Raw genomic sequence first — 122,011 nt, 5'->3', positions numbered from 1 at the left:
TGCCGCGAGGGTGAGAGTCATTCACCAATACACATCCCGCGCAGGGTGAACGGCCCCTAACACAAACCACAAGTTACACATGGGCTGCCCTTCACACACTCCAATACAGTAGCATCAAACATATACACATAGCATCCCCTAAACCACAAATAACACTCCAAACAATCCTGAAATGTCCAGGGGGTGGAGTGAATGCAGATCCAGGGCAGGGCCCCAAAAAGTCCATGGCTAAGGCCCAGTATGATTAAAATAAGGTTTTGGGTAGATGACCCTTTACTGTGGCCTGTTTTGACATTCAGAATTATTAAAATATATTTAAGAACCCATATCGTCACTGTCCAATGAAATACACATATATCTTCCAAAATAGTAACTTTTCTGTTTATTCATCAACCTCTGTCCTTTTAACAGGAAACTCTAGGGTGATTGGTCAAAAAAATGGACGGGAGAAGGTAAAAAAAAAATAGAAAGCTGTCTATCACTATGATTGGTCCGCTTTTCTTACTGTTTTTTTGTCGACCAATTGTAGAGAACTATTTAATAATCAACGTGCGTCTATTGGTCAGTTGTTTTCGTAGTCCCACCCCTCCTCGCCCACAATGAATCAGGGAGAGTCTTTAGCTAAGAACGAGCTAACGGGAGCGGCTTTGAGTAGATTTCTATGAATATAAAACGCATATAAATAGTACATATTTTCATTGGAATTAAACGGGAATATTTTAAAACTGACTACACATGAAATACACCCCGCTTATAGGAGTTAATACGAAGAGTTTATAGCGAACGTAATGAGGCTCAGTGGCTAATCCTTCCTCTTCATTCAAACTGAATTGGCTTTTCTCCACGGATCGCTCGGGAATTAATTTCACGGCTCATTTCGAGGTAAATAGTCCTCTAAGTTTTTATTATTCACATTTTCTTGATAATGTTGGGTTATTGGTGATTTGTTATTGGTAAAAAAACTACTAGGATACAGTTTGTCTTAACTAGCTGCACACTTAGCCAGATTAGCGAACGGTAGCTGAATTTCTTCTGGTTTCGGGAGCGGCCACAGAGGAGTTCATACCATATGTGCTTTAAGAGGCGGCTAATGTTAATCAACTGTTCGTTGTTGTGTTTTTAAGCCTCTGTAATTTTCAAAGACTGACACATCTCTAGGTTTTAGAGGGAACTGGAAGTGATTTCGTACTCGCCAGCTTATTAGATTTCCGTTCCACCTTAAATACAGGGAGTCAACAGTTGTTAAGGTGGAATTGAAAACTGGAATAAGTAGATGGCCAGGTTCGGCTTCATACAGTAAAATTGAACATTTAATTCTGGCCGAAATATACTTTTATATTGGGTTTAAAGGGATAATAGTAATCTAGGGGGCTTAAGGTATTTTGTCCTTTTAATTTTATTATTTTTAATGCAATATTTAGTACACAATTTCTATTTGCCTCTTTAACGAAAATTAAATATGAACTATGAAAAGGAATACACCGTAGCTCTCCAGGCTGATTATACAAACACTATCAATATCCTGAAATGAACATTTACCTGCTGTTGTTTTCACAACATTTGTTGTATCTGGCTTGCTATGATGACGAAATTCATGCAGTCCACTCTCTTTTAGGATGACTGAATACAAGCTGGTTGTAGTAGGAGCAGGAGGCGTTGGGAAAAGTGCACTGACCATCCAGCTGATCCAGAATCATTTTGTGGACGAGTATGACCCCACTATTGAGGTGTGTTAACGTTCAATTTAGTAGTAGAAGACACATTTCTTGTCAAAATGTCCAGCCACATTTATTTTCAGACATTATCCATGGCAGTCACACCACCATAATTTCAGTGTCTTTGAAAGTTTTGTTGCGATTATTAATTAATTCCTACCTTCATGAATGTTCTGTAACAGCTTCATCATTCATCTTTCAGAAATCAGTTTGGTTTAAAACATTCCTGATAAGTGTGATTGATTATGACAAAAAATGCTGTAGGCCGTGAGAGTGAATATATGTTAATGCACTTGAATTCATGAATATGGGACTGGAAGGAATGAGGCATGACCAGTATTTACATATATTAAACACTTCACATTTAAAAAAAATAAGAGGACATTTCCCAGAGTAATTCCTAACTACTCATTTGAAGACAGCATGCAGTATGAGTGCTATAGGATGTAGCTTTCTGTGGGTTCTAAGAGAAATCATTTCAATAGAATGCATGATGTATCTTTTTTAAGTTAAGGCTTTACACACATCTTTCACGTGTCTGTTAATGCATGTTTGCCAGTAAATGTCATCTTGATATATCTTGATATCTTAATTGATATGTTGGAGTGAAAGCAACATGCACGTTAAATGTAGTTTCCTTGTTATAATGGCGAATATCTCTGTAAACAATCAAAATATGACCTAGCATTGCAAATGTATCTGTCTTGTTTTCAGCTCACTTTACTGCGTAAATTCAGACCACTCTGACTTGTACGGGCACTCTCTCTCTCTTTCTCGTCCTTGTTTACTCTGCCATAAAATGTCTGTACCAGAAATACTGAGCTAGATCCCTCGTGTAGCTAGATTTGTGCTGTGAAGCGTTGCACATTTCGCACAAGAGTCCTTTCCCCCGTGATTCTGAAGTTGTTTAGTGCAGTAAACCATCAGAGGACCCAGCGTAGCAGCCAGAGGGGTTCTATTCTCCCTCTTACAGCTCAGTGGAACCTCACAATCATTTTGAAACTGTAATTTTAAGGTAGAAATACTACGGTGTGTTCCTTTAATGTAGCTTCATATTAGTAATGTGCTGTTCAAAATATAATCAGCACAGCTGTAGAACTAACTACTACAAGTTAATTCACTTATTAACCCAACTAAACATTTATTAAACAAATCATCATTATTCCAAAGTTGCCCAACCCTGCTGCCTGAGTTTAGTTCCAACAATAACTAACACACCCGCTTGCAACATTTGGGCCGTATCACGTAACAGTGGTAATTTAACCTACAGAGGGTAATCACTGCTAAAATACGTGGGCATTATAATGAATATGTAATATTGTGAATCTAGAAAAGATTTTTGGCAATATATTCCGATATCTGTTTTTTTAAAGCTTGATAAGCTAGACAGGGTGGGGCACATGGCACTAAATCCAATTAAGCAGGAGCATTTAAGCACATTATATAATGAGACTGTTGGTTGATGAATGCTTTACCAACTGACCATATACATGATATCTTCAGAAATAAATTTTTTAATGTATTATTACATACAAAATTACATTTCACACCCATATAAGTGTGCATTCCTAGTATATCAGAATTTTGATTAGTACTTTTAGCAGACTAAAAAAATCTATGTATTATTAAAACCATTTAAAAAGACACTGGAAACAATGTATAAAAACAGTGTTGTACACCCTTTTAATGTCTGTTTACACTCTGTTCAAATTAGGACTCCTACAGAAAGCAGGTGGTAATCGATGGGGAGACTTGTCTGTTGGACATCCTGGACACTGCAGGTCAGGAGGAGTACAGCGCTATGAGGGACCAATACATGAGGACTGGCGAGGGATTCCTCTGTGTGTTTGCCATTAATAATGTAAAGTCTTTTGAGGACGTGCATCTGTACAGGTACTTTATCTTTTATTTGCCATCTATTAACGTTCTTGTGATGTTGTTCCACTAAAGTAAAGAATAGTCCATAAGATGTACTGAACTTATAATGCTGATTCTGGACCATTTAAATATTAAGCATTTTAAATGAAGAAGTCAGTTTTGATAAACAAGTAATATTGGTAGGGATTATGATGCTAGAGAACCAGCCCTTATTTCATAAACATTACTGGAAACCAACTTTGAAATTCTATAATATCAAAATGTAGCAACTTCCTTTTTTCTTCGTAGAAAAGGCTTAGAAAGTAAGTTGATGACACAGGGATTTATTTCTGCATTCCAGATTTATATGCTGCCTTTGCAAATTTCCATTTCACAAATTATTTCTTTAATCTTTTACAAAATTGTCACCCTTTCATTTATGTGCAGGGAGCAGATAAACCGGGTGAAGGACAGTGATAGTGTCCCAATGGTATTGGTGGGAAATAAGAGTGATTTGAGTTCTCGCACAGTAGAGACTCGTCAAGCACAAGAGCTTGCTCGTGGATATGGAATCCCATTTATTGAGACATCTGCCAAAACAAGACAGGTGGGTGTATATGTTGTGCTGACATACAGGTATCATTATGCATTGTTGGGACTATAATAAAAGAAAGTTGTACCCTTGTTCCCACTGGAGAAAAAAAATGTAGAATGCACTTACAAATAACTGCCTCTACACAGCAAACAAGATATCATGCACTGGTTGTACTGAAAGAAGTCACCCATTACAGTACATGAGATTTAGGATGAAAAGTTGGAAAGCAGTTTGTGCATTAAAAAAATACTGAATTTCTATATTCAAGGAATGATCACTGGATTAGAAACACCTACCATTTATCTAGACTCATTGTCTGTTTTATCAGCTTCACTGACCATACATGAGCACATTGTAGTTCTACAATTACCAATCCCCTCACTACAACAGAGCAGGTATGATTTGGGTGGTGGATCATTCTCAGCACTGCACTGACACTACCGTGCTGGTGCAAGAGGATTAGATCATTCAGTGATCATTCAGTGTATAGAGTGCTATATTTGAATTACAACCAAGTTGTTTTTTTTTTTTGTTTTTTTTTTAAATAGCCTAAGCCTACATTAGCAACAATACTGCTTTCACAACTTTTAATTAAGTGGCCTGTAATTATAGAACAATTTTGTCTTTAATGACAACAGATCATCTAACTGGCATTTTGGATTGGATGTGCTGGTCTTTACCTCAAAAACTGGACATTTTATTAATTAAACTCACAATTTAATCAGCCAAATGATTTATGGAAAATGAATATTATTGTCTGTGTTTTGCCCAAAAGTAGCTAGCATGGCTCAGCAGTGTTAAGTTTAAAATGTTAGAATGGAAATTTCCAAGGGCGTAACACACAACAGGTTTATCATGAGGCAGGATAGTCATGGTGGTATTGAAGAACTTTGCATCACTGTAAATATGTCTGTTATGATTAGCTGAGTAATGATAATTCACTTTCGAAAATGAATAATTGATTAATAAAATGTAATCTCATCACAGGGGGTGGAAGAGGCATTTTACTCTCTGGTTCGAGAGATCAGGAAATATAAGGAAACAAACCGCAGCAACAAGAAGAGCAAGAAACACACACAGAGACGTTGCATTCTTTTATAGCAATGCTTACACCCACTCTTGCACTACATTCCTGGAATAGCACTGTGCGCGCACACATTCTGCTGTAGCATCTCAACCCCTCCCCCTTCACTTTCTCTGTAAAGGAAAAGCTCGTTTGTCTTGTCAGTGCAAGACGATGAGATCATAGCAGAAGTGATCCGTTAGTCCCAAATCAGGAACTTCAGCAACAGTGCCATGGCTACCACAGGTCTAGCTTTACTAGCAAAGCAGACAATTTACAGCTACTTTTTTTATTATGGGACTTGTTTTGCTATAAGGGAACACGTGGCTTGCCAACCGAGAGGTTGCTGATTGGGACTTAAAACATAACACATTTGGAATGTTTGGATCATGTCTTTATCCTTTAACTTTATCCTGCCTCAACCTCTTACTGGTCATTGATTTTGAAGCTTTGACTAGTTCTTGCACCAAATTCTACCTTTATTCTTGGAGCCTGAAACAGCTGAAATATCAGGTTACCGGTAAACCTGCGTTCACATGAGTAGACAAGTTTCTAATGTAAGTTCAGAATATGTAATGTGCATACAATCTATCTTCCAATAAGGAACAAAAAGCACCATATTTTTAGTTTACAATTTTATGTAACCAATTAAAATTTTGTCCACACACTTGTTTTCTCACTTCAGATTTTAATATTGAAGAACAAATTAATGTAATCATGTGGCATAATCATTTGGAAAAAAATCTAAAGATTTCTTTGTTAAAATACTTCAACCCAGCTCAGTGCATGTTTTTAATGGCCAAGAGTTTACTGTACTCGCCATGTGATGGAAATGTTCATTAACATTTAAATGAGACTCATTATTGTCCTTTGCTCAGGGACAGTAGAGTTCCCTTTTTAACCAAATTCATATCACTGCATATTTGGTAGACAATATCACTGTTCCTTGAAGCTAAAGTGATTTCACAGGAGATTATTAGTCACTTGTCATTTTGTCAGCTGGTGTGAACGCAGTGTAAGAAAGCTTAGCCAAGCAGGATCCCCCAAACCCTTTCCACTGTCCCATAGGCACTTCACAGAAATGAGTTTAAAGTGTTCTTGTTCACAAGCTTGAATTACCTCAAACAAGCTCTGTACCTGTAACCAGCATGAAACTGCTTTAGAGGTGGTCTTGTATTTTGTCCTGTGGAGTTAGACGTGAAGGGTTCAAATGTAGAACCAAGCCAATCCAGCTGCTCATTTTTGATCTTTTCTTTGTGAGCATAGGTGGTTAATGGATTCTGAATTCTTGTCCTAATATGCTCAGACACTTAGGAAGTGTCCACTTAATTCTATTCATGTGTTTATATGCCACTGTTTTGCTTTGGTGTAATCTTCTGGGGAAGTATTTCACAAGACTGGGACCAGATAACATGCCCATATTTGAGGACTGTCTCCTTCCCCTCCTCCTATTGGACAGGATGGCATAAGGTTTAAGTTATCTTTCTAAATTGAGGAATATCCCGTTCTGAAATTACCCCTTGCTCCCCATGTAGCGTGGTTAAGGTGGATGCTTTGGTAAGACCCAGAGAGGGACTGTTGTATTCAACAAATTCACGGTTATTAATTAGGGACAAATGCAACAGAAACATAAACCTTGCAAATAATGTGACCTGATCATCTCTGATTGTCACAGCGATGAGACAGTTTTAGGCATATTCCTTTTTTTTGTTGAATAAAGAGAATTTTGGCTAAAGTATGTGTCTTGTATTTCTGGTGCTATTAAGTAATGCATAGTATTTGGAAGCTCCATTAACTGATCATAACCATTTACATAACCATGCTATTAAACACACTGCTCTTATTACAACTGTACATTTTAGGGCTTATTTTACATTCATAATTACAGCAAATGCTGTAAATTTAATTTCAAATAAAGTCCATAAAATTTATTTTATATATTTATTTTTAAAGTATGACAAAATATTCTAATAGGGCTCACAAAAACAAGAATTTTACAAAAAAAACAAAAATATTTTATTTTCATAGTATATAAAAAGGCACCTAATATTACCAAATTGCAAATATTATAATAATACAAATTGGCTGAGCCAAAACCCTGCTCAGAATTTAACAGTGAAGGTGAGAATAAAGGGCTGCCTGGGGTTTACTCTCACCAGCCGAAACGTGACACAAGCTTCTCTTGATCATCGAGGTCTTTCTGGACCTTCTTCCTCATGTAAAAGATGGGACAGTCTCGGCTATATAGACAGAAATGAAGATTATTATGAGATGACTTGAGTTTGTTTTGTGTAAAATGTTAGAGCACATAGTGATTACACACACCTTGTACACAGCACATCTTCATGTAGAGAACCTTGGCAGCGCTGACACTGAGTCCACAGCCGAGAAAACTTCTCTTCCAGGGCTGAGAGATGAGCAATCTGAGTAAACAAAACCACATGTAACATGATTACAGTCAATTATTTAACATTTAAATAATCAGAACATGTAACATTAACAGGACACTGTGTTTACTTGTTGTCTAGAAGTGCAGTGTTTCCATGGTAATCACTAACTCATTCAAACAATTACCAAGATATTCAGAAACAAAACCCAAACATTCTAAACATTTCAAAGCCCTTGTATACAAGGCTGATAAACACTAACATACCTCCTTTTGATAGAGCTCTGACTCTTTCTTCTTGCAGAAATCACAAACAGCAGCTACAGAGAGAGTGTGAATTTGGAATAAAAACACTTATAAATTTCTACCTTTAAGAACATTCACATATTTTAATGAGATTTTCTTTATGAAACACATGTCCTTACAGATTTTAAACATACCATCAGTTTTGAGAACAGCTCTGCAACCAATGCATGTGCTGCGTTTCTGAGCAAAGGCCATGAGGCCACCCACCCTGGACGTCAGAACAGTCTTACAGCGTGTGTGATCTCCCTCTGAAACAGTTTTTCACAACGACAGTTAATTCAGATTTCATCACTAATTATGGCAACTATAAAAAAGGATTCTTATTGTGGGACTGAATAAATGTCGACCCTTAAACCACAGATCACATGTTCTGAAACAATAGTTATAGAAATGTCCATTTATACAGACAAATGCATTCATGTTTACTCACTTAGTAACACACTCTCAGCCTTAGTCTCTCCCAGTATAGGCTCGAAGATACGCAGTAGGGGTTTAGACAACTGTTGCTCTAGGTAGTACTGGGTGTCAATAGGGATGTTATTCTCCAGCACATAAATAGGATCCTGAACACACAAACAGAAATATTTATCACATGTGGGGTGGGGGGGATCAGACTAACTTGGGTTTATTTTGTGCAAGTTAGTTTTTATATTTAGTCCCTTACACTACCCCTGAGGTAATTACATTATGTAATGTACTAATTAAGGAAGTAAAACAAACATCTTAATCCACCACAAATCCATGACTTGAAATAAGTCAGTACTTAATGCATCACCTACACAATGTTTCTTTGTTTACATTTTTTATATTTCAATATGTATATATGGTTATTTTAACTTCCATAATCACAATGTCATATCACAACTGCACTTTAATCACAATCCATAATCATAATGTAATTTCACAACTGCACTTTATGTAAATAATCACAACTGCACTTTATGTAAATTATGTAAATAATGTTATATATTGCACTTCTGGTTAGATGCTAACTACATTTCATTGGCCCTATACTTGTACTCTGCACAATGACAATAAAGTTGAATCTAATCTAATCTAATAAGAGGTAAAATGTTAAAAGCCAGAATACTGGATAAAACCAGTGAGAGTGAAAAAAAATAATAAAATAAAAAGGCTTAAAGCTTAAGGCACTGTCAGTAAGATCCATTTATTTTTGAAAATATCCCTATCCAGAGGAATACAAAAACAGTTGCATAATCATGCCAGGAATGCCAGGTCTTAAGAGAGGCATCAAAACACCAGGAAGCATGAGAGAAACTGGTTTATTACCAAATCACTCCATACTCCCTATGTAGTGCATTAATGTCTAGACCTAATGTCTAGGTCTTAATAGTCCATTCTATATTTCTAATACAACTTATTTATTTATATATGAGGGAATCTGAAATCTAGTGATATCTGAATGTAGTTATGACTTATATATTTCACTATATAGGGAACGAGGAACTGTTTGAATTTCAGCCAGTGTGACGTCAGCATTTTCGAAAATGCTGTTTTCGCATGGATAGGAGGCCAAAATGAAGACAAAAAACCTCATGTGGACAGGATCTTAGTTATCCGGGTTGCACACATGCTTGTGAAATTACTATATTTACCCATATAGTCACACAGAATACTGTACTCAAACATAACCCCCTTATCATGATGGTTCAGTATGAATACAGTGTTATACCCATACTCAGGACAAAAGAAAACATGCAATTACTGTAGCACAGTGTGACCTAAATGATTTCGGCTTTCCAACACATTAAAACACATCAACACTTTTCAATTTGTAATATATCAGTCAAATATAAACATTTATATGATACGTGTTTCTGGCATATTCATGACTAATTAATGATTTAACAGAAATAAAAATGCAAGAAAACACTCAACTGACCTCTGATTTCATGTACGCTGCTACTCCTTTTGCTGCCTTAATGATGACATATGGAACTCGGTCACCAAGATTAGGAGCGCTACCTGCATCTCGCTTTCGCATCCTGCACACACACCCACACCCACCCATAAGTCTACATAGGTACCACTTGGTACAAGACAAAGAAGTTGGTTTCCCCACCCCAAAAAAAAAAAAAAAAAACATCTACATACACTCATCAAAATGTATCAATACAATGGTGAATATATACATCAATAAGCAATTACATCAAAACAACATTCTTTGTTCAGCACTAGTCCATTTTTATCAGCTCCACTTTCTAAATGGGTGCTCTTATTTCTACAAACTGAAGTCCATTTGTTGCTGCATATTTTTTGAAGCCCCTTTCACTCCTTTTTTCAAGGGCTCCCAAAGGACCACCACAGAGCAAGTATTGTTTGAATGGTGGCTAGTTCTTAGCATTGCAGTGATGCTGATGCTGTGGTGCTGTGTCTATGCTGTTATGAGTGGATCATACAAAGCAGTGCTGTGGGAGATTTAAAATATTGTGTCCACTCACTTGCCATTCTATTAGACACACCTGCCTATGTTGATTCACCTTGTAGATGCAAAGTCAGAACCAATAGCTCATCTTTTGCAGCAGTTTGAGTTGGATATCCTCTACTTGTTTCACTGCCCACAGGACACAGTTGGGTGGATAGTTTAGGTTGGTAGACTACTCTCAGTCCAAGTGACTCTGAGGTGTTTAAAGCTCAGCAAAACTGCAGTGTCTGAACCACCCAATAGTACAGCACATGCTAATAAACCACCATGTCTGTGTCACAGCAGCGCTGAGAGTGACCCACTACCCCTAGTCTGTGGTGTTCCAGCAGGGGTCCTGACTACAGAATAGGATGAAAAGGTAAGGAATAATGCAGAACAACAGACTGACAACAGTCTTTAACTGTAGACCTACAAAGTGAACCTATATGGAAAAGAGAGCTGATAAACTGGTAAATAAGGGTAGTACACATTTATTTTAAAAGGTTTTAGCTGACTGGTGTATGAATAAACACTACACACACACACACACCTCTCAGCCAACTCGACGTGGGCCTGTTTTCCTGCATACTCCTGGGCTGTGCGTGTCAGTTCCTTGGTGATCACTAACTGACTGATGTCAATGCGATTACATAATAGGTCTGAGATCACCTCTTTAGCATGGCCCACGGCTCCATTGGGGTCTCTACAACAAAAATACAAACAGATACACCTTTATGCAATCCTGAACTGAATGGTTCACGTGCGTCATTGGAAAACTCCTGAATAACAAGCTCTGTGGTGTATATGGGTGTGTACCTGTCTATGAGGATCTTTTGGAGGCATGTATTAATGAGGTTGGCCACTAGGGGGCAATTGTCTCGTCTGACAGTTTCAATCCCCTTACAGTCCATTTTATCGTGATGCTCTGAACTGGAGGAGAAATACAGCCCTGCGTATCTCTTCTTATTAATCAGCAGGTATGGGTAGTACACCTGAGAGGCAGACATATGTTTACACATCATTGTTTTTTGCCAGTCTGTATTCAAGATTCATATGCACAGAGGAAATGAATATTAGGATTATTATTTTTAAACTGCAAAATATTTTTTTACCCTGGACTACAAGCTACTATATAAAAGTATACATGCCACTAAATACACAGAATTAATGTATATTACACTGTCTGTGTGTCTGAAAACGGATTCTAATGGGTATTTAAAAACAGCATTATTTAATATGTTACATGAGTGTATTGTTCAATACTGTTATATGCTTCTGTTCAGTAGAATAATGCTGCATAATGACTCAAGTCCCTAAAACAAATGTTCAGTATCACGTACCTTCTCAAACTCTAGTTTGATAGGTGGAACAAAATGGGAAGACACCCATTCAGCAGCCTCCTTTCCCACAGTCATTGCTTCCTGTACAGTGTCCACACCCATTTTCACCATTACAGAGTCTGTGTCTCCATAGATGACCTAAACACACAGCAAATATATACAATAACTAGCATTCCTTTCTATGATGTCAAAAACAGCAAATCTGACAAATGCTGCAATACTTTCTTACTGACATGTTTCTACATGCCCCGTTTCCTGTGGGTCTCACCTTGGCATCAGCCTGAAAGCCATTAGCGATGGTATACTTGGATTCCACCAGTTGCTTTGTTTGTTCAATCATCTGCCTGCCAAAGCCTGTCACACTCTACACACACAAAGTCCATTAAAATAAATTAATATCTTTTTAAACCGCACAAGTGACACAGAACCACACAATATAATGGAACACAAGCAACTGATACAGCAAGAGAGCAACATCCAGGAGGAGCTTTATTTGGTTATATTTAAATAAAAAATAGAAAGACTGACAAGTTTACAGGTGTCAGTCAGAATGTAACTGACCTGTGATATCTCCAGGCAGGGCAGTTTTCCCACTTGTGCTCCAGTAAAACCATATACAGAGTTTGCACTGATCTTCAGAGCTAGCTGTCTACCATCCAGCACCTGCTTCTTAAAGGGGTCAGTTTCCTTCTTAAGCTCAGCCTTTGCCCTAAAAACACAATCCAAATCGGGGTCAAAAGGTAAGCTTTCTTTAAACACAGATGTTACAGTGACATGAGCAAGGTGCTTCAGCTCACTGTAAATGATGGTGCTTTTGCTTTTTTATTCTCTTTTGTTTTGTGGAGATGTAAATTTGCATTTCTACCGTGGGTGGAACTTTTCTCAATTCCCTCACCTCTTCCTGGCACTCAGCAGGTTTTCCAGGATTTCAGGCAGAAGGCCCTTCCTCACTGAGCTTTTAACAAACAGATCTCCAGTGGGAGTCTTAATGAAGTCCTCTGATGACAGACTACACACAAACACATAAATATCAATGCAAACATTTATTAAGTATGCCTTGAATAAACAAGCCCGCCCTCCCAAAAAAAACAAGATCAAACTCAAAAACAAAATCATACTCACCCCAGCTTTTCTGCCTGGCCTTTCTGCAGCAGGGTGGTGTAACAGAGATTATGAGCCATCATAATAGATGGGTACAGAGAAGAGAAATCCAGAGTGGCTATAGGAACGCTGTAATACCTGCTCAGACACACAAGACAAAATTCATATAAAAATGCATGACTACTCATAGTAGTATGTAAATGATCTTTTGAAGTATTATATTTTACTCAAAAAATGCTTTAAAAAAACTGAATGCACTGACCCTTTCTCTGGCTCAATGACGGTGGCTCCTGTGTAGTCTTCACCTCCCTCCGTCTTTACTACTGGCATAACCAGATTCTGTTTCATAGCCTTTAAACATACACAAATATCATTTATCTGCCAAACATTTACTAAAGCGTGGATGTACCCAAGTCAGATATATGCAGCTATACTTCATTGTGTTAGATAACTTCACAGACCTGTCGGAGTAGCTGTGACACTACTTTAATCTGCTGGCCACGAGACAGCAAATATGTCAGAGGCACGCCAGTCACTCTGGCCATCTCCATGTAGTTAATCACACACATTAATTTCTGCAGCAAGCGCAGAGGCAGATATGCATCCTTCAGACAGTAAACAGCCAAACGTCGCCTTGTCTGCTCATTCCCATTCTGCAAACAGAAGTTACTGACATTAATTGAATTGTGACGATTAATTGAAGTCTGATAATTATGCAATCTGTGCATATTTTATGATGCTATGCTGTAAAAATCACTCTACCCAATTTCTCCTGAAAAGAAAGAATATTTACTATGTTTTATTTTGAACAGCACTGTATCATAATAAAATATACTGCATGTCAAAAAACAGGTAAAGCAGATGTAATTGTTTCTGGACAGTGTATGTAATTCTGAGCTAAGGCTGGAATGTGGGGTTCATACAACTATTGCTTTAAGGGTCCTGTCTTGCCAAACAGCTCTGATCAGATGAACCACCTTCACCTAGAAGATTCCAGTACCAACATAACTCTCAGGAACCCTACAATTCCATCATGTTCTTACTCATTGTGTAAACCTCACTGCTGAACTCTCACCTCTGAGAGACTCTAAAGAGTAGACAGAAGGATTGCATACTTGTAGGTCAGTGATTATGGAGTGTTGAACATCCTCTTTTTGCTCCTGCAGGAAGTGGAAACTGACAGCATTGAGGGTGTAGGAGCGCAGTTTGTAGTCCCTCAACAGTACCTGTGAAAAGCAAATCTCACTGTAGCTTACAGAGGGTATGCATCCTGTGTAGACTATTAGATGTTTTTGGAAATGTTAGTGTAAAAGAAACAGAAATGTATAAGTAGTTGTACCTGCAAAAGATCAAACTGCACTCTTCCCTCCATGTTAACAGTTTTGTTTTCTCTGCGACCCATCTGTTTGCTCTGGAAACTGGATTCCTTCAGAACAGACTTAATTCCCTTCACTCGCCCCAAGAAGGGGAAATAATTCACCTAGAGACAGAAAACCCACAGCCATCACAACTTTTCAGAATTAAGGGACATTTAAATAAACATGAGATCCTGAATGTCTCCATGTCCTTATAGGAAATAAATGAACAGGGCCATATTAACAATATAATATATTACTGCCTTTGTGTAGTACAACACAAGCACATTGAGTATATTTATACGGTGGATACACACCTTCAGAGTAGCAGCTCTGTTCAGTAAGTATGGCAAGTCAAAGTTCTGTATATTGTAGCCTGTGATGATATCAGGATCCACTGTTCTCACAAACTCTGCCCAGCTCTGAGAAAGTTTTTCATAAATCATTAAATCATAGAGAAATGATTCAACAGATCAAAAATTAACAGGGTGTGGGGAAGGGGGAAAAACACTATAAATTATTCTGCATACCTGGAGAAGTTGTTTCTCTTGAGTGAAGCAGAGGATCTGAGAACCCACTATACTAGCACAGCTCTGTAAGGTGAAAACTGTGCGGATGAAGGGCTCCTTTTCTCCCTGACGCTGCACCATAGAGGCGATCTGAATCACTGGGTCAACCTCAGCCTCTGGAAACACACCTACCACACACAAACATACCTGTGAGACTTGACTTTTGCTCAAATTACAGAAACTAACACTGAAACCCTTCAATAAATGGAGGACAGAGAAATTTAAGTGAAAAATGTAATAAAATAAATAATTATCCATTTTTTATATTGTTGCTGCAGAATAGGAAGAGGCAAAAACATCAAAACCAAGGACTGACAAGCTGGATCCAAGAAAATAATACATTTGATACATTAAAAGAAATAATTAAGAAGTGTGAATAAAATGATCAGATCAATTAAATCAATTAAAAAGTGTTAATAATCATGATTTTGTAACAAAATATGCTATCTCAGTAACACACTCACCTTTTCTGCCAGCACACTCAATGTCAAAACTTAGGACCCTGAGTGGTGCAATTCTCTGCCACTCTCCTTCTGCTGGGTGACTGATCAAATCTGTCCATCCCACATCCACCTCATACTGACACAGAGAAACCTGTCAGTGAGAGAGAGAGAGAGAGAGAGAGAGAGATTAAGATAAAGTCTCTGATAAAGGCACAGCCTAATGCTTATAATATTAATAAACTTCCTAAACCCTTAACAACTGACACAGCCATTACCTTGCCTGGGTAACGCGAGTCTGTCTCTCCAGTAGTCTGTTTCTCCTCCCTCAGTCTGTACTTCCCTTTAGGCAACTCAATCCAGCAGCACCCAACCACATCACTGTCTACCATGAACCTGGAACCCACAAACACAATGTAGGAGTGAATATATAAATGTAGGAGTGAATATATAAATGTAGGAGTGAATATATAAATAACTTAGTTAAAGGTCTTAGAAATATTCAGGAGAACAGCCTGATGTTAAAAGTGTCACAAATATTCTGTCACGAATTTGAGAGTTGTAAATAGTGTGGAACAATACATAACACGAGAAACAATATATTAAACTCTAATTAAAATTATATTTAATATAAGCACATTTATACCATACACATACATACCTGATCTCAAAATCAATGTTGGCCTCATAGGCAGAGTAGCTTTGTATGGAATAGTTTGCAAATTTAAAGCCCTGTTCTAGGATACGCTTTGCTGGGGCAACCAAACGTGGCATCGCCATAGTGATCTGCAGAAAGTCCATTGGTCGTTTGCCATGGTAACCATACATACCTTAGTAAAACCAAGAGAGCAAGGAGATTAAACCATATATATGTAAACAAAACATAGTCGCAGAAATATAAAAGCCACAGAAACACATCAGACTTACTTTCCTTACGAGTGATGTCCACTGCCAGAACAGTAACTGATATATTGTCTTTGTTTGAGCGCATATCCTTCAAGACAGCAGAATTCAGCTCTTTCTGAAACTCAACCAAGTGTGAACTTGTAAAGCCTAAAACAGAAAGAAATCCAACAAGTTTTAAATACTTTTCAAAATATATGGTGATTAAAATAGAGAGGAAACCTACACTTGACACTCAAATTCAACAAACGAGCAAACTAACTTGGAAACGTCCTAAAGATGATGGAGGTTTTGCCTTACCAGCTGGTGCAGGGACGTAGAAGTAGGGTGCAAAGCCATGCACATGACAACACACACTGTTCCCATTATCAGTCACTCCAAACATACGGACCACTGGAACCTTCCCCTGGACCTGTCCTGGCATCCCTTGCACAGCAGTGCCTACAAAGTGTATCAAAGCATTAGAAACATCAGCATATTAGGGCAAACAGTACTCTGGAAGTTTTCTATTAATGCATGTGGCAAGTACTCTACCCAGGTAATAATCCAAGTCTATCTGTTGGAAGATGAGTGTGTCTTTGTCAGGCTCGACAGGAGGAGCAGCAGGACGACGCCAGCGAGGGTTCAGATCGGCTGAGAATAAATCGCCTGCTCAGAAGAAGACAAGAGTAAATAAGGTGGCCAAATATTTCACATTATACTTTCTCTGATATCCTCAAACCAGCTAATGAGAAGTTTCCACTCACAGGCTATTAGGCCTTTGAACAAGCTGTTAAACGTGGAGTCTTCACCCATTACCATTACCCAATTGCTGTTGTTATTATTATTTCATCATGTCAGTACTACAATATCACTTACCAACTGGTATCACATCATGACCAGCCTGACCCTCTCCTGACTCTGCCTCCATATCCATTTCATCAAAAAGGGCAAGTTCTTCCTCAAACTGGGAAGGACTGTCCTCCCACTCAGTGCCCATCCTTCCCTTCTTTGCCTGGGACGCTGCCAACGCAGGTCCGCCATTCCGCTTCTTAACATCCATCCTCAGCACCTACGTGGAAACACAAACATATTAGGACAAATATAAACAAATGATCAGCTTAAAAACAATTCCACATGAACCCTACACCCTGCATACCCTATCATACACACGACACACCTGCTCCCATCATATGGTTGGGAATGCAGAGTGTAAATGTCAAGGCTAAACCTTAAGGGGCGCCCAAAGCCCAGAGCTGTACATGAACTTATAATTATTTATAATACTTTTAATTTATATTAGCAGATAATTGGATACAAATTTTATTCAACACACATTTTAGCTACTTATACTTGAGTTACTAATTGTTTTTTTGTAAATCATTTCAGTGATGATGTGTGCTGTGGAGTTTAACACTTTTAACAAAACACAAAATTATATATAGAGAATATATATCCCTATGCTGAGAAACCAGAACAATGAAAAACGTGAAAACAAATAAGGGTGTCAAAAACAGGGGGGGAGCAGGAAGTTGTGAATTGATGGTGATGGGGAAAAATAGATGAATCCCCTACAAACTAATTTCTGTCCATCCTAATGACTCATTGAGAAGTTATTTCCATTCCAAATGTCATATATGTGGCTTAGATCCAATTCTAATATTAAATCTTTGGTGTAACTAGGATGCCTTCAATATGCAATTAGTCCCAGCCTCTATCATAATGGTTCCCCCCACTATTCACCAGCTGTTAAAAAGCCCCACTCTGTAAGTTAATAGGATTAGATCCTTATATTTATGACGTATGAAACCATGGCTGTCTGAATCTGCCCCCACTGTGTTTTGATTATTTGCTGTTCCAAAGAAGTCATAGCACTGATCATTTTTTCGCTCATGATAAGACTCCCAGAGCATAAAACACACTACACGGACATGTAAAATAGGTTAAAAAGGTTATTTTCACTGGAGAAGGTATTAAGCTGTCAAAGTAAAGTTAAACACATTATAACCGAGCAAGCGACTGTAACGTTAACTTTGTGCGTAGTAAGCTAATACATTTATTAGCGAAATTATGATATCCAGAAGCGTTTAAAAACGGGTATCTGTACGTTTCACTGTTAATTTCACATTCACCAATAATCGCGACAAGAACCATATAAATACAGCACCGGATAAACCAAATCGTTCTGCATTAGCTTTAGCCAAGCACAGGGTAAACCACAGGTAAACAAACCGACACTGCGCATGCATCCAGCTCCCGCGGACACTCACAGTATAAACCAGTTTAACACGACAACGCACTTTTTAGATCAATAAAGGCATGCGCGTGCTCTCCGTCTCGGGCCCGAATCTCTCGCCACTCTGTTCTCTCCGCGCGCCCCACACTCCAACCTGGACCACCGCGCGGGCTCTGTTTTCCCGGCAAAACTGCATGACAACGAGCGCAAGCTGTGATTGGTGCATACAGAGGAAGTGACTCTGGACAATATAGATAACAAATTAAAAGCCTTTTCGGCTCTGTTCAGACCTGCAGTATGTACTTGTAAATACTTTTTGACTGCGGACAGTGAGATACAACGTTGTTGTTGTCAGACTAAGCCAATTGCCAACAGGTGTTACTTGTCATTTTCAAAGAGAAGGAAAAGTCAGCGACAACGGCTCAACCATTTAAAATAGTTATTGATTAAAATACCATATGAATTTAATGTCATATCGGACTAAGTGGTCTTGCCCTGATTACATTACCATTTCTGATTTATACCACGTAAACATGTCATATGCATCATTATGTTAAAACACATTTGCTGCCTTTCTTTTACTAGTTTGTCCTGTTAATATACAGATAAGTCGGGACTCCAATATTTACTTTCTAAGAATAGTTTGTTAATGTTATTGTTAATCTTATATGAAATTATATAATTCTCCAAGACACAGTGCTAACATAATCTATATGCTAAACAACTACAAAGAAATACAAAAAAAATCAATAAACACATACAAAACAAAAAAAAAGTAATATTGTAGTACTGACATGATGAAATATAATAATAACAACAGTAATTGGGTAATGGTAATGGGTGAAGACTCCACATTTAACAGCTTGTTCAAAGGCCTAATAGCCTGTGAGTGGAAACTTCTCATTAGCTGGTTTGTTTTAGCCTGGATGAGACTGTATCTCCTGCCAGATGGTAGTATGGTGAACAGGCTGTGTGCTGGACAACTATTCATCATCCAATTCTTTTAGATTTTTCTCATGCAGTATGACTGCTAGATGTCTTGTAAGGCAGGAATTTTGTTGCTTTTGAGTGATTCTGCTGTCTTCAGCACTGTCTTAAGTGCCTTCCCTTTGCAAGCAGTACAGCTGCCATACCAGAAACTGATGCAGTCTGAGAGAATAAGTCAATTAACCAATATTTATATATAGCACTTTTTACGACTGACGTTGTCACCAAGCAGCTTTAACAGAATTAGTATCAGAACAGGTAGCAAAGCAAATCAAAATACTCTCAATGGTGCAACTAGTTCATGAGGATGTGAGGGCACAGGCCAAATATTTCAACCCTGAACTGGATAAGCAGTTACAGACAATGGATGAATTTATGTATTTTGAATTGAAATAGATGAAATAAAAAAGATAATAGTTAGAATTAGATAATAGAACACATTTGATATGAATGTCTGTTAAATGCCACAAAGGTACATTAAGCTATGTTTGGGTTTGGTGAGCAATGTTTTGAAAATAGAGTACATTTTATTTTTTAATTGCCAATAGTCACATGTGCTTACAAAGTAACAGCTTTTATTTAAAGCCAAAGCTAGAGGTAATGGAAAAACAGAAGTAGTCCTTATGGTGTATTCCACAAAGCAGGATTTTTGCTATATTATTTTATCCCAGAGTAAAGCCTGGGTCGTTCCCATTAGACAGTTCTCAACCTTGGGTTTGAAGGGTCATTGGCATGTCCGTCTATGTTCACATACTCTACCACCAGAGGGACCACACATCCGGAATCATGAGCAGAGCACTAGTGCATTGGTCCAAGTGACCTCCAGTTGACAAGCAGGCTAATAGTAACCGCAGAGTCATCCTTTTGCAGTGGGTTAAACAGGTTTTCTTATACATATAATGCACCTGTGTTGATGCAGTTGGTAAAAAAAATAACTTTATGTCAGATTCTTCATATTTTACAGCTAAATTGCACTTGTTAAATATTGATATAAAATCCATAATTTATCTTGGACGTCTTTTGTGAAACACCAAGTGTTAAAGATTGCCACCTATTATACACTGTTTAATAGTACGGCAACAACAATATTGCAGTGATCAATGATATTAGGCTAAAGCTCGAGGAGAGAAAACGCTGACCTTCACCTTCTACATTCACAAACCTGTGTGTGTCATGGACTATATGGTATGTCTGTAATGTTGTAACATCTCACGTTGTAGTCAGCACTAGACTCTCCTCTGGCCACTAGTACGCAGTATAAATAACCGCGCTGCCCTTTTCTCCGCTGCGGGTAAAAATCATTCAACATTAAAAACAGTCTCACGTTCCTCACGGGTTGCGAGCGCCCAACCGACGTGAGGCTCAGCCAATAAGGTGAAGCCAAAGCCTCCGCGTCAGCCAATCACATCTCTTCGGGTCCCATCAGAAGGTGTGTTATCTCGGAGTGGTCGGGCTCCTCCCCCGCGGTCCGTCAAGTTGTTTGGTGATTGACTCGCGCAGATGTGAGAGAGCGTGAGGACGCCGCCGCAGGGTGAGCTCTGGTTCCTTAACGCTTTATCGATTTCTGAGCGTGTGAACGTGTGTGTGTGTTGCATGGCGAAAAGTCCCTTTCATTCTGAAGGACAGACAATGACCTTTTTGTGTCCTTCCTGAAGACGCCGCTACTCGAACGGTCTTCATACTCCTCCTTCGAAATTTCCGTTTCACCTCAAAGCGTGCGGCAGGTACATGACACCGCCGGTCAGTTTAAGGTGGAACGAAACATTCGAGCGAGAAGCTAACGGATAACTGGAGCACATCTGATAGCGTGTCCAGGGAAATTGGTGTAGAGAAATGGGGACTGTCATGGCGTTTTTTTTTTGCACAAGAGACAGGAGTGAAGGATATTGTTCGGAGGCTGAGGCTAGTGCAGGCGCGTCTCTGTTGTAGTGCTTAGAGTGGGGCGAGAAAGAAAGCACGTACGCCACGCTGGAGAGCGCGCGCGCGCATGTGTGTTCATTATGTGAATGTGTGTGAGTGTAAAAGGAAATGAGGTCTCAGACCTAAATGAAAATAATTTCATCTTCAAATAGCGGTTAAAGTACAGTCGTCTCCTTTCATACAGCAATCAGTGGCAAAAGGGATGCGTTGTAGGGGCGGGTAGTCGTTTTGTTGTAAATCAGACATCTCTCTTTTTCGGCAGTAGGAAGTCATCTTTTACTCTGTCTGTCTATCTCTCTCTGACTCAGACACACACCCCATTTTCACCTTGTGTTGCTCACTTTGAGATAATAAGGTACAATCTATCACATAACCTGTTTTATTAGACCACATACTTTCATCATTGAAGCATGTTGACTAAAGAAATGTTGGCATCATATGTAAAGCGGATAGACGCTACAAGCTGATATTCAGTGATGTGTATATATATTCAGTGACTATATATTTATATATAAATGTGAATCCTGTATATAAGGCCCAGGGCTATCAGGAGACTGATGGGTTACTATGCTGAAATACCTACATTTTACTACATTTTTTACTCTCCAAATAAGTTACATTTCTTCACGGAAAGAACTGGTTCTTATCAACAGTTCTGTAAAGAGTTGAGTTGGTCCATTTCCCTGTTATGAACCACACCATCAAAATTCTGAATAAGTTTCCTTATATCTCAAACATTGCATCATCTAGAAAATGTGAAAATATTTAATGAACATGGAGAAGTTAGTGTGTGTAGCCCAGATAGGACTGATATAAGGGCTTGGTGTAGGCTCAAAACTCCACTTCCTTCCTTTGTTTCTCAATCCCCTACCAACTCTTACTGTAATCCTTTTTTTTTTACTTTTCATCAGTGAGGCGTTAATGCTTTAAAATTTATTGGTCTTGAATACTCAGTATTATATTATTATAATGATGTTAGAGAATAGTATTTCATTAGACGACAGTGGTGCTAGTTGCCTTTTTCATTTAGGACACTCATCAAATTATCCATTAACCTATAAATGCTCTGGTGCATGGTTTATGTGTGAAAATAGCAGAAACATGAAGTGTATTTCAAACAGTGAGATGCTGATATAGGAGCTATTCTTAAACACAGACATGCAGACAGTGAAGTATGCTGAAGTCATCTAAAGCAGTGATTTTCACCTACATTCTAACAAATGCAATTGCAACACACACAAGCCCTCATTGACTTGAAATGATTTGTGCATTATACTACAGCTCCACAACATTATAATGGTATCACAGATAGGACTACCCCAATGTAAAATTTTAAGGTTGATAATATATAAGGTTGCTAGTATAATTTTGGCCCTCAATTCTCAACTTAAAATGCCTAAAGGGACATTCTGATGGTTTTGCTTCCATATCTGCTGAGTGGTTTGTTTTACAAGTTTGTTGTGAATAATCAGGTTTCCGTTATTTTACTAAGGACGCAGAAACCTTCAAAACACTTGTCAGTTGTGGTTACAGATTTGGATTGTAGAGATTAGGTTGAAAACTTTTAGGGGCTTTAAAAAGTTAAGTAATAATACCTTGAGTTATTTGGCTGGTTAAGATGGCTTATGTCATAAAACAAACATTTATAGTGTGTTTAACACCCCTGTCCTAAGCAAACATGGTTTACCAGTGTTACTTCCTATGCTTTTGACTGACAGTAACAAGTTTTTGCTTTTTTTGCAGGTCATTCGTATGTATATTTATGATGTATTGTAGCTAGCAGAATAGCTTGTTTAATTGATGGATTGTTGGATAAAAACTGCACTGCTTTATTTTTCACCAAACCCTCAAAACATAACACACTGACACAAGGTGTGGATGATAAAACGATAGCAGGATGTATTGTGATAGACAGTGACAAATATAAGGAAAATGTTTTATTTTGTATATGATAGTTTCACTATTTTACATTTTTTAACATTTTGTTTAATGAGCAAGCATATAAACTGCTATATGATCACTTTACAATTATACAATGCCTCGCATTTTGTCGTTACAATGAAATAATGTATTACATATATGGGAAACACACTAAACTTCTCAGACAGTCACCCACTTGAACCCACAACCTGCGTGACTATGACACTACCTGCTGCGCCACACTTGAGTTAATAATACAGACTGATATTTTGTAGTGGCCACCATACACGAAAGCTAATCTGATTAAAGTGTTTGTAACTGGCAAAACTGAGCATGGCACAGTGCAGTGACAGTGAGTTCACTTTGAATAGCCAAAGAGCTAACCAGCGGATTATAAACAGCTAACTACAACATTAAGGTGGATATAAATATGATCAGAGTCTCCTGAGAGATATCTTTGACATGATATTTGTTTATTTACAGCTAGACATGAAGAAGTGTTCATGAAATGTCTCTGCTTGTGTTTAGACATGGCTAAATGTAGTGTTTTTATTTATCTCCTAATGTGCAGGCTCTGCTCATTAAACGTCTCCACAGTTAATGTTTGGAAATGTGTTCATGACACACAACATAAATTATTTTTTCATAACAGAATTATGATAAATTTTTTTTATTTATCGTTTTTTCATTATCTGGGCAGTATAATCACACAGCTCTAGTGAAATCCTTCATTGTGGATTTGAGTCCGTTACATGGTCTGCATGTATGTTTACTGTACAATATTTAGGAGGACAATCTCTTGAAAATGTGACAATGACACAACTTTTCTATCATATCACTATTATTACACCATATATGGGCATGTCTTCATACTTGCATACCTCAATATTGCCCATTGTGATTAACATGTTTGTTTACATTAGAATGAACATCACAAGTATTTTAGCCTCTTGCTGTGTTCTGTTCTCTGGCTGAAAGAGTGATTTTATTCATGATTTATTTATTTAGGATATTTAAACATTTGTTATATTCCCCCCAGCATGCCGTTGGCACGAAGCATCTCGGTCACATCCTTGTCGGGTCTGGATGATTGGGACGAGGAGTTTGAGTTGGACGATGCAGTTCTCTTTGAGATCGCATGGGAGGTGGCTAATAAAGGTACACTACCTCACACACACAACACAACACGGAAGGGGAATGTGGTTCAAAATTTTACAAGTCAAAATCATTGTTATAGTATTTTTAACATGGTTCTAACTTCTGTTTTAATACTGAGTTTGTTGTTTTCCCTTTACTCTTTTTGAGGTCCATGGCATTTTTTTAAAAATATTGCCCTAAATGCCTAATAATGTCCTGATTGATATATGTATTTGTTTGTATTGGACAATAAACACAAGGTTAATGTTCAAGTATAAATAGATTAGGTTGTTTTAGTTATGGTATGACCTTGATCTATATATGTTTGTCTGACCCCATGGTTATTTGCCCTTGGTTCTTCCCATGTCGCGGAAGCTAAATCCCTGTGTAGTTGGTCTTTCCACTGTCACACGACTGTCACCAGTTTGGAAAGCCAAAGGCCAGCACATGGGCCTTGTAACAACATGCTTTGAGACTAGAGCTATAGCATTGAACTGGTTCCAGCCTGCATGCACAACATTACACTACTCTGATTCAGAGTTGCATCAGCCAGCTTTAAACTATTAACAGTTAAATATAATATGATAAAGAATACCACTGAAAGTTCATCATTCTTTACCTCACAAGCATAAGTCAGATTGCTTAAAAGTTTCTTAATATCTAATGTTCTCTTTTTTAATTAATTGAAGGAATTCAGAAAGCATACTAATAACGCACTAAATTTAGAGAGAAATTAGAAAGGAAACAGTCGCATTTAATTATTTATTACTGTGAGGCATTGCTCCATAATGCAGTATGATGACATTTTTTGTACTGTCAAACCCTATTTAGCCATGGCCCTACAAACTGAAATTGTGCCAAGGATTTGTCAGAATAATTCTCTTGTTTTGGAATCAAACAAACAAAATCTACAACAGATGATCACGAGTTTTGCTGTCAGTATTTAGTTATGTCAGTCTGTTATGTATACAAGGATGTCCTAATGTTTAATACAGAAAAAAATACATATATTTTTAGAATAACACCCAAAAGTTTAAATAAAATTCATACATAAAATGCTTTTTTTGACTGCAAATATATGTGTAAACTGATATTGTACCAGCCTTTCTTATGATAATTAATACAAATCAGTTAAAAATAGGAGCGCTACTTAGATGTTTCAAGAATGATGACTTGAGCTATAGATGTTCTAGAATGACTTAGGAAGAATGAAGTCCCAGGATGCCTTGCATTTCAAGAATGGTGATACAGTCTCAAGGCAAATAAATTGTAAATTAACTGTAAATAAACTAATTAGAATGTGTAATTTATTAGTGTTTTACCCTGAAATATTAAAACATTTTACAGTACGTTTATTCATATTATGATATTTGTTGTGTATACAAAAGTGTCAACTTGAAAAGTGATTCCAAATTTTGAGGAGCTGTATCTTGTATATCATATGATTAGATACTGATTTGTTGATTAATGTCATTGCTACAGAAGTGTGTAAATGGTAAGAGCTTTAATATTGTAAGAGCTAAATGACAGGGGGGTCAGATGGATATTGTGAACTGCAACATGAGTGCAGCTCAGTGTCTCAGCTTGGCTAAACTGAGACTCACTGACCTTCCCTTCTTTCATTAAGTCTTTGAGCATTTTCATTGAAGACAGAGTGCCAGTGGGTTTTTTTGCAAACATTTAGCAAAAATTGCATGCTTCAATTGTATTTTGTATGTATTTTAGAGACTTGTGTTCTCATGATTTTATGCTTCATGTCAAGTTCTTAAAATATAAAGTGAAAGCATAGTTTACAACAATATATTTCAGTACATACAATATGTAAATATATTTCTTATATATAATGGAGCACTTTATTATGGCACTGGAAATTATTGGCTGTTTGCCCAAGTTTGAAATTCATAGCTAATGAACAAATCACCATTATTTCTTAATATCTGTATTTCTGGCTTCATAAAATATAGCTCAAACTAATTATATGAAGTAATTATAATTCTAATCATTTATTATTAATATGCCATTTTTTTCTAGATCAAGTAGAAGGATCATAGAATGAGCTTGCAATTTTAATTTCTAAGACAAAGACTGGTACAAGTCTAAAAATACAAATTAGTCTGCAGTTATTCCTATTCTTTGTGCTGTGACAGTTGGAGGGATCTATACAGTGATCCAGACCAAGGCCCGTTTGACCTGTGAGGAATGGGGGGAGAACTACTTTCTGGTCGGTCCATATATGGAGTCTAATGTCAGGACACAGGTGGAGCTGATTGAGCCCACCAATGCTGTACTCAGGAGGACAATTGACAAGATGAACAGCAGTGGTTGCAAGGTACATAAACACACACAGACATAATGTAAACTCAACCAGCAACGTTAGCTAACTACTTTCAGGCCGTCTCTGTGTATAGAATTTCTATCCCTCTCTGATAGACTTACAGTTTGTATTCTGCCCCAGCCTCAGAGAAACCCTAAACCTCATATTTTGTGTGCGCACTGCCTCTCTGGTATGCATGTGGAAAGGTTAAAAGCTATATCCATGTCTTACACTTGGTTATGGTCTATTTCAGTGCTTTGAATGAATTCCTGAGTGAGAAAGAGTGTGTCTTTGATTCAGTGAAACATTGGTTCAGGTAGAGGCGTGGAAGGAGTACAAGTGAAGTTTTCCTTAAATGGATCAACCATTTAATCATTGTTTTCGACTGCAATCTTTTTGCAAATATGCAGAACTTATAATGGTCAAATTTAAACTGCATAAAGTATCAAGTTGGGTTTCAGTAGTTTTCCATAATGTTAATGTTATTATTCCATACATAGGGTTTTTTTCTGCTGTTTGTTCTTAACTGGCCATGAGTAAAGCCAGCTGCCATCCTCTGTCTCTGTGTTTTTGTACTGAGGGAGGATCTGTTTTAGCAGGGCCTTGCCAGGATGGTGAAAACTGTACCTTTGCCTCTGAGGGACACTACCCGTAATGAGTGGGGGGGGGGGGTGGTGTTGTGGAAAACACGTCTGCTGTGTTTCAGAGCTAAAGTAATTAAAACATTAAATAAATATGAAGTGTGTGTGTAGGTGTATTTTGGGCGCTGGCTGATTGAGGGTTCCCCATACGTAATCCTGTTGGACGTGGGTTTTACGGCCTGGTCTCTGGATCGCTGGAAGAGTGAGCTGTGGGAAAACTGCTCAATCGGAGTGCCCTGGTTTGACCGAGAGGCTAACGATGCTGTCCTCTTTGGCTTCCTCACTGCTTGGCTGCTTGGAGAGGTGTGTGAATGTTTCTGTTACTGGCTGTTTATTTAATTCATTTTGGATTATTGTGAAGTAATTTTCTGGATGTTGTGCTATGTGTTTTTCAGTATGCAGCTCAGTGTGAAGATCCTCCACACATTTTGGCTCATTTTCATGAGTGGTTGGCTGGTCTAGGCCTGGTTTTATGTCGGCAGCGCCAGTTACCTGTAGCGACCATTTTCACCACACACGCCACCCTCCTCGGACGATACTTGTGTGCCGGGAATGTTGACTTTTATAACAACCTCGCAGAGGTATGTGCATAATACGACAAGTCCACAAAAAGTAAAAAAAAATTGAGAAGGTTATGTTAAAAAAATTCTGTTAATTTTCTCTCTTGCCTTTTCCCTCTTTCTAGTTCAATGTAGATAAGGAGGCAGGTGATAGGCAGATCTATCATCGTTACTGTTTGGAGCGGGCAGCAGCAAGATGTGCTCATGTTTTCTCTACTGTGTCTCAAATTACTGCCATTGAGGCTGAGCATCTGCTTAAAAGGAAACCAGGTAAGTTTTTCAAATGCCTTCCAGAGATTGGCCTAGAGTGTATAGTGAGTAATAATGATGATAAATCAATCATTCTTTATATACACCACTTAACAGTAACATTATGACCACCTTATTGCTTGTTTCCTTGGTCAACTTGATCAATTTATAAGTAATTAATTAATTAATTTTCTTTTATTTATAAGAGTTAAGATTTGAACAGCTGTTACTGTAGTACACTAGATGGCGATATACACTTTCCTCTGCTTGATTGTTAAGGGAGAAGCCTGGCCATTCTATCGTTACACATTTGACCGACCATTGCAAATATTTTGGGTAAAATTATAACCAAAGAATAATTTTGGTTACATGTAAAAAATAAATAAATAAAAAATCAAGTTGAGTGCATTCCTCTGATTATTATTTAAAGGCATTTTTTGTAATACAATAAGTGCAGTAGTATCTAACTTTGTATGTTCTGTTGCTGTTTCTCTTACAGATATTGTGACACCTAATGGTCTGAATGTGAAAAAATTCTCTGCTATGCACGAGTTCCAGAACCTCCACGCTCAGAGCAAAGCCCGGATTCAGGAATTCATCAGAGGCCACTTCTACGGGTCAGAATACTACTTCATCACACGTATCATCACTTACATGTATACTGGCATGCGGCTCATTTTAACCTCATGTTATTCTCTTATAGACATTTAGATTTTAATCTGGACAAGACTGTGTTCCTCTTCATTGCTGGACGCTACGAGTTTTCAAATAAAGGAGCTGATTTATTCCTTGAAGCACTGGCTAGACTCAACTACTTACTAAGGGTATGTTTTTGGTGGGGTTTTTTGTATGTGATGGGCCAGCTAGATCTGTTTTATACAGTGCTAAATTGTGCTTACAGAAATGAATAAAAAATTAATCATGGAGCATTTTCAGAAATCTAAGTGTGTGTGTATCCTCAGGTAAACCACAGCCAGACTACGGTGATAGCGTTCTTCATCATGCCTGCTCGCACCAACAACTTCAATGTGGAGACGCTGAAGGGCCAAGCCGTACGAAAACAGCTCTGGTAACCATGGCGAGGCACTGTGAGGACTGCTAATCGCCACTTAGTACACAATCTCCAGAAAAAAAAAAATTATAACGAAGTAGGGACCTTATCACGAATACTCCATCATCCTCCTGGGTTTCACGTTTTCATTTTTAGTAGGCAGTCTTATCCATAGCAAATTGTCCTGTCATACTGCCTAACACGACTAGCTTTAGACCACACTTTGTGTCAAGTAACTTTACAGATGGAGATCCCAACAAAATATTTCTGTTACGTTTACATTCGAGGTTTTCTCCGTAGTTATGTACAGAGAATTGAAAGTGACAAAGAACTAAGGAGATTGTTTTTAAAAGTTCTATACATGAGTCGATTGAGAGCCAGTTTAGATCTCTCGTGTTTTGGCATGAGCTGGCAGATTATTAAAGTGACAAATTTGAAGGAGATTTTTAGACTTTGTTTGTTTGGGTTTTCTTTTTTTTTTTTTATCACAAAATTAATTCACATTTATTCTTCATTTACTGTAAGTCTGGATAGTCTGAATGTGTATCTTGTTTAATGAAAAGCTCACAAAGCAGCCAGGGGTGGGTTTTTTTTGTTTTGTTTTGTTTTTATTTAAACTGGGAAGTAAATTTCTTTGCTGGCTGGGAATCCTCACTTAGGGGCTAAGGGTAACTACTAACAGAGGCATTTCTGGTCTCTATAGAAGCTGACAGCGTGTTGGTAAAGTCTTTACTTCTGTCCTTTTTTCTTGTTACCAGGGATACAGCTCATACTGTGAAAGAGCGCTTTGGGAAGAAACTCTATGAATCACTATTAGTGTGAGTGGTTTTCTTTGAACTACTATTTTATCATTATTTTTGAATCACTGCTGGCAAGAGGTAATTTCTGTTTTTTTTCCCTCAGAGGCCAGCTGCCAGAAGTGTCTAAGATGCTAGATAAGGAAGATTTCACCATGATGAAAAGGGCCATCTTTGCCACACAGCGCCAGTGCCAGCCACCTGTGTGCACCCACAACATGCTGGAGGACAGCAGCGACCCCATCCTTACCTGCATCCGTCGCATCGGCCTCTTCAACAACGCTCAGGACCGGGTTAAGGTAAGTTAAGTTGACCAAATAGCGTCAAAATCCTTATCACAATATAATTTCCGTATTATTAAAAACTGATCACATTTGATTAATGCATTCTCATTCCTGTTCCATATTTGTTATAAAATGTACTGATGAGGTACTGAATTTGAATGTATATTTCACCCTTGCCTGTGTGTCAGGTTGTATTCCATCCTGAGTTTTTGTCCTCCACATCTCCTCTCTTGCCTATGGATTATGAGGAATTTGTTAGAGGATGTCACCTTGGGGTCTTCCCATCTTACTATGAGCCCTGGGGGTACACACCTGGTCAGTGGGAAACATACACCCACAGACCGATAACATTTTTTTTTTTTTTTTTTTTTGTGTAGAGAAAGCTTAATATGTTGATTGTTGACTTGGAAAATAAAGTATATTATACCCATAACATGTGAAAAAACAATGTTTATAAGACAAATATTGTTAAGCTTTAAATCAGGCTTGGACAAGTTCAGTTAAAAATTTCAGACAGATTTCTGTAAATATTCAGAGAACATGTGAAAAAACATCAGAAAGAACGAAAAAGCTTAGATTAGTTTTTCCTTCTGTTTCTCTCTGTTAGCCGAGTGTACTGTGATGGGGATTCCATCGGTCTCCACTAACCTCTCTGGGTTTGGCTGTTTCATGGAGGAACACATAGCTGACCCATCAGCCTATGGTAATAAGCAAACCTGTGAACGGAAAACTCAAGTTTGATATTTTCCATATCAGTATAAAATATCTGTTTCATTTAATTGTTTGCAATGCCTTTTCATACTATTTTAGTTTGTCTAATGTTCATTAATATGTGTGTTTTCATTCTCTCTTAGGAATTTATATTCTTGATCGGCGGTATCGTAGTGTGGACGAGTCCTGTAACCAGCTGACCTCCTTCTTGTTCCAGTTCTGTCAGCAGAGCCGCAGACAGCGCATCATTCAGAGGAACCGCACGGAGCGCCTCAGTGACTTGCTGGACTGGAGATATTTGGGCCGGGTCAGTCTCACACATGCATGGACACACCTTATCCATCTAATTGCAAAACAGTGTGCCTCAGTGCCCTGCTGGATTACAGATACCTGGGCTGGTATTCCCTTTTTCTCTCTAACCCACATCATCCAACTCTTTAAAAGAGAGCACCTCAGGAACTGGACACTTCTGTTCTGGCACAGGCACATACTCATTTACACATTGGTCTTGTTCACCTACACAGATATTGCAATAAGACTTTTGTGAAATAAGTGTATTTTCTTTGTTTTTTTTTTAATACAAAAAATGTTTACTTAGCTGATTTTCTCTTTCAGTACTATGTATCTGCTCGCCATATGGCCCTGGCCAAAGCTTTTCCTGAGGCATATATGTATGAACCCCATGATCCCACCTCGGTAAGCCTTCATATCATGTGTACCAATATGAGTAAGTCAGTAAGAATTTAGAGACTTTTTTTTTTTAAAGCAATTCATTGTAAACCCAGAAAATGTCTGGTATATTATACTAAAAGTGTCCAGAAACCTGAACACTTTATTTGTTATTGCCTGCCTTCATAACGGCCTCTAATCTTTGGGGCTTTTCACTAGATGTGAGAACTTGGCTGTGAGGATTTGTTTAAGTTCAGACACAAACTAGAAGGGTATGTCTAAGGGCGGTTGAAATCTGTGTCTTCAGCCCATTCCTAAAGATGCTGCAGGGTTTCTCCAAAAAGCTTGATTCTACAGCTTGATATTCCAGGGCTAGGGATATTTTATATAATTTTTTCCCCCTAAAAAAATAAATAAATATAAATGTAAATTATTGGTTATAATGTCTTTGAACGCATGTGTAAGTAAAATGGGTATTCTGGTATTTTTTGTTAGTACATATAGAGCTGTACCCTTGTTACTCATTTTGTTTTCTAATAAATTCTATTAATTCCTAATAAATAATGTTAAAAATTTAATGCAGAATCATGTTCTCCCATTCGTCATTTCTGAGAATGAATTTTGCATCTCTTCCCACAGACTACAGGCTTCCGCTATCCAAGGCCTGCCTCAGTGCCTCCATCCCCTGCCCACTCGCTTCACTCTTCGCCCCATCACAGTGAGGCAGAGGATGAAGATGAGAGGTATGATGAAGAGCTGGAGGCTGAGAAAGACCGGATGAACATCCGCCAGCCTTTAATTCCACCACAAAAAAACAAGAGCCCGCCAGTTGAACCAGCTGACCCGTCTGAAAAAAATTGACACTCTATATACACATATACACATGCACACGCTTTACCTCCTTTCGCAAAGTTCCTACATGCGCACACACCCACTGCTAACACACCCCTGTCCCCTGCCTGTCTTCTCTGGGTTTGAGGAGTAGAGATATATTTATGTGAGAAAGTTGTATGATGTAGACTCTTATTACTTTGAGGAGCTATGTTGTGTCTTTAAGACTGATATATTGATGTCTTCCATGTGTGTTAGTGGACTGAGAGACTGTAAAAATAAATAAGAAATAAATAAAAAATTTAAGTCTAAACCTGTTACTCACTCAGACTGTGAAGGGACGGTCCCGTATGAAGTTAAAAAGAAAAAAAGCCTGAGGTAATGGCACTAGATGCTAGTTAAAGCTCATGGATTAATATGTCAAGGGAAATCAGCCAGACATCATCTTCATCTTCTCGTCCATACTCTGTTGTTTTAGTCCTGAAAGGGTCAGTTAAGCTTGAGTGCTTTTTTTTTTTTTCCTGCCGAAAATGGGCTTCTAACAAGATATTTTCCTACCAGCTGTAATGAGAGTATTCTGTGCAATATTGCTATGTCTTTTAGATCTTTTCTATTTTTTTCAGGCATTGTTAACAGTTTTATGGTAGTCCAAGCAAATTGAGACAAGCAACTGTTCTTTCAAATAGTTCGTTATATTGGAATATAAATTCTCACAGAATAAATCACTTTTCCGTCTCTGACAAAACCAGGTTAAAAAAATTTAAGCTTGGTCTCAAAAGATATTTAATTTTAATGGTGGAGCACTTAAGTTAAACGAGCTAGCATTATGTGCAAGAGCAAGTTATGTACTGTAATGTACACCCATACATGTACAATCTGAGTTAATTTTGTGTCAGGACTGTGGAACAGACATTAAAGACAATAACTGTTACTAATGACTTAATGTTTTTATTTTAACATTGTTCTCTGTGTTTATACATGGGGTCTGTGTAAAATAGGCTTTATGGATGGTTCTTCAACACAGATAGACTCTCCCTCCATGGCCCCTGCAGACTGAAATGCAAATAAATTAAATCATGCACATAATCCTTTGGGTTCTCAAGATGATGATAATTGTTAAAGCAGACTTACCTAGTAAGCTGCTCCAGAACGATTTGTAAGTGGCACTTCCAGTAACAGCTCCTAGTTTTGCTGGATTACGTCTTACTGTTTGCACTGAGAAACCATTATGACCTGTCACCTCAATCTCAACTAAGTGGTATTCACCCAGTCTAGAAATGAGGGAAAGCCAAAAAAAATTATCTTAAGTCTTTATTGTTCATGTTTATTTTGGCAGTATTGTGTGGGAATGGTGAATTTGAGATTGGCTGAAGTAGTCTTCTCTATACGGATCAAAATGTTGCAGGAAACACTCCATGAATGGTTTGGCTTTGTACAAAATTTACCTCGTGATGCTTTAGTTTGGCCTTAGAGCTAATGACAAAACTCCACTTTTTAAGAAAATAACCCTTTAACGGGAAGAAAATGTAAAAACGGGACGTAAAGGAAATCTACAATTAAAATTATAACGAAACATTTCTGTATAAAGTACAATTATTTTGCATCACTAAAAGCACAAGTTTTATCCTTGGGGATACCACCCAGCTTACAGTGTTTCTGAGAGTATACTAATTTCCAACGTTTGTTTCAAATGTTAATGAGTTAGCTCAGGAACTAAACTAAAGAAGTGAAATTTGGACATCTATGTATTTCTTAGTAAGGAGGAGGTTATTTCTTGATTATAAATACCTATGCATTATATGTACACGTATTTCTGGTATATTTCCCATTTAGCAAAGAGTTAGCAGCTGTGACATGTCTAGGAACAGTATTTGTGAACATGGTTTTGGAAAATTGAATGGCCTGGGAGTGGGACAAGAGTGGTCAAAATTTAATTCCCAAACTGTTAGTCTAGGAGCCCCCTGGGCTCAACAAAGGAGCCCTGAAATATCAGTTCCTCTCTTCTGCCAGAAAGCCCTCTGACCTGGAAGCGTCTTGCAAAACATACATACTCAGCTAAAGAAATCAGGGCCATGATAAAAGCCTGTTAAGGTTTAAGAAACATTCATATTGGGAGAGTGCTCTATCTCAACCTAAGTCTGGCTTACTGTGAAATAACCTTATAATGACAGAACTTTCATAGACCTAAAGCTTGAGGGTTGGGGGTAGATGGGTCTCATACCACTCCTACCATGCAACTGGCAGAAAGCCATACGTAGGGCAAAAGATTACAGTTCCCAGGATAATGCAAGTATATCAGTGATCATCAAGAACACCTCCTACTGGGCAACTTACGAAGTATCTGACACAATCTCTCCAGTGACTCCCTGGAAGCCCAAAGTTGATGCAGCAATGGCAGCTGCTGCCATGGTGTTCACATTGTTCGGGGCAATGGGGCAGAGATCTGCAACTGAGCCATGAAACAAGACACGTCTTCCCTCATCTTCGGACCAATCAGAGAGCAAGCCTGGAGCCAGGCGGAAACAAGAGGGGTGCTTTGACATGCGAATGGATAGTGCCTGCAATGGGGCCAAGAAGGCATCACACACCGAATGTAGAGTAGAGTAATATTCTTCTTTAAAAAAAAAAAATTAAAAAATACTTTCAGAGAAATCACTGTTCAGCCAGAACATTAAAACTACCTTCTTGTTTCTACACTTGCCTTTTATAAGCTTCACTTAGCTTCACAGTGGTGCAACTGGGTCTAGCCATCAGTGTTGATGCATGCCTAAAGTATAACTGCCAAAAAATCTGCAGCATCAGATGGAATGCAATCTATCTGACCATTGAAGATCAATATGAAAGGGGCACACTAAATATGCAAAGCAATAGATAGATTAATATAAAACTATGAAATGCTCCTATGTTGAGGTCATTTTAATGTAACGGCTGATCGGTGAATACGTATAAAGCTGTGTTATTATTTCCATGAGTTCTTTCACTAGAAGATTGCACTTACTTAAAAGAGCTAAATATATTTTGTTTATAAATTGTTGTATGATTGAAAATTCTCTTCTTGAAGAAATGTTATTGGAATCCTCACTTTTAAGCATCCATTGTCATTCAGTCTCTGGATATCTTGGCCACCCCATAATGCACCACTAGGCACATAGAGTGTGTTCCCATGTTTCTTTGCAGCATTCCGGAGCTCTTGGTCCAGCTGAGAACTGCACAGAGCAGAGGGACTGCCCACCTATGGGTGAGGAATATGACCGTGACTGTAAGGTAGGTCACACTTCCGATCTTAATGTTTTTAATAATCATCCTAAAAAACAAATATGAAATAACATTACCAGGAAGTTTGCATGTGATAAAAACTCAACCCCAAAATCTTTTACTATCTGTGGGTGACAGACCTCCACTATCAGGTCAGCCTTTCTGGAACATACAAACAAAACCGCCACATAAATATTACCACATACACAGCAACACATGCATGTGCTTGTGAATGTATGTGAATACGGGTGTCCATGAGCATGTTTACTTTTGTGTGAACTCTGAGAGGTTGGTCAGGATCAGATCCTTTGGGACTAAGTCATTGAGTTTTTCCAAATTTCTGTTCCAAACAAAGGCCAAACTGAGGCCTGCCGCAAGCCCGTCTTTCTGTATATAATCCACAAGGAACTGACCTATAGAAGAGGAGAGTTATAAAGTTACATAAGCAAATGTCAAGTTCACAGAGTCTAATATAAATAGCATTTTACAGATATGCCTTTCCAATGTTCACTTTATGAGAGCAAACATCTGATAATTATTTAATTCAGTAAAAGCTATATGGCTAAATTGTGTATTTTATTTAATTTATTATGTAAACTTTAATCCAGGGGGGAAATTTTTTTTTTGGTCTTCTCCTATACTGTAAAAACTGAGGGCCATTCATGATACAGCTTCTTCATAATGAGTCATAGCTCCAGTTTTAGAGTCCATGAAAAGAAGACTCACCTAAATGTCCATATCCCACAATGCCAACTCTTATTGGTGAGGAGGTATCAGTCATGTCTGAACATAAACAAATGATATATATATTAAATGACTTCTGGCAGAGACTAAGATTCAGCCCATTCCAGCAACAGTAAGCAACTTCTGTCACCACCCACCATTGTTGTATAAGAAAACATTGTGTTATTGTAAAAAATTACAGTACATGCTTAGTGTAATAAAAAGTTAAATCCTGCAGTTTTTCGATAGACTCCTCCTACATTATAGCCCCACCTCCTTTCTGTTATCTCTCCACCCTGTCCACTATCTGCATTTACTTCCAAAGCATTCTCCACAGGAATTTCACAACCTTCACTTACCTGCAGTTTCCTCACCTTTTCTCTACTTCTCCTTCTCCCTCTGCCTTCTATCCCTTGCTTCTGTTTCTGTTCCACTCTCTCTGTTCAGCTCCCTGCATGACTAATAGAATCTCAGGAGGATTATGGGAAAAAGGTCTGAAGTTCATGGTAGAGCATGTGTTAATGATTACACCTCTTGTGTTGACTCATTCTCCAGACAGTATTCAAAGCTAGATGGATGATCGATTTGAATATTATCTCTTTCTGGACAAAACCTTGCATCTCCAAGTTTGTTGTTTTTAACTTTTTAGAACAGCACCTGCTATTCACATTGCATTATAGAAATTCAGAATTAAATATTACTTTAATCATTGACATAATTACAGTTATGACTGAGTACTTCTAGACGTGTTTTCCAAATGGCAATGCTTCTGCTTCTACTTAAGTGGTTTTAAGGTTTATAGTAAGTTAGGTTTGTTTACTAATATTATTGCCATTAACATTTACCTCCTAATTAGTTTCTGGGTTTTAGTGTCTTCTGGAACATCTTCCAGGAACTTCCCACTGTGGATATTATCATTTTGTTGTACACCAAAAGTATTCTAAAAGAGAATCTTCCCTGACAAAATTCAGGTCCCATGGTAAAAGATGCTGTATGTGTTAAAACCTTTCACTCCAATTTAAATGGAACCCAGTACTTTTGAGGTTTTGGATTTTTACTTTACTTGACACATTTCTAAAATTAAAATTTGAGTATGTATTTAGAATACTGTATACTTTTTAAGTTCACTATAGTTGGACCATTGTTCACCCCAGTTTTACTCTCAGTTTCACAGCACATGAATGGAACATCAATAAACAAGTGCATTGGCTTTATATCCACTGACCTCATTAGAGCGGTTCAGCCAATCAGACATCAGAGAGCTTGGCCTATAGTAGATTTCCCAGACTGACCACCCTTCTTCTAGACAAACTGAACAATTTTAAACCATCACAAACCAATTCAGAACTTCCACAAAGCTTTAGGGACTTTAGGAAAAGATCACTTGGCTTATCAAAGATCTTTCATAACCTGTTACAATATTTCATAATTCATGAAGTGTATTATACAAACCACATACTTGACCACGTTTCTTTGCTTCTTAAAGACTTTTAATCCCAAATAGATGCTCCTTTCACAAATGTAAAATTGGTCTAAAATAAAATATTTTTTCTGCTTCTACTGCTACCATCCCACTATGCTGCCATCATGAGGACCAGTGATGAAATGCCCATACCATACATTAGTGATTTTCATGCCATAGACTCCACTGTCTGCGTGTCATTATTAATTCATGAAATTGTTTTCTGCACAAGCAGTGACCAGCAGTAGGTTTTGAATGCAGTTGTATGTGAATGTGTAATTTCTTTAAAAATCAATTAAGCTCCTTTTTAGTAATGCTTTTATGGAAGTATGAGTTACATTTTATTCCTGTGCCTGGAAAAACGCCAAGGCTTAAGTCACATTCAGTACTCACTGCATCTTCTGCTGATATATAACAACTGATGGCTGATCTACAGAATTAGAAAACTGATAAAAATAATTTTAATTTAAAAATATTAAAGAAAGAAACTGATGGTGCTGTTAACTGTTAACCTTTGTTCAGATAAAAATTAAGTGTTGTATCTTGCTGTATCTGTTTTATTATTATATTTTTAAAAGATACTGTTGTCCCAGTACTTCATACTGTTGTCTGAAGGAAGTAAAATCATATCCAAACACTAAGTCGTGGTTCATGACGAATATCAAAGAGTTTCCTATCAAGAAACATGAAATATATCACAGACATGAGATCTATGACTAAAATGTGGAAGATAACATTCGCATTGGACTTCATGGTTTTGTTCTGAGAGGGAACAAATGTTAACCTGCTGAACCTGCTCAACGGACATCTTGAGGGTCCAATAACTCATGCAAAAAGGGAGGAAATCCTATATGCATTTCACACAATAAAACGTTAATCTTTAATAAACAAAATTTAGAATAGTTTATTATTGACTTTATTCTAACCTAGCAGCTCACAGATTTATTAATGCATAAACAATGGCAGGTTGAGGTTAATGCATCTTATCTCAAGAACTATCTTCCCGTGTATATTGATTAACAGTTATGTATACCTAGGGACAGTTCCTGATTATAAGATGACCTTTAAATTGAATACTAAAATCTTTGTTAAAACAAGCAACACAGGCTGTACTTCTTAAAGTTAAACATGTTCAGTGTGGACAGGAAGATCATCAACCTGTTCTGTAAGACATTTACTGAAATTCTTTTCTAAGATTGCTTGGTTTGGGAACTTAAATGTAAAGAATACAAAACATCTTACCACTGGGAAGATGGCAAACAAAATAACAGACAGTAAACATAGTCTCCATTAAATGACATATACATGTTTCATTTCTCCCAGAAAACCAATATTGAGTTATCCAGACCATCCAAATATCTATTAGTTTCAGCTTCTTCTTTCTGGCTGCTGATTCAGGCTGCCATTGGTGAATTGCAATAGATAGAGGGAGTATTTTCATGCCCAAGCCTACAAGGTTATTACATTTGCGATACATGTATTTTTATACTGCCCCCATTTAATATATGTGTGACCTTGTGTGTTCCTATGGAATTTGTTGGTGCTGGGTTTTATTTGTTTGATACATATATAAAATGATGAGCTGTAAAAGTAAATGTTCATGCTGGGTACAGTAAAAGGAACAGAAATGAACTGAACTGAAACCATTGCTCATATTGGTGAAGTAGCCACAAGTGCTAAATAATGGGGGGAAGGCTGTACTGTGTTTATAGCTGAACAATCTGACAGATAAGACATCACACATATTGGTCTAAAGTTCAAAGTTAGCCTAGCTGGTGAGATACAGAGTGCCACATAGACTAAGATTTGGACACAGTGTAAGGACCCATTGGAAGACTTTCATGGTGTGTGAGAGCGCAGAAAGATGGACATCCTTGACACATATACCTATGATCGCAGACAACGCAGGAACACGGTAATGACTGACAAGACACACAAACAAACCAAAATTATTGCTTATGTACATATCTAGTCACATCTAGTTTTCATGTCAAACACAAATACATTTTCTTTATGAGTTCTCTCTATATGAGACATAAGTTATGTACAGTATGTGTATGTGATTTATTCAAAATGCAGTGAATTCTCAAATGAGGAAACAGTATTTGTTGTAAACTTAACATTGGCTAAACCTCTGAAAAATAAGTAGTACTAGAAACAACATATCACAATTAATCACTCTATGCTTCTTCCTACCCTCTACATTATCTCTCTTTTGTCAGTCCTGCACACTCTTTTTCTCTCTCCTACCTTTCTTTGCTTCTATAGCAATATATTTCTACCTGTGGATCCCAGAATCAGCACCCTCTCTCCTGGCTGCTGCTGTAAAGTCAGCCCCTGCGATCTCATTGGCTCTTATGGTGCTATGCAATAATGGAGGGAGAAGTCTGTTGGGTGCGGCTGGAGGGTTGCTGTTATCAGCAGGCGGGGATACCTGTCTCATTTGGTCAGAACTTTTCCTGCAGGGTAAAGACACAAAAATATTAAGAATTTAGTGGTCCAAATACTAACTTTAATACTCAGCCTTGGTCCAGATACTAACTACCATTTCTCTCCTCCCCTCTCTCTCTCTCAATACTTCCTCTTCCCTTGCAGGAATGGTCAGCTTTGCTCTGGCCCACCTACTGTATTCTCTTTGCTTCCTTTCTTCACGTTATTCCTCTCATTCTTATTCCTCTTCTGGAATATACATATTATATTTATTGCTGTGGGGAATAGGTGGCGGATCTTATGTCTACCTGCTGCCCTTCCTGCAGAAGAATTCCCCAGAACCTAGTGTCTTCGTTCCAGCTGTAGGGTGCTACGCATTCCTCATTGTGGTCATGGCAACGTTGGCAGCACGTACGCGGAACTCATGGGTCTTTCTGGGTGGCATTATCTTCATGGCCTCCGACCTCACCCTTGCACTGCAGCATTTCAAAGCTATTGAGAATCTGGAGTATGGTAGGCATATTGTCATGACAACATACTACCTGGCCCAGCTGCTGATCGCTGTGGGAGATGTGAAGGCCACACTAGCGGAGGAGGCGGATGAGTTCCGCAAATGGAAGAGATCCTAGTTCCAGCTTGAAGACTTGGGCATATCGCAGTCATACAGACTTCACAAATTCTAGTACTTTGGAGAAGATTCCCTGATTTACAAGTCATTATGTTAAGGACTGTCTGTACTGATACATGTTGGATGTGGGAATTATAAGATTAGCACAACCTCTATATTGTTCAAACGTGCCCATTTGTTTTTATGAATGCAGCTCCAGAACCTAAACCATTCTCATATGTTCTACAAACTCTGGGATAATACTGTACACGTCAAAGACAGCAGACATGTGAAATCTACTGATATTGTTTTGTATTTTAACATTAATATATTCATTCCATTTCCAAATACTATATCGAGACTGTTCACTGTTGACCATTATGGTTATTTTCTTAAGATTTCACTGTTGTGGTATGTCGTGGATTGTCAATCTTTCTGAGGTTATAAATGTTGTGTGCCTGTAAATGCTGTCTTGTCCAATAAATACAATATGAATGGTTGTCTTCTGTGTGATTCCTGTGGTTCCTCTAAGCACTAGCAGATCTAGGTGATGATTCACTTAATTGGGTGACCTTACCCACAAGTTTGCAGCGGTTTATAGCTGGTGGTTAGCCTTAACACTTAATGATGACAACATGACCAAAGGCACTGTCTAGTGAGTTTGGACTTGAACTTATTTGTACTAGCTAGGATACACATTCTGTCTGAACACTAAGAACTTTTGTAAGTTGCTAAATTGATCTTGATAAAAGCTGTAAATGTAAATGTACATGACGTACAATACTGCACCTCAATGGTGTATCCAGTCTCCATGAGATGACTACGTTTGATGGCTGCTGACATTGAAAAGGTGACTATGAAGGCATTAAAAGTGCAAAGAAGACTTCAGAGAATGTTCTGTGCTGAGACAGACACAGAAGCAAATAAAATCATACTAAAGTTCTTTTAACTTATAACCATCAAAAATAACGACAATGCGGCAGACATCATGCAAAAGACAAAAGGCATACGGGCTCATTAAAGCAGTTTTAAGGGAGCAGGGGGACACCCTATAATAATGCTGCGTTCGAGTGATGTCAGAAACTGGGAATACCATTTTTCCGACTTGTAAATTTCACCCAAACGGCGGACAAAATCGTATTTACCACTGGTAAACTCGGGATTCTAGATGATACAAAAGTTTACAAGATGTGACGTATATCGAGACCTTTTACCTCTTTCCCTGGAGAAAATTGCAAATATGCATTTGAATAGTTTTATTATGCATGTTTTCTGTAAATAAAAGCCAAATATTTTGATCAGTTTTGTTATTACTCAAAAAACATTTAGTTGTTATTTAATGATAAATCACTTTTTGGGGACATATTGTGTACAGTGGGTGGATCTTTAACCAAGCTCCCGAACGCAGTGAAGTCGTATTTACTACTTAACCACCTGGTGTATTTGACCATCCGATGAGCACCTGGATGATGACTGCGGAGGTGGGACTGAAAGAGATGTTGTCATGGAAACGCACAAACACTACAGACAGAGTAGCTCTCCAGCTCAGTGTGCAAGAGAAAAGCTCACAGAGTTCAGAAGAGACTTGTAACGTCAGAAACAAAACTGATTAAGAGTTAAAGGTGCTCTAGATGAAAATTTCAAAAAGTCAGTTGTTTTGGAAGAGGCTCCAGAAGTGGTATAGAAGGGGGAAATTATTTATTATGAATTATTTATTCACCCTATTGTCCTTTTGGAGTGATTTGCTCTTCTAGATTGTTGTCTTTGGAACATAACATAGACATATGACATAGATTCTGAAAAACTTGTGATGGAATTTGAATTCTTAAAACCGACTGAGGAAAAGTTGGACATTTCTAGTACAAGTGAGAATTATTTCACTACTATGGAGGGCCCCTAAAGTTATAAGACATGGTACCCTCCTCCCACCAACAGGGCAAACATAGGATGGCAAATGTCACCCTTTAGTTTGGATGTCACGATGTTGTATGTTCAATTGATGTTCCAGTGTTCATTTAGTGTCTGGGTTTGAACTACTAAACAATTGTCACGATTCGCGGAGGGCGGACTGGCGGAGACGGACGCGCACGCTAAAACACGGTACTTTTAATTAAAGAAAAGATAACAAAATAAAGACAGGCAACTACGGAAACAACAAGACATATGAAATGAAACGAGGAAAATGACAGAGACAAACAGACCGAACTAAGGAACAAGACACAGAAACACTGGAGGCGAAACAGCAAGACTTAGAGGAGAGAAACGACATGGCTTGGGGAGAGAAACGAAATGACATGACTAGGAATGAGAATGACACAAACCGACATGACTAGGAAACAAACATATCGAATGACCAATACACGGAAGTGACATAAGGGAGCTTAAATACATGCACAGACGAAACACACCTGAAACAGATAACGAGGCTTAAGGACAAGGAGGCGGAACAAAGGCGGGACAAGGGCGGAGACATGGACAAGAACAGACAGAGCCATGTGCATAGAGAGCACATGGTGGGGAAAACAGACATGACAGGACGAGGGCGTGACAACAATCCTATAATCAGGTATGATAGAGAATAAAATTAAGATACTTTTGTTGAACTTTAACATTCTGAATAATCCAAATAAACTACAGAAAATCTTGTGCAAATCAAAGAAGGATAAATCACAGATAATATACTTAAAATAAACACCTAAAGCACCTAAAACTGTGATAACTTTAGGACACTCATTCTCCAGTAATATTTCCCACATTTTCTTACCTGTTAGAAATTAATTTATATCAGGGTTTTTCAAACTATGGCCTGCTTTGACCAACCCCTTTAACCACAGCAGCAAAGCACTGGTTGTTTGAGAAAAGAGTTAAAATAAAATGGTCTCTCTGTATCTAATCTACGTATTTGGTACAAACAGTTATGATCTTCTCTATACCAAGTCCTGCCAAGTATATATCTCTCTAGGCTGGAGACTAGCATGTGGGAAGGACCACAGGCCAGAGACCAGTAAGTGGGAGGGACATACACAGTAGGTAGGCATATAACAGGAAGTGGGAGATTATGTTTAGGGTTAGGGACAGGTTTAGTGTTAGGTTGTACCTCCAGCTTGAAGGTGCCTCCAGCCTGCAGAAATACCCCTCTTGCCTCCTGAACCCACAACACTAACAGGATTGGTTTTGCCTTTTCTCCCTAAAGTGTGACACACTGTGGTTGTTAGGAGACATAACGCTTTAAACAAACAGCTACATGAGAGACACAGTCCACATCGGGTCTCGTATTGATTAAGGGAGAGTGCCAACAGCTTTAACTTTAACTTCAAAATATTTATGATGTTGTGACATGGACCCTCCCTGAGTGGGCTTGTCCAAACATTTGACTGGTACTGTACACGTATATAACAACTGAACTAAACACAGCTCACTGGCTGCACACAACCAAGAGGAAATGAATCCATTTGAAGAAGGGCAACTTAAAACTTAAAATGTAAAAAATGTAACATCAGTTTTAAAATTTTGCACCAGATTTAAGAGCAGTAAAAAATTACATAGACATACAGTATATGGCAGTTAAACAGACTTGTGTTTTGTCACATCTCTTGTATAAATGTTGACAGTTATATTCCAAAAAAGTTGGGACACTAAACAAATTGTGAATAAAAACTGAATGCAATGATGTGGAGGTGCCAACATCTAAAATTATATTCAGAATAGAACACAAATCACAGATCAAAAGTTTAAACTGAGAGAATGTATCATTTTAAGGGAAAAATATGTTGTTTCAAAATTTCATGGTGTCAACAAATCCCCAAAAAGTTGGGGCAAGGCCATTTTTTACCACTGTGTGGCATCCCCCCTTCTTCTTACAACACTCAACAGACGTCTGGGGACAGAGGAGATCAGTTTCTCAAGTTTAGAAATAGGAATGCTCTCCCATTCATGTCTAATACAGGCCTCTAACTGTTCAATCGTCTTGGGCCTTCTTTGTTGTGCCTTCCTCTTTATGATGCACCAAATGTTCTCTATAGGTGAAAGATCTGGACTGCAGGCTGGCCATTTCAGTACCCGGATCCTTCCCCTACATAGCCATGATGTGATTGCTGCAGAATGTAGTCTGGCATTATCTTGTTGAAAAATGCAGGGTCTTCCCTGAAAGAGGAAGACATCTAGATGGGAGCATATGTTGTTCTAGAACCTGAACATAGTTCTCTGCATTAATGGTGTCTTTCCAGACATGCAAGCTGCCCATGCCACAAGCACTCATGCAACCCCATACTATCAGCGATGCAGGATTCTGAACGGAGCGTTGATAACAACTTGGGTTATCCTTGTCCTCTCTGGTCCGGATGACATGGCATCCCAGTGTTCCATAAAGAACTTCAAATTGTGACTCATCTGACCACAGAGCAGTCTTCCATTTTGCCACACTCCATTTTAAAAGACCCCTGGCCCAGTGCAAAATCTGAGCTTGTGCAGCATGCATAGAAATGGTTTCCTCTTTGCACTGTAGAGTTTCAGCTGGCAACGGTGGATGGCACGGTGGATTGTGTTCACTGACAATCTTTTCTGGAAGTATTCCTGAGCCCATTCTGTTATTTCCTTGACAGTGGCATTCCTGTTTGAGGTGCAGTGACGTTAAGGGCCTGGAGATCACGAGCATCCAGTAGAGTTTTATGGCCTTGACCCTTACGCACAGCAATTGTTCCAGATTCTCTGAATCTTTTGATGATTTTATGCACGGTTGAGGATGATAACTTAAAAGTCTTTGCTATTTTACACTGGGTAACACCATTCTGGAATTGCTGCACTATCTTTCTGCACAACAATGGTGGAATTGGTGATCCTCTTACCATCTTGGCTTCAGAGAGACACTGACACTCTGAGAAGCTCTTTTTATACCCAATCATGTTGTCAATTGACCTAATTAGTGTTTATTGGTCTTCCAGCTGTTCGTTATATGCTCAATTTCCTTTTTCCAGCCACTTATTGCTACTTGTCCCAACTTTTTTGGGATTTGTTGACACTGTGAAATTTTGAATCAACATATTTTTCCTTTAAAATGTTACATTTACTCAGATTAAACTTTTGATCTGTCATCTATGTTCTATTACGAATAAAATATTGACATTTGCCATCTCCACATCATTGCATTTAGTTTTTATTCACAAATTGTTTAGTGTCCCAACTTTTTTGGAATCCGGTTTGTATACCAAGGGATTGTTCCTGATTATAAGCTGATCTTTAAATTGAACAATGATACAACTGTTTAACAAACAAAGCAGAGACTGTACCTCTTAAGGAAGTTAAACATGTTTATTGTGGACAGGAAGATCATCAGCCCGTTCTGTAAGACATTTACTGAATCATTTTTTATATGATTGCTTGCTTTGGAAATTTTAATGTTCAAAATAAAAGATATCCCAAATTGGGGAAGTTGGCAAATCTGACGTTGTGTAAACGTTGACAGAGAGTTATCTAGACCATTAAATTAACGTTTAGTTTTAGCTTCTTCTTTCTGGCTGCTGATTCAGGCTGCCAGTGGTGAACTGCAATTGGTGGAGTAACTACTTTTTAATGCCCACGGCTGTAGGGGTATTACATTTATGATACAGGTATACTACTTTAGGTATATGTATATTATTTTATTTAATGACTTGTATTGTGTGATCCTTGGAAATGTTGTTGTAGTTATGAATGATTCTTGATACATGTTTAATATGACCAGCTGTAAAACAAAGTTACATTGGGTAAAATAAAACATAATAAAAATTAACCAACTGACACCAATTTTTTCTCTCACCACACACATTGTATTGTATTGTATTGCATTGTATACTTTTTCAGAGATGCTAATAAATTTGTTTTCTTTTTTAGAGGAATTACTCCAAGAAGAGGAACAAAGGTTGGTGGTGTATCGTGAGAATAAGAACTAATCAAAACCTGTACTTTGCTCAGGAAGTTGTGGGACTTTGGATGACTTTCATTTTAGGAAAAGTTTGTGCTATTTGCAAACAGGGCTGGCCGGTATATCTTCAGTATATTATTTTAATATAATTTTATTTTTCAAAGGTGTAGCATTAAGGCCTTAAAGTTTTCTTTTAGAAAAATGAATGTGTTTGTTTTATTCTTGTAAATTTGAAGTTAAATCAAAACATTTTGTGAAGTAACTCATATATAACTATATATATATATATATATATATATATATATATATATATATATATATATATCATGATTTGTCCACACTGAGAGAAACTTTATGGTCTTTTTGCATCTTTGTGTGACATTTGTTATCCCCCTCATAGTCCCATCCCCCATTCCCACCAATCATTCCCCCACTTACATCATACCCATCCTTTCACACCTCATCTTACCCTTCCTTCCTCTATCTTATCTCTTTCTTTCTTTGATCATCTGCATCATCCCCTTTACCCCTCCTCAAACTCCTCTTCTTCCTCCAAATCCCATCCCCCTCTACTCCAATGTATATAAGGTCCTCCTAAAATATTTGGTGTTAGACTGTATTGGGAACAGACTGGACTGGAAACAGTCACAGATTTGACTGAGAACAGACTGAATTGGGTACAGAATGAACTGGCTATAGACTGAACTGGTGACAAACTGATGACCAAGCTGTGCCTGTGGTTTTCTACATGCACGTGAGGAAACCTCTGAACCTCCAGATTCCAAACTTCAGATCATCCTGAGGTAGAATGCGATCACCCAGTTGAACCCATACATGATCCTGTGCGTGTGTAAATAAACTCCAGCCAATGCCGAACTCGTCTCCTGACTCTTCAATGTCGTATTTCTAACAACATATAGTTACTATATTAGTTCATGATTTGTCCACATTAATTAATTCATTCATTCATTGTAATCACTCATCCAGTTCAGGGTCGCGGTGGGTCAGAAGCCTACCTGGAATCATTGGGTGCAAGGCAGGAAGTCCTTCACAGGGGCAGCACAGGGGCAGCAGTCCTTCACAGGGCAACACACACTCACACATTCACATCTATGGACACTTTAGAGTTACCAATCCACCTACCAGCATGTGTTTCTGGACTGTGGGAGGAAACCAGAGCACCTGGAGGAAACCCTCGCGGAAATGAGGAGAACACACCACACTTCTCACAGACAGTCACTTGGAGCAGGACTAAAACCCACAACCACAGGACCCTGGAGCTGTGTGACTGCAAATCTACCTGCTGCGCTACAATGCCACTCCTATAAACAGTTCAGGGTCGTGGTGGGTTCAGGGCCTACACTGTAAAAAGAAAACAGTTGATCCAACTTAATTGAATTGCTTCAATTGGTAACAAGTAGTTCAATTAAGTTTATCCAACTTAATTTTTAAAGGTTAACCTTAAAAAACTTAAAAAATTAAATTGGATAAACTTAATTGAATTACTTGTTACCAATTGAAGCAATTTTCATTTTACAGTATACCGGGAATCACTGGACACAAGGCAGGAACACACCCTGGAGGAGGCGCCAGTCCATCACAGGGCTTTGTCCACATCATATTACTTCATGATTTGTCCATGATTAATTACTATCAAATGAATTGTTGTAAAATAAACATTTAATTAATTCAGTATTAACTAATATGGGAACACATGATTCCTTCTGTTCATTAGTAATAAGACATAACAACCTACTTGTTACCAATAGTTACTGTATATGTTCATGAATTGAACTAGGTTGACGAAGTTATTAAGGACACTCATTGTAAAGTGTTAACAATTAAATCAAATTTATTTGTAAAGTACTTTTTACAGCTGATGTTGTCACAAAGAATCTTCACAGAATTCTAGTAAAGACAAAGTTTTAACATAAAACATAAAACCCCCCAAAGTAGCAATCCATGGACGACAGTGGAGGAAAACCACCCTCAGAGCTGAGGAAGCTAACTTGGGATGAACCAAGGCTCACAATGGGGGACCTATCCTCCTGGTCAAACTACTTACCAATTATTGACAACAAAGTCCCTATACCATACCAGGAATACGTAGCCTTGATCAGAGGCAAGAAGAATATCGTTTGTTATCTTAACTAGAGCTGTCTCAGTGCTATGATGTGGCCTGAATCCAGACTGGAATTTTTCATATATGTGGTTCTTATGTAGATATGAGCTAAGATGTTAGGCCACAGCTTCTTATAAGATCTTAGATATAAATGGTAGGTTAGAAATAAGCCTGTAATTTGACAATAGGCTGGCATCAAAATTTGGTTTCTTGATCATAGGTATTGGATTTCCAATGTCAACTGTCCATGGGTGAGTATTCGCTTAAAAACCAACTAGCAACATATTAGCAGTTAACACATTTACCATAGCAACACCTTAGCGACCAACACGCTTACCATAGTGACACCTTAGCGACGGCCTCGTAAGAATTGGGAACAACAGAGGACGATTTAACAGTGCAACCATCTCGATTTTCCTCTCTGGAAATGCAGACCTCTAGTGTTAAATCTGCTGCCCTTTATTGAGAGGGACTGTCATTTGTTGTATTTCTTGTCCGGCTAACTCTGCCCACAGCAAAGCTTGATTTGTGCGTCTTACCCCTGAGATGTGGGATTGTATGCAGCTTTTGGAAAAGTGCTTTAGTTTAAGTACAGTAAGCACTTACAATTTGATAAAAGGACTAAATTCTCCCTTAGGAACACATTGAAGATTGTAGACTTTTTTCCAAGATTCAAACTGCTCTAATTTGGTCAATTTTCAAGTTAGAGACAAGAAAATTCACAGGGTCAGACCTGGGTGTCCTCAGGCCACCATCATGTCAAATTACGTTTGATAGCCCACTGACTTCATGACCTTTCACACCATTTTCACATCTATAGCCCACAGGAGCTTCATAGACTCCAATGTAAACTGTTCACAGGTGAGTAGTTGCTTGACAAGTGACGAGCATCAGCTTAGCAACTAACATCTATACCATAGCAACAACTTAACGACCTTTAGTGATGGCCTCACAGGAAGTGGGAACAACAGGGGGACGATTTAGCGGCGCAACCATCTTGCATTTCCTCTCTGGAAATGCAGACCTCTTGTTTTAACTACAGTCTTTTGAGTTATTTTATCATTGTGGCAGAGAGTGTATGTGCATGTGATGTCACAGAGGCTGAGAGTGCATCTGGCAAGGAGTGCAGGTCTGCAGCCAGATTATACTGGAGGTACCTGACACCTAAAACAAATAAATTAAATGTCACAGACCAGATCACATCTCAGGTAAACTTCTGAATGAACTTGCAGGGCACATAATTTATATATTCTGTCATTTTTAATTATCTGTGGAGCAAAGAAAACAAAGCTATTGATATACAGGATGCAAATATTACCTGAACCTGCATTATATAGACATTTTGAAGGTCCAATTACTCATGAAAGACTGAAATTCTTGTATGCTTTTAATACAACAAAACCTCAAACTTTAGTTAACACATAATAGTAAGAAGCATAGATGAGATGAGATGTTAGCGTAGATTAGAGCATTTTAAATCCAGATCACAGCTCATAAAGGTTAATAGTTCGTGTCAAACCCTTCTCTCCTCCAATGTGGCTTATTACAGGGTTGTGTATTGTGACATCTCTTGTGTTTTTATTGATAGTTGTATACATTTAGGGACTGTTCCTTATTATTAGCTGACCACTAAAATGGCTAAAAGAAGTTGTACCACTAAAAGAAGGTGTACTTCTTAAAGGAGCTAAACATGTTCAAATGGACAGAATGAGGATGATCATTAGGCTTCTCTGTAAGACAATTACTGTATATTTTTTTTCTATAACTGCTTGGTTTGGGAACTTTCATGTGACGAAGACAACACATGTCAACACTGGGAAGGTGGCAAACAAAATAAACATGGTAAACTCCATTAAATGACATATTTATTTGTAATTTCTGTCAGAAAACCAAACTGACTTATCTAGACAAACTTGTTAACATTCAGTTTCAGCTTCTTCTTTCTGATTGCTGATTCAGTAGTGAATTGCAAAAATGGAGGAACTACTTTCATGCCCAAGGCTATAGTATTATTTGTAATATATATCTATTTCTATATTTTTATTTTAATGGATTTAATGTATGAATTGTTTATAGTGATCCTTTGGATGATGTTGTGTCTTATTTTTAGGATATATATATATATAACTAACTGGAAAATAAATTTTCACACTTGGTACGTTAAAAGGAACAGAAATTAACAAAACGTTAAAAACAAGACGTTGGTAATGTCGGTCAAGTAACCGCAGGATCACAAGTGCTAAATAATGGTGGGAAGGCTGTCTATGTAGCTGACCAATCCGACAGATAAGGCATCAGACATATCGGTCTAAATTTCAAAGTCATCTTAGCCAGTGAGGTATACAGTGCCACACAGACTAACATTTGGACACAGAAGAAGACATCCCTTCCATTTTGGGCGTGTGAGAGGGCAGAAAAATGGACGTCTTTGATGCAAATTCCTATGATCGCAAGAACACGGTAATGACTGGCAAGATACAAAAACATCTCAAAAACACATATTTTCTTCACATAATTGTGTGTATGTATATGTGCACATTTACACACAGTACTTTGCAATTTTAAGTCTTAGATGCTGGTAAATGATGAGATGTAAAAAGCAGTAAAAGTTATTTGTATAAAAAAAAAAAAAAAAAAAAAAAAACTAATGTTAGAATTACAACAAACAACATTATTACAGTAAGTTGTGATATTCTGTGTGTGAATGTGTTGGTTTAACCATTTCCAAATCTCTCCTCATGGCAGTCCATCGTTGTTTAATTTAAATGAATATTATATAAGCCCTGGAGTTAAAATTTGGCAAATTAAATCAACACAAATTTTAATCTACAATTAGAAAAGAATATGTTAGAAATATGTCCCTTATTACAGGTACTCTATATGTACTCTTAAGAGTACTGCCACAGTGAGAGCAAAAGGTACCTCAAAAGGCAGCGTACCTCACAACATATCTCCTACAATTTTTTTTTTAAATAGACCCTTTAAATTTCACAGCATTGATATATTTTATTTATTTTAATTAAGTGAAATTGTATATATTTTATACAAGCACTACACTTAAAGAGAAGATAAATTATTTTTAAATAAATAATAAGAATAATAATACATATTATTATAATAGGTATATGCAGGTGTCAAATACACTTATTGCATTTTTTTTTGTACAAACCGGATTCCAAAAAAAGTTGGGACACTAAACAAATTGTGAATAAAAACTGAATGCAATGATGTGGAGATGGCAAATGCCAATATTTTATTCGTAATAGAACATAGATGACAGATCAAAAGTTTAATCTGAGTAAATGTAACATTTAAAAAAAAAATATGTTGATTCAAAATTTCGCCTATACCTAAAGTAGAATACCTATATCACAAATGTAATACCCCTATAACTTTGGGCATTAAAAAGTAGTTACTCCATCAATTGCAGTTCACCACAGGCAGCCTGAATCAGCAGCCAGAAAGAAGAAGCTAAAACTAAACGTTAATTTAATGGTCTAGATAACTCTCTGTCAACGTTTACACAATGTCAGTTTTGTTTGCCAACTTCCCCAATTTGGGATGCTTTTATTTTGAACATTAAAATTTCCAAAGCAAGCAATCATAAAAAAATGATTCAGTAAATGTCTTACAGAACGGGCTGATGATCTTCCTGTCCACAATAAACATGTTTAACTTCCTTAAGAGGTACAGTCTCTGTTGTTTGTTGAACAGTTGTATCATTGTTCAATTTAAAGATCAGCTTATAATCAGGAACAATCCCTTGGTATACAAACCGGACTCCAAAAAAAAAAAAAGTTGGGACACTAAACAATTTGTGAATAAAAACTGAATGCAATGATGTGGAGATAGCAAATGTCAATATTTTATTCGTAATAAAACATAGATGACAGATCAAAAGTTGAATCTGAGTAAATGTAACATTTTAAAGGAAAAATATGTTGATTCAAAATTTCACAGTGTCAACAAATCCCAAAAAAGTTGGGACAAGTAGCAATAAGTGGCTGGAAAAGGGAAATTGAGCATATAACCAACAGCTGGAAGACCAATAAACACTAATTAGGTCAATTGACAACATGATTGGGTATAAAAAGAGCTTCTCAGAGTGTCAGTGTCTCTCTGAAGCCAAGATGGTAAGAGAATCACCAATTCCACCATTGTTGTGCAGAAAGATAGTGCAGCAATACCAGAATGGTGTTACCCAGTGTAAATAGCAAAGACTTTTAAGTTATCATCATCAACCGTGCATAAAATCATCAAAAGATTCAGAGAATCTGGAACAATTGCTGTGCGTAAGGGTCAAGGCCATAAAACTCTACTGGATGCTCGTGATCTCCGGGCCCTTAAACGTCACTGCACCTCAAACAGGAATGCCACTGTCAAGAAAATAACAGAATGGGCTCAGGAATACTTCCAGAAAGCTTTGTCAGTGAACACAATCCACTGTGCCATCCACCGTTGCCAGCTGAAACTCTACAGTGCAAAGAGGAAGCCATTTCTAAGCAAGCTCCAGAAACTCAGACGTTTGCACTGGGCCAGGAGTCTTTTAAAATGGAGTGTGGCAAAATGGAAGACCTCTTTATGGAACACTGGGACGCCATGTCATACGGACCAGAGAGGACAAGGATAACCCAAGTTGTTATCAACGCTCCGTTCAGAAGCCTGCATCACTGATGGTATGGGGTTGCATGAGTGTTTGTGGCATGGGCAGCTTGCATGTCTGGAAAGGCACCATTAATGCAAACTATGTTCAGGTTCTAGAACAACATATGCTCCCATCTAGACGTCATCTCTTTCAGGGAAGACCCTGCATTTTTCAACAAGATAATGCTAGACCACATTCTGCAGCAATCACAACATCATGGCTACGTAGGAGAAGTATCCGGGTACTGAAATGGCCAGCCTGCAGTGCAGATCTTTCACCTATAGAGAACATTTGGCGCATCATAAAGAGGAAGGTGCGACAAAGAAGGCCCAAGACGATTGAACAGTTAGAGGCCTGTATTAGACATGAATGGGAGAGCATTCCTATTTCTAAACTTGAGAAACTGGTCTCCTCTGTCCCCAGACGTCTGTTGTGTGTTGTAAGAAGGGGGGATGCCACACAGTGGTAAAAAATGGCCTTGTCCCAACTTTTTGGGGATTTATTGACGCCATGAAATTTTGAAACAACATTTTTCCCTTAAAATGATACATTCTCTCAGTTTAAACTTTTGATCTGTGATTTGTGTTCTATTCTGAACAAAATATTAGATGTTGGCACCTCCACATCATTGCATTCAGTTTTTATTCACAATTTGTTTAGTGTCCCAACTTTTTTGGAATCCAGTTTGTATATTCTTATAAGTATTCTTTTAGATCTATTTTATATCTTTCTGTGAGACAGTTATGCAATGTACATTTGATTCATACAATATGCAGTGTATTCTCAAAGGAAGAAACAATATTTGTGATATAATGGTCATATATTTTTTAGTACTAAAAACAAACAAATAATAACTTTTTGCTTCTTTTCCTTTTCTCTCTTATATCTCCTTTGTCAGTTCTGCACCCTCTTTCTTTCTCTCCTCCCTTTCTTTGCTTCTGTAGCCATATATTTCTACCTGTGGATCCCAGATTCAGAAACAACTTTCCTGGCTGCTGCTGTAAAGTCAGCCCCTGTGATCTCACTGGCACTCATGGTGCTCTATTATAATGGATGGAAAAGTCTGCTGGGCGTGGCTGGAGGGTTGCTGTTTTCAGCAGGCGGGGATATCAGTCTCATTTGGCCAAATCTTTTCCTGCCGGGTAAGGAAACAACAAATTCTATTTCTAATTCCAGTATTGGGCATGTAGTCATGAACTGTCACATTACAGTTACTGACATCACAATTTAGATTCCATGTGTGAACATTTGTTTCAAATACTAATCACAACTCCTCTCCTCCCTTTGCAGGAATGATCTGCTTTGCTCTGGCCCACATACTGTATTCTGTCTACTTCTATTTCTTTTATAATTCCTCTCACTCTAAATCCTGTACTGGAATGTACATCCTATATGTTGTGATGTGGGGAATAGCTATAGTAGCTTATGTCTGGCTGTTGCCATACATTTATAAGAATTCCCCAAATCCTAGTGTCTTTATTCCAGCTGTAGGGGTCTATGAACTCCTCATTGTTTCCATGGCAACTTTGGCCGCACATACACAGAATCCATGGTTCATGCTGGGTGGCATGATCTTTATGGTTTCTGACTTTACACTTGCAGTGCAGCAATTCAAAGCCTTTGAGCATCTGGAGTATGGCAGGCACATTGTTATGACAACATACTACCTGGCCCAGCTGCTGATCGCTGTGGGAGATGTGAAGGCCACACTAGAGGAGGAGAAGGATGGGTCCTGCAAATGTAAGCATTCATAGTTATAGCTTGGGGACTTGGGCATATCGCAGACATACAGACTTCTCACAAATTCTAGGACTTCAGAAATATTCTCTTATTTTCAAAACATTAAGGAAAATCTATATTCATCATAGGATCATGACATTAGCACAAATATCAGATGTCACTGTCATGATGTAAATGGGTTTCCACACACTAACGGTGGATTGACAATCTTTCTGAAGTTATAAATGTTGTGTGCCTGTAAATTCTGTGTTCAATAAATACATTATAAATTGCTCTCTTGTGTGTGATTTGTCTACTGTAGGTAAAAATGGGACGCCTTTCAAAATTGATGAAAAATGGAAAACCTTTATTAAAGCAAGAAGTTGCAAGATACAGTGATGTACCATGGATTCAGCGGAGCTGGACTGAACATTGAGTAGTAGAAAAACACAGCATATATAGCTTTACAATACCGCCTTCCCCTGAGCTCCTCCTGAAGGCTGTGATGTCAGTTGTGTCTGAATACAGTCTATGTGTAAATGCCACTCAAGTTCTAACTCAGTGGAAATTGAGTTCTGTCGCCTTCATGTTTAGACTAGTTCCCTTTTCCTGTGGTTTGTCTGTGGTTGTTGAATACTCAGTAATAAACTTCCTTTGATATTGATTAAGTTTCCTGGTCCCACAGTGAGAGTTGTTGTGGCTCTTTCTGCTTTGCCTGTTCATGTGCTAAATAAGTCAAATGGTCACCCTATCTCTAGGAAGACACACTGGTTTGGAACATGTATTATGATATTAATATTGTTGATTGAAGCAAGGTACGCCAGTCACATTTGAGTTCATGCTGTAATTTCTTATACTACACACTAAAAAAACACTGTTAAAAGGGAGTTTTAAATGGGACGAAAAAAAAAGAAAGGACTTTGGTAAGTTGCAAAAAATGGAAATAAAATACAAATAGAGAACACAAAGGTGTTAAATCAATTACAGGAATTATAAAGCAATTAACCACCACCTTGAAAGAATAAACCTTGAGCGCTCTTTGCAAGTTCCCAGTTGATCTAGGCAATGGTCCACTAAAGCAGGGCCTTCAAACATTTTGGACATGCTTCCTGCTCAGTATGTCTACTTTAATCCTAAAGTAATTTTTACTGTGGCACATTGAAATCCCCTACACTGAGGATGCTGAGCTAATTGTTAATAAGAACAGCTGAATGACCTTACCACAAGGTGCAGTGGTTTCAGCCCTGCGTTATAGAAATTAGTTGCCTTAACGCAATGGCCATATATTCTCAAAAAGGCAGTGGCATAACAATCAAAATCAATTTTATATATGATATATCACAAGGAACAGGTATCGAATACCAAAGCTGCATGGTGACACAGCCAAGAGCAATGCTTTCAGCATGGTAATGTATCAACAACTAGATTTTATTTTTTAAATATAGTTATGTGTTTATGACTCTTGAAATAAAAACTTTAACTTCAAAACATATATGACTTTATGACTTGTATATAGTTTTTTTCTAGGTGTTTTTATAGACACCGCCTGTCTGAGTATAACGTCTTTTAAAGTAAGGCTTAAGACACAGGCAAATATAATGTCATTCCTGATGCATGTCACTGCATGTGCAATCACCACAATTATGGAGTCTGGCTCCAGGTAACCATCAAAATTCAATGAGGTTAGATTAGTAACGCTGGGTGGTTAGTAGCGCTAGGTGGGCACACAGTACCAGTGTCTCACTCAGGGTGGATAGTCAACGTACTGGCCATACAAATACTATAGCACTTAGGTTTCAATTCTGCACTGTGCTGGTGTTCCCCAGCTGTAACACCTCAATTCCATACCTCTATTATAAATTCAGCTGAGCATGATTGCTAAATAGAAAATCTAAGCCAAGGAGGACTGCCTGAATGGACTCCCTGAGAAAATGAAACATATATAGCCAAATCATTGACCCCAACCTAAAAGCCATTTTCATGGTGCCCAGAGTATCCAGCATTTGTCTATTTACATCATGTGAGCTAAATATATTTTGGTCACTGGCTGACAGCACAGGGCAGGAACTGACATACAATAATCAGCACTAATAAGTAAATGAATGTGAGTGTGTGTCGCCCTGTGAAGGACTCGGGTACGAGAAGGCAAGCAAAACCCACGACCCACATGATGCATGCCATAGCCTCCTATCTATTTCATCCCCAGTCTCATCCCATAGAATTCTTCAGTTAGCATATCAACAGCCCTCCTCAGTCCCATGCTATATAATAAAGACTGCACAGCTGCTTTCTCTCCAACAGAAGAACTATTGAGATGCATACTGGCACCATCTGCTTTCAGAGTCTCTCTGACATAGCCTTTTAAAGCCTATTAAGCGGTTCTCTAAATGCTGTATAATTTTACGTCATGGACACTGGAGGACGTTCCATTACAGAAATGAGGCTTTGTATAAGTGAGTAGGAAGAATTCTCACTGGCTCACCGTTATTACTCGTCACTGTCATCAGTGAGTGCCTTGATTGCGACTTGAAGCTGCCAAGCCTATTTGAGAAAACTGGTAGCAACAGGCTCCAGAGCCTGATGAGACAAGAGACAGAGCAAGACAAGAGACAGCCTGATGATGACAGAGCTTAATCCTCATTGGCTAAAAATCTATGACGTTTGTTTTGTTTACTTCTAAAATGTAAATCTCAATTATCTCCTAAAGACCCTGTATGTACAGTAATAATGTCATGATCTCTCATTAAGTAAGTTTATTTACTTTATTATTTTAATTAAGACGTAGTTCATGACATGAAATGCCATGAGATCTGCCAGAGCTCACATGGCTGTGGGAGGCTACTGTCCATGTTGACTGCTCTTTTCTACCCTCCCCTCCCAACTGCAACCAGCTACTCTCGCTGACCACAAAGGCGAGGTACAGTTCATCTCATGCAAGCCTTGATACTTTTAGGGCCTCCTTCTGAACATCACGCCAAAGTAGCAAACTTGTAACTGGTCCTTTTTACATGTCTGTCAATTTTCTTTTCCTGTAGTAGTAGGTGGTTCTTGGCCACGTTAAGTGGTGAAAGGTACCAACCAGACTCAGTCTGGCTCTTTCTAAAGACTCTCTATGGAGTCTGGGACTCCCTGTGCAATTATAATTAATTGTCAGCTAATAGCCTGTGAGGTTCCAAAATAGCTTCTGGATAAAATATACAGTAATATATTTTTATTAATTTACACTTTACCTTGCTCATTTTTATGTTACGTATTGTTCATTCATTCATTATCTGTAACCCTTATCCAGTTCAGGGCCGCGGTGGGTCCAGATCCTACCTGGAATCATTGGGCGCAAGGCTGGAATACACCCTGGAGGGGGCGCCAGTCCTTCTCAGGGCAACACACACTCATACATTCACTCACACACTCACACCTAGGGACACTTTTGAGTCGCCAATCCACCTACCAACGTGTGTTTTTTGGACTGTGGGAGGAACCCGGAGTACAGTGACCCAGAGCGGGAATCGAACCCACAACCTCCAGGTCCCTGGAGCTGTGTGACTGCAACACTACCTGCTGCACCACCGTGCCACCCCTTACATATTGTTTAGAAAGTTAATTCTAAAGCTGGAAATTATTAAAATAAAACATTGCACATTAAACATCAACACTAACGCTCACTGCCCAAAGTGACACCAAAGGTGAAAGTGGCCTAGGATTTCTGAATAAAAACTGGCTTCTTCTACCAATTTTATGACTTTGAGAAAGTCACTTAGGTATTTTATTTATTTATTATTTATTTATTTTGTATGTATGTATGTGTTGGGTGTTGATTGTTCTGACGGCAGAAAAGGACAAAGTCATTTACCTGCATAAACCCCTGAGCTGTCGCTCTGTTAATCACTGGCAGTGGACAAAGGTGTTAGACTGGCAGTCCGGTGGTTGCTACAGGACTTCTGCTCCAGTAAATATGAAACAGAATCCAACAAAATTCATACCAAGATGCTGGATGCACTCATGAATAAAATTAGCCTTGCTGGATCCTAACAGCATATTCTATGTCTCACACATTGCTGCTGCACACCTCCAGGATGTTGGTGCCCGTTTTGTTTGCTCCTCAGCTTGTGTCACTGGTTCTCTCTGTTGATTACCTCCAGGTGCTCCAGTTTCCTCGTGTAATCTAAAAACTGTCCCTGGAATAAACAATCAATTCTTAATGTGTCTACCAGGTTTACTATTAGTTTATCAGTATAGACCCTTGAGCTTTCAAGTCGCACTTAGCTGCTTATGTTGTAGGAGGATGAAATAAGATGTAATTAGTTCCCTGCGTTGCTCACATCCTTCTGGAGAATGGACCGAGTAAATTAGGAAAGGCCGGTGTTAGGAGGCGGCGAATCTGGCGCCCTCTGCCGGGGGGAGAGGGCCTGTTCCTTGGCGCTTGGTCAGCCACTCGGCGGTATCCAGTTCTCTTTAAAACTGAGACTGACCGGCAGAGTGAAGTCCAGAAATGAGTGAGAGAGCTGTGTATCAACCTGAGCTTCATCTCTACAAACAGAACCTGCCACAGAGCCACAGAATACTGAAGAAACACAGTTTATTGATGATTTAACCTCATTATGTTTGGGAAATCGGTGTGAATGGCAAGTGTGTATAGACTACAGATTTCAAGGTAAGTAGATTTATTTTTCAGATGGGTATACAGACCGTAAAAATGTTATAAAAACAAAAGAAAGACATTTAAGTAATTTTAAATTATGTATTTTGTGATATTTAAATTACATTTTATTTTTGTCTGTCTCTCCAGAACACCGTTTACATTTCCCCCTATGAACATTGTACATTCTTAAAAACAGGGACCAAAACGCATTTTTTTTTTTATTATTTATTTTTTGGAAGAAGCTCTATTGATTCCTTACAGAGCCCAGTCTGAAAATAAGAATTTGTTGAGTGTGAAAACTTTTAAGATTTGAAAGAAATAACATAAGAGTCTCATTACTGGCAGCGTTAGTCTTTAAAAGTTGTTTTTAAGAGGGTACAAGGTTCTTAGGGGGAAATGCAGATTGTGTTCTGAAGAGACAGACACTGACACAGGGGGAAATGAGGAAAAATATTTACCATTACACTGATATAGTTTCTTTTCAGTCAATATAACAATGTAATTAAATAAAATCTTCCCTGCAATCACCCTGTTACCAAATTAACCAGGCTATTTTTGGCTCACTGTTGTGACCCTGTGTTAAGCTGCTAGCAAGCAATGAGGGATGAGAACCTGATTTTCCTCTTCACACAGCCTGCCAAGAAAAAATAATAAAGGCTCAGTAACTGTGGCTTAAGTGCCATCATCTAAGATAGCATTTAAATACATAAGCACCTCCTACAAAGAACAAACTTTAGCTTGCTTGGGATAATATACATATATCACAATGTAGTCAATCAGTGTTGCAGTTACAGTTACAGTATTTGGTTGAGTGATGTCCAAAATTATATATATATTGGAATATATATTGGAAATTGCATTATTGTTGTAACAATAACAATGGTACCTTACTACAGTGTGGTGGGTCTGTATTGTAAGCTATGGTATAATATGTGTTAAGTCCATTGTGTGAAACATTAGTAATAGGATGCACTCTGTCACAGAGAATGTGCAGAATACCATCTTGTGTTATGTTTCAGTTAACAGTTGATTACTCACTGACCACGAAACAGGAGATGCACTGACCTAAGATGTACTTAAAGCGAATCCAGCCCAGTGTCCACAGGCGCTATAACAAACTAAAAGAAAGTAGGACAAAATGTCAAAACAATTTACAGTCATGTTGAAATGGTGGTGACAGACTAATTAGCTCTATCCCCATTTAGTAGTCTGAAGGCCCAACAGTGAGTGTTGATGAAGAGAATTTTCAGCAGAGGGAGTGTGTGCTGATTGTGATGAGAACTGAAACATAAAATATGCAATTATGAACTGTATATATGGTAATACACTTACACATGGTAAACCACTTTCTTCCTTTCCTTCTCTTTCTTTGTCTCTCATTCATTTCGCTTCAGCTGCACCCCCCCCCCCCCCCCCAACCGCATCTTTGTTCTAACTGCACAGTTGCTTGATGATAATTAAGTGTAACAAAAGGGCCATTTACCCTCAGAATAACTCTAAAACGATCAGCTGCCGCTGTGATAGCAGGGTGTCAATTGTAATAACTTGTTTTCCTGTGCCTGCATCCTACAGCCATGTTTGTGAGACAGCTTGTATAGTCTGCCTCTTACTGATGGTCCAGCATCTCAGGGCCCCTGGGGAGGAGATGCTTGTGTTCTACCATGCTGCAGCCAGTTGGACCTCTATTCCTGACTCTGGCCTTGTCTTGCCTGCTGCTCCAAGTGTTGGGTCAGTACTGGGAGGGCTGGGAAATATGGGAAAAATATTTTAATATTTAATGGCAATTTCTCAAATGTGTATTAACAATATCAGAAAAATGTTGGACAATATTGGACAGTGATATTTTTTTGCCTAGGCCTTGGGCATGATTTACCGCAGCTGGCAGCTGAATGTCCGGAAAGTTGTTACTGCTCGGAAAGCTGGGACGGCGGATTGGTTGTACGATGCAGTAACATGAACCTGCTAACAATGCCACGTGACCTGCCCAACCAGACACGTCGTCTTTACCTGGATTACAACTTGCTGGTCAGTGTGCCTGCAGACTCATTCGTGGGGCTCCCTCTGCTGATCGAGCTGGACCTGTCCCACAACCGGCTGGTCCAGCTGGAACCTGGAGCCTTCCATGGCCTGGCTGATTCTCTGTCCAGCCTAGACCTTTCCTTCAATCTGCTTGAGACTCTGGATCCTGAGGCTCTTGGGGAGCTCCAGGCACAGGCCAACCTCAGCCACAACCCCTGGATGTGTGACTGCCGTCTACAGGTGTCCATGCCTCAGCTGCAGCTGGAGCCCTCTTCCCTGGCAGGAGTGGTTTGTAACAGCTCAGAGCCAGGAGACGTAGGAGCCCGCGGTGTGCCCTTTGTGTTAGTTGCAGCGGATCTGGACCTCTGTGCTGCCCTCAAGAGGACCACAGATGTGGCCATGCTGGTGACCATGTTTGGCTGGTTCGCCATGGTCATTTCTTACCTGGTGTACTACGTGAGGCACAACCGAGAGGATGCTCGACGCCATCTGGAATATCTAAAATCCCTGCCCAACAAGCAGGGCCAGGCAGAGGAGTTGTCCACACTCAGCACTATGGTGTGAGTCTGGCTCATTTTGGGATGAACAGGTTAAAATTATGACTTTCATGAAAATAAAAAACAATTAAATGTGACCTTGGGGCAGCACGGTTGGTACACATATTGATAGGTCGATTGCCAACTCAAATGTGTCCATAGGTGTGAGTGAATGTGTGAATGTGTCGCCCTGTGAAGGACTGGCGCCCCCTCCAGGATGTGTTCCTGCCTTGCGCCCAGTGATTCCGGGTAGGCTCCGTACCCACCACGACCCTGAACTGGAAAAGCGCTTACAGACAATGAATGAATGAATTAATAAATTTGACCTTGCATATGAAATTCCCAAATTGGCCAGTAATTAGCATTTACACTCTTTCGTGTTTTTTTTAACGTGTGTATTACACCTTACTGGTTTACAGCAAAATAAATGGAGCCTTGGCAACAAACATATGAAAATGCTTTTTTGCCATATAGTGTTTTTGTGTCTTTTTTACCTTTTTTATAGTAAAAGTATTTCCAAATAGCTGTGTATGGAGGCTCACTGATAACAACACTTTAATAACAATAATGCATGGTAACACCTACTTCATGAGTATGGGATCCTAATACATAAAAATGACTTGGGAAAACATGGGATCGTGATAGTCAAGGTGTGATCAAAGTAGTGACTTATTTATTGTCTTGTGTGCAGTAGAATCTTATTCCAGTATCTTAGTAAGTAGTGACCGTTCATTGTTTTTATTAGAAAGAAATGTCCCTAGAGGAGCTCTGTAACTTCCAATGTTTTGTTATTATTCAGGAAAGTAAAACTGTAAATGATGGTCTGTTTGGATTAGTAATATAATTTATAGCGGCATAGTAACTTTTTTAATTTTGCCTAAAAAAAATGTAAACTTAGTCTTGTCTTTAATTGTATGCCATTTATTGGTCCACTGTAATGTCAAATGTGGACCCTGTGAGATACAAAATGTCATTTTGTAGTAAATTGCACTGTTTGCAATGTCTGGTGTGATATGCACATTGTGTTTTGTTTGTGTGTTTTACTGAGTTGAAAACCATGTGTTGCCTCCACACTGTCCATCTGCCCATCTTGTTGTGTTGTGTTTTGGATTGTGGTTGCCATAAAGAAGGAGCATATGTACACATTTGTCAGTTCCCGACTGCTACTTGAGTATTGGAGAAGTGATTAACAAATATACTGATAGCTATTGGCCACTATATATAGCTGTACTTTGTGTTTATTTCAATGCATTTCAAAAGTTACTTCATTAATTCTTATTATACTAGCACGTAGCTCATCTAATATTTATTCCAAAATCCATCAGATGAATTAGAACTTGATTGCCCTGTTTGCCCTTAAAGGCTGTTTTGGTCCATTATAGTTTTGCAGATGTACCCAGTCAGCCTGGATATATGAGTCTGAAGGTTGGATATTTATTGTAGCTGTGATATCTATTATGTTGGCTTTGAGATGGTGGACAAAAATATAGACAAATTTGGGATAATTAGGTAATGGAACAATCAGCTGCACAACTATTGTCTATACTTAAAATATTTCTACTACAAGCACCAATTGTTTCAACTGTTCTCTCATGCTTTGTGCAATCTCCATACAAAAGTAATGCCTGGAAAGTGAGACATTAGGAACAGCCTCACATTAATGCAGTCATGTTCTAACTATAACTTTAAATATATACTGTATATCTTTCCCAAAGCAGTAGATATGCTCCAAAGTTGAAATAAACTCTGCTTCCATTGACTTCCATTGAAAGCTAAGACTTTTTTCCCCTTCTATAAAGATACTATTTTGGAGATACAGGTTTTTTTCAGACAGTGACAATATCTAGGATTACCAAAGCTGACTCAGTGGGTGTTTGGAATGTGACAGCAAGCTGTCATGTATTTTTGTAATAACCTTGTACTCTTTAGTTAAAACACATCTGCAATCACAGCACTGTTCTGCTCCAGACAGGATGACACCATTTGGAACTACTGGCCCCTGAGGCTGGGACTAGACCTCAGTCTACTCACATTACCGGGGGGAGTTCATGCTTGGCTGGGCTTAGGTTCTCAACACATTAGACCTGTCACCTCTAGCTCCTCTATTGGCCCTTGCAGGCTCCATGCCAGCCAGCACCTGCTCCTAGTGAGGGTAAACTATGTATAGCATGTGGTCCAGGCTGAAGGCGAGTGTCTTTATGGGTTTGGAGCTGCTGTGCTATTCTTAGGGCAACTCACAATAGGTGTTAATAACCAATTGGTGCACTGGGTGCAGAACATCGATTTAGGATTAAGGATCTATGCATGCTTTCTCTAATTAATGTGATAGAAACTGCAGAATTGCTGTCCATTATTATCTTGGCGTAGGTGTCTTTTTGGAACTGCGTGAATTGTTTTCAAACTAAGGGGTTTCTCACCTTCCATTTCAATTCTCATTGCTCACTAGCAGCTCAATGTCAAATCACAAAAAATCCAGCTGTGGCAAATTTAATTTGAATAGAGCTAATAAAACATCTTTTAGTTAATTAAAATATCAAATAAGTGATTAATACATTGTCTGTAACTGCCTTTCCAGTTCAGGGGCATGGTGGGTCCGGCACTAACCCAGAATCACTGGGTGTCTGTCTATAGCAAGGTACCACATACTCACAAATTCACTCACTTCCTCTCACCTAGGGACGATTTTGAATATGCAACCCACCTACCTATGTGTTTTTGGACTGTGGGAGCACCTGGAAAAACCCATGCAGGCACAGGGGGAACACACCAAACTCCTCTTAGACAGTCACTCAAGGCAGGGCTTGAACCCACAACACCAGGCCCCTTGAGCTGTGTGACAGAGGCACTACCAACACAATATCAAATCAATTTCCATTTTATTTTATTCCATTTTATTCCAATTTTTCCAAAATCATATTAACCACCTTACTCTTGTTTTAAACACAAGGACTTTTTTATATAGTTTGTAACACTGGTTTATAAAATAATTAAATTTTATTATTATAAAATAATAAATTAATAAAATATTGTTCAATAATTCATAAAATATTGAGAAGTGATGCAAATCCTTTAACAGAATACATAATGAATAATGCATATTTCATGACAATATCACAATATATTTTGAAAAAAAAAAATGTTTCAAATCTCTTTTCTGTGGTGTCCAGTATTAACAGTGACTTCATCTTACTTTTGATATTTTTTAGATCTTTTCTCCACACGTCATGTTTACTTCTTACGTTCAGTTCTTATGTTTTCCTCAGGCTGTTCTTTCCATCATCACCTCTGCATAGCTCTTGTCGTGTGACACAGCTCTCTTATGAACTAAAAAGAATGTGTCAGGACCCTGACCGTAACACATGAAACCTCAAGGACAAAACCTGGACGGTTTATTGAAGGTGCAATGAAGGGGCTTTGTGACCGCCACCCACACTAAAGCTCAGTGCTAGAGCATGTGCCACCTACTTCTCAGTATAAGAACACAGGGCAGGCTCAACCTTTATCCAGTCTTTTTAGGACATTTAAGGATTCTGTCAGTTCTGACAGCAAATACTGATTTAAGTAAATTACAGCTGGATGTTATCATTGGCCACTTAGCTTGTAGCTCTCTATTTGATACACCATTTGAAATGTAGAAAAGAAACTCCTGAGTGGGAGCATACAGAGACTACCATGAAATTTCAATGCTAATAGGGATGTTTTATTAGTAGGGCGTCAGAATGTCAGAATAAAGAAATAATTCTAATGTGTATCTAATATTGTCAAATAAATAAATAAATTTTTATATATTTTTAGCATGAATATGATTATTTTTGTATATTTATATTATTTATTTGTTTATAAGGTTATTACCATGTGCAAATCACGCCCTCATACAAACATCCACTATATGATGAGCTAAATTGACCACAGAGCTAACTTGAATTCATACTGGGTAGGTCAAGAGTGAAAATGTGATCTGAAACTAAACTGCAAAAATAATCTTTAACTGTACATATACATTGAGTATAATGTTGATCATACTAATTAGGTCAATACTGCAAATCAGTGTTTAAAATAAATTGTACAGTGAGCATACTTTAAATGAACATAAATGTTTAATATTATATTTTTTGTAGAGCCAAAAGGGTAGAAACAAGTCTTAATTTTACTAACTGAATAATAATCTTAGAAATATAGGGGTTTCTTTAAAAGGCTATGTACATTTATTTCTTTGTTTTTTTGTTTTTTTGTTTTTTTATTTATAACAGCTGACCCAAACACACAGTCGGCTTGTCCCTTGCGATGTTGGAGTGATAGTAAGACTAGCACTGTAACAAAACCCAGGAAATGCTGGATAGGATATCAACCCCAGGTGGCTGTACACCAAGTCCAGTGTCTGGTGACATGATCAGATAAGCACTGGAGATACATCAGTCTCACTTCTGCTTGGAAAAAAATGGTGATGAATGATATTGTCCATGAAAGGAATCACAGATTCATGAAAGATTCAACAGATGTTTGTTATACATGAGCAGTGAATGTGTCTTATATAATATATATGTTACACACAGAGCTGCTTAACTGGACAATGATATTATTAAACAATGTGCTAAGTAATGGAGAGTTTCTGAAAAGATAAGAAAATACTTCATTTTTTTATTCTCACTGGAATACATAAGATGGCAGATATGATTACTTACTTAGTCTATCCACTAGATGGCCCCTAACGTTCATTTTTCATTTTCTTATCAGCACCAGGTTTTCACCTGGCACAAGCACTGTTACAAATTGGTATTGGTAAGCAAACCTTTGAACAAACCCTGAATGCAAATCTCAAGAAACCATAGAGCATAGAGAATAGAGCAAATTATGCACAACTTATTTCAAATATAACTAGCAGCTAGGTGTGTTTTTAGAAGAGTAATGAGTTGTTTGTTCTTGAAATGAAATAAGAAATTATGAAACAAATATTTAAAGGAACACTATGTAGTATTTTTTACCTTAAAATTACAGCTTCTAGCACATGGCGGCACTGCAGGTAATGTTGCTGTCACACAGCTCCAGGGTCCTGGGGTTGTGGGTTCAAGCCCCTCTTCGGGAGACTGTCTTTGAGAAGTTTGTTGTCTTCCCCCGTGTCCCTGTGGGTTTCTGGAATTGGCTGGAGTGAACTAAAAGAGACATAAGGACACATGCCAAACACAACCTTGGAATACTAAGTAATGAAGTGATATTGCACTATCTTGATGCTGTTGCTGTTTGATGACAAAAGTGTTAATCAGGCTATTGAGAGTTACTAATAAGTGAGTTTGCGGCTGCTAACTTTGGCCTGATTAGCACTTGTAGAAATTCTGGTAATTGCTTATGTGACTGTAATGGCCAGAGTTACACTTTGTGTTGGTGGAACTCAAGCTTTATCGACCAGGTTGAGTTACTGATGAATAAGGGCCAGTGGTAGGGCCAGGGCCTGATAACTTTAGCTGGATTAGCTCACTTTTTGGTGTTGATTCTGTGCTTTTCTGTGTTTGTAATGACTAAAGTATCACAAAAGTTATACTTTATGCTTGTAACAACACACTCCAGTGTATTTTATGAGCAATATTAGAAAAAGCTATAGCTTTTATCATGTAGTCAAAATCAATTTATTCGATTACGCACATTCCCCAGGCTCAACATTGAAGGAGTTTGTGAGAGTGTTTATCACTAGCAGCCCCAAGTTTACTTATCAATAGAAGAGACAATCATGACCAATGTGAATATCCCTTGGCTCAGAAAATCTGTGTGTGTGTGTGTTTGTGTATCTGTGTGTGTAAAAGAGAGAGAGACATAGAGACAGATGTGGGGTTGTGTGACTTGATTTCACAACAGTACTGAAAACATGAAGTACACTCAGCAACATGTAGGGGGAACCCAGGACACAAACAAAACATAGTATTACTTTAATAGACATAATTCTACAGGATCACCAGCATTATCTGATCATAAACACCCAGTGACTCTGTCCTACGCCCTGTGATTTTGTAAGTCATTGCCTGTGTCTCCTTTCTCACATTCCCAGGGGAAAAGCATTCCTTTTTACTAAACCTTTTTACCTTTTTTTGTTAAAGTCCTTATCCTTATGTAACTTTCCCTCAACCTGCTTTTCTCTGAGGCTGTAAGTGGTATTTCCACTCATTTTCCTTCAGCTGCTCTATGATTAGGACGGCTGCACCGACGAAAGATTTCTCGGCTATCAGCTGATGACATCAGCATTAACAATAGCAATCAAAGTCATTATGTTGCAGCTGGGCTGATAGCTTGGTGCGCATATTTTTAGTATACCGTAATTTATTTATATATATTTTATGCTAAATGGTATAGAGAATAATTGATGCTAATCATCACGGTGAAAAAATCAGCTAAATTATCTCGAATGCCAATAGCACACCCTTCTGGAGAGTTCTTATCTTGCTACTCTTAAGTGAGTTTATGAATATAAAAGTGAGTTTTAATATAAAGTATATGAATATGAATATATGAAGTATATAATTCATGATTATAACATGTTTTAATACTCAACATTTATTTTTAAGTACGTTTTAAATGAATTTACATCTCTACAGAATGCAGGAAAACAGAATAGCTTATTATTGAAGTGAAAGACACGTTTAAAGCCACACAATAACCACACTTTTTTTTTAGGTAAGTCATTCTCACGCACACAGACAGGATGTTGCACTTTTTACAACAGAGAACCTATTCACATGCAAAGCAACCTCTATTCTCAGATTAAGCCTGCTGTATAGCTGTACAGCAAATGTATGGTTGAATAAATATTTTTATATATTCATTCACTGTTTTTTCATTGGTATTGTATATCTTCTCCTTAAACTTAAATACAAATGTACAGCAAGGTCACTGCAAGAGACACTTTGAAAAACAACTTAATATAGTTTTTATGTTAAGGAGTGATATTGATGGTAAAGGTAAAGTTTTATTTTATTTTTATTTATTTATTTTTTTTTACATCAGACAGCTTTATCTATCAAAAGAATCTCTCTTGAGACCTGTGGCTCCAGACTTTTCTTAATAATTCTCAGCCTGCATATACATACACATATAACGGGTTAAGAGCACTTGATTCAGGACACACATATTGTCACTAGTGTGTTTATATGTGTTTTTAGGCCTTCTGCCCTTTACATTTGTGAAAATGGACCTAGGATTACCTTCAAATCTCATTGCATTCATATAAGACGCTTTCTTTATTAGGCCAGTAGAATTGTCAGTGTACTTCTAAACATACTTAATCTTTACTTGCATCAAGAAGCCTAGTATGAACCATAATTAGTCTTATATATGGCATAAAATATGTGCAATACTGTGGGTGCAGGTTTCAGGCACTGGTAAGTATAAATAGGATCTGAAATAATGATCTGTAAAACACATCAGAAACACACAGCAGCAGAATCTAAGGCCAAAGACAGCAGCAACAGTATACAGTGCCCCTGCTTACAAAGCACTATGACAAGAACTGTGTGTGTGTGTGTGTGTGTGTGTGTTTGGAATTTCTCCAGTGGTGCATTTTTTCCAGTGTGTGTCAGTGGAGGATAAGCTTGAGTTTCTCTGGGAAAGTCATCTATCCTGAAGCTCTGCGGACAGAGTGTGAGAGAGTTATGTGGACAGGTATTGCCTCTAGGTGTGCATGATTCAATGTGTGTGTTTTTGTGTGTCTGTGTGTACAAGCCTAAGTTTGTTTCTCTGTTTCTACATGTGTATGAGCACTACAATCAAGCACTATCCACAGTCAATCAACAGTCCTAAACCCAATTTCATTCCACACATGCTCAAATTCATAACAAAAAGGTGAATCCTCTGATTTATACTTTTAACGCAATATATATATATAAAAGAAATTCAATAGATGTAAATATTAGGACAAAATATGTGTCATGAACCTTAATATGGCAAGAAATTAGTTAGCTATATTTAAGTAGAAGCCATAAATGTGTGTTTAGTATGCCCATCGAAACAACACTGACAACGCAAAGCAGAAACGTTTTTGTTACACTTATTGATCTTCTTTTTAATACCACTACTGATCTAGGCCAACTTTGCCCCGTAGTTCACCTCCGTGAGTGAGTGCACAGAAGCTGATTTCAAATCAGCCTCTCAAAGTACATTCTTTCTCCTGCGGTCAATGGACAGCGTAGGAGCCAGACCAGAATAGAAGAACTGTAAAAAAAAACAAGAAAGAAAAGAAACAGCCACAGAAAGACAGATTTGTTATTTGTTCTGTGTCATATTTAGATTTCCTAACCAAGGCCAAAGGGAAAGTGAGGGAAACCTAGCAAGAGAGGTCAAAGGGCAAAGGGCATATGACTGGTTAGCTTTCTGACCCAGGAGTCACTGCCACAGACAAAATATGGCTATATTTAATATTACTTAATACCCCGACAGTGAGCTTGGTCTTACTCAAAAATCTAATATTTATTCATTTGTTTGTAATTTGCCAGTAATAGCCTTTGGAATAGATCAATAGTAATGGCCCATATGTACTTGAAATAAAATGTTTTGAGGTACATGAGGTACATAATTCCAGATTAATTTTGGCACTGATACAGAGTTTTTATGAAATGTAGTTACATTTTGGAATGCATCCTGTTTTATTATGAAAGAGAGTGGCTTACGTCAGCTGTGAGCATTCTGATCCTGACCTCTGACCTCAGCAGTTTTTAAGACATGGGCAGCCCCATTCTCAGTGCCTGGTTGAGCCACTTGGGAAGAGGGGCTTGGGAAGGGGGCCGTGGGAAGTTGTCCCAATCTTTTGTGGCCTAGAGAAATGTTTTATTCTGCTCCATATGAGGAACATTCCCTTCCTGCTTCCGCACTGGGGGACTTTCAGGTCAGAGCTGCTACTGCTATTCTGCGCCCTGTGCGCACTGTGTGTGTATATGTGTGTGTGTGTGTGTGTGTGAGAGAGAGCGAGAGAGAGAGAGAGAGAGAGAGAGAGAGAGAGATAGAAGCATATGGAAATTAACATCTATATCTCAAAATATATATTATGTTGGAACCAAATAGTACCAGACCTGTGTGTGTGTGTATAGTGTGTATGACTTGTGTGCATGTATATGTGGATAAGATGTGTGTACAAATGAAATGCTACAGTTTTTAACATATGATCTGTAGTGTCAAGGATCTGACCTTGTGCCTCTTATCAGGGATTACAGCTATGTGTGATGTTTGGTACTGTGTGCGTTCTTAGGCTCTTGTTTTTTTTATCTTAATGAGAATATAAATCCAGTTTACTTAAACAACTTCACCTGCAATTAAACTAATGTCCTGGGTTAGAGAGAAGTTTAGTTTAGATATCTTTAACACTGCGATGTTAGTTATTTGTTTGAATCATAAGGAGATAAATACAAACCTTGGAAAAAGGAAAACCAGGGAAGTGAAAACAGGCAAAAAGACCTTATAAATAGGTGTTTTTTAAAAAAGCCCAAATGACTTTCAGTTCCCTCCATGAATTATTTTATGTATGTATGTGTGCAGGTATTAATTCTGTAAAATATATTAGAATAGGGTGCAGCAGGTAGTGTCGCAATCACACAGCTCCAGAGACCTGGAGGTTGTTGGTTCGAGTCCCGCTCCGGGTGACTGTCTGTGAGGAGTTTGGTGTGTTCTCCCTGTCTGCGCGTGGGTTTCCTCTGGGTGCTCCAGTTTCCTCCCACAGTCCAAAAACACACGTTGGTAGGTGGATTGGTGACTCAAAAGTGTCCGTAGGTGTGAGTGTATGAGTGAATGTGTGTGTGTTGCCCTGTGAAGGACTGGCGCCCCCTCCAGGGTGTATTCCAGCCTGGCGCCCAATGATTCCAGGTAGGCTCTGGACCCACTGCGACCCTGAACTGGATAAGTGCTTACAGATAATGAATGAATGAATTATATTACAATAGAATCAGAGTTTAACCCTGTGCTACTATGTCACCTATCACTGCTTAAATGTTACACAAGTTTTCTATATTTTTAAAAGCCTGACATTTTTTCTGAGTGAGCTGAATCTAAGAAACATATACCTGTTTCCTCTAAAAAAATCATAAACGCCATAAGTATATTCATTATATTTCTTCTCATTAGTTTACTTCAAAAATATGTGATTAAAAACATATGTGAAAAAGCAGAAATGATGGCCACTCTGGTCACTGCAGGAAGTGATGAGAAATGCACTTACTCTGATTTTCATAAAGAATTTGTTTTTAGTTCCACTCGTAGAAATTTTAGCGCTTTCTGTACATAATAATGTTGAGCACAGCAAGTATGGAGTGAACTTTAAACCATTAGGGCCTACTGCCCTTTTTTCCTTCCATGAATTCTCATTTTATTTTTCATCACAGATTTTATAGATCTGCATAAATGAGTTCACTGCTTGTATATGTTTTGTTTATTAGTTATTTATTTTTTTAAATCTTACCTTTTATGGCAGTCTTTGCTGATACCACACATTTTATGACACTACACTCCCATGCAAAGTATGTGCCAAGCCCCAAATTGAAAAACTATTAAAAAAAAGTATTAAACAGGATATTAACAAGACACAAGCAACTTGATAAAGATTAATGTTGAATGTTGTATCTTTGTCAGCGTATTACAGAGAGAAGTGTCAGCAGTGTTCCACACAATGCTAATGGCATGCTAGCTAGCTTGTTTTTAATGTGAGACCAAAGTATTATCTATAGGATTTAATGCTGCCATCTGACAAAACATGATCTGTTTTTCATATTATTGGTGCTGCAGGCATTGTCTTGTTGCTAATGTCTGTCATTCATGAATGTCATTCATATTTCACTTTTCAGTCCTTGGAAGTAGGCCTCAATACAAAATTTGTTGTTAATACAATTAACAGCTTGGTGTTTTGCCATTTAGGGCATGACATATTTCTTTAGCCTGGAGTGTGCACTGCAGACTGTAGGAAGGTCTTTTTCTATCCTAACTAAAGTTCTGCCATCCTTCTGAAGGGAAATGATCTAAAAGCCCTCTCATTTTCCTCTTGCTTCTTGTAATTGTTCTGATGAAATGTATGAGTGGAATGTTTTGATCTCCAACAGAAGTTGGCTGAGAGAGAGAGAGAGAGAGAGAGAGAGAGAGAGAGAGAGAGAGAGAGAGAGAAAGAGAGAGAGAGAGAGAGAGAGAGAGAGAGAGAAAGAGAGAGAGAGAGAGATGGTGGGAAGACAGGAATGTCAGGCAGATGACTGGAGGCCACACCTGAATGAGGAAGCCTGAAACAACTCCAGAAGATTCTAAAGGATTCTGTCTCTGGGAGTGGCAGTAATCATCATGTCATGCCACGCCAGTCTGGAGGAATCACTGGTATCTCTGTCTTTTCATGCAAATAATCTGGTTAATAAGAAAGGCTGGTTCTGAACACAGCAGTTAACTAGAAAAACACTTGAGGATTAATCAACTGATCAGAACGGTCTTACGTTTTGAGTTTTTCCTCATGTTACATTGGCCGATGCAGATGTTAATTTGACCCTTTTGCCCCTACTTTCAAAGCAGTAACTTTGTAAAAAAGTGTCTCAATCTGTATCCATTTTACATTTTCTACATCATTTGAACACAACAGCTGTGCTTCACATTGTGTGAAATTCTCATGTTAAATGGACCAATAGAAATACTTCATAATTACTTGGAATAAAACCTTTTAACATTGATATCCACTGAAAGTTAAAAAAAAAAAATTCTCCTTCTATTTTGAAGATAAATGTTTTTCTTTCTTCAGTGATGATTTATAAGATGGGAATGTCAATGATATTTAAAACAACAACTGAACAGGACATTCCTACCTCCTTGCTCAGCATCAGCTCAAAAACATGTCACAACATTTCACACTTGGATAAAAGAAAGAATATAATAGCAGCTATTGAATGAGAAGTGTTAAGGCTTTAAAAATACTCTGTCTGAAGCAACAGCCTGTTATCTCTTTTATTATAAGTGTGATTTAAAACTACATGTGATCTGTTAAAGAAAAATAATTAAAATTCCTGTTTGTGGAAGCTGACCATACACTCACACAAAGCAGGTAGACCTTATATTAAAAAAGCATAGAATTCTGCTTTAATAATACACTAATACTAATAAATATAGAGTTTAAGGCTTTATGAACATCCATATTGTGCAAATACTCTACATACATTCAATTAGAACCATTAGAGAACCTTTAAGTTTTAAAAGTATATCATGCAGGACATTCAAGGAATGAAAAAAATAATAATAATCCCACTGGCCACTTTATATGAAACATCTACTTGTAGCTGAGAGACAGTAGCTCATCCATGGATAATTTGTGTGTGTCATCTTCCTTTGTAAATGGTCATTTTCTGACCACAATACTGCTCTTAGCTGGATGTTTTAGGACAGCACGTTGATAACACCTTGACACACTGGGAACAAAAACACTCTTGAATATTAATGTCTGGAGCATGATTCATGTTTGGATTTGTATGTGTTTTTACAGTTTGTGGAGGATGTTTAAATCAAACACACAGACAGTGACATCCTGACCTCAAAGAAAGTAAACAGGATGGAGTTCTTAATGTAAGACAGAAAAAAACGAAAGCAAAAAACAGGAAGAAGGCCATGGTAAGAGCGGTTTGGCTGTGTACACCTACACCTGAGCAATGTGTAGAGGTATTTCTTTAAAGGCCTATATCCATAATCAACCAAAATTATATTGGTTATATATATTTATTTATTTGTTTTTTAAATAAAAGTGCTTCTCAAGGGCAATCCAGGTATTCCCACATATGTCATATTTTTTAAAATCTATATATTGCAATTTATCAGATTTCTCTATGGTTTGATGTATTATATTAACATTGTTTATGTTTTTGATATGACACCCCTCAGGCTCAGTACCAAAAAAAAACCATGAGACAGGTAGGAACCTGTTGTGGAAAAGTGAATTATTACTGTCACACTTGAACATAAACAAATGACAGTGGAGTTTAAAATGTAGAATATATGCTCTTTAAAAACATTCATCGTATGTACTTCACACTTGGAACTTTTTAGTCATTTACAGATTAATACATAGTTCCACTGAAAGAAAAACACATTTCCTCCATGTTTAATTTATCAAGTTATTATCATCTTATCTCATTCTGAATTTCTGAACATAAAACTCTTTAAACTCCATGCCCTCATCATTCTCTGAGTTCCACATTGCTGTGAATAAAGAGTTGACAGAAGTCTTTGTGTTGACCTTAAAAGGAAATGAATTAATGATTTTTAACAATACGTATCTTTTGTCCACCATTTATTCCAGCTTATGGAATATTATGTAAGTGATGCAATGCCAGAACAATCTGTTATGAAAGTTTGGAGATTCCAGCGACATTTTCTTTTGCGTCAGACCTAGAAACCTGTTATGTGTTGGTGTATATTGTGTGTGTGTGTGTGAACCTCACCTGTGCTGTCTGTGTGCATTAATTTGCTTTAACACTAAGCATTAGAACAGCTTAGTGTCACATGATCTCTCAGTTTTAGGCCGGAGTCTCTATGGGCGTTTTCTGCATTTCTATCATGCAGGTTCTAATCCTGAGGCCTGTGTTTGAGTACTTACATGAACAAAAACAAGAGCTCACCAAGAAGTAATGTCACCTGGCCTCATTCTCAACATTCCACAGTGGCAATGCCGTTTTTAGTTTTTACCATAAACGGTAAGGAAACTGAAGTAGAGGAGTATCTTGACTGTTCATGGGTGCTTTCAGTGCCTCTGGAACGTATGGATTCTGAGCTTTGTATTTAAACTGTTTGTTCTTGCCGTGGGTCAAAGCAATGTGAACTAGTTCAAGTCTTGCCAAATAAGTGCTCAAGAGTAATATTAAAATAACAGCTCTACAAACACGGTGATATTAAACAATTAACCAGAATTCATTTAAGGTTTCATTTTCATCCGAGTTAACCCTAATAAAGGGTGTATCATTCCAAACCTCATGGCGTTATGTTGGTGGGGGTGAGGTTTACACATTCAAAAATATTGGTGGTATATTACAAATAATACCATATTTATTAGACATCATTTGTACATAAACATTCATATTCCATTAAATGACAGCTCTTATTTTTCCAATAACTCAAAGCTACACAAAATACTTCAAACAAAAATAAAATAATAGAAGCACACTAAAACACTGCCTAAAAGACAGAATCCGTACACACCACAAACACACAGTCAATCATGTTACCTATGAACTCAACTCTAATAAAATAAAGCTATAGAGTAAAATAGCTTTGGCACTGGGCTGATGTGTGTCCCACAGCTAGTATTTCTTAAAGGATTAAACAATGTACAGAACTGTGTAGAAGTCTTAGGCACCGAAGATAATTATATATATTTAAACTAACATCTTCTCAATGAGTGTGGTGCTTGTATAAATTTTTATATATTCACAGTAAACACAAAAAATAATAATATAAATTGAATATGTATAAACAAAAAAATAAAAGATAATGTTTTTTTTCTATAAAGTAGTAAGTGTGGCTGAGTTTGAAGAACAATATTTTGTTCAGAGTGACTCCTTGATTCCATGAATTTGTTAAATCAACAGCACACATTGTTTAAAAACACAGGTAAAACTAGGTATTGGATGATAACCTCAAATAATATGGACTGCCACAAGTTGAGATTTGGAAAAAGTTAAACCAACACATTCACGCACAGAATATCACACTCACTGGAATAATGTTATTTGGTTGTATTCTAATGTTGGACATTATTTGTTGTTTATTTGTTTGGTTGGTTTTTAGTTAATAAACACTTACTGCTTAGATAAATAGCTTTTAAATCTCACAATTTCTGGTGCCTAAAACTTTTGCACAGCAATGTAGATGGCCAGATAGGGTCCAATAATATACATCTTACTTAGAAAGTATCATATATCAATGTGTTATTATCATGCCAATCTGAAATATAAAACCTGAAACAGTTCTGTGGTTATTAAACCATTTTCAAAGTACAAATATGTACATTATATAAGAGCACACCAGCACCTACAAGCTAGGTGTTTCTAAACTGGCCCCTGGTATATTATCTATTTAAAAAGTCCTGTTAAATTAAATGTTACATATTTAATTGTAAAAGAGTATTCAAATTGAGTGATATTTTAAAGCCCCTCCTTTATGTCATTGTTAAAATGTGGATGAATTCAGAATTAAATGGCATTGTTGTTTTCCACGGTATCTGCTCTACTTTTTAAAGTGCTTTAACTGTGATGTAAAAATAAATCTTGTTGGACAAAAAAACCCTCTGTTTAACAAAAGTGTGATGTCACACAGAGACTGTTTGAGTGATATCTTATCACAATCACAAGCTATATCCATTCTAAACATCAATGATGTTATCTCTTCAGTCACTGTATGTTCAGGGTTGAGCTACTTCACTATAGTAGCACAAACTATAAAAGCATGTGCAGAAGAAGTATGAACACAGAACAAATACAATTTTTCCATTTGGAGTAAAAACTTTCTTAAAGTCCATTTTAAATTCTCAGAACTTTTGCACGTTTATTATTGTACCAAAAGCATCTATTTCCCTTTGGTGCACAACTTCTTAAAGCCTAACTTGCTCAATTCAGACTGCCAAAGTTATATATACTGAACATGATTTAGGGACCTGGAGGTTGTGGGTTCAATTCCTGCTCCGGGTGACTGTGAGGAGTTTGGTGTGTTCTCCCCGTGTCCGCATGGATTTCCTCCCACAGTCCAAAAACACACGTTGGTAAGTTGATTGGTGACTCAAAAGTGACCGTAGGTGTGAATGTGTTGCCCTGTGAAGGACTGGCACCCCCTCCAGGATGTATCCCCACCTTGTGCCCAATGATTCCAGGTAGGCTCTGGACCCACCGTGACCCTGAATTGGATAAGTGCTTACAGATAATGAATGAATGAATGAATTTAGTGTTTAGTTTTTAAACACTAAATTTAGTTTTTTCTGCTCACTTTATTATTTCTATCCTTTAGCTATGAAGTCTATCACACTACTTCTCTGAGACACATGAAACCAGCCACTGTTTCCTTTAGAACTGCTGCTAACACAATGCCAAGGGACAGCTCAATTAACTTGGATGAGAACTATAACTGCCCAGCTCTATTATTTCAGCTAACAGATGCCAACCTTGGCTAGCCTCTCCTGATCATAGAGCTAATGTTTAGACAGTTGTGACAATCAAGAGCCATTTGTAAGGGCCAGCTGTGTTTAAATTTCTGTGAACATTTTTAATATCAATTCCTTGATATTAAGTATTGGAACAGTTACGTATCTTACAATTTCACTTATATTACAACAACATTTTTCCATCATTTAGTATTCAAAGTTATACTGTATGCTGAAAACAGACCTTTTTCATTACTGAATTAGCAAGTAACTGCCAACCTGAAATCTCTAAACATATTTTCTGTCCTTATTCAAACACATATGGATTACTCTGACTGCAAAAGCCTCATTCACAGAGTAACCAAAGCCTGAAACAGCTATGACCACATGTCCACAGCAGGCCCTCAATGACAGGGGGAAGCAAGACGAAGGGTACGAACGAGTGGAAAAAGAGAGAGGCCGTTCAGTTCATGGGGACCCTGGAGAGTCTTGCAGTGATGAAAAGATAAATATGGCAGAATGTGTACTTCTCACACAGGCCTGAACCACATCATATAAAGGATCCAATGAACACATTAAATCGTCACCCACTTAAAATGTATGACTGGATTTAGGCAGGTTACATTTTGATGTGGGGGGTCAGGGAATTAGTGTGGGCCTGAGGCCGTTCCAAACAAGCACACACAGAGAGAAACATGCAGTACATTTTGATAACAGTGCAACTATGTAATATTTTCTAAAGTCATCATTTCCTGTGTTCTAAATAAAGAGAAGGAGGACAGTCATTAGTAAAGCAACTGTGCAGATTAATTGTGCTGTCCTTTCTTCTACACTGATTGTACATGCTTTATTAACATCATCCCACATCTGTATGTCCCCAGCAAAGTCATGGCAAAGTCATACAGAGACAACTTTACAGCATCTTCATGCAGAAGACGGACGTGCATCCCTGCACGCCTCCAGCAGAACTGGACAAATTCCTCACTAAAGAGCTCTGGGTATCTGACCTCCTCTCCTCTCCTCCCATGTCTGAGTATGCTATTTGTCTTTTTGAGTGTAATTACATAATAGCTTATGTCCGTAACCACTGAGATTCGTCATATTGAAGGGCATTTTTGATCCAGACTCCCCACAGAATTGTGTTAATGAATGCCAGTGGCCTTCATTCAGCATTTAAACATAATCAGTAATGCAAATTGTCAGCTATTATTTATATTCACCAATAGCAAATGTTAGCTTTCTGTCAGTGGGTAGGATTCCTTTAAACTGACCTCAGAGGAGAGTAGGAAAAGAGTCTGTGGGGAAAGAGAATATTGCTGAGGGGTTTAGAGAACTGTGGGCACAGAGGTAATGGAGCATCTGGGAATTCCATAAATTTGTGGCGTGGACCATTTACCGTGGCACTTACCCAGTGATTCACTGCTGTGGTCCACCACACTTTCCTCGTGTGTCCACATTTTGCTCACAGAGTCCAAAAAGAAACCTTGCTAGGTGCATTGACTGGGAAACTGTCCACAGGTGTGAATGACAGGGTGAGTGTGTGAAACTGTCCACAGGTGTGAATGACAGGGTGAGTGTGTGAAACTGTCCACAGGTGTGAATGACAGGGTGAGTGTGTGAAAGTGTCCACAGGTGTGAGTGTGTGAGTGAGTGTGTGAAACTGTCCACAGGTGTGAATGACAGGGTGAGTGTGTGAAACTGTCCACAGGTGTGAATGACAGGGTGAGTGTGTGAAACTGTCCACAGGTGTGAATGACAGGGTGAGTGTGTGAAACTGTCCACAGGTGTGAATGACAGGGTGAGTGTGTGAAACTGTCCACAGGTGTGAATGACAGGGTGAGTGTGTGAAACTGTCCACAGGTGTGAATGACAGGGTGAGTGTGTGAAACTGTCCACAGGTATGAATGACAGGGTGAGTGTGTAAAACTGTCCACAGGTGTGAATGACAGGGTGAGTGTGTGAAACTGTCCACATGTGTGAATGACAGGGTGAGTGTGTGAAAGTGTCCACAGGTGTGAATGACAGGGTGAGTGTGTGAAAGTGTCCACAGGTGTGAATGACAGGGTGAGTGTGTGAAACTATCCACAGGTGTAAATGACAGGGTGAGTGTGTGAAAGTGTCCACAGGTGTGAGTGTGTGAGTGACTGGGTGAGTGTGTGAAAGTGTCCACAGGTGTGAATGACAGGGTGAGTGTGTGAAAGTGTCCACAGGTGTGAGTGAGTGTGTGAAACTGTCCACAGGTGTGATTGACAGGGTGAGTGTGTGAAACTGTCCACAGGTGTGAGTGTGTGAGTGAGTGTGTGAAACTGTCCACAGGTGTGAGTGTGTGAGTGACTGGGTGAGTGTGTGAAACTGTCCACAGGTGTGTGTGTGTGTGTGACTGGGTGAGTGTGTGAAACTGTCCACAGGTGTGTGTGTGACTGGGTGAGTGTGTGAAACTGTCCACAGGTGTGTGTGTGGGAGTGACTGGGTGATAGTGTGATGCCCTGTGATTAGACAGTGTAATCCTGGGTTAATTAATTAATTGTGGTTAACATAATTGTGTTGTAAGGACTGGCGTCCCCTCCAGGGTGTATTCCTGCCTTGCGCCCAATGATTCCAGGTAGGCTCTGGACCCTCCGTGACCCTAAATTGGATAAGCGGTTACAGATAATGGAATGGAATAATTGTGTTGTCTGTCAATATCTACCTCCAGGGCAAAGCTAACAAAACAAACTTCAGACACCGTTGTCTTTGGCTGATGTTAATTTGAGGGAAAGTGGTCTTTTACAAATGACCAGTTTCTAGTTTCAAGGCCTATTGTCACTTTACAGACCACTGACACATATTCACCTCCTTTTACTGTCAACTATCCCCTCTTTTCTTTCTCCTCTTTCTCTCTTGCTCTCTCGCTGACCCACCCTATGAATATATGTTTTTCACCCAGACCATTGTCTTCTAACACATGCCTGACAAGAATCCAAGACATGTTCTGAATGACCTGAGGTTAGTTTTAATTTCCCTCTCATCAGGTTTGAGGGTAGGGGCTGACCAGGGATCAGCTGGACTGAGCGGTGCCCACAGGGATGACTTCTCTTTTGTTGACAGGCAATGCTTTTCTTCCTTTAGAAATTACACAAGTTATATTCAGCTGTGTTCCTGCTTTAATATCTCCCTTTTATATTTACTTCTCCCTATTGCTTGTTCTTTCTACTCTTTCTCCCTCTCTTTCTTTAAACCACTCCTTTCCCTAACTCTTTCTCTCTCTGTGTGTCTCTCTATCTCTTTTGTTTGACCATTATTACTCAACATCTCTCTCTCTCTCTCTCTCTCTCTCTCTCTCTCTCTCTCTCTCTCTCTCTCTCTCTCTCTCTCAAGAACACCACATAGGTGAGAAGATGTGAATGCGGTATTGTGTGGGTGGACTGTTATATAGCAGCAGAAGGTCTCTTTTTCTTGGAATGGCTTAAAAAGCAGCTGAACACACACACACAGGCACATCCACCCTGATCATGCTGAGGCTGCAGTGAGAGTGTGGGAGACAAACGCAGAGTGTAAAGCCGTGATGTTGTATGACTGATGGTGAAGATGCTATGTGTGACTGTATGTGGGGAATCTATGTCAGACAAAAAATCCATCTGCTCCTGTCAGCAGAAAAGAGCTCTTACTTACTATCACTGGAAATGCTGGTCACATCTAGAAATAGAAACACTCCAGTCACGATCAATACCCTTCTACCAAACCAGACTATTCAGAACCCTCCATGTTTTAAATATCAAACTGTTCAAATGCAACAAGAAGCTTCTTTTCAGTAAGAAAAGCACTGTAATTACAATCCAATTATACACTCTCTAAACAGAAGCTGATTAAAATAAAAACACACTATGTATGTAGATGTTTGTAGACAGCTCTACAGAGTGATCTCTGCTCTTTAAATGCACCCCCATTGTGCGCTCAGTTGAATATAACTTGTAATCTCTATAGAAGGAAACCATTGCCTGTCATGTAAAAGCCATTCTAGAAGAGCAGAAACATTTACTAGTGCAAAGGGGAAAGAAACTCCCTACTGATACTCTTGATATGATAAGACTGGAATGTCAGTAGTTAAAACATTTGGTATCTATGAATGTTTGGGCATGTAGTGCATTGTTCAACATAAACAATATGATTTATTGATTTATTAACAATATATTTCTTATATATTAAACAATTCATAATTTTAATTGTTTTAAAGTTAATGGAGTCAAACACTCCACACACATACAGATAGATAGAGTGAGAGAGAAAGAGAGAGAGAGAGAGAGAGAGAGAGAAGTTTATAACTATGTTCACTGTGAATTTTTCCACTTTCAGAGCCTCAGGAGTCCTTGGGAAAATCACAAGTCTAAATCTTTATTAGCTTATGTGGATGCCATCTATCACCAGAACTGTCTGTTTGATGGTATACATATAAAACCAGCTGAGGATTTACTAGAAGCAACATTCTCACGTTCTCTTATAGGCTGCCATTCATCTTCAGCCAGGCATTGTGTCATTTTCAGTCTTCCATTTCGTTTCATATGAATATAAAACAAATCTGTAAAATATTAAATATTATTTGCACAGTTTTCCCATTAACACTAAACGTATGTGGACAAATCCACCAAATAAACATAATGAGGGGCAAACCTTGTGTGGATTCATAGCTTGATAACTCTGAATGTGATCTTGTGAACTTGGGATGACATGGAACTGACAGGTCAGACTCTACAGACTCAGGAAATGTTTGAATCATATTTGTGATTTGTGCCTGACAGCACGGCCTTTAAGAGACAGGTGATAGATATACACATTTTCATGTCAGTCAAGTTACCCCAGCACTGTCTATTTAATTAAAGTATCTCATGTGTTGAGATGATCAGATACTCTTACTTAAATAGTGTTTACACCTTATAATATACTGTTATATATAAAATCAAAGGCTCGCAAGAAAAAGCAAGGGTCACTGAAATATAGCTTTAATTGAACAGCAGGTGATAGCTGAGTGATGAAAGAGCAGGACTCTGATCTGAGGCTGAAGGGCAAAGGGGGCTTGAGAGCGAATTGTGGAGCGCCATGTCCAAGCATAAGCCGGCACAGGAAATCCAGGAAATTCCAAACAGAGATACGGAAATCCGTCCACTGTGCTGAACCGCTGTGGGATTGTTTCTCTTTCTCTCTCTACACCCCCCCCCCCCCCAATACACACAGAAACACACATACCACACACATCGTTTTATGAACACTCTAGTTTACCACTAACTAGAGTTTTGTCAGCTTGGTATTTTTAATTGTGGCAAATATATGTATGTAGTATCATCCATAGCCAAACCGTAACACACATCCACATGCTACTCTCAGTTCACATTTGCAATCTCCTGGAATGGGTCGGCACAATTACACATTTCAGCGATCGGATGGAAACCCGTGTGGTTTATTTAAGACTCTCCGTATGCAGCCCATGCTTTGCAAATTATATTTCTCCGCATTTCATTACATATTTTGCAATGCAGCTCACTAATTCCTGAAATGTTAGATGTTGCATCCAAACCAGGACCACACCACTGCCCACATCTGTTTAATTGATGGAGTTCTCAGGCAGTCACTCAAAATATAGCACAAAGTTCTTTCTGATCTTACTGGCACAGGCCTTCCCTGCCATTAATATCAGGGGATTTTATGCTTTTGTGGGTTTACTTGGATAGTAAAAAGATTTCTAAGCAGGAATGGTCCAGATCATCCCTACTCAATCAGTCCATCACAGGGCATCAAACATACACCCAGTTGCTCACACACTCACAGCTGCAGACATTTTCACACACCAGTCACTCATGCACTCATGCATATTAACAGTATGACAAATGCACCTACCATTTGTTTATGGACTGTGGGAAGAAGCCAGATTATCCAGTGGAAACCTATGCAGACATTGGGAAATGACAAAAAAAAAAGGATATACAAGACGTTCCAACTTCATTTTACTTGAGGAAAAAGTATAAGAATTCTATCTATAGTTAAACGTGGGAATGTCTATAAAAAGTTCATCCTTGTGAATGTAATTTCTTGTCTGCGGACAGGTGCAGTCTTTTTAGACATTGTTTATCAGTGTTGGAAAGTATCAAAACTAATGTTAGATTTAGTTAAGTTAGTTTGTTACTTATTTACATTGTGGTTCAACATATGCCCATTGCCTTCTATTATGCATTTGTCTGGAGTCAATGGGTTTTCTGTTCTTCTGTAAGTAAACAGAAACAGTACATTTTCATCTGTGGTGACTGGTGGTACATTACAGATGCATTATATGGAGATTAGACTGAAAAATGTGGACTATTAGGCTACTTCATTTACTACTCCCAATGCCTACAAACAATTGCAGAGCCTTCATTGAGGAGAGGAGCAACTCAACTAATTCTATAAGTTATCATTAGCTTTAGTGCAAACCATTCTTGATATTTTACAAAATTAATGCATATTTTTATTTATGATAATGTAATATACTGTTGGTATGAGTACATCTATAGTATCCAGATATGTATTTTTTGACAACAAAATCTAGGCCTACTTAGTCCTGTGCTACTCAAAAGTAACATTGCCGTTTAGCTACACTGAAACAAATTCACTGAGTTTTATAGAGTTGTATCTGTTAGAGTCATGCAACCTTCAAGATCATGAGCTCCAACTCACATGGTAAGTCAGAGTACAGGTCAAAGTACTAACAAACGGCTTTCCCCATAGTAACCCAATCAATACAAAGCAACGATCCAAACATGATACACCTAAACAGGTAAATACATGCCTGCATAACACTGACTTTAGAACTTGACACATAGATCTGCACACCTTTTAAAGACACACACAAATACTGATACACACAAACACACACGCAATGTACACGCATATGCACACTGGGTTTGAGTGCAGATGCAAATGAGTTGAAAGTGCAGGATGTGGTATCCTCATCTCTTGTATCTACCTTCAAAAACGTCTTTCATCTTCCTTCTTCTAAATCAGATTTGTCTCTATATTGATCTGCTCATCGTCTTGCAGTGTGGGGAAAACACCCACACGCTCATACTCAGCACAGAGCTTCTGAAGAAATTGTATGTTCTGTCAGTAACTGACTTCATCAAATCTGATACACCACTGACAATGATGAATGTCACACTTTGAATCAAGTAGAGTGTTATATTTAAGTGATGTTTGTGATAAAGTCTGGTTTTGTGTTATTTACAAAAGTAAAAAAAATGCTCTGTTATGCACTGTTGCATAGAGAGTGAATTTCCATATAGCACTACACTACATAGTATGTCTTGGCCCCTTGTACTTGATGATCATGTAAACACAGGCCCTGATGGAACAGGATTTTGTTCCAATGTGTGGTATTTTCAATGTATATTTATGGTTGGGATGACAATAAATGAAGCAGTCAAAGGTTTGGGAAAGCCCACCTATCCTCCAGGAACAGCAGATGGAAGCTGTGCCAGACAAACCTTTGACTGGTACCATTAACCTGGCCATGCTTTATCCACAAGGGCAAATGTTGCTAGTTTGGACATACTTTACAGAATAGCAGTCACTATCATATTCAGATAACTGTAAAAATTGTAGTAATGTTTTTGTTTTTGTTTTAAAGAAAAAATAACATAACTATAATAAAATAAAATAACATAACATTCATGTTAATTCTGTTTATTTTATAAGAAGACAAAATATTTGACCCAGAAATTTCTAAATAGTATTTCAGACCACTACAGGACATAAGATGTGAAATGTTAGACTAAATGCTATGTTTTGCTCTGGCCCTCTTCAGTTTTCACCTCCATGTAACGACTAAAGCAAATGTCCTGGGGTCAACTTCACAACCAAGTGCTTGTGTGTGTGTGAGGAAGACATTGTGAGCTGGTGACGTTAAGTTGGTAGTCTGTCTTTACTACTTGTTTTGATTTCTCTGAAATGCCTTTTCTGGTTGAAAAAACACACCGGACACTGTAGCCACAGAATAACAACCAAATTCCTCAAGAGAGAACCTAAGGAGTTCCCCAGCTGAGCTCTGGATTCCACTCAAGAATGTGGTCATGTTCATTGTTTTCAGTTTGGGTATTTTGTACCTATACATCTACCATCAGTATCAAGTCCAGTTTCCTTTTCTAGTAAATAATGTGTTTATGAAAATAAAAAACTGGATAAAAATCATATTATATATATATACACACACCCATATATGCTTTTCATGAATTTCAGCTAATAATAGGACGTTTGTCTTGCATTAGCAGCCTCTATTCTCTGGAAAAGACTATTAAACAGATGTTAGAACTTTACAGTGAGGATCTGGGAGAACAAAACATATTAGTGTGGCCATATACTGATGTTGGAAGATTATTTCTACATGAACATTATGAACATTAAAAACTGCACTTCAAATCATCTAATACACATGTACCTAATGTTGATTTATACCTCCAAAGAACTCGGTTCTTAAGCTTCACAGCACAATGCTGGGGGGTTTTATATATATAATCCAGCCAAAGCTTGGCACTGGGCATGCTGCTTCAGAACATTACAAACCGGATTCCAAAAAAGTTGGGACACTAAACAAATTGTGAATAAAAACTGAATGCAATGATGTGGACATGGCAAATGTCAATATTTTATTCGTAATAGAACATAGATGACAGATCAAAAGTTGAATCTGAGTAAATGTAACATTTTAAAGGAAAAATATGTTGATTCAAAATTTTACAGTGTCAACAAATCCCAAAAAAGTTGGGACAAGTAGCAATAATTGGCTGGAAAAAGGAAATTGAGCTTATAACAAACAGCTGGAAGACCAATTATGCTAATTAGGTCAATTGACAACACGAAGAGCTTCTCAGAGTGTCAGTGTCTTTCTGAAGCCAAGATGGTAAGATGATCACCAATTCCACCATTGTTGCACAGAAAGATAGTGCAGCAATACCAGAATGGTGTTACCCAGTGTAAAATAGCAAAGACATTTAAGTTATCATCATCAACCGTGCATAACATCATCAAAAGAATCAGAGAATCTGGAACAATTGCTGTGGGTAAGGGTCAAGGCCGTAAAACTCTACTGGATGCTCGTGATCTCCAGGCGCTTAAACATGACTGCACCTCAAACAGGAATGCCACTGTCAAGGAAATAACAGAATGGGTTCAGGAATACTTCCAGAAAGCATTGTCAGTGAACACAATCCACCGTGCCATCCGCCGTTGCCAGCTGAAACTCTACAGTGCAAAGAGGAAGCCATTTCTAAGCAAGCTCCACAAGCTCAGACGTTTGCACTGGGCCAGGGGTCTTTTAAAATGGAGTGTGGCAAAATGGAAGACTGTTCTGTGGTCAGATGAGTCACGATTTTCACAATGCTCTTTATAGAACACTGGGACGCCATGTCATCTGGACCAGAGAGGACAAGGATAACCCAAGTTGTTATCAACGCTCCGTTCAGAATCCTGCATCACTGATGGTATGGGGTTGCATGAGTGCTTGTGGCATGGGCAGCTTGCATGTCTGGAAAGGCACCATTAATGCAGAGAACTATGTTCAGGTTCTAGAACAACATATGCTCCCATCTAGATGTCTTCCTCTTTCAGGGAAGATCCTGCATTTTTCAACAAAATAATGCCAGACCACATTCTGCAGCAATCACATCATGGCTACGTAGGAGAAGGATCCGGGTACTGAAATGGCCAGCCTGCAGTCCAGATCTTTCACCTATAGAGAACATTTGGCGCATCATAAAGAGGAAGGTGCGACAAAGAAGGCCCAAGACGATTGAACAGTTAGAGGCCTGTATTAGACATGAATGGGAGAGCATTCCTATTTCTAAACTTGAGAAACTGGTCTCCTCTTTCCTCAGACATCTGTTGAGTGTTGTAAGAAGAAGGGGGGATGCCACACAGTGGTAAAAAATGGCCTTATCCCAACTTTTTTGGGATTTGTTGACGCCATGAAAATTTGAAACAACATATTTTTCCTCTAAAATGATACATTCTCTCAGTTTAAACTTTTAATCTGTGATTTGTGTTCTATTCTGAACAAAATATTAGATGGTGGTACCTCCACATCATTGCATTCAGATTTTATTCACAATTTGTTTAGTGTCCCAACTTTTCTGGAATCTGGTTTGTACATTCTGTTGGCCATTATACTATCGGTTTATGCACTTTTTAAAATGTTTAACTGCATTGGGTGCCCCTCAAAATAGCTGAATTCACGAAGTGTCCACAAATGTTTGAATAAAAAGTGCACTTAAATAAATAAAACATGTGTATTTACAAATGATTAACAGAGATTAAATCACCTGATCATCACTCTTCTTTGTGATAAACTATTCTCAGTTTAGGCAGAATACATTTCTATTACTTCTGCAACAGCAGAACTTCAGTGTTTGCATTTCGAACTTACTGTCCCTAACATGTGAAGGTGCACACGGTGAATATGTGTTTACTTTACTGGTATGAACTGTGTTTATTTATGCGTGTGTTTTTTAGACATTATGTTCTAGGCACATTGCCAGGTTTTTAAGCATTGTGGGCAGGCTGAAGAAATTCCTTAGAGGAAGATGACTTCCCTAGGTTATGTCATGTGCTGCTAAATGATTGCTAGGAGCATCATTTATTGCTTTTTATAAAGATACAATCTTTGTATTTGTAGAAAAAAAACTGAAAGCATTCGGTTGCCAGATACTTCTTTATCATATGCCATCTATTGGAAGGATACTTTGTAGAACGGTCATTGTTTACAAAAACATAGGATCTGATGAAAGTAAATAAGGTCTAACAACTGGCAATCTTATGTGTAATTTACTTTTTTCAAATATGTAAAATAAGTGTTTTTATCAGTCAATACTGAAGGATATTCTTTTAATTTTTCTGCTGAAGCTAACAGGCTACCTAGCAGATAAAAGCTTATGTTAGCATTGTGCAAATAGCAAGCTTGGCTCAAAGATATCTTTATGTACTTTCTAAAACTGTATGAGATTGTTTTTTTCTCATGAAAATACAAAACTACACAACATTCTGGCTTTTGGCTGCTGTCACTATTTTCAAAGTTTTGCTCTGAATGGTCCATTTTCATTGGTAAATGGATTGATTGTAGACTGAAAAAGATGTTTGATGATTTTGCTAGCCTAGCAGAGTGCTCACTAGTATATTTTTAAATTGCTAAATAGCCTTGTACCTGCAATGCATAGCTAAAGAAATAAACTTCGGACACCAAACATGTCATGCTTGGTTGACTAAATGTGTGTCAATGTGTAAAAATGTAAATGTATTACCTAATTTTATATCACCCTTTTCGTCATTGAACCTGAGCTCTTTTAAACTTGTACTTAATCAAATGTTGTGATTAGACAGCACATAAAGAGATGACTTCACTCTGATTTTCTGAGTTGGGTGTGTTTCTCCACGGCTTGGTTCTCTCTTTCGGTTCTCATTCAAGCTTTGCCAGTTAATAGGATTAAGAAGAAAACAAGCTCTTGATTCTGAATAACACACATGCCTCGGAATGCTGCTATGCTAAGTTTTAACGCCACAGAAAACACTCTCACGCACACATGTTGTTTGCCCACTTTAGTGGGTCAAACTTATTTGAGCCTTTCGCCTTCACACACACACACACACACACACACACACACACACACACACACACACACACATGCACTCATAAACAGAGAGAGAGAGAGAGAGAGAGACAGAGACAGAGACATAGAGAGAGAGAATAAACAGGAGGGAGAGAGAGAGAAACTATTGTACACAAACAAACACTCAAAACACACACACTACCCCACAGCCAGCCAAACAAAAACACTCTTCAAGGTATATATAGAGAGAGTTTCATCATGAAGGTGTGAATTGAGGGCAGCATTACATCACTTCATTAAATACAATGCACTCTTCACACTGATGATGTCACAAGACATGCTTTTTGAATGATTTACAGTTGGCCTTACATACATCATAGAAAAACACTGATCTGGGGCTCATGAGCGTTGCAGCAGGATAATCATTGACCCTATCATGTAAAAGTGGTTGATTCCTGATGCCTCAGCCATCTCAGACTGGGAGATGAAGAGAAACCAAATGGTTTTCTTTGGGTGAGTAAGAAGAAAACATATCATAGATAAATCATTTGTAATATAGACAGGCCTTACAGATGTCATTCATGGTCAAATGAATGGGTAGATAATGAAGAGAGACTAGATAGATACATAATTTACATACAAAGTACATAATGTTCTACATTTTATTTTCTAATGGTGCACATTTGTTCCCAGTGTAAACACACTTCTTGAACTGAAAGCTTTGGCCAATACATTACTGGCATCCACTGAGAGATTCATGTGGACTCTGTCATGACCCTATCCCTAAGGTCAGGTAAACAAAGTTACATAAACTATCCTAGAGCACACAGACTGATACAGTTATGCCCATTTTACTAGAATGTGTTAACTTTGCAGTTGTGTTATGTGCTTACAGGTCGATCATTTGCATTTGGCTTAAATGAGGACCATATGAGTTTTTCGAAACAAAACACAGTCTCCCATACACACACACACACACACACACACACACACACACACACACATACCCAGAAATAGAAGCAGCATTTCCTATTCTTTATCCTGTTTATTTCTGCATACCCTTTCTGGAACATTCTCATTAACAATTAAGATGGTTTAGGGCAGTTTGTGAAGAATTTGCCCAGAAGGCCATATTGTTCATGAAAGACATTGACTGACAGAACAAAAACAGAAAATTGATTCATCCTGATCAGGGTCATGGTGGTTCCGGAATCTTCTTATAGTTACTGGGAACAATGCAGGAACACCCAAGAGTATGATCAAACACAGGACCCCAAAATCCTGGAGCTGTGTCAGTACCTGTTTTCAGTGTGGTGCCATATAACATAAATGTACAGTATGTACATTTGTATACAAATGGATATGTTTAGATTATACAACCATGTAAGGATGAACATTAACAATCAAGGCCTATATACATTTTCCTTCACTCAAGAACTGGACACAGAAAAATAAATAAATAAAAAAGAATACCCTGCACATTATGTGAACAATTCATAATGAATGGGTCAATGGAAATGCTATAATTGAATAAAAGTTAATACATTTTTTAAAATTTGTGTTTTCTTAGGACAGTGATGATATTCCACTAAATTACACATTTAAACATCTTTTTAAGCGTATCTCCTTACTGTCAAAACACTTAGAATTACCAAAAACTTGGAAAGACAAGCTGAACCTTCAGTATAAGTTAATTGAACAAGGTTTTATTTATATAATTTAGGATTATGCTTTTTTATGAGCTCATTCCTCGTTACATAATGTAATGGACAGCTGAATATTTCAAAGTCGGCATTACCCTATATGACTTCTGCTAGGCTGAGTCTCAGCTGACTCTCAAACCTGACCACAGACACACACACACACACACACACACACACACGCACACACACACACAGACAGTCCTGAGTGTCTGCTGATGAGGTGACAGATTTCTCACAGTGGACGGTGGCTGCCATGACTCAGTCTTTCAGGCAGTAAACACAAATTACCAAATGAGCTTCAGAATTCCATCCATGCCCACCTAATTTACAGAACTTTTTCCTCATTTCCTCTATCTTTCTCATTCCACACAATACATCTGTCTCATCTGTCCTTAGTCTAAATGCATGCTTTCTAAATACCTTTCCCTTTTAAACTTTTCTCATCAAAAGCAACAGCTCCTGTTTCTGTCTCAAAAGACTGAGATGTGATATTCTTAGAATACCACAGACCATTATACTTCTGCACTGATGCTGGCCTAGAACATCTATTAGAATGGCCCTCAGGTGGTATGGCTCTGTTTTAACTTAAGTATGTGTGTGTCTGAGCTGAGAGAGAGAGAGAGAGAGAGAGAGAGAGAGAGAGAGAGAGAGAGAGAGAGAGAGAGAGAGAGAGAGAGAGAGAGAGAGAGAGAAAGTGAGTATGAGTGTTTAGGTGTGGATGGGAACTGGCACGCACAATATTGCTTGAACCAGGTGTATGACAGGTCAGGGTTTGGCCATGTTTTGCTGTCAATGACAACAAGATCATCAACGATCCGGGAGGACACTGGGTTTGAAGGAAATTCCACCAATGGTTTAGAGTGATTTATTCTGAACTGCTTAACTATAGAGAAGCTTAGTAACATTTCTTTAAATCTTCACTAAGATTTCTTTACAGTGATTGTGAAGTTAAATTAGAGATCACATTTATTCACAAATACAGTCAATTAATTTGCTATCCAAAATGCCCAGTCTTTTGTGTTTTTATATGAAATGTTGATCCTAATAAACACACACACACACACACACACACGCATTTATGAACATTTCTGATGGGACTAGTTTGCCTTATAATCCCCTTCTGCTTTGAATGGATTAAAAAAAATTAAAAATTCTTATTTCATGTTTCACACTGAGACGTTTAAGAGACATTAAATTCTTCAGATGCCTGTGTCTTTACTGTTATTTCTCAGTATCTTGTATTTCTCAAGATACTTTTTATAAGTGTATCTATCCATTTAACTATATAGAACTTCTCTCTGCCAACACTGCTGTGAACATTTCATATCAAAATTATCTGAATGACTATGGTAACTTTTTATAATTACAGAAAATTTGTCTGTGGAATTGCCCATGAACACACCTCCATGTGCATGGATATTTTATACATTCTGGAACGTATTCATTCACAATCTATTAAATAGTATTCTGTTGAATTCTAGCAGTACAAGCTCCAAGCCATAATTTGGACTGTAATTATTATTAGGATTATGAAATTACTTAAAATTCTATGTTTAAAAAAACAAACAAACTAATGAATGTACAAACCCCTTAAACCCGCCCCTTAGTCAGGTCGGGCCAATGAGGGCCGCGTCGCGGAGTAGGGGCGTGACATAAAGTTCCTCATTGTTTCGCGTGGACATGTCTTCACTCTCAAACAGATGCCTGGCTGCGAAGGCACGCTGAAACGCTACGTCTTCGTTTACATTCATGGACTAAACACTCTCGATTCGTACTCTAATGCCATTACCTGCTTTCAGAAGGATAGTGGACAGCACAGTGCTTAGTTTTGGGGCATTTACTGAGTTCAACCGGCGCTAATATTATCTGAATAACCATCACAAATTACTGTCTTCGTTCAGAAGCCACTTGTGTGGCACTCACCTGATGGACTAACGATCCTGTTTCAAGTGTTTTCCCGTCATCTTTCTCTCCGAAAAAACGTTTCAGGACTGCAATGCTGGACTCCTCCGCTGACAAGAACAATAAAGGAATGGTGACCGAAACACAAACCAGAATTAGGACGGACGACTTTGCGGACAACTATGACATCGTAGACAAAGAGCTGGGCAGGTGAGCCACAGTCTGTTCAATCATCATCATGCCTTCATGCCTTTAGAGGATATTTCATATTTTTGGCTGCTAATTTGGTTCCACCACCGATTTTATATTCACAGATGTATATGAAATGTAATGGTTCTTTATTATTATTATTATTATTATTATTATTAATAGGTGTTTGGTGTTCTTCCCAACATCTTGTGTGCATGCTTTAAATGTCTTCAAATATATGTTTACAATGAGCGTTTCACTACTTTTAGGATGATCATTAAAATGTTTCAAACAATATTTCTGCATTAATATATACATCCATTTAATATTTATTTAACCCTTCAGAGACACACAAGTGGTAAAGAGACATTCGTCGTTGAGAAATGTTTACAAAATTCTTTATTTTTTTTTTTTTTGTTCTAATTTCTAGATATAACTGAAGTTTCAGAAGCTGCTTGTTTTGGTTGTGGGGGATAGTAAGAAGGGGGGGGGGTAGCTAACTAACAAACGTGGGAACGACGAGCTGAGGTAAATAAACCTCTCTAATTGGAGCACCAATTACTGTCAGCTGGATTAAACCACTGTTCATTGAGTGGTGGGCTTCACTGCACGTGTAGGCGCTAATCTCGGGGCTGGACGGATAATTAAATTAACTGTTATTTTTCCCCTGCCATAATTCAACAAGTCCCGCCTATACTTCGCTGTGATTGGCGGCCAATTGAGTTTATTGTAGAGCTAGCCGTGGTCATGGTTAAAACCTAGTTCTCTACATGGGTCATAAGCATATGTAAAAATATATATGGTTACATAAGCAGATGTAAAAATATGGTTACATGGTCGTGTATATATGTGGCTTTCAATTAGGCATAAAATTGTTAATCAAAATGACATTTTTAGAATTAATAAAAAAGCACCCCCGCTGCTTGCCTGCAGCTCTTAAACCCTGCTCCACAAGTTGTTGGGATTGGTTCCTTTGGTTTGTGATGTAAGAAACCTTGGCTGTCTGAACATGCCCATTTGAGACTGTCTATATGCCCAGCTATAGTTTAGACTGCTCATTTCACTCATGATGTATCTTCTATCATATTCACACACACACATACATACACACAAACAAACAAAATTGTTTAAATTTCCACTGAAAGGAATTAACAAATACTAACTAACAAATATTTATCATTCAGATTTCAGCAGAGACTTCTCTGATGAACCTCTGCTAGCAGTGAATAAACTTCAGGTTTGAAATTGAGTGATAGAGAAGTGGGCATAGATCTGTAAAGATCTGGCCACCTAACTTGCTTGGAATGTTCCCTTTTTCTCTGAATAAAAGGCATTCATGACACTACATGCACAGTTCACAAGGCCTTATTTTTCTTATATAACCCATGCGATGTGATTTTCTGATCAGATTGCTGCCTTCAATTGAAAGGGAACACAGATCAGAGGAGAGATTGCCCCTCAGCTCATGTGCCCACATTCAGTCAGTCAAAATGTTCTGCATTCCTGCACTCAAACACCTCATAAACCTGCTGCATGCGCCATGTACAGGCATCACACTGAGCCATTCGGCCCATAAAGGCAGATGTTTTATCCATTTAAAGTCACCCAGCACAGTAGACAATGGTATAATTGATGCTGAAGAGGAATAGATTTCATTTCCAGTATAGATTTAGTTCACATGATTACAGATAAGGTTGTGGTAAAGCTGAGGGAAGATGCTGTGTTGTGATTTAGTATTCATTGGTTTAAATGTTTTTCATTCTTCTTTTTTTCCCCTCATCTTGCTTGGTTTATAAAGACCCATACATTGAAATTTCTTATTTTTGTCTTCTTTGAGATCCCATTGGGGTATTACATTAGAGAGCTGGTTCTGTAAAGATACTACATCTATCCATAATCAGTTTTTCCCTCATTCAAGCTGATTCCACTAAAGTTGCAACTTTTTCAGCATCAGAATCATAACATTTCCACACTGTATATTACATCAGTTTCAAAGGTGCAGGAACAAAAATAGCCTCTTTAATCATGTGGTGTAAAGAGAGTTAAGAAAATTCAAGAAGAAATTTGTATTTTTGTTGCATTAACACACTCAAACATTATAATGGATCATATAGGCCTATGTGGGTGTCCCACTTTCTGGTGTTACATAAATGGCATGCCCTGCTTTTAGCTTGTGGGACTTTTTTTGGTGGAGTATGTCCTATGAGAAACTTCCCCTGAGGATCCTAGAATGAGTTTATGCTCTCCTGACATTTTTACACTGTGTACAGCTGGCCAGCTAATTCTCAGCAGCTAGTCCCACTACAGAAGAACAGCAGCTCATTAAGGCCTGTGGATAACGTGAGAGGACACTAACTATTTTCTAGCCTAAAATATCTTAAAAGGCCAGCTGTGAAGCTTTTGAATAAAGTCGGGATTCCTCTATGACTAATGTGGTTTTGTGAAGGCTATAGTGAAATTGAATAGGGGGGGAAAAGGATCTCCCTGTCTCAATTTCGAGCCTACACAAGGACACACATACCTAAAGCAACAAAGAAATTCTACTGCTGGTCTAGTTTCAAGCAAGATGCACAACCACTGCTGCATCTGGGTCATGAAACCACAATCGTGTGTGTCTGTTTCTGTGCATATCGTGAATGAAAACATGCTATTAAACATTTTAAGACATCTTTTGCACTTAGAGTCAAATGAGGACATTTCTTCTTTTGGACATGTGCAGTGTGCAAAGCTCTTGTTTCTGAATTTCACAAATGTTACCATGTCTAACTTGACTAGAAAGGTACCCCCTTAGTAAGGAATGTTCGTTTTGCTGTTGCAGACCAATTGATGTCATGTTCTTTCAACTGTTTCAAAATGCGTTTTATAGTTGGATTGAATTATGATAAGTGTCACGAACTTTTGACCTTTGGTCAACTTTCTTAAGAAACAACCCTCCCACCCACCCCCCAGCAAGAAGCATTCTTTATTTGTTGGGCGATAAATTTGTTTTTTTATTCTCCAACTTCAGAACTGTATTTGGGTCACCCACAATTGGGTTTGACTCAACATTTGGACGACCACAATAAAATTTGCCAGTATTTGTATAAATTGGACATGGAATGGAAGGGAATGCTGTGGAATTGTGCACTATTTTTTTTGTTGTGTGGAATCACAATAAGCTTCCTCACGTGCCAAACTAATGAAGTTGTTCTTCTGAGAACTGGCAGCATTGAAATACCCTATTTGTGCCAAGCTGCTGAGGCATTCAGGCATTACACTGGGCTGCTGGTGAAAGCAGGCCACAGAATGTGTGGTCAGGCAGCAAATTGTTCCCACAGAACCACCTTCTGCCAAGAAGAACCAAAGAATATTTGCAGGGAAGTTATTTGGGCTTTACTTGGGCTCAGATTCCTTGCAGTTTGCATGTTGCTGTGTTCAATATCAGTATTGCAAAATTATAGAACTATCAATATATTGCACAACCCTAAAAAGCCTGTGTGTTTGTAGAAGAGCTTCACCGATTCTTTCACAGCAGCTTTTGTTGTGCTTTGTTCACTGGCTCCATAATACGGGATACATAGTGAGAAAGTGAGTTATTTCTTGTAGTACTGAAGTGGGTGGTCTCCTATACCCCCCACAAGCACAGACTCCCCCAGACGCACTGCAGTGGTCTTTTTGTGAAGCTCCCTAAAGAAGAGGTGGGGAAGGCGGCCTAAAAGCAATTTGTTCTTGCTGCTGTCAACCGAGAGAATGTCCAAAGTGGCATGTCTGTTTTTGTCTGCTTCTGTGTATGTGCACAGCCAAGTTCTCACTTCTTTGAGTGGCCACTGAGGTATCAAGCGAGTGTGTGGGCAGGATATAAAGTGTAGAGAATGACTGTATGTGGAGGAAATCCTGCAGACCCTCCAACTGTCACTCTCTTATCTTGAGTGAGAGAGAGAGATGAATATAGAGCTGCATACATTAGCAATATACTGAGTAGTATACCGAGTTACATACCAGATTAATTCTCAATTTTTACAAAGTACAAAACTATAAAGGAAAGTGGTTTTTTTTTTTTTTTTTTTTTTTTAATTAAAGTTTAATTTGGATTAATCCTGACTGTTTTATTGACAGAAACAAGGAACAAAATGATTTGTAACCGTTACATTTATCAGCCCTTTGGAACGACGTATCTGTGGGTGTATGTAAAATGAGAGATGTGATAAAAGTAATAAGGATGTTTCTTTTCCAAGATGACCTATCTGCTACTGAGAAATACTGAAAAACGCTGGTTAAGTTTGTGACATCAACAGTGCGCTTATCACTTCATGACAGTAATTATGAAAGCTCTGTAAATTACAGCCCAGTGGCTGCTCCAAGTATGCGTCTCTCTTCTGAGTCATTGTGGTCACCAGGCCAGTCGTCTGTCATGTCTCTGTGGGGAAACGTCTGCTGCTGATGCACCTGTGACTCTTCATGCTCCAAAAGGCGAAACACGCAATCTCTCATTTGGCTTTAGTGGCCACCCACCTACTGATCTGGATTTTCTGCTGACTGGGTTTATGGTGAATGCAGGTGGCAGGGTTTATAATTAATTTAGGTTAAAATAACATTAACACTCCTGAAATTAATCTTAATTTCTCTCCTTAGATTCCTATAGACAAGTACAGCCTGTTTATATTAAACACTCATTTGTGTAACCAGACATTTATTTACATAAACGTGAAAACTTTTAAAACAATTATTTATTCTGCATGTTATGTTTGATGTTAAGAGCTGTCTGTAATAAAATATCTTTCCAAAATGTTAACTTTCAAGGAAATAGAAAATGTTCTGTTTGGTTTTACTATATTTTTTTGAGCCTGAGATGTTCAGATGTTCAAAGACCATCTAAGTGTTATCTGAATGTGTATTTGTTTTCTATATACTTTATAAATAATATGCTGCTTTGCAGTATAGGAGCTTCTAAGTCAGTATGACCAGTGAGTGCTGATAGTGATGCCTGTTTTTGTTTTTTTTGTTTTTTCTTCTCCTTCCAGAGGGAAGTTTGCTGTGGTGCAGAAATGTGTGGAGAAGGCTACAGGGAAAGTGTATGCTGCTAAGTTTCTACGGAAACGGCGGAGTGGCAAGTGCTGCCGTAAGGAAGTCCTGAATGAGATTGCGGTGCTGGAGTCAGTTAAGGACAACCCCTATGTAGTGGAGCTGCATGAGGTCTATGAAGCCAGAAAAGAATTCGTCCTGGTGCTGGAATGGTAAATATACATATAGAGGCATTGCCACATCCACACTTGAAAGAGCCAAGGTCCTGCACGGCTCCCTTTTTATATTTTCTCTTTTCTGATACATCTTAATTATAGCATTAGCAGTTTATCAACTATAGCATTAGTGTATCAACCTATGGAACTTATAAATCTATGCAGTTCTGGGATAGCTCCAGGACAGGAGGGAGAACTGTTGCTATAAGACACTTAATGAACTGTAACATTACTCTATAAATGAATTCAGTTCTGTGAATTTGGATAAAACACTTGTATGTACAGCGCTCTGGTCTCCTGAACACATTAGTTATTTTGTTACAGAGTAATAGCAGTGTATGCACTTCCAGAAGTTCTTTTGGTTTAGTATCCAGCGCAGAAGCAAAGTAAGCTTTGTTTTTAGGCATGTATTTGCATGTCTTCTTCCCCTAAACCCTGGGGTGCACTTTGCTGCTGGTCTCAGTTGAGGGTTCAGATTTAATAACCACAAGAAATAAGAGAAATGCTAAACTGGAAATAACCTCTCCCCTATGAGAATGCCCTGTTCTTGTGCTTTTCCCTCTAAAGCCTTTCCAGGATCCAACCCAAAATAGTCTCGCTCACTGTCTATCTATCCAACTTTCTCTCTTTCCCGCTGCACTCTACTGTACCCTTGGATTCAACCCTGATACAATACACTCTAGCCTGCTTTGATTAGAAGAATATCTCACATATAACGTTAGTGGTCAAGCTGTTGTTACTCTGACCTTGGCCTGTTTGAGGTACATGGCACCACTAATGCTGCATGTGTGATGTTCTTATAAAGCAAGCATTAGCCAGGGTTACTGGAGCTGTAAATTTCTCCTTACTAAACCTCCATTCTTCATCTCATAGCCACAATATTGTATGTAGAAGCTGTAAAAATAAAAACACATTCACAACAGTGCTATGTAGTGCAGAATGTGCTGCTATGCGGAACTCTGGCTCCTGGAGGGATATCAGTATGAGCAGATGATAACAGCCCTTAATGAGGTGGAAATGAGAGGCCATTAACCTTGAAAACATGAAAAACATTTCCCAAAATGCCCCTCAATCTCACAATCTCTCTCTGTTCTAGATTTCTATTTTATTTGTAATATTTACTTTTTTTTTTTTTTTTGCTTGCTCTAGTTTTATGGATTTTTTTTGTTCCCCCTTGACAGCTGCTCTTTTTTGTGTGTGTGGACACACAGATGAATGCACACACAGGATGTTGACTGATGTAGTGACGGAGGTTTTGAGAAATGGTAGATTGCATCTACGGCTGACTTTCATTAGGTTTATAAAGAGTAAAACCCACTTCCTGAGCTAACTTCTGCTGATGATCAGCTGTATGTCAGTTAACAGATTCACACTCTTACACACACACACACACTGCAGACACAATGAGTGTCTCATCTTTCCCTTATTAGGAAACTGACATTTCCTCAGTGCTACTCTAACTGGAAATGAATTGTCAGTTCTAATGAATGATGTTGAATTTTTCTAGTTACTTTTTTCTCTCTGATTGTCTTTTTCTTTTTCTTTCATTCTTTCTCTTGCTCTGCCTCTCTGCCTTAAACTTTTGTCTTTTCCTCTTGATCTCTCATGTTCAGCCTCATTGTACTCTTTTCTCTAAGTTAGTCTCTCTTTATCCACACTCCTACTCATTATCTCTCTCTCTCTCTCTCTGGCAGCATGTTTCCTTAATCCTCTCTATTTTCCAAGAGCAATGATAAAAGATTGTTTTAATTTCACTTAAAAAGGTAAGTATCTTTGTCCTGTTTAATTGTCTCTGTGATGGTTCTCTGATTTAAGTAGTCTTTCATATACTCTGTTTTTTCATTCTTACTCCCCATTTTCCTGAGAGATGTGTGGGCCTGTTTAACGCAGTTAAACCAGAGACCAGTGCAAGAGATGCAGAGAAATAATTTTCCATTTCCTGTGGCTTTTCTCACAGGGCTTCTAAAAGCAGCACAGCAGCAGCAAACACCAAGACACACACAGCCACAACCACATCCTCAGTTCTGCTGCATGCAAAGAAAATGGCACACGTCTTATCTCAGCATTTAAAATTTAAAAGCCTATACACTGCAGCACAAACACAATGCCTGGCACTCAGGAAGGTTTTACAGTAATCTGCTCAGGTCATGGACTTTTTAACTGCTCAGCAGGCGTCTATTTTTGATCTGTATTTTTTTGCTTATTATTATGTTTCGGTAACCGATGAGTTTGAAATCTGTTTGACTGGTTTGTTCACGACACAAGTCCCTTAACTAAAACTGCACACATTCTAGCCAATCATAGCTCAGGACCAGAGTTTGATCATAATAGGTTTGCGTTTCTGTCCTCATCTCACCTTTGCCTCTGAAATGATCTGTTCATTTTCAAAAACGACATGTTCATCACTTCCTGTCTCATTTTCTCCATCTATCCATCTCTTTCTCACTTTGAACTCCTAGATCATAGCCTGGTATTAGCTAATCTGACATTTCTTATGTAACTTTTTCACCAACACTGCTTTATCTTAGTCACCTGCTTCTTGTTTTTCCTAGCATCTCCTTTCTCCCTTTCTTGCTAGCATCAGCGTGATATGTTTTTTTGGCTTTTTCTTTTTTCTTTTTTTTTTTTTAGATGAGGAGTCTGGCAAAGCTAGTAACGGCCTCTGTTTGACATCTGGCACATTTTGAGCCTGAAGCTTGTCAGCCTTTAAGGAATGCGTAGAAAGCAGCTCTTTTTCAGAGCTGTGTAGTCTGGACAGCCGTATTGGTGTTTTAGTAGTAATATTCCTGCCAAAGCTTCTTTTGATGTCTTGAAATTACTTCAAATGGTCAGTTGTGGTGCCCTTTAATTGTCTGTAATTGCAGTGTCCTTTGTGCTGAATATTTGGAGTGCTGTAAAGTGACTACACTTCCAGGCAGGAATATTTTGCTCTGGTCTGAGGCAGAGCTCTGTTGTTACAGCACTCATAATTGGTAGAAGCCTTAAGGAAAGTGAGGACAGCGATGCTTTATTTTAGAAAGAAATTTAAATATTGATTTAAACCACCCTCGACATAAACCCTCTAAAAGCTGCTTTCTTATTGCAGAGCGTGTTTCTGATCGAATATTGTGGTTTCTGTTCTTTTGTTTCTTTCTTCCTTGCATTTTTAAAAATTAATTCATGTAATATTTTACAGTTGCTTCAAACGTGCTAGTTAATGCTCTCATTTTCCTGAAGCTCATGTAAAACCAACAGAAGGCGGCATGTGTAGTGTGCGGTTTCTGTTGACAGTTTCACATCTTCAGTGCACTGGCTGTAGGCTGTATAAAGAAAGTATACCCCCCAATGGTGCCCCCACTAAGCAGGAACTTATGCTCCAGGTTTATCTGAAAATTGATGGCCTAGCTGATAATTTATACTCTAATTATTTACACAGCTGGAGTTGGAATTATGTAAGAAACAGTCTGTACACATACACTTGCTTACACACAGGTCTTAAATCCCCTGCACATGGCTCTCATTGTCTTTCCTTACATCGCACAAGAGCACATCCAACAGCAAATCCCTGTAGTCATAATAGCCCACACCAAGGTTACACAACACTCGAGCTTGAACTGCCCCATCCTTCACCCCCTGAAGTCGGCTATAATGTGCTAATTGGGCGTCTCATTAAGAAAGTGAGGCTGACGAGGTTGGGGTGTATTTATGAGAGATCTAGGCCAAAGATCTGAACCCATATTGAAGTTTACACAGCCTTCACCAGTCACCAAATCAACTGAGTGGGCCCAAATGTTTTAATAATCATGACTTCTGGCAATCAACTGTAGCAATTTTATTAATGACTATTTTTAAGATGTAACTTGTAAGGTAGAGTGATGAATTGATGTGGCTGATCGATATGGATAGAAGATATAAAAGCATTTCATAAAATACTGATTCAGAAAGAGATTCACTTAGTTCAGCATTACAATTTTTATTCATATAAATAAAACAAATGCATCTATAGAATATTCTTGCATTTGTGTCAGTTCGCTTCACATCGACCTGTGGAAACCACCACTAACTTTATTAACAAAGTTAGAGAAGCAGAATAGTTTTACATTTTGATTTACTGAGGTTAAAGAAGTCACGTTCGGTTGCTGGAGTTCTGGAAATACTTTTGTTATCATCATAGTCAAACGACCAGCAGGTCCTGCCCTCATATTTGAGGCCATTAATCTGGGGTAATTACTGTTTGTACTGTTGTAAAGGTGGGGGGTTTGATTTATTGGTGAGACTTCTGTAGGTTTTGCAGTAGGTTCAATTTTTTTTCCTTTCATTCTTTTGTCTGTGCATCAAGGGAAGGTTAAAGTGCTGAGGAAATGTTATGTAATTTTGAATCTGTGTGCGTAGTTGTTCTTGATTGTAATCGCAGTGCTGTAACTTTCTTCACACTCATTGTTTTGGATGTTAGGTACATTTTGAATGGCTGAAGGCCAACAAGAGCAAACATAACCTCTCTGAATAATATATAAAAAAAAGGCTAATCCATCCCTATTAGTGCTTATTTGATTATTGGTAGGGGAGACATGCAAGGAACCTAGCATTAATTCAACATACTTCAACCACTAAAAACCTCAGCCAGTCAGCATTTAGAACCAAAAACTTAGTAGTTTAACACTCTCTCTTTCTTCCTCTCTTAGTGCTGCTGGAGGTGAGATTTTTAACCAGTGTGTTGCTGAGGACGACGAGGCCTTCACAGAGACAGATGTGATCCGATTGGTTCGGCAGATCCTGGCAGGTGTGGACTTGCTTCACAAGAAAGGAATTGTCCATCTGGACCTGAAGGTTGGTACAAGTGTATGAAAGTCTGTAGTGACTGTGATGGAACAAAAAATGCTTCTGAACTCACTGCAGCACTGAATCCCAGTGTGTGGTACTTTTTTGTGTCTGTTTGGAAAGAGTTACATAACAAACAGGAGCTGCAGCTCCAGATGGGGCATCTGCTATTAGTTATTTTAGGCCAATAAACTTTTCTGTTATCTTTTAAGGCATTCATTAGGTATGTTTGTGTCTGTACGGAAATGGGTTGCGTAACAAAAGATGCACAACTGTCCCTACAAAGGCTTTCAATATTATTTGAGTAAACTTGATTAAATCTAAATGAATTTGCAGTTTGTTGGCCCTGCAGCAACCGCTCAGGTTTGAGCCAAACTCTTGAAAATATTGTGAAACTATTCTTTGTAATTGTATATTTGTGATGGAACCTTTTTAAAGAAATTGAAATGTTCAAACATCTGGTTTCTGTTACCACTGTTGTTGTTTTTTTTTATTTTTTAATTAGTATAGAGTAATTCACATTAGCGTCTGAGCGACTACTCATATTTTGGTCATTATTTTGAATGTTGAATGTTTAGATGATGATCACACTGATCAGTAGAATACTTGTCCATAATCATTAGTCCCAAGTCACTACGGTCACATTCTGGTTAGTACGAGAACTGAACTGCCGTGTTCCTAAAAGTTTCAGTAATGGGATTGTGGATAGCTGCCATAAATCTCAGTAAATTTCAGTTGTGTGTGGCAAATACTGATTTATGGGTGACATTTTTAGCCTCCCGTTCATAGAATCATCTTATCAGATCTGAAAATATTCAGGGACAAGTTGTGGACAGCATACTGAATATAAAGTGAAAGGAAGGTCTTAGGAGCGAGGAATGAGATTTATTGTCATGATGGAAAAAGTAGCTGAGGAAAAGCTGCCTTATCTATAATTCATAATCAGACAAAGCAACATATCACTGGTAAAAGGACAAGTTAAAGTACAAATTTAAATGATTCTGGAATGTTGGTTCACTAGACGATGTGCTTTAAGTTCCTGGAAAGACTCCTTTAATTGGCTGTGACCACTTTTTTTTTTCTTGGAGTTCAGAAAGCAAGAGTGAAACAGATTGAAGGATATTGAGTAAACAACATGGCAGTTTTTTTTTAAAGTGCTTTGAGGCCCATTTAATGTTGAAAGATGCATTAGTGTGCCCTGACCTTTCTATGAACACTGCAAGATAAATCCATCTCTGTGATTTATTACCAGTGTAATAAATTCTTCAGTACGTACTACTCTAAGGTTCACTTCCAGACCGTTAAAAACTGCCACTCTCCCCAACTAGGTGAAATGTTTAGCACAAAGAATGTCTTTTCCTAAGAACATCTCTCATTGGACATCATACCAATCTCTCAAACGCCTGATCCTCTATAATTTGTTGCTGAAAGCTTTCATTTTCCAAGTAGTTGCACAAAGGAGTGAGTTGGGTGTGTTGCTGCATGAGGAATTTAACCCATCCAGTGCATGTGTCTTGAGATTGTTGGTATCTCTTAAGTTACCAAACACCACCTTTACATAACTCATCATAACTGACATAAACTTCCTTAAAGGCTTATTCCAACAAGTCTGCTTCAGTTTCATGCTAAATTCTTTGTCTGAATCCTGTAGAAATAAGCTTTTATAGACCTTTATGTAATTTTATGTCACATGTTTGATACGTTCTGAATAATCTGCACTAAACTGTGAGCATTTGTTAATATTAATGTGACCTCTGTCTTTTGTTAATGTGTTTAACATTTCTGTCTGTATCCTGTTTTGTGTCACGCAGCCTCAGAACATTTTGCTGACCTGTGCCCAGCCATTGGGGGATATTAGGATTGTAGATTTTGGCTTTTCGCGACATGTGGACAGCAAATCCGAAGTGCGAGAGCTTATGGGCACACCAGAGTATGCAGGTGAGTTACTGATCTATCTGCAGAGAAACTCACAGGAACAAAAATTAAGTCGATCAGCATTAAATATTAAAGCTACCTCCTTGTTTTTACACTCATTGTCAATTTTATCAGCTCCTCTGATCACAGAGGAGAGCAATGTAGGTGCAATTAACAGACTGCTTCTTCATATAAATATATAATATAGTGGTCCAACTAAAATGTTACTGAATTTTGATCAGAAATGGTACGTTATGAATGCACACTCCTTTAGATAAAACGTATAACTATGAATGTTAATTGTTTTTGTTGGGTACTGTTTGCAGTGGCATTTAAATGTTGCAACTAACAATTAACAACTTGATTTTCTTGTTGTCTCTCAGCTCCTGAAGTTCTGGACTACGATCCACTCAGTACAGCTACAGACATGTGGTGAGTTCAAAAAGCAAGTGTATGTGAATGTCTCAACACGGTGGCACACATACATGATTTGTGTATTATGAGATCATTTTAACATTATTTATGATCAGTAGAACTTTTGAAATGTGTAACTTTACAGCTCAGGTTCACTGGGTAGATAAAGGCTGCTAATCTGCATGAATAGACTAAATGTTTTAAAAAAAATTATGCCATTTGGTTAATTCTAAAATCCTTATCGCACTCATTTTCTCTCTACAGGAGCATTGGAGTGTTGACATACATGATGTTAACGGGCATATCTCCTTTCCTGGGGGATAATAAGCAGGAGACTTTCCTCTATGTCTCCCAGGTCAATGTAGACTACTCTGAAGAGGTTTTCCACGGAATCTCTGACCTTGCTATAGACTTCATTAAAACACTGCTCTGCAAAGACCCCAGGTAAATGGCTAATAGCAACTGTGTGCTTTATAAATAGGAGGAAGGTGAAAGATTTACACTGTGTTTACACCTCAGCTTCATTGTAGCCTCACCAAGAATTCAAAACCATTTTAAAATATACTCAAGCCAAGCCATAACCTGTTGCCAGAAGTCCTTGGAGTTATGCTCTGGATGCACTTTCTCAGAAGTAGTTTGTCATAATTAAAATGTCAAGCAGTAGAGGTCTAAAGTTCTTGGGAAATGGCAGATTTATCTCATTCTTTATCCCCTTAATATTAATCTAGCAATATCTATACTAAGAAAAATCTCGCTACACTCCAGCTGCGTTCAAGTGAGCTTACATAACCTGACTCATGAAGTGGCAGGACTTGGCTTTGCTCTTCTCAATGAAATAATAAACACGCTCTTCTAGTCTTGCGTCTTAATCTCATTAAAATGCAATGGCCTCTTGGTTTCAAATGTTCAGTGAGCTTACCCCACCATCCTGATGCTTTCCCACATTACTCTGGCTCCCTGCTGACACACGATGCACAGCGGTGGCCATTTTGTCTCCCTCAGTGTGACTAATGGTAGCCCAGATCCGTCACCATCACAGCTCACTGAGAAATGAAGGCACAGCCCTTTCATCCCACATCGTAATCGGCACTTACTGAAATCTTATGGCTACAGATCATTGGCAGAATGAGAGAGGGAGAGGAAAAATGACAGAGGTTAAAGCTATGTGGAAAAATTCTTCTCCATGCAAGTAATACTAAAGAGAAGGAAAAACCTAAGGAGAGTGAAAGAGGGGTAGCTGAGTTTTGAGGTTTTTGTTGAACTGCTGGAAAATCCCAGCGTCCATGACCTTTGCATTTTAACCAGCTGACATTTTAAACCACATTTTATGGAGTGCTTGGATATAGATTTGGGTTAACCTATGTTCTTTGAAAAGAGATACTGACCTCATAGACTGCAGTGTGCTTGCTTGTTATGATATTGACTTTCTCAATACTGATATTGCACATATGATATGGCAAATATGTCTCTAACAAAATTACTGAATGTTTTCCGGTGTCCTGTAAAGTTGTTGACCGATCAGAGATGCTCTTGGGCTGTCTGGATTAAAAACAAAAAAAAGTTGTAAAATTTGAGTTTTAAAAGCATGGTTTATTTACCAATTTTTTCTTTTCTTGTTCCGTAGTAAACGAGCAACAGCTAAAGCGTGTTTGCAACACACCTGGCTGAACACGAACCCTCACCCTGATGATGCTCCGACATCACTCGATGAGCAAGAAGCTAGCCAGTCAGAATCTGAGCCTGAGAGCCCTGCTCCTTCCCCAGAAGTTATGGACATTCCAGCATACCCCACTTGCCCTGGGCAGGGGGACCTGAAGACAGGCCGGGACACTTTCAGTTTTTCTGAGCCATTCCCCACCAGGCCTGAAATCCAGCCGGGGCTCATCTGTTGACAACACATGATCACCAAGTCAACAATCGACGGAGGGCTGAGTTAATTCATCAGCCAATGAGGTTCTTCGTTCTCACACACTGAGAGCCTTTCCACACTGATGTGAGCTGATTGGCTCTTGACAGTGGTTGTCCACTCAGGGTTTTTTTGGCCCCAACTGTATGCTTGTATGTGTGTGCATGTTGTAGGTTGAGATCCTATGCAATGTGTGTGTTTGGGTACTGTATGAGGAGGTGCGCTGTCATGTAGTGAAAGTGCATGAGGCATAAAGCTCTTAAGAAACCCTTAATAAAGTATCTAATTTATTAATAAATTTTTTACGTATGCCACCATAGACTGTGTTTTCAGTTTGAATTTAGCAAACGGGCTTTAGCTGTTCATGGTTTTGCCTTTGCATACATGCATCCCCTCCACTCTCCCTCAGTGTAGGACAGATGAATGGGAAGAGTTGAACCATAGGCTTTTCTCATCTGGAGGTGGTCAGACCGTTGAATACAGGGAATGTTAATGAGGTCAAGGATGACCAGTGGACGTTTTTAAAGGGGACTCCTGATTGGCAAAGTGGCATGGTTATTGGTGAAGCAGGATCTCTCATTCTGCTTAAAAAAGATGGTTACCGCTGAGGTGCATTTCTGGGCTTTGTGGTTCTTGCTAATAAAGCTTTGAAGTCAAAATGTTGGGAACTTTCCAATAAACCTTCTGAAGAACTGACTTTAGGATATTTATATTTAAGCACTTTTTTATTTAAAAAAAAAAAATAAATAAATAAAAACCTCAGAACAAGTGCTAAGAAATGGCAACATGCCAAAGACTTGTCAACATGGTTAAAAAAGAGCACAGTTGTATTAGAGTTAGAGGTGTTACACATGTACATACCCACACTCCACGACTGTAATCTGTTCCTGTTACTGTCTTTCACCTTTTGTTCTTTTGTTTGTAGACTTTTTTTTTTTTTTTTTTTCCAAAGTTTTGCTTTCGTTGCACAGATTCTCATTAATTGTGGCCCCCTTTTTAACAGAATCTTTTGAATGTTTTGTACTTTTTGTCTTGCTCTTCAGTGCTTCATCGGGTATGGAGAGGATAAAGTGACCACCTAATAAAATTTTAGAGTCCTCCTGTTGACCATCATACAGATGATGCAGATACTGTCATAGGAACAACTCCACATTTGAACCTGGATTAATTAAGAATGTGCTCTGGGAGCAGAGAATTATGGGAGGAAATATATTTGAGAAGGAGTGTATATTAAAAAAATGTAAATTTTTGCTTTTAAAAAAACATGTAAATTATGTATTTTTGTATTTCCCATTGGATTTAAAGTTGTATGAAAAGATATAAAAACTGTATTAATTTAGAATTTTTTACTTGTTTCCTCTGTGCTTAAGGCAAGTTTGCACTTGTGTCTCTTGATGTGTTCAATATTATTGGCATTGCTGGCAAAGTATTGAAGAATAATAAATGTACCTTTTTTGTATTAAAGTGTTTTCTATTCTTTTGGATCATAACCACATTCAAAAGGGATCCTGGACACCAAAGCATAATGTCCATATACACGATTGGCTGCATTAAACTGTTAGTCACGGTAGGGCTGAATTTCCACAGAAGGGTTTATCACGTTTCATCGTTGGCATTTACAGGGGCTTTGTAAAGATTTAGAAGTGGCTTTTTGCAATCTGATTAACCAAACAAGCACAACAACTCAGGAAATTCCAGCCCCAGTGTTCTGCATGCTTCAACAATCTCAGTCATATACCCACAGCGTTCATAAGAAAATGTTCCCCCTTCATTCCCTCTCTTTTGTCTTTCTCTTTCTGTGTTCACACTTACACAGGAATAGAAGATAAACAACAGAAATGCCTGCTAATAATTCTTGCTTTGGCAAAGGTCGGCTCTCTTCCAACGCACACACTCAAGCACATGTGTCTCAGGAGTTTCCGTTTCCCTGGGGAATAAAAGGAACGTCCTGCTGTTTTCAGCCTGGAATGTGAAAGTTCTCTCTCTCTCTCTCTCTCTCTCTCTACCTTTACACGTTGTTTGTGTGAATGTGAATTGGATCTATTTTTGCATTGGCCCCAATCTATGTTTGGTATTTATTTAGCTGTCAGTGACTAAACCTAGTACACTTAGGTTCCTTATTCTCTTTTTCTGTCTTTTGCCCTCTCCTTCCTTCCATACAACCTACATTCTCTACTCTTTCTCACTCCCTTTCTCTTCTAATGTCTCTGTTTCCCTCTTTTCTCCTTCTTGGCCTTATTTTCTCTCTTTCACTATCACTGTCTATCTCCATCTCTCCCCCCCACACACTCGCTGTCTGTCTGTCTCTATCCCTCTCTCTCTCCACCTCATCTGTTTCTTGTATTCTGCTGACACTTCCTTCCTCACCATTAAACTTCCTCGCCATTAACAGAATGTTTGATGTCATATATACAGTAAGGTACTCTGTGTCTAGCCCACCAGCTCAAACCACCACAATAACATTGGACTTTCCAGGAGGAGGGAAAAAAAAGATTTACAATTCAAACAATATCTCAAAAGAGAGGAATGAGAAGCCTGCACTCTTTACCTAACATTACATAACACAAGACAGCAGCTTTGGGGCTTTTGTAAGAGGTATATTATTATTAACACACTATGTGGCCAAAGGTTTGTGAAAACAAGGTAGTCGGCCCCCAGTAACGGTTTCTATTCTTCATTAAACACTTTAGATCATAGAACATTTTTGTGAGGATATGATACATACAGCCACAAGAATATGATTCAGGTACTAAAATTGGATGATTAGTTGTGGATCACGCCAACTCATCCCAGATGCACAGGATAGAGCTCAGTCTAACCCAGTGCAGGCTTGTTTTATACCTTCCTAGCGCAGGCTTGGCATTGGGTAATGTGAATGTTTGCTGATTGGCCGGATATAAACTTCTATGCTTTTCAGCTAGCTCCAGGGGAAAGAAAATAACTTTGGAAACATGTCTTGACTCGTGTGAAGTGAAGACTGTTTAACATGGATGTTTGTGCCTAGTTTTCTTCTCAAGAGAGGGCTGAATATTTTCTGTTACCTTGGAAAGTGTTGTCCATTCATTCATGCTTATACAATACAAGGTCAACCTCCACAGCCTGACTTGAATCACTGGGTGCAAGGCAGGAACACACACTGGACAGGGTACAAGTCCTTTGGCTGGGACTGTAGATCATGGAAGCCTGCTGCCATCGTCCATAGCCGTTGTTGGCTATGGCCAGTGTCGAATGATGGAGCGTGTCCTAATTGCTGCTGCTTTGTGGCGTGTCCTCCTGCCGGTTCTCTGAGGTAGGACAGTTTTCTGGCACTGCTCCTGGTGATGACCAGGGGAACATATCCTCAATATCCACAGTTGGCTGGCAAACTGTGGACTCTGCTACTGGACTGCTAAAACTGCTACTATTTACAGTGATTGATGATCTTGGAATCCATTTTATCCATGTGGCTTGGTGCTGCTCACTGGCACTATGTACATTTAAAAACCAGCTTTATAAAACAAGAGCAAAGAGAAACCATGCAAGTCTAGTTTAGCCAGACCGCCATTAGTCATATACCCATTGTCACAGAGGGTTTTCTGGCATTTCAAAAACAGGAAAGCTCAAAATACATATCCTTGTCATCGAAAGGTCTTTAGAAGCTTTGGTGCTTCATATCAACGTCTTTGTTTACAATAATAACAAGTAATAAACTACAAAATTAGTTTATTACTTCTTTTTGAACATTTTTAAAACCAAGCACCTTAACATTTTATCTGACTTACATTTCTGTAAGGGTCTGACTGATTAAACAGCGCTGTAACAAATTCACAGCCCTGTTTATTTTGAGTAAATCCATTCTCTCAGCTTGACTCACCTGCTCACTTTTCCCACTGTTTTCATCCTGAACTCTGAGTCATTCTGTCACTTGTTTTAGGGTTCAGATCTGACAGCTTACATAACCAGACATTCCTTTATGGCTCTGCTCCTTATTACTGCCTCATTAAGATGAGAGAGAGAGAGAAATCACGAGGATTAAGATGATGACCACTGAGTGCTGAGAGACAGGCCTCTCTAGTTCATTAAGTGTGTGCTGTGTGTCTCAGCTTGAAGTCACACAAAATACACACAATGGTGTGTTGAGAACTAGAGATAGCTGAAACTCACAATTAAGAAAGTGTAGTATATTTTACTTTATTAATATTAGGTTAATAAAGCCTAAAAGGTAAAGTAGCCCAGTAACAACAATCTTATCTGGAATATGAATTTAACATGTCCAAAGTGGGTGGTGACATGGTGCTACAACAGGTAGGTTTGCCGTTACACAGGTCCAGGGTCATGCTGCTGTGGGTTGTTGTGGGTTGCTGTGTGTTGTTCCAACACATTAAGAAAGTGCAGGGTAAGAAAAAAGAAAATGATATTGCACATTTATTCTTCCAAAGTTATTTCTGACAGACAGGAGCAGGCAAGCATGAGGGTCTAGGCAGAGCTTTACTGGTTTGTGGCACAGCATTTGAAAATCTCCACCTATTCCATTTTAACCAATCACATTCATCCCTGTATGTGGGCTGGTAACCAGTTACGTTCTGTCTGCCTCGAAGGAGGCGCTGCCTCCAGAATTATGTTGTATAGTAATTTTGCGTGTGTGCACCTAAAAGATAAGTTTGGGGTAGGAGAAACCTTGCATAAACCCTTTAAGTGCTGAGGTTAACCATCTCTCAGCCAAGTGCTGAAGAAAAGAAGGAAAAGAGAAATACAAAAACAGGACAAGGAGTCTGTGAGACAGCAGTGTGTTTCTCATGTGGCGAAGCACATTCCTTTATCCTCCAAAACATACTTCTTGCTCTGTGTGTGTGTGTGTGTGTGTGTGTGTGTGTGTGTGTGTGTGTGTGTGTGTGTGTGTGTGTAAAAGTAATTGTCCCCTGTGGCACAATCACATTCTTCCCAAAAATACCAAATGCTTTTGGTCACACATGGCTATTTTTTCCCAAACCTTTTGAGTGCATGACACACACACACACACACACACACACACACACACACACACACACACACACACACACACAAAAGTCCACTTTTATTCCCATGTGTTCTTTTTATTCTTAACTGAATTGGCAGGATGGAACACTGGGAGTAGGGTTCAAATATGGCCTTAAGGATATGGTGTGTACAAGTGTGTGTTTATGTTTGTTGTTAGTTTGTATGGCCGTGTATTTGTACTTAACTCTTTGTATGCAAGCCAAGTGAACAATACAATAATCTGTTATTAAAATCTAATATAATTATATATATTACGTAATATAAAATTGAAATAAAAATTCTGTGCGTGTGAAGGATTTCTGGTTACTACCAACACCACTGTAAAAAGTCTAAATCGGCATGGTTTCCTACAGAATTGTTTCACATTATGCCATTCTGTTTACACCTCAACCGTTTAATTATGCAACTTACTTTGTGAAATTGGAAGAATTCCCCTTAAGGTATTCATAACGTATTAAGGTAAAAACAAGTTTATATATCTGGGTGGTTATGTATTTTGATGACTGAGTGAATGTATTTGTACCCAGTCCTACTAGTCTAGCCTGCTGTCTGGGTGGGGTACACACACACACACACACACACACACACACACAGAAACACATATAATCATGAGCTACTGATTTGTCTGTACACAGGAGCTGGATTTCACACCTCAACACTCCCTGAGAACATTATGTGTGTGTGTGTGTGTGTGTGTGTTTATGTGTTCTGCTAAGTTGTGCAATAAACTCTGATAGAAAGAGGGAGAAGGAGAGAGAGAGAGACCATGTCAAAGTACTTCCAGCCGAGCTTTTCATATATTTTGTTTAATAACTTACTGTATAATCTGCTTAATCACATTTCATTAAAATAAAGATGCAGGTTTTCAATGGGAAAACAATGAAAGGCCAGGCAGGTCAGAGAGAATTGATTGAGAAACAATGTTATCGCCTTTTAGGTCATCCATAGGAAAAGGTGTGTCCTACTGCCCCTCTTTCCAGGAGCCGCCTCAGAGTTAACCGGAATGTACCTAGCAATCCTGTGTCTGATTCACAACCATTGTCCGTGGTATCTGTCAGTGACCTTTTATAACAGTTATAACATGCTCATAATCATAAATCTAGCCTTAGTAGCAGAAGTACTGTGTGTGCAGTCTTACCCAGTTCAAACATACCTGTTGAAATTGGACCAGGTCCTTGAAGGGTTTTCACTAAGACAAATTTTCATACATTTTCCATACACCAAATGTTGGTTAGTCTAGTTGTTTAGTGCCTGAAAGACAAGGAAAAATAGTTTCGTCTGGCAGGTCACACGACGTTTGTCAAAAACGTACACAAAGTTTACAATGCTGGTAACATATTTAAGAGTTTCTACATTAAATCTCCCATAAAAGTGATATCACTAGACTCTAAACTCCAGTGGACAACTGAAAAGGCCAGACTTCAATCAGACACCAAAACAGCTTTGTTGGTTGATTGTACTTGGAGTGGTGAGGTGTAAATTTAGTTTCATGTTTCATTTTCATCAAGCTATCTCATTATGCTATCTAGCTAACTATGTGAAACTGTAAGAAAGAGATAAATTAGTCACCATAAAGACTGCACCCACACTGACATTCACAAAATTAAACGATTATAGGGGAGAAGGAAATTTTTTATAGAATTTCATGAAATGGTGTGTCATTTATCCATATGTAGGTGATGAGACTATTCTTATGTAACCTAAAACTACCTTATCCAGAAATCCATCTTCTAAAGTAGAGCAGAATGTCTCAGATATAGCCAGCCAGTCGCAACATCGTTCTCATTCTTCTTCTCAGAGCATGTCCAGTGGAATCTATCATTCCAATCATAGCCATTCTTGCCTTTTTGTTTGTGTTACTGAAAATGTGTTATCTGCATTGATGTCATTTGGCAGGAGAGCATAATAGTTCCATGCCATTATACTGAAGTATTATTGGCCTCCCTTAAATGAAAATGCAAGCCCAGACTAAACTCCTGTACTGTTACTGCCAAATCACAAGCACGTTAGGAGAACTGATCGATGGAATTCTAAGCCTTTGACTGAGGAATGTGAGTAAGAATCAACATATTTTCTCAGGCTCTTTCTTTCTCACACAGTCATGAGGAAGAAAAGGTCTTTCAGTCATGTTTAATGAGTTTACCAAGAAACGGAACACATTGTTACAGGAAGGTGCATACCAGTGTTATAACCAATACATACTCTATAGGTGTCCTACATAGTTGAGGAAATCAATTTTGGCCTCTTGCGTGGCAAGGCTTTTGAAAGCCAATTGGCGTAATGCTGGGAAGTATGACACAATCATAATTATGATAGAAAACAAATATATTTCGAACAATGACAATACCTATTCCGGTTCTCTTCTAAATGTTTAAGAATTGTAGAAGAAAACAACATAGAAATGACTCTCCAGGAAAGATTACTGGAAGGACCATGGCCAAACACACATCTAAATACTAACTTCCCACAGAATTCGGTGAGTTTTCAGCATGCCCTGTATTACAAACGCCAATATTTTATATTTACTTACTAGCCACTTTATAAATAACTGGCACATTTTGTTTCAGAATAATTTATATGTCCAGTGTTCAGTGCCAAGTGTGAACTACAGGGGTACAAGCCCCCAAGTCTTGCATTATGGAGTTGTGGAACTATGTTCTCTGGAGCAATGGCGCTCTGATATTTTTGGGATGAGATGGAGTGGGTGGTATGATCCAAAACCAATAATCCAGTATTAGTTTCTGACCACATTAAGGTTTAAATCAGGCTGAATGCAATAAAATCTGCACAGCAATGTGAATATACTCAATAGGGGCTTCCAATTAATTGTGGACTGTTTGTCTATGACATGAAAGTCCAGTAGTTTTTTGTTTAGTGAGGTGGCTGCTAGGTTTCTGCTGTAACTGGTCACAAAGATTTATGAGCTGGTGTTTCAACAAGGTGACCTCATACCTGCATGAACAAACAGATATGAACTTTTAAGAAAGGCGTTGATTACCGATAGAGGTGGTGTCAGGACTTTATTTTATGACTTCACTTTAAGGACGTGTAATACCACAGCCTAGTTACAATGAGTTTTCCAATCCCCAATGGTTATCCATCAATCCAGAAAACCCAATTCCACTGATACACAAACTAAGGCTGCAGGGGCATTTAACCCCTCTAGCCAATGCTTGGTGTTATACACAGTAGTTCAAGCTTGTGTTCAGCATCTTCAGAGCATCCCACTTTGCTTTAAGCATTGCCTTGTAGATTTTGAAGTCTGTAAATGCACAATTGCATGTTTGTGTCCAGAAGGTAGGCACCTTGAATACACTTATTATGACTTTTAAGGAAGTGTAACACTATGGTCTTTGTAACTGTTGTGATGAATTCTTTGTGAGAAAAGGAAGTGAATCTGCTGATGTCATATGGGTAATCAACTTATTCATGCATACCAGTGCTTCTTATTGTAAACTAACCTTACCATGAACTAACCTCTCCTCAATAATGTTTGCTGTCACCAAATTACTTATTTATTTATACTAGGGGTTCTCATATTCAATATATGGCCAAAAGATCACTTTCTTCCCCTTGTGCTGCCATAACAGTTTATATACTTTTGAGAATGATTTAAACCAGATACTGGAAACTTCCTGTGAGCATTTGACAGCATTCACATCAAGAACATGAGTGAGGTCAATTACTAATGTTGGATTATTGTGCTGTAGCCCAATGCTAGGAATGATTTGTACCCCTCTTGTCAGCACTTGACGTTGAATATGGTGGCATTAAGATTATAAGGGTGCATTTTAAAGTAGCTGAATTTGCTAAACATAAGAAGTGTCTACAAACTTTTGGACACATGGTGTAGATCGTGCAGTACATTTGAAGTGTAAGTATTACTTTACTGGGGTCATTAGTTCAGTGTACCATGCAGATTCTTAAATCTATTCCATAATTACAGAGAGAGGAATGGTTGTACTGGACTAAACTATAGTTTCACTTGTTCAGGGCTGGGCAGTTGTGGGGAAGGCCATTGCACTGGATTTTATGGTCCTTCCTACCCTTCAATCATTCTCTTAAAGGAATACTCCAGTGTTTTTGAACCTAATCTCTATTTGCTACCATCTATAACATATGGTTGAGACCCACAGACAAAAAAAAACAGAAACTTTCTTTTAAGCTGCACCTATATTTGACACAGGTGTACACACAATCAGTTGCTCTTGTGCAGCCACACCTGATTCTATGGACACTATACCAATATTAAGTGTCAGCAAGGGGGTACAGCAACCCCCAGCACTGGGGTTTGTAGCAGTGAAATTGCTTTCTCTGAAGTGATGAAGCTCCATCTAGGACCTCTAGGATGAACTAGGGGTACATTGGTAATTTTACTGTTTTTTGTTTTGTTTTGTTTTTTCATTTATCATACATGATCACCACAACAATCATATTAATCCTGTGTAATGATTATAATTTGGAATATTAGGTATGATTCCATATTAGGGAGCTGATCATAGGTAATATGCTTTTACTGTAATACAATGACATTTCTCTAAATATTATTAAATTATAGAGAAATGTTCATTTATTCATTCATTGTCTGTAACCTCTTATCCTGTTCAGGGTTGCGGAGGGTCCAGAGCCTACCCAGAAGGCACAAGGCAAAAACACACCTTCACACCTTCACAGGGTGACACATACTCACAGTCACCAGTCCACCTACCAATGTGTTAACAGTTTTTTTTTTTGGGAGGAAACTGGAGCACCCGGAGGAAACCCACGCAGACACAGAGAGAACACACCAAACTCCTCACAAACAGTCACCCGGAGCAGGACTTGAACCCACAACCTCCAGGTCCCTGAAGCTGTGTGACTGCAACAACTATCTGCTGCACCACTGTGCCACCCTATAGAGAAATGTATCAAATTTATTCATTCATGCATTTGAATTGATCAAAGTATGGTATATGGCAGAGGAATATAGTTTAAAAAGCAAAGCAAAACACTTGAGTATTCATTTAATGGTGGTGATAGTGTGTGGTGTGTCTGAAATGTGATTGTGTCCAGCAATGGAGAAAACTGAGCTCCTGCACAAATAATCTCACACTGAGATGCATCATATTCCATGAACATACCTGTGAGGGTGCTATAAAATAAAAGGGTATTGTGCTGACATCCAGGTGAATGGAGAGTTCCTGTACAGCAGGACATTAACACCACTGCCACAATAAGACACACACACACCATCAGTTCAGGATTATTGCTAATACTGTAAGTTATGTGAACATATCTATTGTGTAGTTCCAATCTCATTATCTGTAAGCGCTTATCCAGTTCAGGGTCGCGGTGGGTCCAGAGCCTACCTGGAATCATTGGGCGCAAGGCAGGAATACACCCTGGAGGGGGCGCCAGTCCTTCACAGGGCAACACAGACACACACACATTCACACACTCACGGACACTTTTTGTGTCGCCAATCCACCTACCAACATGTGTTTTTGGACTGTGGGAGGAAACCGGAGCACCCGGAGGAAACCCACGCAGACACAGGGAGAACACACCAACTCCTCACAGACAGTCACCCAGAGCAGGAATCGAACCCACAACCTCTAGGTCCCTGGAGCTGTGTGACTGCGACGCTACCTGCTGCACCACCGTGCTGCCCTAGTTCCAATCTATAAAAAATAAAGTATTTAATAATTTTAAAGACTTTTAACCATGACAGAAATGAACAGGCTGCACTCCAACTAAGCACTGACTGAGATTAGTGCTGTCAGTGAGAGAGAATAGCAGCTAATTAGCCAGGAAAGCATTCGCTGAGAAAACAATGACCATCTAACCATAATTTACAAAAGGCTGGTTTCAAATGGCTGTTAAAACCTAAAATATTCACCTCTTCGTTCGTTTCAATTTGTTCAAGTTTCCACCCACATTCCCCTCTCCTGTTTCCCTTTTCTCTTCGCATCAGGTCTCACAATAGCTAATCAACCGCCTTACCATGTTCCATCACATGTTTGTGAAGTAGGAGGTTGTATGAAACCTGGAAAAAAATTATTAATAAAACGGAAAATATATTTGTTGCTCTTGGTTTCTCATTGATGGCTCTGGAAATTTAATGGTGATTCTCCTAAAACTGCTTGAGAACGAGACACTCATGGCCCTGATAAAAAGTCTGCTTATTTGCAGCATCACAACTGAGAAGATTCTTAATCTTGGATGAGAAATGGCTATATTCAGATGACTGTCATAATATGAGGAAAGCTAAGCACAGTGAGATTCATTGGTGAGATTCCTGAACTCTGTCTCAGGAGCCACATCTCAGAAGCAGAAGCCTTTAGCTAAAGTCTTTTTTCTCTTTGTTTATAATCTGGACATTGTATAGGAGAAAATATAGAGATATTAAGTAGACCTCATTTTTTCCTATCTATAATGGAATATTGGAATATGGAATAAAGGGGTCTAATATTGTAAAATTGAGCATGTATGTTCATTCTAATTCCAAACATATATTACTGATGTTATCATGAACAATTGAATAAGCAGTTCATTTCCCATAGTGCATTGGGAGCCTGTCAACTAACCTTAGACCGTTTTCTGGAGAGCTGATTCATATCAGTGCTCTGTCTCTGGAGAAATTCCACACATTAATAGGTCTTAACTGTACTGGTTTGTCTTCTAAGAATAAGAATGTCTCTTTTTTTATGGACCTCATTCAAATTCAACTTCACAGAGATTACATAACATCAGCCTGGAATCCAGACTCGGGACCAACACAAGCACAGAGACTAAAAGGTGAATCAGTCTAGGTTTATTTGAAGTTTTTTCTGGCCCAGATATGCCTAAAGAAAAACGTAGAAAGTAATTGTGTTTGAAATAAAATATATTTGTTTTAAAAAAGGCCTGTTGATAGTAATTTTCCATGATCTTTCCCATAATAAGTTTAATTAGTATAATTTGATTCAACAGACGTTCAAGGATCTCAGAGCACTACCACAGTATTACAGATGTGATTCATTTTGCTCAGTTTCTAAGATCAGCATCCATCACCTGATTGAAGTTTAATATAGTTGTATGTAAACGTTTGGGACCTCCTGTTCACATGACATATTTTGATGATTTTCTAAATTAAGTACACATCCTGTATAATATTCACATGTTCATTAAGTGCACAATTACCCCTTTACACATTTACTGAATGCTTCAATTACTTTAATAACGTTAATTAGTTATTTTATTGCAGAATGTAATTAATTGGAAATCAAAGCATCAATCTGCTCTGTGTAAGTTATAGTACATTTTATATTTTATGGGTTTTTCCTTCCAAATTATACATCTCAACAAAGAATCAAAGCCTGGGAATTAAAATGTTCATAAAAGTGCAATTTTTATATTTTCCTAAAATGTAAAACAAAAATACTTCCTAGAGGAAACTTTGAATCAAATTTACAACTATTTTACCATTATCCAATGGTTATTTTGGGCAGTGAATAAAATGCCTGTATTTGTGTTGTGGACATGGCGACCTCTGATGACCTCACAGTGGGTATGTTTCTCTGTGAAGGGCATTTTCACATCAAACTTTTTCGAATGACATTGTTTACATTTCAGCTACTAAATTATGCGGAAATTTTAGTGGAACTCCCCTAGTTTGCTGCCGCAGTTGAGGAAGGTTGTGGTTAGGACTCCCAGGAGAGGTGGATTGAGGGCTCTGGCTGGTCATAATCATCTTATTAGATAAAGTTTCTTATTATTGACTTCTTTCTGTATTTATGTATGTGGTGCATCATCGCCCCGGTGTGGTCATTGACTCTCATTACACGTGTGAGTGCCTTTAAGAACTGACTTCATCCTAAAGATTATAAAATAAGTAAATACACCAAGAAATAAAGACAATGGCATTTTTAATTTGCATATTTTAGTGTCTGTTACACTTTTGCTGACCACATTATGAATAATTTACTCAGAAAACAAATTTAAAACACACAGACGCATTAATAACTAAATATTATTTCAAGTCTCACTGTATATACACTCTTTCTAGAGAGTCTAGTGTTTGTTGCAGTTTTTCCCACTCTAAGTAATCCTAAACCTTCAGTGTTTGTTTGATTAGTTCATGTCCAAGCAACAGTAGAGTTAAATGAAAAGTTTAATCAGAGCTTTGGTGGTCCCAGTTCTTAAGCAAAGGGGTTAATAAGTCAACAGTAAATTTATCATAACTTGTAAATAATAGCAAATTTGACTGGACAGTACACAAATGAAAGTTGGTCTCTGACTTTTGCACAGTGCTGCATTTCATCTCAGTCGTACTTCCAGGAAGAGTGTCTTACATCTGATGCCTGGTCATCATTTCTCGTAACAGAGATTTGTAGGTCGCCTTCTCTTGAGTCTAATTCTGAAAGATGACCTATTACCCAATGTCCTTCAGGACACCAACAGATGGCAGTGTCACTAAGCACAGGCCCATAGGTTTCACTCACGCATGTGCTCACTTGCCTAGTTCAGATTACATGTTGACAAGCACCATGACTACAATCTACTGTAATCATATACAGTCTGAATATCAAACATCTGAAGAGAGAACATGTGCCCAGCTTTTTATCTAGGGAGCTGTTTTAAAATATAAAAACAAGTAGCCTAGCTACACACAGAAGTAGCAGATTGAAGCCAACATTTTGAACTTATTTTATTTTTTTGAAATTAGTACGTTACTTTATAGAGTCAGAAACCACATAATCCATTTTGAGAGTTAACTACAGTCTGACAACTTACATGTGAAATGGCTTGTAAGATACACAAAGACAGGAGGACAGTGAATATTTCCACAATTGTTTTTCATGTTATAAAACTGCTATTGTATTGACAGCTAG

The 122,011-nt window shown here is 38.3% G+C and overlaps 8 protein-coding genes across 11 annotated transcripts; 6 read left to right on the top strand and 2 right to left on the bottom strand.

The window, feature by feature from the left end:
• Window positions 1-583: 583 nt before the first annotated feature.
• On the top strand, window positions 584-6,950 carry zgc:55558 (GTPase KRas). The gene is made up of 5 exons (XM_066641817.1): window positions 584-882; window positions 1,616-1,727; window positions 3,430-3,608; window positions 4,020-4,179; window positions 5,155-6,950. The coding sequence occupies exons 2-5, from the start codon at window positions 1,617-1,619 to the stop codon at window positions 5,266-5,268; spliced, it is 564 nt and encodes a 187-aa protein (XP_066497914.1). The 5' UTR covers window positions 584-882; window position 1,616; the 3' UTR covers window positions 5,269-6,950.
• A 238-nt stretch (window positions 6,951-7,188) lies between these two features.
• Window positions 7,189-20,597, bottom strand: pold1 (polymerase (DNA directed), delta 1, catalytic subunit). Of its 3 annotated transcripts, none has more exons than XM_066642136.1 (27): window positions 20,471-20,597; window positions 16,914-17,106; window positions 16,590-16,703; window positions 16,356-16,496; window positions 16,080-16,205; window positions 15,814-15,982; window positions 15,431-15,548; window positions 15,177-15,306; window positions 14,674-14,840; window positions 14,461-14,565; window positions 14,128-14,268; window positions 13,904-14,014; window positions 13,250-13,441; window positions 13,051-13,139; window positions 12,810-12,926; window positions 12,583-12,696; window positions 12,249-12,396; window positions 11,956-12,051; window positions 11,688-11,825; window positions 11,164-11,339; window positions 10,898-11,050; window positions 9,826-9,928; window positions 8,353-8,485; window positions 8,057-8,170; window positions 7,884-7,936; window positions 7,556-7,653; window positions 7,189-7,470 (listed from the first exon to the last, which is right to left on the bottom strand). In XM_066642136.1, the coding sequence occupies exons 1-27, from the start codon at window positions 20,564-20,566 to the stop codon at window positions 7,383-7,385; spliced, it is 3,423 nt and encodes a 1,140-aa protein (XP_066498233.1). In that variant the 5' UTR covers window positions 20,567-20,597; the 3' UTR covers window positions 7,189-7,382. The 3 variants fall into 3 exon arrangements, with proteins under 3 accessions (XP_066498233.1, XP_066498234.1, XP_066498235.1); XM_066642137.1 differs by lacking the exon at window positions 20,471-20,597 and adding an exon at window positions 18,335-18,477; XM_066642138.1 differs by lacking the exon at window positions 20,471-20,597 and adding an exon at window positions 18,305-18,468.
• Window positions 20,598-20,678: 81 nt separating this feature from the next.
• Window positions 20,679-33,290, top strand: gys1 (glycogen synthase 1 (muscle)). Its single transcript, XM_066642565.1, has 16 exons — window positions 20,679-20,788; window positions 24,137-24,255; window positions 26,382-26,563; window positions 27,301-27,492; window positions 27,585-27,770; window positions 27,875-28,019; window positions 28,498-28,615; window positions 28,702-28,822; window positions 28,961-29,067; window positions 29,808-29,867; window positions 29,953-30,145; window positions 30,319-30,445; window positions 30,738-30,833; window positions 30,985-31,148; window positions 31,457-31,537; window positions 32,150-33,290. The coding sequence occupies exons 2-16, from the start codon at window positions 24,138-24,140 to the stop codon at window positions 32,369-32,371; spliced, it is 2,112 nt and encodes a 703-aa protein (XP_066498662.1). The 5' UTR covers window positions 20,679-20,788; window position 24,137; the 3' UTR covers window positions 32,372-33,290.
• Window positions 33,278-36,785, bottom strand: aspdh (aspartate dehydrogenase domain containing). 2 transcript variants are annotated; one of them, XM_066642566.1, is made up of 8 exons: window positions 36,679-36,785; window positions 36,323-36,379; window positions 35,865-36,009; window positions 35,674-35,758; window positions 35,424-35,573; window positions 34,676-34,899; window positions 33,473-33,612; window positions 33,278-33,394 (listed from the first exon to the last, which is right to left on the bottom strand). In XM_066642566.1, the coding sequence occupies exons 2-8, from the start codon at window positions 36,375-36,377 to the stop codon at window positions 33,357-33,359; spliced, it is 837 nt and encodes a 278-aa protein (XP_066498663.1). In that variant the 5' UTR covers window positions 36,378-36,379; window positions 36,679-36,785; the 3' UTR covers window positions 33,278-33,356. The 2 variants fall into 2 exon arrangements, with proteins under 2 accessions (XP_066498663.1, XP_066498664.1); XM_066642567.1 differs by having other exon boundaries at window positions 36,694-36,765.
• A 2,777-nt stretch (window positions 36,786-39,562) lies between these two features.
• On the top strand, window positions 39,563-41,276 carry LOC136665430 (lysoplasmalogenase TMEM86B-like). Its single transcript, XM_066643060.1, has 3 exons — window positions 39,563-39,696; window positions 40,004-40,247; window positions 40,377-41,276. The coding sequence occupies exons 1-3, from the start codon at window positions 39,646-39,648 to the stop codon at window positions 40,838-40,840; spliced, it is 759 nt and encodes a 252-aa protein (XP_066499157.1). The 5' UTR covers window positions 39,563-39,645; the 3' UTR covers window positions 40,841-41,276.
• A 9,877-nt stretch (window positions 41,277-51,153) lies between these two features.
• LOC136665293 (lysoplasmalogenase TMEM86B-like) lies at window positions 51,154-56,587 on the top strand. Its single transcript, XM_066642856.1, has 4 exons — window positions 51,154-51,299; window positions 54,383-54,626; window positions 54,775-55,224; window positions 55,526-56,587. The coding sequence occupies exons 1-4, from the start codon at window positions 51,258-51,260 to the stop codon at window positions 55,600-55,602; spliced, it is 813 nt and encodes a 270-aa protein (XP_066498953.1). The 5' UTR covers window positions 51,154-51,257; the 3' UTR covers window positions 55,603-56,587.
• Window positions 56,588-59,702: 3,115 nt separating this feature from the next.
• Window positions 59,703-63,244, top strand: lrrc3cb (leucine rich repeat containing 3Cb). Its single transcript, XM_066643030.1, has 3 exons — window positions 59,703-59,854; window positions 61,415-61,570; window positions 61,698-63,244. Exons 2-3 carry the CDS (start codon window positions 61,504-61,506, stop codon window positions 62,423-62,425), a joined length of 795 nt encoding a protein of 264 aa, XP_066499127.1. The 5' UTR covers window positions 59,703-59,854; window positions 61,415-61,503; the 3' UTR covers window positions 62,426-63,244.
• A 30,258-nt stretch (window positions 63,245-93,502) lies between these two features.
• On the top strand, window positions 93,503-109,587 carry stk17al (serine/threonine kinase 17a like). Its single transcript, XM_066643003.1, has 7 exons — window positions 93,503-93,917; window positions 98,897-99,109; window positions 103,774-103,918; window positions 105,721-105,847; window positions 106,207-106,255; window positions 106,502-106,681; window positions 107,862-109,587. The coding sequence occupies exons 1-7, from the start codon at window positions 93,802-93,804 to the stop codon at window positions 108,127-108,129; spliced, it is 1,098 nt and encodes a 365-aa protein (XP_066499100.1). The 5' UTR covers window positions 93,503-93,801; the 3' UTR covers window positions 108,130-109,587.
• The last annotated feature ends 12,424 nt before the right edge of the window (window positions 109,588-122,011 follow it).

Source organism: Hoplias malabaricus, chromosome 13 (genome assembly GCF_029633855.1).
Source record: "Hoplias malabaricus isolate fHopMal1 chromosome 13, fHopMal1.hap1, whole genome shotgun sequence".
NCBI lineage: Eukaryota > Metazoa > Chordata > Actinopteri > Characiformes > Erythrinidae > Hoplias > Hoplias malabaricus.
This window is presented reverse-complemented; position numbering and strand designations above follow the sequence as displayed.

Excerpts from the sequence above, each read along its gene's own strand:
- zgc:55558 (XM_066641817.1), top strand. The coding sequence starts at position 1,617 with ATGACTGAATACAAGCTGGTTGTAGTAGGAGCAGGAGGCGTTGGGAAA. Across the intron at positions 1,728-3,429 it reads AGTATGACCCCACTATTGAG|GACTCCTACAGAAAGCAGGT; the intron begins GTGTGTTAACGT and ends TGTTCAAATTAG. Across the intron at positions 4,180-5,154 it reads CATCTGCCAAAACAAGACAG|GGGGTGGAAGAGGCATTTTA; the intron begins GTGGGTGTATAT and ends ATCTCATCACAG.
- lrrc3cb (XM_066643030.1), top strand. The coding sequence starts at position 61,504 with ATGCTGCAGCCAGTTGGACCTCTATTCCTGACTCTGGCCTTGTCTTGC. Across the intron at positions 61,571-61,697 it reads CCTGCTGCTCCAAGTGTTGG|GCCTTGGGCATGATTTACCG; the intron begins GTCAGTACTGGG and ends TTTTTTGCCTAG.
- aspdh (XM_066642566.1), bottom strand. The coding sequence starts at position 36,377 with ATGACTGATACCTCCTCACCAATAAGAGTTGGCATTGTGGGATATGGA. Across the intron at positions 35,759-35,864 it reads CTCTCAGAGTTCACACAAAA|AAAGGCTGACCTGATAGTGG; the intron begins GTAAACATGCTC and ends TGTATGTTCCAG. Across the intron at positions 33,395-33,472 it reads GTTCTGGAGCAGCTTACTAG|TCTGCAGGGGCCATGGAGGG; the intron begins GTAAGTCTGCTT and ends TTTGCATTTCAG.
- pold1 (XM_066642136.1), bottom strand. The coding sequence starts at position 20,566 with ATGTTGAATGATTTTTACCCGCAGCGGAGAAAAGGGCAGCGCGGTTAT. Across the intron at positions 15,549-15,813 it reads AACATTGATTTTGAGATCAG|GTTCATGGTAGACAGTGATG; the intron begins GTATGTATGTGT and ends TGTGGGTTCCAG. Across the intron at positions 14,841-15,176 it reads TGAGTGTGCTGGCAGAAAAG|GTGTGTTTCCAGAGGCTGAG; the intron begins GTGAGTGTGTTA and ends TGTGTGTGGTAG.
- LOC136665430 (XM_066643060.1), top strand. The coding sequence starts at position 39,646 with ATGGACATCCTTGACACATATACCTATGATCGCAGACAACGCAGGAAC. Across the intron at positions 39,697-40,003 it reads GCAGACAACGCAGGAACACG|TCCTGCACACTCTTTTTCTC; the intron begins GTAATGACTGAC and ends CTCTTTTGTCAG. Across the intron at positions 40,248-40,376 it reads GTCAGAACTTTTCCTGCAGG|GAATGGTCAGCTTTGCTCTG; the intron begins GTAAAGACACAA and ends CTTCCCTTGCAG.
- gys1 (XM_066642565.1), top strand. The coding sequence starts at position 24,138 with ATGCCGTTGGCACGAAGCATCTCGGTCACATCCTTGTCGGGTCTGGAT. Across the intron at positions 30,834-30,984 it reads AGCTGACCCATCAGCCTATG|GAATTTATATTCTTGATCGG; the intron begins GTAATAAGCAAA and ends ATTCTCTCTTAG. Across the intron at positions 31,149-31,456 it reads ACTGGAGATATTTGGGCCGG|TACTATGTATCTGCTCGCCA; the intron begins GTCAGTCTCACA and ends TTTCTCTTTCAG.
- stk17al (XM_066643003.1), top strand. The coding sequence starts at position 93,802 with ATGCTGGACTCCTCCGCTGACAAGAACAATAAAGGAATGGTGACCGAA. Across the intron at positions 99,110-103,773 it reads TTCGTCCTGGTGCTGGAATG|TGCTGCTGGAGGTGAGATTT; the intron begins GTAAATATACAT and ends TTCCTCTCTTAG. Across the intron at positions 103,919-105,720 it reads TTGTCCATCTGGACCTGAAG|CCTCAGAACATTTTGCTGAC; the intron begins GTTGGTACAAGT and ends TGTGTCACGCAG.
- LOC136665293 (XM_066642856.1), top strand. The coding sequence starts at position 51,258 with ATGGACGTCTTTGATGCAAATTCCTATGATCGCAAGAACACG. Across the intron at positions 51,300-54,382 it reads CCTATGATCGCAAGAACACG|TTCTGCACCCTCTTTCTTTC; the intron begins GTAATGACTGGC and ends CTCCTTTGTCAG. Across the intron at positions 54,627-54,774 it reads GCCAAATCTTTTCCTGCCGG|GAATGATCTGCTTTGCTCTG; the intron begins GTAAGGAAACAA and ends CTCCCTTTGCAG.